Below are 144,179 nucleotides of genomic sequence, written 5' to 3' on the forward strand. Positions count from 1 at the left end.
GATGACCTAATCACCTTCTTGAATTTTCAAGATAATTGTATGTGGCGGTCACATGTACTCATCAACTGAGTAGCGAATGCTTTCATGGCACGATAGTCACAGTTGTCTGTGTTTATGCATGTCACTGCCCTTTTGCTATACCATTTGATGTTTGGGGTATCTTGTGAGGCAGAGAAGGCTCGCACCACTGTCAGACACAGAGCTCCTGCTCTGTGTGTGAAGGACGAAAAAATATTCATTTATCTCCTTTACATAGCTTCAGGCAGCACCTTCAAGCATATGATGTACCTTTTAAAAATGAATGCCTAGCAGGTCCTGAGACTTATGCTTATGAAGGTAACTGTTTTTCAGTCGTCTTTGAGCAATGCTGGTGAAGCTGTGATGATGTGAGCAACAGTCTCCTGGAATGGGAAGTTGAAATATGAAAGAATGCATAGAGATGTACTGCAAGCATACAGTTTTCCTCCTGCAAAATAAATCTATATCCTTCAAAGAGGTACTAATAATGTGTGCATGGTTATCTTTAAACTAACTCAGAAATAGATTTCATAAGATGAGCTATCACAGGAATCAGGAATGGATGTGAACAGAATGGGAAGGTGTCATTGCTGCCTGCCTTAGAGTTCAGTGATTCATTATACTTTGGCACTTTTCCCATCATATTTTCTACAGGTCCACCTGATGAGGAGCAGGAAGATTGGCAGGCCAGGATACCTGCACAACCACAATTGCCATAAATGTTCTTCTAACCAAGAGATAAATATGGTCTTCCAATTATTGCTCTTTTGTCCTATCAGGATACCATCCAGCTTCAGTCCACTGAAAATGAAATCCTCAGATTCATCCACCTAATCAACAACAGAGTGTAGTACTGCCACACACTGCAGAAAAAAAATAACCGTCTTCCTGTTCCTGCAAGATCCTCTTTCCTTCTCATCAACCTTATGTTTAAAAATTCTGACTACCTATTTGAGGAAGCCAGATACCCATGCTTTTGCGATACTGGTTAACTAATTACAGCCGAGTGACACCTTCAAGTTTTTCTGTAGTTACATCCTACTGACACCTCTAGGCATCAAATATTGATTGTTCATCTTTGCATTAATAATTCCAAAACCATGCTATGTACAAAGTATTAAAATATTTAATCTTAAAGCTTACACAATATCAGACAAACAGTATTGATATTTTCCCTCTGTTTAGTGCAGATAAATAGATATTAAATGTTTACATAATATTTATTTATATTGTCATAAATTTCATGTTTTTTCTAAACATTTCGACAACCAAGTAGCACAGACAGAACTGCTTAACCATGTATGAAAGATCTCAGCTGGATGAACAAAATGCTGCAGATGGCGTGTATGTAACTTGAGAGATTGCTGAGATATTCTACATTCTTTACAATGGTATTTACTGTGATTACTGTGAATTAGAAAATCCATTTCAAGACCTAGAACCTAAAACATGTTACTACTATAAAAATAGTTTCTGCTGAAGAGTTTGCCATTTGCACTTATTTAATAACTCCTATGATTCTACAGATAAGAGCATTTGTTTGAAATGTGAGGACCCAATTTGATTATATTAAAAAGCTTAGACTCCGCCCATTGAATGCTACAGGACAAACTTCCAGAGCTCCATTGGAGGGAATGTGTTAAGGAAAAGAATCTCACTAAAATCCCATGTAGTTTAATAATGCTGTATACAGCTAAACTAATTCTTCCCAGGTATAAAATTTCTTAACTAATGTATATATCCTTGTTTGTAGTATTTTGTAGCATGATAATGTTTCTGTTTTCTCTTAAAGCTACATGTAATTTGCTTTTACTGTATTATTATAACTACTGTAAATCTTGTAACATTCTACCTGGGTCATGGCTGAAAGGGGTCCATTGACCAGCCAACCTACCCGGTCAACAAACTGAAATAAATAAACAAATAGATTCCACTCTGTAGTGGCACAAATGAATACTTAGGCACCTTATATGTATGTTATGTTATACATGCATCCACCCACAACCCCTTTTTTCCCATTTTTACACATGGGATCAGTTTGTCACCTCAACAGGGAAAATCATCCAGAGCCAAGTTTCACACCACCAGGTGGCTAGCCCTGCTGCAGCTGTTCTTCCATACCACACACCCGCACCTATGGCCAATTTAGAGTGTCCAATCTACCTATTGCATGTCTTTGGAATGTGGGAGGAAACTGGAGCACCCAGAGGGAACCCATATGAAGACAGGGAAGATATGCACAGTCCACACAGAAGGCACCCCAGCTGAGAATCCTACCAGAGAACCTCTTGCTGTGAGGTAACAATACTATCCACTGGGCCATTGTGCCACCCTAATCACATGCATATGTATATGTATATATATATATATATATATATATATATATATATATATTTATGTATATGTATATGGGTCTACTTCAAAAGATCGAAGTACCAGAATATCAAGGACAAATTAATTGAGACAACATCGCCAAGTCTTCATAACATGGAGTACCCAGAACAGGGATAACTAACCACACTAAAAAAAACAAAAATGAAGCAGAATCCAGACCAAAATGTACTGATAACCAACAACCACAAGCCTGGAAAAACGAAGCAGGATGTACCGAAAAATAAGTTCTTATTGAGCCACAACGTTGAAATGAAAGCACACCATTAACGCCTTTACCACATACAAGTATGTTTTTGTCAAAGAATCATTCGACTTCATCAGATGCTGACAACCATACAATACACCATTTTTATTTGATTCCTTGTTAATTAAAACCTATCAGGATGCTTATATTAAATTTAAAACAGCGAATACCCTTTTTCCATTTAAATTTTGTTTCCTTCATTTAAATATTCATGAATAATTCATTTGAAATACATCCCTCATTTTGACATGTAAAATCATTTTAAAATTGATGTTAAGTAATGTTTCTTAAAAAAGAAATTTTTTCATTTCATTATGAACAAATTTATTCCATTTTAATGCTTTTTGTGTAACATATTTAAAAATATTATTAAAATGTCCAGTTAAAAAACAAATAAATATATAAGTAAATACGTAAATAAGTAAATACATATGCCCATGTATTTAAACATATGTTTATCTTTATAAACCAGTGCATTAAATTCAATTGTTCTCTTCACATACTGTCACTTTCCATAAGTTCTGACTATATAAATTGATACTAGTTACAATTTAGCTGTTCTTAATTTTAATATAGGTAAAATTGAGATGAAAAAAACACTTGGCCACCATGGTGAACTTTGCCCTTTCCCCACTGTAGTGTGATCTCGGAATTGGTATATTTAGTTAAGGGGTGGGGGCAAAGCCCCCCACTTTGGAGGGTTTTCTTGCACCATTGTTTGTTGTGTTGTCCTGGTGGTGAAGTGGTTCTTTTCCTGGGGTTAGTTTTCACTGTTTCAGGCATTCAATGATGTGAAATTTGGCTATTTTCTTCCTCCCTTACTCCCACTGTACTTTATTTTTTGCACAGCTCTGTGCTGCCTCACAGTGCTGCTGTATCACACTCATAGTTTTTTATATTCTCTTCATTTGCCTTGCTTATGCCATCCTTCATTTGCTATCTACTGCTTCCTTCTGTGTGTCTCCTAGTCACTCTTAGTCCTCCAACTTTTGTAAGTATTGAATGCCTAAAAATACTTAATAGATGCTTTGCATATTCTGATTGTACTACTTTTCCAAACTGTACTATTTTTGGACCTGTGTTATGCATTTACTATTTACAATGGTCTATTTCCTGTACTGTACATATTATTGCTAGTTGTTGAAGCATGATTCTGTTCACATTCAGACTTGATAGTGTGCCTATGTATGGGGTGTAAGTTTTTTTGTGTGACAGGAGCCCATTTTATTTTATTTTTTGGGAGCAAGAGGAATGTTGGGAAAGTTACTTAGGAATGAGAAGGTCAGTTAAGTAGGGTAGGGTCAGAATCATCTGAGGACATACAGGACATACTAGACAGAGATGGTGATGGAGATAAAAGGTTGCTGGCCACCATGATTGGGTATAGGTAAAGGACATCAGAGAATCTAGTCCTCATGCTCAGAACTGTCATCACTGTCTGCAATAAAAGCTCCTTGGATCAATGCTAGATGTGGCATTGTCTTTGTAATGTGATGCAAGACCTTTCTAACCCTCCCGATACATGCATTAGGCCCCTCTCCGTTATATCCACCAGCCCTGTCAGCTCCTGTTGGGTGACAAAATCACCACCTCCACTACTACTGCTTCTAGAGGGTACCACTGCAACATCAGCTGGGGCAGAGCTACCTGATGCAGCTGGAGCAAGTACAGCAGACTTTGTGTAGGCAACACTGACAGGTTGTGACTCTAAAGTGCTGGGTGTCTGTGCTGCTATCTGTGGAAGTATGGTATGCCGAGCCACAGTGGCCATTGTACCACTCTGTTGCTGTTAATGATAAATTTTCATCAGCAAGTTATGCAGATAGCAGATTGTAAGTAAATTACAACCCCCCCCCAAAAAAAATGAGAGAAATGAAATAAAAAGAGATAATCAGATGCATGATATGTCACAGTACTGTATATTTGCAACAAACTTGGTTTGGCTATACATGAACAATTATGATAATTTACTCTTGCACACCATTAAAACATCCATATATGATGGAAAGGTACAATACCCCACATTTGTGCTCTAAATTTAGCACTATTCTCTCCCTCATCAGCCATATCTGCAAAAGTCAAGCTAACAACATTTGTGTGAATTGATGCCTATTTCAGATCTTGCACATTACTGGTATAGGACAAAGACAAACAGCCTTGCCTATTGTATTTGCACAACTGAAAGCAGATTCACTCCTTGGCAGGCACATAGCAGAAAAGGTGTAAAGCATGGTATAGAGTTGTGCCATGTGTGATACCCCACCCATTATCACAGGTTCCACTGCTCAACAATGGACTGCTTAATGGCATGGCTTTTGAGGGTTGGACTTTGGAAGTGAAATATGTTGCATTCTTACATATTGTCAAGTTGGGGCTTATCCAATGTTAAAATTACATCGTAACAGCTGGAAACTGAACCCATGGGATAAAGGATGGAAAAATTGCAACTTAGTGTATTTGACATTTCCATAGGACAACTACCCTTTCAGCATGGAAATGACAAATAGTGATTTATGGATGAATGGAGATGTGCTTCAGATAGGCCTATATGTGTGTGGTTTAAATATGCCTTGTATTCCTATGTAAAAGTAATTCTTTCTACAAGTAATTACGGCTCAGATGGATGCAGCTTAATGTTATAATTAATACTGCTCAGTTTATGTTACATACATAGTTCACAAGACGTAAGGGTCCTACATGTAGCTGGCATATGTGATGAGTCATGATGATTACAACAACAGTATTGTGACCATCATACATATGCAAGTGAATTATATGTGAAATATATTCATTGTCACATCTAGGAAAGTGAGCACACATTAGGCTGTGTTTATTTGTAAAACATTAATCATATGTGCTAAATAGCACAGGTCCATCATGCAAGGCTTACTGATACACTGCTTGCAAGAAACATTATCAGTTTTCTGTACTGTTACAGTCTTATTCAAAAGGTTGTGAGAAATGGACTTCTTACACCTTTTTTAAAATGCATATTGTAGCTAGATTCAAACCCTTGGTAGGTTTCATTATTTACTTAATATCATTACCGTTACACCTGTGCCACAGAGATAGCTCCATGATAGTTGGAATGTCTCCTCTTGGTACTGTCCAGAGTGCTGAAGAAAGTGCACCATTGCTAGGTGCATTTGCTCTACCTGTGGCAGCCTAAACTGAACTTTTCACTTTTTTCCTTAGGCAATGAACCGTGCTTGTACATTGTCAAGCAAAGAGCAACTGTAACTTAAAATTAGAAAAAAATGAAAAGTAAATATTGTGAATATTTGCAAATTGATCTTTAAAGAGGATTCAAATGATGCTTCATGTACCTTATTTCTCTCAATTCACTTCAGTTACACCTTGTACCACAGAAATTTGATATTAGCCATGTGCATTTGCTGAAATAAGTAGTTTCCCTAATGCAAGTGGGGTGGGGTGACGCAATGATGCCAGATTTGTTTGAGCTACTTAAAAGGTTAACAGAAGAAGAACAACAGATATTGCATGGACATGCATTTTCTGAAGACTGATCCGTCAGTGATTTACCCCCCTCCCCAAAAAAAAGAAGTAGTATTTAATGGAGGCCTGGCAGTAGTGGCACATGATTAAGGTTCCATGTTCTTCATGAGAAGGTACAATATTTGATTCTTTTTTTACTTTTAAAGATGTCTACTGTGTGATTCTGAGCAAGTCATTTAACCAGACAGCTTTTACTGACAGGTATATTACACACACACACACACACACACACACACACACACACACACACACGCACACACAGACACACACACACACACACACACACACACACACACACACACGCACACACACACACACACACACACACACACACACACACACACACACACACACACACACACACAGAGACACACACGCACACACACACACACGCACACACACACGCACACACACATGCACATGCACACACACAGACACACACACGCATACACGCACACACGCGCACACACACATTACCATGCTTCAGATGTTATAACCATAATGTCTCCATTTCAAAACAGAAACCCAGAGTATCCTTATTTTGGATGTTATAAGGAAACTTTGCTTTCTCCATTTAAAAAAACATGCTTGTAATATGTACACTTTGTATGCATGTGGAAGCACTTACAGTTGTAAAGTATATAAAACAGACATGGAAGAGAGAAGCTCTGAGGGGACAAGGAAAGAGTGATGTTGAATTCCAGTGACTGGGGCATCAAGGAGGGCACACATTTTCATGGGGAGCATGCACTCTCTCTCTCATACCTCTCAACTGTCCAGATGTTTGCAGAATATCCAGATTTGTGCCTCATATTTTTGGTCCGTTTCTCATACATTCTGTGGTTTTCTGCCAAATCACTGTGTACTGAAATCATTAAATGGTACGTTCCTCATAAATTCTGTAGTTTTCTGCCAAATCACTGTGTACTGAGATCATTAAATGATGACATCAGTTGCAGACTTTATATCCTCCAGAAAATGCATGTCAACACAAATAATGTTATTCTAGCAACTTTCTAAGTCTATAACAACAATATTTAAAGTTTGTCCCTATTTTTGGGCATTTGTCGCCCCATTATTTTAGGTTTTGTCCAGATTATTTGCTCTAAGAGGTTGAGAGGTATACCCCCCAGTGCTGCCACTGATCTGACACCTGTTTTCTGTAAAGAATACTTCAAGCAGTGCTGTCCTAACTCTCACAAGATACAAAGCCAATAGCTTGCCTTTCTAATTAGTAAATGTACGCAGAAAGAAGATCAATAGCAGCACGTGCTACATTCAAGATACGTTACTATAGTAACTTTAAAATATCTGTGTTCCTTATTCCTCCCCAACGTGCGCGCACACACACACACAAAACTAATAATTAAAACATTGCATGAATCATCCAGCCAGTCAGTAGTCAGCATTCAGTTAAGACTTTCACTGACAGTATATTGAATCTAACCTGTCTGGTCCTCTGAATGTGAATGTACTAAACTTCTAATATTGAATGCAAAACACTACTGTAAGCTTGTCCACTCACATGACTGCAGTAAATACCTAATCAAGAAGCAGTACTTCAAGTCAGCTATCACACACACACACAGACAAATTTGTCACTTGCCCATACCACCTCACACACATACAAACTATCTAAACACTACTTCTGAGTGCTGTATATCTGTTGTTATTGGCCCTGAACACTTTTTTATTCTGAGAGATATATGTGTTTCTTATTTGCACACACTCACTTCTTTGGTGCCAGTCTTGCCCTCCTACCCCCCCCCCCCCCATGCAAATGATGATGACTGTACCCTGCCCTTTGCACATGTCTTTGTGACTCAGGGTTGCATAAATACCTATTCACAGGATTGGATTTATCAATACTTATTGCAGATCTAGAGTTTTTGATTTCTTGTTTCTACTCAATTGAGAATGGATTATTTCTACATTGTAGTAACACGTTGTATTTCAGTTAACATTGTCATTACAGCATTGGAAGCATTAGTCTTTCTTCTTGGTATAGTTGTGCAAATGAGAGTATATAATTGACCTGTTTTATGGATTGTAGTCAATTGAAATGCCTGCTGCAAACTATTAGTTTTAAAGTATAACTGTTGCAAACATCTTACAGATGAAATATTACTGACATCAGGAGTGTAGCTAGGATTTTCAGATTTGTACTCATAGTTCCCAGGATGGCGCCCCTCACCAAGCCACGCTCATCATCATCTTGTCCTCCACCCTCTCCTATATACTTGATGTACAAGCCATATCCCCATCATAATGATGCTCTCCCCAACCAGACATCTGAAAATGTATACAAGGAAGCCCATAATTTCATGCAACAGAAAAAGAAAAATGGACATTTTAGTCCAAATGTCCATTTGCTCTGGGTAGAAAATCACATAGAAGATGTAACAAAAATGGACATAACTCATAGCTGTCCCTGATTCTGGCTCAGATTTTTGCTCTGGCCCTCTTAATAGCTCCTAAAACTAGTGATTTTGAGAGAAAGATGGCATATTACACTTAATAGTGTGATAGTACATGTATAGTACATGAGCAATTTTAGTATGTGTGCAAAAAATCATTGCTCTTCACAAGGCAAAACTATCCTAAGACACATAAGACAAGCACATGCTGAATTAGCTCACAAACAGCACCAAGGAAATGTGGGTGGGTGGCTCTACCTCCTCCAAAAGGTATGCCATTAGAAGTGTACTCCAAAGTTCAGTCCTTGGGCCACTCCTGTTTGGCATGGACGTCTTGGATGGCAAAGCCTAATGTTATGAGTTTATGGCTGACCAAGTTTACAGACAACTGTAAACTTGTTGCTGTCATAAACTCCACAGAGGACACCAAAACCTTCAAAAAGGGTACTTCCCAAACAAATAGCTGGTGACAAAACCATGAACTCAAACTAAATGCCAAGATATATATAGTTGTATCCTTTGGCAATAATGGTATTCCTTGTAACTATCACATTGGCAATATAATCCTGAAAGTTGATCCTGTAGTCAGGGATCTGGGAACATATGTTGACAATGAGCTATGCTTTGATCACCAAGTATCCACTATTGTAAGGAAGCCCTTCTTTATTGCAGCTTATATCTAAAGGTTTAGTGACTATGTCCAGGGCTGTAACCATTACAGGGATGTAATTATTACACTGTACTCAGCTCTCATCAATCCAGTCAGTGAATATAATGTCCCGTTCAGTATGTACCTTTCCAGACACTAACTGGAGCAACCACGCACAGTGCTTTATTATTAAAAAAATCAAGGGCCAGAATCACAAAAAAAACTATGCAGACCATCTGAAAGCTTTATCTCTCTTCTCAGCATCATATAGGCTACAAACAGACAACCTCTGCCTTGTGTATAGTGCCTCAGCATACCTTATTCTGTCAGAGCTATTACAAATTTGCAGGTCCAGTGGTAGCAAGGCACTCACTCAGGGGATGTCAGTCTCTTTTGTAACAAAACAGACCATGTTGGGGAGATAAGTATATATCACAGAGGATACATATGAACCTGAATGCTGACCTACAAGCAAACTTGAGCAAAGCCATTTCATGTATGGTATTTCTTTGGGGTGTTGGAGGAAACAAGAGCATATGGATAAACCTACACAGACAGAGGGAACATGCAGACTCTACACAAAGCCAATGTCAAGATGTCATTCAGAGCCAAGCAGTATGAGATGGTAATGAATGGAGAAATGCTTTCATACACTGACTGCTCCCATCATGCCACCAAACATAGGCACTTATGTACAATGCTGATGTAGTGATGAAAAGTGAAACACATTATTACCAATTTCCTACTCTTAAGTACACTGCAACCACTTTGATACATACATAATACACACATACATATAAGCATAACCCATGTCAATATTAACTGAACACTGATTTCATTAAATACAATAAAATGAATAAATGACAAGAAAGACAGCAGCTTTAAAAATGTGATTTTCACCAAGATGTTTTCTGTAAATGCAGTTTGCAGATTCCGATCCTCAGTGCATTTGCTTTCTTCTGCTCATAGTGAAAGCGTTTGTGAAACATCTTAATCAGACTAAGCACAGCTGAAATCTGTTTCAAGGGCAAGGTGAGAGGGAGAGGAGTGTGCATGACGCAGACACAATATGTGAGTAGCACAGTCAATTCTGTGCATTTTTTTTTTCACTTTTTATTTCTCCTTCTTCTAACTAGCTTTTAAATGTTCCTTATTCTAATAACTTTTAACATTGGTTTAGAATTTACATTTATTTTAAAGGCAATGACTTGAGATAGTATATAAAAGACACATGCTCACAGGATTGGAAATTCAGGTAAACCAAAGTTGCAGCTGCAAAGCTATATTTACCTTCTAATTAGCTTTTTTGATTCTTCTTCTAACCACCTTTTACAATGGCTTAGAATTTTCACTTATATTAAAGGGAATGACTTGAGATTGTGTGTAAAGAAACATGCTTATAGCATTGGAAATACAGGCAAAACTTAAAAAAGGTTGAAGCTACAAAAATACCCACTATTTTAGCAATATACAGTTAAAAAGAAAGGGAAAATAAAGTCAGCAAAATGCTTCTCATTTTCCTTTCATATTATCAGGTTTCTCACAGTCTTAGCTCATCTTGGTTTACCGGCAAACGTCATTATAAGAAGGTACTCCAGCTGCTGTGGGAGGAGCCCATTGGTGTTCAAGCATTCAAAGATGGTTTGCCTATGCTTACTGCTGCTATGTATATGTATTTATTTAATTCACTCTACAGTTTTATGGGAAAACAGTACAAAAAAAGGTGATACTGCATTACTGGCACTACCTTGTAAAAAAATGGACACAGTACTTGAGCCTTAGTTAACGGTAAACGTGAATTTTTATAGAATTTATGTTTTGCCATAAAAGAAGTTAGCAAAACTTTTAAAAGGAAATGCAAGAATAAAATGCCTAGAAGTCCAAAGTGTAACTCTTAAAGAGTTAGGAACGCAAAATCAATGTTTTGCTTTAATAGGCAACTAAAATTAGACTGGGACCTGAGGGATTTATAATAAATCTAACGGAAAATCACACTGTGGGTGGGAATATTCCTGATGCCCAGGTTACTAATCTAATGGGGAGGCAAAAACCATCACTCTGTGGCTAGGCTTATAAATACCCATGGGCAGATAGCCTAGTACTTACCTATGAACCTATGTAAGAATGTGGGTGTTACTCTGGCCAGTCTGAATTCTGTACAAATTTCTAAGAGTGGCATTTTCCATAGTGTGGGTTCTCCCTGGGTCCCAGTAAATGCTCTGTTACTACCCCCTTAGCTTTGTTTAAACAAGAATGAGTACAGTGCGTATGCCTCCCAACATCCCTGACTGACATAACTATACATTTCAGACAAAAGGCTTAGGAGAATATATATATATCCATATGAGAGTAATCAGTTATATAACTTGTTTTTTCTTTCTTTACAGGTTCAACACTTACCTTGTTATTACTCCAGGTAACAATTGTGTCCTTGGAGGTTTCTCTGTCTGGTGCTATTAGAACACAGCCATTACTTTGTTAAGTCAAGGCTGTGGTGTCTGACAGGCATCACTTTTCCTACTTGTATATGCATGGGATCTTAGGCTTTGACCTAGGTAGTGATTGTGTGGCTAGGTTTTGCCTCTTTGCCAGAGCCAGGGCATACTGTGCATGCCTCCATCTACCAGCACCATTTGCAGCTGGTGATTCTCCCTCAGACTTCTCATCTGTATCTGCTGCTGCCAGCCCTAACTGTGGTCCTTGAAGCTATGGTCCTGCCCCTTGCTGTCCTTGTTGAAGCTGTTTCCTGAATATTATATTGTGTAACATGGCACAGACTGTAAGTATTCTGGCACAGGTGCCTCGGCCATATTGCAGTGCACCTTCTGATGTGTCTAGACATTGGAAACTTGATTTATGCAAATCAAACATGAATTCTATGATATTACTAGTTTGTGTGTGGGCCTCATTGTGTCTTTGCTCATTGGGATTGTGCGAGTTTCTCATGGGTGTCATGAGCTAGAGCTCCAGTACATAACCTGCATCCCCAATAGATGTCGTTGAAGAATGTTTCCCCTAGAAAACCTGGTGTACAACTCACAAGTGTACCATATGTGTGAGTCATGGAAACTGCCTGGATTACCTGCACAGACATTGTAGCTGATCCTTTGGACATTGCAGACAAAATGACAATTTATAGAGTGGAGACGTTTTCTCTCCACGTATCTCCTTCCTTGTTCCCCAGGTGGGGCTTTTCTTTAAACGTGTGTGCAGTGTGTGCCCCCCCCCCCCAAATCGTCACAGAGGTATGCTATTGCATAAAATTCCTGCAGGGTTCTTGCTCTGTCCTGTGGTGATCGTGGGAAACAGATATGCTCCCTTGCATATAGTAGAATTGCATTTAAAAACTGATGTAATATTCTAGAGGCTGATGCTTGTGAGACCCCTAATATATCCCCTATGGGTCTCTAAAAAGCATCAGTAGCTAGCATATGTAATGCTAGACATACCTTTGTTTCCATTGGGAAGGGTTCTCTATGATTTCCTTGAGGACCGAGGTGGGGGTGGCAGAGGTTGCTTGTTTTCTTCACTGTTTCCCTGCCCACCCTGTATTTCTGAACAATTTCTGTTTCATGCAGTTCAAGATAAGTTAAACAGGGTCTAAACACCTTTCTTCTTCTTCTTGCCTGAGGTCTGGCAGTCACAGCAGTAGTATTTTGATTTAAAGCCCGTTGCACATACTGCATAATGATAGTAACAGCAGCCCCTAATCATGCCTGTATTCCAAAGAGTTTTGATGCACATGGCGAACGCCTATACTGAGTGCACATAATTGTTTTATAGCTTTCTGAATAGCTCCACCATGGTGGATTGGTTAATTAGCATATACTTTGGCTCTTTATGCTTTCATTAGCATATTCTGCCATGCACATGTGTTTGGTGGCAATTCATGCCATGTACAATTGCTTAAAGATTACCAAATAGTGAGCTATTGTATTGGTGGCACTGCACATTGCCAGCACAGTCACTACATTTTATGTAGCTCTTTATGTATCCTGGCCTTAGTTTCTGTCAATGAGTACAAAGCATAACACACTTTTAATGTCAGATGCAGGACTAGGAAACCAAATATCGGTATGTACAAGCATATATGTTCTGTTTATAAGAATAACATTAATCATGCACTATAAAGCCCTACATTCCCTAAGTTGGCTTGAACTTTCCCCAACACCTCCAATATGTACAACTTACTACGGTATACAAAATCATCCAGGACTAGCTTGTCCTGCTCTTAGCCCATTAATCAACTTTTATATCCCAAATAAACATCTCAGATCTGAAGACAGACATCTCTTCACAACTTATAAACCTAACAAAACCCCAGGCTTAAGCCTTTACTCCTGCTTTATGGCAAAACTATGGAATTCCATTACTTTAACTATCAAAACTGCTACTAACCTGCACTCTTTCAAAACCTTTATAAAAGAATACTTCAGCAAAGCTTGCATTTACTCCTGTATGAGCCCAGGCTGAGGTACTCTTATCCTTTTCCTACCACTACTCTCTGTATACCCACTTCTATCTTACCCTACCCTCACTTCCTATACACATAGTCCCATGAGGTTATACTCATACCTTTTCACATCTATTCCTACTTTGCCCTCTATCACACCCTACCCTTCTCTACTCGTACTATCCTATGCCTTCACCAATAGTATCTGTTACCATATTTCATGACTTCTAAAATATTAACAATCATTATGATAATCGTATATTATATAAATAACACTGCATCTTCCTATTATCAGGCTTTCCATATAATTTATGCTTGAACACTAACACTTTATTATGTATGTTGAGTTTTTATTCTGACAAACTAATGTGCTGTTTTTCAAAATGTATGCTTGAATGTTATGATCTGTTTTCATTGTTTGGTGTTGTGCAAATTATTATTAAGCATAGTAACCATACCTCTTAACCTCTTATTGCAAAAATTCTGGACAAAGCCTGAAAAATGGGGGACAAAGGCCAAACATATGGACAGATTTTAAATATGGCTGTTATAAACTTAAAAAATTGCTAGAGTAACATGATTTGTGTTAACATACATTTACTAAAGGATTTAAAGTCAGAAGCTCAACTGTATGCCATTATTTAGTGAATTCAGTCCTCAGATCATACCAGTGATTTGTCAGAAAACGACAAATGTTATGAGGAGCAGGTCAAAAATCTGAGCATTCTACAAAAGTCTGGACAGTTGAGCGGTATAGTAACACTGTAATACCACTGAGAATGCCTTTCTTTTATGTGTTGTTATTAATGATTTTACTTGAGGAGTATTTAGATGATGTATATTGTATGGTAACCAGTGTAATGACATCTTCAGTGATAAGACAAAAGGACTAACACTAAGTTATTTTGGTTATTATTTAATATTTTGTTCTCTCATGTACTGCATTCTGTTGTACTGTGGAGCTTTTCTTCTTCTCCGCTGAAAATGGGCCTGTGTCCAGTCGGACTTTCCCAGTAAACAAATGTAAATAAATAATAAATAAATAAATAAAGTGATTGTGCACTAGATGACCTTGGTTTTATTGCCATTTTTTTGTCTTTTTTTTTTGCCATTGATCTCTGGATTGAACTGAGCCTTTATTATTTCTATTCCAGTAATTTGCTTAAAGATGTGCAGCATGTCAGGACTTCAAGAATTGACTAAAAGGTTCACAACAAATGTTGGTACCCATAACAGAAATATACTGAACCACTGTAGCATGTCAAGCAAACACAGAAAATAGCAGTGTACACATTCGCATCAGAATTACCTGATGGCATTTATACTGATGTTAACAGTGATATGAATGGCCCAGTCAGCAACAGTGATTATCTTCTTGCTATGAATGATAAATAATTTAGATATCCCACTATCAATGCATACCATCTCAACTAAAACTGTTATGCCAGGAATAGAAAAAAATCTTCTGACTATATAACATTCCCACGTCCATGAGCTTAGATAATGAAATCTTTCAGTGTTATCCAGCTCAAGCAGTTCTATGTCATCATAGCTGTTCATCATAACCGGATGTTTATACTATGGCTGCAGGCTTATTGACAATGTAAAATAATTCATAGCCATGACAGACAATGTAATCAGAACAGCCATTAATAGCATTCTCTGTTGTAAATAAATAGTTTGACTGTCACCAGCAAATCTTTTATTTAATGACAGTTGTACTGACAAGTTAACTTCAATATTCCACCTAAACCTAGACCATATGAAGTTGCAGGGCACAGAAACTGCTGACATTAATATGAAATAAACTTGTATTTATAAGCCAGGACATTTGTGTTATTAAAATAGGTTGTGCAGATCAAATACTCATCCCTTTTCCATCAATATTGTTATAAGAATATACTATAAAGGTTAAGGGTCACATGGTCATCTTTGCAAATGGTTGGCATACCTTTACAATGTATCGTTCTCTTTTTTAAGGCCTTTTGCAGTGAGTGCAACCACCTGGCTTGACATATGCCACTGGGTATGACCTTTGTTTTGGAATCAGACTTTCCGTGACCCCTTTAATATTAACAAGTAGATTTTGATCAGATTCTTTGATGTTTCTATACCCCAGGTAGACTCTGGGGAATTTTTCCTTAGGTGAATGGCGGGTGTTGTGGGTATGATGGGGAGGAGGGAGGTGGTTGTGAACATATTTTCTGGGAGTGTGGTGAGTTGTCGAAATTTAAGGATTCCCTGCAGGATGCACTGTCAGAGATGCTAGTTGGGAACATTGGTCTGAGATACATAGTTGGTGTTAGCACAAGTAATCAGAACAAAGCCTAAAATAATGGGGGACAAAGGCCCAAAAATAGAAGCAGATTTTAAATATTTCTCTTTTAAACTAAGAATGTTGCTAGAATACCAGGATTTACCTTAGCATGTATTTTCTGAAAGATCTGTAGTCTGAAACTCAACTTATGAAGAGCAGACCAAAATATGAGGCAAAATCTGGACATTCTGTGAAAATCTGGATAGTTGAGAGATATGCTGCAGAGCTTCCTTTTTACTTCATCTCTGACCCACATTTGGGTCTGCCAAGGAAAATGAGTCTCATGCGGCTGCATTATACTGTTGCTGGGGAATATTTTTCTTTTACTTTCCCAGCTGTTGCACATGTTGACAACAGCTTGTGGGTAGACCATGCAATGAATGTCAGTTTTCCTTAGCCATAGACTTCGTTAAGGGGCTTGATGTCAGCAGGACATCCTGCCAACCATCACCAGGTAGCACCACATGCTGTATTCTCTCCAGAGTTCAGCAGATATATCAGTTCATCAGTGCATTCCATATGTGCACACCTCCCATCCCAATGGTCCTAAGCTGGCATTTCTTCCATGGACAAATTATTATATATGTTTTTTTTTCTTATTAGCATTATACATGTGTATGTTCTTAATAACTTCTGTTCAAATATATGAACCAAAGGGTGAAGAAGGGAATTATAGGTACTTTTTTGTAACAAGGTAGATTCATTCCTTTCTAACATTTTGTTATTCATCAAAAGGACAAGATTGAGTTTCCTAATAAACAATTTAAACTCCATTAGACAATCCACTAAATTGAATTTCATACAAGGTACAAAAGTCAATCCTACAAATAATTCACAACAATTGGGACATTTTTAATTTCAACCAAGGGGTGGTTTGAATTTTGGGTGCTTGCCCACAATTTGTTTACAAAAGAGGAAAAAAAATTAAAAATAATCTAGAAAAACCCATGAAGTACTATTGCTTAGGAGAACAGAATAAGAAAAACATTACAGGTATGTACAAATGTGGACACTGTAGTCAATGCAACTACATGTTTGTAGGGGACATCATAATGGTACATGGAAGAAGTATTAGTTTACCTAAAGACTGTAGATGTACTAGCAAGAAAGTGGTTTATATTGGTACTTGCACAAACTGTAAAGTGTTTTATATTGGTAAGACAGATAGGTCACTTTCCAAAAGAGTTTATGAACGTTAGTACTATATTAAAACCTGTAATGAAAATAATGCTTTCTATAAGCACTTGAAAGCTTACTCAGGTCAAGCACCTTTAAGTTTTGCAGTATTGGAGCAAGTCCATATAAACCCATGTGGAGGCCCTTGGGAAACATTGTTAGAATATAAGGAATTACAGTGGAAGTTTAGGTTCACTTTGACTGTGGTTTGATGTGAATATTATCAAATTAAATTGTGATGTATTTTAACTGAGTACACTCTGCTTGGTATGATGTTTTACTTAATTTATGTCAACTAGTCTAATGGCTGTTTAATAGGTCACATGATTCTTTTTATTTTACTATTTAATGGGTGCCTTGGATAAAGTGTTTTAGTTCCGATGAAGTCCTTTCCAGTTTAATATGAAAGCACTCAACTTTTTTATTTTTATTGTGTTATACTAAATTTGACAGTTATTTCCTGGTGGTGATTGGAACTTCTTTATGGAGCATCCCATTTCTGGCAGGGTCTTCTTTTGGCATTTTAAGTGAATTATCTAGCACTTAGTTGAGATGTTAATGGATTGCTGCATGCAGTTAAAAGCATAGAGTTTGAATCCTTCCACCTCCATTAGCCTCACTGAGACAGTACTCTTGGTATACCCTGAAAAGGAACATTTTCTGCAGTGGTCTACCTGATTAATAAACAGATGAAAAAATAGTATTTAAAATTTGTCCCTTTTGGATACTATGCCTCCCCCAGCAATTATTTTTGGGTTTGTTCAGAATTTGTGAACAACGAACTTGAGAATTATTTTATTCTGTTCCATGTACAATCTGTAGCTTTATGTCAATTTGTTGCAAATTGTGGGCACTAAAATGTCAGCCATGGGAGTTTCAGATTTTGTATCATTCTGAAAATGTTTGATAATGTGAAGTTTGTTATTTTATTAACTTTCTAAGTATATAAGAGAAATATTTAAATGCTGTTCTAACAAATAGAGAGAGCAGAGAGGTATTGCATTGAATGGTTCTGACATGAGTAAGTTGAGATACATTTCTGGGCCATTATTTATGAATTTGTTCCTTCACTTGATCGTAAGCAAATTTCCAAGGTGTACAGTCATAAAAGTGGCTGTAATTATGTGTGTGTGTGTGTGGGGGGGGGGCATGCAAGCTCCTGTGTGGGTCAAAGATCAAAGTCTTGACAATATAGTGAGTAGAACGAAGTAATAACTGAGATGGAGAGAATGGCAAAAGCTGTTTTCACTGAGGATTTGTAAGAAAATGATTTGCTTATTTATTTGTGTGGGTGAGGTCTTGTACTTTTTCAACTTACACACAAGTCTCTAATGTTTTAAAAGCTGGGTGTGTAAACAGAAAACATATTTCAATGGATATATAACTTTTTGTCTTATAAATAGTATAAAAGGAACATTTTACATTCTAACCACGTTACTGTTCAGAGAAGGAAAGACATACCTCTCAACCTCTGACAGCAGGAAATCTGGACAAATCCATAAATAAAAGTGAGACAAAGGCCCAAAAGTAGGGACAATTTTTAAATATTGCTCTTACAAACTTAGAAAGCTGATAGAATAACAGGTTTTGATTTACATGAAATTTCTGAAGGGTATAAAGTCTGAAACTCAAATGTATGTCATTATTTTCTAACTTCAGTCTTTGTTTGCCATTGATTTGCCAGAAAATTACAATTTTATGTAAAACTGACTAAAAATATGAAGCAAGAATCTGAACATTCTCGTGTAGGATTGGTGCAGGAGCTCAAGCAGGCAATATGTCTGCTGTGCAATCCAGGAAGAGCCTGCAGGGGCATGCACTAGCGCTTCTGCACTAGTCCTGCACAGACTAAGCCCCTGTATGCAAATCACCTCATTTGCAGAAGAAATCCATGCAAATGAGGTGAATTTGCAATCCAGGAAGCTTGCAACCGGCCATGCAGGACTAGTGCAATCTGCAGAAATGTACTCGGTTAGTAACAGTACATTTCTGCAAAATCCAAAACGGAGCCGTGACAGCTCCAAATAAAGGCTGCATATCAGTCAGGAAGCATGTCAATGGCCAAGTATAAGGCCACTGGCAGGCCACTGGCATTGCAGACAACATAAAAAATAAAAAAATCAACCTTTATTTTTTTTTTAGCCAATCTCATCTGTTTAAGTGTAGGGCAGCGGCGCGCAAACGGGATTGGGGGAAAATAATAAAATAAACTGAAAACAAGCATTCTAACTAAAATCACTATTCTGCTATGCAAGTCAATGGCAGGCAGAAGACAGCATGGCCTGTGAGTAGTGGTTGCTAAGGGGGGAGGCTCAGTGTGAGACATGCAACTATGCATTAGCAGGCAATCCTATGCAAATGAGGGGAATGATAGTGAATCACAGTTTTCCCCAGCCTGCTAGAAAGGTCCCAACAGTGTAAGAGTCGGAATAGCTTGGTGCAAGCCTAGGAGGTAGCTGACATCATAGGGGTGTGTCATTCATACTGTAAGCAGATTGGAGCCCTGTGGCTTGGGTTTGCTCCTAGCTTAGCACAGCTAAGCAAGGGTGTGTGTCTGAAGCTGCCTAGCACTCTTTACATTGCCTAAGCGGGTGTGCATGCCACGCACCGGGTTTTAAAGGAAGAAATATATGCTAAACCAGGAAATAGTAGCACTGTGCACATTTGAGCACTCTGTTTGCGAAGTGTGCCCGCAGGCTTAAACAGGAAGGTAATGGGAAGGGAAAACAGCAGTAGGAAGGTAATCAGGGAGAACTAGCATAGCTGGCAGGTGAAGTGTATCAGAATCAGCCAATTACACAGGCAGCAGACCAGCGCAGACCAGAACACTACTATAAACTATGCAAAGACCTTCTCCTCTGGTTTTCCCATACTCTACACCACCGGTGTATACAAGTGGGGAACTTTTAACAATCAAAACAACAAAATGATAGGGGCTGCAATAGCTATCATACAACAACTTGTGGAAGAGGCTGAGGGTGGTGAGGATGTGAATGCTGTCGACCAACCCACAGTGAGGAGATGGAGAAGAGTGTACAGACCTAGGTTAACCTACCAGGGGCTACATGATCTGGAGATAGTGGAGCACTATAGGGTGGACAAGGACCTCCTACAGCAAATTGTTGAGCTGTGCCAGCCATGCCTGACACACAGAACTAACAGAGGGGGACCCATCCCAGTGGATACTAATGTATGTGTAGGCCTAAGAATACTAGCTACAGGTACCTTCCAGAGGCCAAATGGGGACATGTTGGGGATCTCACAGGCATCAGCATCCAGGGTACTCCACCAGTTCCTGGATGCCATGTCAGCACATGTCGGTGAGCATGTATATTTCCCCATCACCCATGAGGCGTTGGCCAGCAATATGCAACTGTTCCACCAAATAGCAGAATACCCTGAGGAAGTGGGTGCTATAGACTGCATGCACATACTCATCAGGGCACCACCCAGTGAGCTGGGTAGGGTCTACATCAACCGCAAGGGATTCCCCTCCATCAACTGCCAGGTCATGAGCAATGCCCAGGGCATAATACTGAATGTGTGTGCTGGCTGCCCTGGAAGCTACCATGATTCCCACATCTGGCATCTGATGCAGCTATACCAGAGATTTGCCAAAGGGGACATCTCTCATGGTCACATAGTGGAGGATGCTGGATACGCACTGGAGCCGTGGCTGATAACATCCATCCAAAATGCACACACACATGAACAAGAACTCTATAATGAGGCACACAGACAGACCAGAATTATAGTCCAGCTACATGTACCCAAATTGTCATTGCATGTGCCATGCTACACAATATGATCCTGCAGAAACAGCTGCAGCAGGAACAGTATGGGGCAGGGCCACACAGCCCTCCACCATTGCCAAGGCCTGCACAGGCACAGAGTGACCCGGAGGAGGAACAACCTGAGCCTGCCCCAGTAGGCAGAAGGAGGCGTGCTCAGTATGCCCTGGCCTTGGCAAAGAGGCAATGCATAGCACATACACTGACACAGGAGGTACCCAGGGAATAACACCCTCTCTGACTCTCACATACAGTAAAAGGGATGTCAGACATGACACTACTTGTGCTCAACCATGTGTAGGGAGTGTACTATGTGCATCTGACATAGGCAGCCCTGCAGCACCACCCTCATTACTGGGACAGCCACAAGGTAAGTGACTCACACATGCCAGTCAGGGGGGTTCACATACCCAACAACAGTCACAGCCAACAGGACAGGTGTAGATAAACACAAACAGAGGCTGTGCAATGGCCTCTGAAAGATGCCTATGGGTAACCTCCCCACCAGGCCTACACAGACAGACCACAGCAGGTCAACCAGTGGGACGTTAATTCTGAAGGGTAGGAAGTCAGAAACTAATATGTAGGGAAATCAAAGCTAAGATCTGTAGTACAGTGGTATGCCTCTAGTCAGCATGATAGGTTAAAATACAGAATAAAATGGAGTACCTGACATACCAGTGCAGTCACAGCAAATGTGTACATGTGTCAGGTGTGCCCCCCCCATCCTATGTAGTAATGTAATAACAGTCAGGTGTGCCTGCCCCAATCCTGTGTAGAAATATAGAAATAGTCAGGTGTGCCCCTCCATCCTATGTAGAAATGTAGTAACAGTCAGGTGTGCCCCCCAATCCTGTGTAGATATGTAGAAATAGTCAGGTGTGCTTCCCCCAACCCTACATAATTATGTAGTAATGGTCTTGTATGTCTCTCCCAATGTTATGTACACACGTCGTAACAGTCAGGTGTGCCCCCCTACAACCCTATGTAGAAATGTAATAACATGTATATGTAGGTCTAATACCAGTGGAACACAGATGCACAGAGGTGGCCAAGGTAGCAGGATAGGTTGTAGCATCTGCACAATATGCAGGTATGTATGTATTAGGTAAGTGTGTCTCCCATATCGTGTGAGAGTGGTCGGTATGTATGCATGTTGAGGTAAGCCTGATGGCCATTGCCCACTACCACTGATGACAGGAACAAGTCCTACAATACCCATAAGTACAACACAAGGTAGCAGTAAGCCATTGCAAATGTATGGTGGTAATATATGTCACCATCGGAAAGATTGACATGGCATGGCTGTTAGTCAACACATACAAGCAGTACACAGGGGAAACTACCCCAGACATACAGTATATATTGTGTCACCGTGAAATGGACACACACTTGGAAAAGTACATACAGGTATGCATCACGTTATCTTGTCCTGTAGTGGGGGATACTGGTGTTGTCTGCCCAAACACTTGAAGATCACAAAGGAGGTAGGACTGATGTATTGGGAAACATCTGATGTACCTGCACATGCAAGCATAACTGGAATGCCAAATGCATATCTGTGTGTCAGATGCAAGTAGTGTCCATAGTACACATGCACTCAGCTCATGCAAACACCACCCACAGGCACATCTCTGGTCATATCCCTGCTGTGGGGAATGGGTACAGTAAGACCCCACCTGTATATGGCAATAGCATAAGACTGCAGCATGCAGTGCAGGTGTCCCATGCAGGTGTGTTCCTAGCTGTAGGTAGCACCCTACCAACATCCACACCACCTGAGCAATACTGTTAGGAGGTATTGGCATGAACACCTATCACACCTACCCTGTCACCCCAGGGGAATATACTGTATGGTGGTCTGGGACTGTAGGACTGACCGAATGCAACATCCTGCCACATCTGGCATACAGCAACACCTAACGCCCCACAGGCCTCTGCCAAAGCCTGTGTCTCACACATACTGCCAATGCATGTTATGTCACGGACGCCCAAATAACAACATAACACACCCCAGCTGTGAGGCATTGCTACAGCAAGATAAGACCATACTGTCATGATGATGGTAGTACTAGTATGGGATCCTCTGCCAGTACTGTACCAAGGTGCTGAACCAGATACACCTACCCAGCATCAAGTGTCTGCAGCTCCCCCTCCAGAATAGCATAACTTACCATGAATACATAGGTGTCTGCCCACAATACCAGACACAGCCGCAGTCACCCTTGTCCCCCAAGACATCACTGTGAGCAAGAATATCCACCTGACAGTACAAGGGCAGACAACATCACTGTGTATAATAGTACATGTCTGAATATCTCTGCTAACAGCAGTACCATGCAGCTGAAGCAGCACAGACACAATCACCTACAGTACACACTATCCCCTGCACAGTTTGTCCACATATTGCCAAATGATCGACGGATATCCTGCAGAAACAGTATGCTACAGGTGTGCAACACAAAGGTCTGAACTGCAGTACAAACTACCTGGACTCAATCCACACATTCAATAAGGACGGGCATACAGGGCATGCTCACACACTTAGAGAAGTATAGGCAGTGTCAGTCAACAACATACTGAAAGGACATACTGAGCATGCTCACACACTTAAACAAATGAAAGCCATGTCTGCAAACACCAGTGGACCAGACATAGCTGGCAGTCGCAAATGTTAGTGCAGACACTCCTCAGTATGCACCACTCATGCTTTGCACACACAGTGGATAGGAATACAGACATATATCTAAGGACAACACACTATAATAAGCCAAAGGTAGTCATACATATATGTGTGGAAGAGGGATACCCATCACCTAGCCTTGCATAGCCATCTGATACAGTCTACCACTACACCCCTGTGAGGCAATGCACCCATGCATGTCAGTTCTGGCACCCTGTTTCTGTGAGTGTGTTGTATGATGCGTATGTCCATATTCACACTCACTACAACCCCCACTGGCATATTGAAGCATGCTGTCTGATGTGAGACACCTCCACATACCATTTGCCCATATAACTTCCGTATGACCCCTGTGGTGCATGTGATACCTGCATAGTACTGTGTTGTGGCAATTTCACTAGTGATGATTTGTATTCCTGGCCCTGCAAAGTTTGTCAGTGTGTATGCATCCCTATGAGACTGTGGCTATGTTGATGCTGGCACCTGTTAATGTTTACAGGCACGTGTACTACACCTACCATATAGCTACCATATCCCTGTTGCATGTCACTCATGATCACATATACATTTGAGGACTCCTCAACATGTAACCTATGTGGCACATCCAGTAACTGCATAAACATGTGATAGCACTTCATAATTGTCAGTGGTTTGATACCCTGTAGTGGTAGCTGTGTGACACAAACATGCTTATGTTTTACTCCCCCACCCCACCCTGACTTTCTGCCTCTCTCACTCCCTCTCTGGTGGATGTGGAGACTTACACCTGCTTTCCTTAGGCAACAGTATGTGTATTTTAAGTGTTGCTCATGATCAGCTGATGGCCTCTGAATGAATTGCAGCCCTCCTCTAGCTGATTGTATGTGGAACAGCTGTGATAACATTCCCATAACCAATTGCATGAGAACACATTCCAGTATCTGTGAACATCATGCTGGTGTTGGGACTTTACATTCATGGTGAGCAAGTACTCGATCCGTTGTTTGACAAACAGCATCTCAGATGGATTGAGGATCTACCTCTAACAACATACACTGTGGAAACAGGGCAACACACAGCAGGGGATGTTAACAGACTGTAAGTGCTGCTATACTGCATTTGGAGTAATGTTGGTTTAACAGGGTGTGTGTGGATATGGCTGTCCTACATGTTTTATTAGCTGCCATGTCAATGCTATGTTTATGAGGAAACCCTCTTCTGTAGGGTCATCTGCAGACTGGGTAGTGTATGCAGCCTTTTGTTTCATGTGTTACCCACAGAGCACCTATTTGTGAACTGCAGAAGGTAGTGTGAGGATTGCAATCTGTAGATGGTGACAGCCATGAGAGTTACTGACTTCATATCCCTCATAGGACATATGTTGCAACAAACCTGTGACAACAGTAAATGTTTGAGAGTATCACAGCAGCATGTCAATATTGGACCTGTGTATGTGCCTCCAGGCACAACTCTGTCAACCTTTGTATATATGTCATGCAGTAAGATGCTGTACATCATAATTAGTGTCATCATATCTGATAACAAGCCAGTGAGATATCACACTGCTACATATTGTTTTGTGTAGTAGGGGTTACATTTTATGACATCACCTGGACATTCTGTGATTGTGTGTACAGTACTGAGGTCTATGTACTCATGTTGAATGTTGACACTGTGTATATTGTTCATATGTACTTTGGCCTGTGTACAGACTGTGGTAGATGTCATTGTTCTTGGTCCTGTTCTATCTGATGTTACATGCTGCTCCACTGTATGTTACCCTATTGGCTTAGATGTTTGTAGGGCCATACACACACATGTCCCATACCACAGACAGGCTGTGGACCACATAGTGTAGCAGCCCAGTACATGTAGGGTTAGTTTGTAAGTAGCACATATGATGATGGTGTTGAACAGATAGTCCATATACTGTAATATTATGCTAGCTTACCATATGTGGCTGTGGCTGTGTTCACATCGGTTGCGGTTATGCACTTTCACACAGGTGTATCATACTCTGTCCTGTGACATGCCTGTAGAGCCTGCTATACATGCTGGTACATGTGCAGTCCCCCATAGGAAATGAAGGCCAGTGTTGAGCCAGTCTGCCTGTAGCCTGCACAGTGTGTTCTTACATGCCTAGCAGCTTAGTGTACTTAGCCAGTGAGATGTCATATCCAGATACTTGCCAGATGTACTGCTGCGGGCCTCCATAACAGTCATGTATGTCAGATGGAGCAGTAGGATGCTGTACAGATGTATTTCAATATCTAGTGGCTAGTATGTGGCCATGGCACCTCTGTACCAGTGGTTATCATGTGTCAAGACAGACTGGGGTGTGTGAATGACTAACCTATGGGGGCAAATGTATATCAGTAGTTACGTGTTATACCCATATACATGGCTGTTAACATCCACATTGTCAGGCTTGGTCCACATGTCTTGCACTAAGGGGTTCTGTGTATACCTCTGGACTGTCCAGAGTGTGTCAGACTGTCCACATATATTGGCCAATATCTCTGCTGTAGTCCACAGGAGCATTATGTGCTAGCATTGGTACTGTCCTATGATGTCCTTAGGATGTCTGTCAGTAACCAATGGTGCACATGATAAAGCAGATGTGACCTCCCACACACACCATGTCTATGCTGCCTTAAGGTATCTGGATGTACATTACCATACAATCCACCTTGACTAAATGCAGGCCTACCACCTTCCTGTCATGCAGACTGTTGTGTTTGTCAGTGTGCTTGTGATGGTGACAGTTATGCCTTGTTATGTAAGAGTTACATCCTATTGTGTCAGCTGCGGTCTTTACCCCCTAGGGATTGTTTACAGAGTGTAGACAGAGGCTGCTGAACTATACATCTGCATTACTTATTGTTGATTGTTTTGTATTCTGTGGCCCAGTCTGTCTTTACTATTGTACTACTTGAAGGCCTCAGCCTGGACAGCAACATTTGTAGATCTTTCCAGACTACTGTCTTAGTATAACTGCTTCACAGTTGCATTACCCTGTTTATATGGATGTCAGTGTCTAAACAACTATGTAACATGGCATATACAACTGTAATAGTACACAAATAAAGCTTTACCATTTATGCAAACCTGTGTGTGGTGTTATAGCCTTTGACCTCTCTGTGGGTATATATTGCAGGCAACGATTGTCATTTGTATTGGTGGCTCATACAGTGTGCACTTGTTAAAGTGGTACCTGTAGTCATAGTGGCTGCTCCATATTGTGTGCACGTACTACATATGTATCCTACTATACATATATCTGCGGATGTATGTGTAGTTACATATATATCTATACATACATATATATATATATATATATATATATATATATATATATATATATGTATATCTGTATCTGCATATATGTGTCTGTGTATATGTATCCTAGGGATGCCCATGTCATGTCTGGTCCTGATTATGGGATCTGCAACACTTGGTAGTGTATTGCAGGGGGGACGTGTTTGGCTGTGGGGGGTATACCTATTTGTACAAGATGTATATTGTTTGAGGCCTCTCAACCCCATTAACGGTGCATGTGGACATACATGTTTTTGTTATTCCCCCATTTTTATCTACAGATGTATGTCCATATATATATATATATCTGCTTACATATATAGAACTATGTACGTATATACCTACATAGATATACATATCTGCTTACATATATCTAACTTGCTGTATATCTTTAGACATATAGATGTAGACATACACATCTGTAGATGTAGGCATTTGTATGTATATATGTTCATACGGTTCCCTATCAGAAGCCTGAAACACTATAAGCTTGAAAATCAAAATCCTGAAACCAAAAGCCTGAAAACCCAAAATCTTGAAACTCAAAATCCTGAAAACACAAATAATGCTAATATGCCAATACAAAGACACTAATATCTACCCACTGACCTTGACCCTAACCCTAACCCTAACCCTAAGGTCCGTCACTATCGCACACTCACCTGACCCGCTCCCTAACCCTAACTCACTTAAACCACCCCTAACCCTAATTTCTGTCACTATTGCATACATGCCTAACCTGTGCCCTAACCCTAACTCACTTAAACCGCCCCTAACCCTAACATAAAACCAACCACACACTTACCTGAACCCAACGCATGACCTAACACCACAGGGCTAACAATAGCAAAGCCACAATGATGTCAGTATGTCTATTTTGTGTTTTCAGGATTTTGAGTTTCAGGATTTTGGGTTTTCAGGATTTTGAGTTTTCAGGATTTTGAGTTTTCAGGCTTTTGGTTTCAGGATTTTGATTTTCAAGCTTATAGTGTTTCAGGCTTCTGATAGGGAACCGTTCATATATATTGCTATATATGTATACATATATATATATATATATATATATATATATATATATATATATATATATATATATATATACATATATAGATATGTTGTATCTGTTTAGATATTAATATATTTACACACACACATACATCTACATGTTTGAATACATTCTCTGTACTGTTGAATGACTGGGCTGGATGATATGTTTGTGAATACATGAGGGCTATATATATCTGACATGGTTTAGTGGGAAATCACTTTGTCTATGGTGTGCAGGGTCCTGGGTTTGAACCTTGCAGTGGCTGTTTATTTTGTTGCTGGGCAGAACAAGGGCCATTGGATACAGAGTGATTAAGGCACTTTTGAGCAGTTGTAAGCAGGTTTGCATGGGTATGTGAGGAGGTAAGCACTGCTAACTTCCGGTTACAGTGTCTTACACTGATTTAACTTCTCAATTGCTTAACCAGTGTAGTCATTGCTTACCCCCACGCAAACAGACGTAAGACAACTTACTGCTGCTTAAAAGTGCTTACTCTCGCTTACCCCCATGCTAATTTCTTTAAAAGAAAAGAAAAAGGAGTTGATAGGAAAGTGGTGAAAAAAGGGGCACAAAGAGGGAAAGACAGTAGGGAAACTAGCCAGGGATGTGCAGGAAGGGTGTAGGGAAGGTCCATAGCTGCCCATTTCTTCTACTGCAACAGCTGTGCATATACACTGAATTTGGAGGTAGATTTGGACACTGGGAGGGGATGAGGACAACAATAATAAGTTGTGATGCCAATTAGACTGGATTACATGTGTCCAGTGGTTCTATATATGTAAGCATATATATATATATATATATATATATATATATATATATATATATATATATATATATATGGACATACATCTGTATGGGGCGAGATTTTTTTTGTGGGAACAGATTGCCCTTTTTTTTCAGGTGAGAGTGGGATGTTGGGGAGGGGTAGTAGGTATATTTGGGGAAGTAGATTGGGTAGGTTAACAGAGAAAACAAACAAGATGCATACAGGGGTGGTAAACACCTTGATGGGGAGGCATGTTGGGAAATCGGAAGCCCATGAGCCCCCTAGTGGAAACAGTGGGACTGAGATCCCCACCCATGGGCAGTCACCACTGCACCTTCACATCCCCGAAGGTGGCTGTGCTGGGAGCTGAGTCACAGAGCCCGGTTGACCCTCTAGTCATGACATGTGACTCTCGAGCTGGTGTATCAGATCACCAAACTGCTGGTTGATCTCTCTACGTACCACGACCCTGACCTGGCAACAGGTGAGAGGTGCCTGTCCGCACCCGTTTCCAGGGGGGGGTGAGCCCCATCCCCTGAGGTGGTTCCACCCAAAGGTAGTGCAGGACCAACGGAGAGGGAGGTCCCAAGTTGTGTCCCAGACATGCTGATGCCTGGTGCCTAGGCCAGCTGAGGTGGGACAGGTGGGTTCGCTGGGACCGACCTACCCAAGCGTGTTATAGTGTTTAGATTTCATCATCACATGTGGGTTAGTAATAGTCAACACATTCCAAGGTTAGATATAACAGCATGCATAGATATTCCCATTAACCCAGACACCAGATACGGAACAGTTGCATAGCAAACAGAACACATGCATATATGGGACCACAGTGGTAATAAGAACAGCATGCAGGTACATTGATGGCACCATGCCAACAATGTTGGAATAATTCAATATAGCACATGCATGGGAACCATTAGTATATTTATCAAACAATTGGACAGTATCAGAACATAGGTGTCATTACATACCCATTGGGGTGGGTATGTTGATTATTGTTGGAGGTATGGTGGGGGGAGAGAAAGATTTCAATTAACAACTAGTATATTCCTGTAGTCCACATTACTTTCCTAGTCAGTGCTGTTATCTGTACCTTACAAGTCTTACTACACTATCCTATAGCCTTAGTTTGGACAGTGGTATGGCTGTCATCATCATTACACATGAACTGGTTTTACCTGCAGTATGCACCTCTTACCTGGTATACCTGTGGAGGGAATGTTTGTTAACACTAACTAACTGTTTCTACACATACTCCCAGATTCCGGGTTGATGTTGTGCACATAACTAAACAACTCTTTCTGCACAGACTCTGGCCATGTGTTGACCACATGCTGGTGTGCCGGAACATATCTAGAATATTGTCCTCTTCCACCTTTAGTGACCTGACACACACATATATATGCTTCCTACACAGTTATATTGTGAAGTACAATGTGGGTGACAGTGATCACTGATACTTTATTATCCAGAGAAACTGCAACAGTCACAATTCCCTACATTACCAGAGTGAACAGTACCAGTACAGGTTATAATGGTCTTCATTTCTCAGCATAGTGTTCGTATCCAACGTACCTGTGGGAGCAATGTTTGTTAGCATTACCTGACTGTTGCCACACAAACTTCCAGATTACACATTAGTATTATGCACATACACCCCACTCTGTTACTGTACACACTCTGGTCACAGCTTGACAACTTGAGAATGTAGATAGGACATACTTGTAATATTACTCTCCTAACAGTTTTTGGGGTTGCTACAGTGACAGGTTAGTTCTCATAGATGTTTGACAATCACTTGTATTCCCTGTTTGCTGGCTAAACATCTGTGACCATCAAACAGACTTACCAGGGGGACAGGCAGCAGATATGGGCCCATATACTGGGCATTCTGGCCTCATCTGTACAGTTATGGAGTATGAATCTGTATGCAGCCTACTTCCACTCCCGAGATTCAGACCACAGCTGTGTCTGCTACAACATAAACACTGTCCATCACAGTTGTGTCTACTATATAGATATTGCTGTATATCTCCTATCTGCTTTCTGTCTTATTAATCCCCAGTGCTTTTGCATTCTGACCTTGTATTAAAACACTCTTATAAAGATTTCCTAGACAGTTATATTTTGTAGGACAGTGTGGGTGACAGTGATGTGTAATACCTCATTATTCAGAGCAACTGCATCAGTCGCACTGCCATACAATACCAATGTAAACAGTACCAGTACTGGGTATCATTCTTGTATTTATGGGCATAGTTTTGGTATCTGACAGACCTGTGAGAGGAATGTTTATTAGCATTACCTGAATGTTGCCACACACAGTACCAGATTCCACGTTACTGTTACTGTAAACACTCTGATCACAGCTTGACAAGTTGGGATGTAAATAGGACATATATGGCTTCTTAGTCTCATACGGTATTGGTTAGTTGCTAGTGTGCCAGTTTTGTTCTCATAGATGTGTGTCAATCAGTTGTATTTCCTGTTTGCTGCTTATACGTCTGGGATCATCCCACTGATTTCCCAGTGGGACAGGCTGGTAGGCAACAGATATGGGCCACTTTACTGGACATTCTGGACATATCTGTGCAGTTGTGGGGTATGATTCTGTATGCAGAGTACTACCACTGGCAGGATTCAAACCATGGCTGTGTGTGCTAAAAAAGCAACAGTTCACATCTCAGTTGCATGTGCTGTTTGGGTTTTGTTGTCTGTAATTTCCCTGTTTTCTGTCTATGTGTCTCTCAGTTGTACTAAATGGCCTCTGGGGATTACACCTGTCATATACAGGCATTCCTACACATTCAATTTATGGTGCACAGTGTAGGTAATAGTGCTTAATACAACAGTACTATTACATGATTGCTAATCTATGTTACCATATGATACCAGAGTATACACATGCAGTCCAGCAGTTAGACCTTGTTTTGTCAGGCTATTACACTTTTACTGATGTACAAATGATGTGAGATTCTTCCTGCCATATTCTCTAGTGTATGCAGTACTTGCCTTGAACAATACAGGTTTTATACCGGCAATTAGTTTACTATTACTTTTAGTTGGTATTTCCTATGACAGTAAATGCATGAGTATTACTGACCTGTCTCGCATCGCAACCTCACCAGGTGACTGACATGGGCCTCCTGGTTCATGGCCCACTCCATTGCAGCTGTGAGGGACATAAGAGGAATATTTAGCCATACCTATCCATGATATGCCTGAGCTGGCAATTATTACACACATAGTGGGGTGATACACACAACTGGAACATCCCATGCCACTCTAGCCTCTTGGATCCACTCCTCCATGAAGTCCCCCTTGTGCCTTTTCAGGTCGGCATAGTGATGCCTGACCTGCTCTCCAGTTCAGGGTATGCCAATGGCACTGGTGAAGTCATGGGCGAGACAGTCCCAGGCCTCCGCCTTATATTGGGAACCCTGATACTGGCCCTGCAGCAGTCTCTGATCATGGTCTTTGACAAGGAGTCCTGCCATGACCTTGGACTCCTGGATGCACCAGCACTGCGCCCAAAAGCCCTCACCTTCTCCCCTTACTGCCATTGTGCCTGCAAGGGAAAGCTACAACCAGTTATGAGATGTATTCCTGCCTCTTGGGTTTAAGTAGGGCTGATTTCCCGCACTTTTCCATGATTGGCCGGTTTTGAAAAGGCTAGGCTATGGGCACACCTGCTTACTTAGGGTTGGCATTGTTTAAAGGGATATAACACTGGGCACAGTGAGTTAGCTGGCCTATACATTGCTTACACCTCCTAAGTTGGCCTGTGCAATGCTTAGCATTACATTAGACTTACATTAGACTTTGCATTATAATTCCTTTTTGGCATTGCGTTATTATTCATTACACCTTATATGTATGCCTGATATCCATGATTCATGTGTACGTACACTGTATGGGGTCCTTGCATTTTATTGAGGACTTCAACACTCTATTACAATTACACCTGACTTCTGGCCTTACTGCTGTACTACGGTTCACATATTTATGTTATGCAATGGGTTAAGGCACATATGTCTGTATACTGATTCCTTTTACAGGTTCAGTTTGGTTTTACTATTGTGAAGACTTCTTTGCTGATACCTCATTCTTCTGTACTTCTGTGATGGCTTGGTGTTTATCTACTGTGACTATGGTGTATAGGGTCCTGGGTTTGAGACCTGCATGGCTGTTTATTTTGTTGATGGGCAGAACATGGGTCGTTGGATACAGAGTGATTAAGGCACTTTTGAGCAGTTGTAAGTGGGTTTGTGCAGGTTGGCGCGAGGGTAAGCAATGCTAACCTCTTGTTACTTATGCTTACAGTGAGTTAGCTTTAGAATTGCTTAACCTATGTGCCCATTGCTTACCTTCATGCAAACAGGCTTAAGCTCGCTTACTAGTGCTTAAATATGCTTACTACTGCTTATTGGTGCTTAAACCTACTTACTAGTGCTTTATTCATTATGATACTGACACCTCACATGTGCATTTACTGCAGTACTCCATTTCATACATATATGTTATTTAGTGGGTTATGCAACAAAAATATTAGTCATAATGTGCTTTGCCATGGAAATGGAAAATGGAATATGCTGCAGTGGGACTCGAATGGGGAATGGATGCTCGTAAGGTGAATGGTCTGCCCACAACACTATTGCTATGATGCTTCATTTGTATATATCTTTCCTTGTTATCCTCTTCAGCCATTTAAGCTGCATTAACTGTAGCTAAGCAATGGACACATCTGCGTACCTATGGTTAGCTTTAATTGGATTTAAAAAAAAATGGATTTTTTCATTTTATTTCTCTATACTTTTGTTGTACACAAGGGGGACTGTTGGTGAGGATATGAGGACACCTATGAGTGGTCTCGCTCATTTCTTACCCCTTTCTGCTGTTCTTCATTACAGGGTCATGTATATTCTGAGTGCTCTGCTCTTAGACATGCCCCCTGCACTCTTACACTGTTCTTGTAAGATTAGGAGCTCAGGCAGCCTGCCTCATTACTATGCATGGCGCGCTGCTGTACTGCTCCTAAATGGCTGCCTCCATGCAGGACTAAGATAGCTACCTGCATGGAGGAATAGTAAATCCGGGGGCACAATTTAACTATGGTGTGAGCTTCCTTCCTGTTTGTTAGTAAATGTGTCATGTTTTACCCATTTGCTCATTCTTATGTGAGGTAGTATAAAAGTCGACTATGACTGCAGTTTCTTTTAATCATTTTACTTGTTTGTGCTATGGATGTTATGGCAATGTCAAAGCATACTAAACTGTGTGAAAATGAAGATGTCTCAGCTTAAGAATTTAAGTATATGGAGTTTAATTATCACAATTATTAAAACTTCAAATTCTTAAAGACTTCTGCTGATGCTTATTCTTATACAGTTAAAATAACATTCAGAAAATAATAACTGAATCATTTAAAATGCAGTACATCCAATAAAAAAACTGGAATGGGTTAGTAACCAGACTTTGCCTTTTGAGTGCTACCCATATTTCTCAGTTGTCCTTGTGTTTGCAGAAAGTCACTGTTTTGATAGAAAAAGTATGGTATAAAAATGTAATAATAAAACATTACTATGTAAAACAATGGAAAAAAATCTAACAGATGAAAAAAAATTAAAGTTGTAAAAATAAGATGCAAATGGGGTAATCAGAAAGTAGAATGTCAAGATTTTTTTCTGGAGACTGGTAATAGATAAATTGCTATTAAAAGAAAATATGCCATATAAAAAGAGAAGTGATTGGCCGGGATTCACTAATCCTCCGTGTAAGACTAACTAAGTCTTACACGGACACTGCAGTTTAAGAGTATGATGTCAGTGAGTCATGCATATTCATGAGGACGCGCTGACTCAACTCTAAGGCTAACACGGAGCATGCACAAGTGCAGGGGGCGTGTCAGACTGCCGAGCACTCCAAATATCCACGCCCCTGCAAGTGCCTAAACAGCAAATGTTAACTGAAATGAGCGAGTCCGTTCAAATGTCTACATACCCAACACTACACTCCCCCACATTCTAAATCCCTGTACAAGTTTTAAATGTAAAGCTTTCCTTTTTTTTTTATCATTCCCGATATAGCTGCCCGTATTTGCGCGTGCATGCGCAGGTTTGCCCATTGCTTAGTTACAGTTAGCAATGTAGACATCGAAGAGGATAATAAACTACTTATATGCAAATTAAGCCAAATAGCAATAGTGTAGTGGTAGAGCCCTCGCACAAAGAGGAGGCATTCCCAGTTTGAGTCCCACCACTCCCCTTCCTATTTTCTGTAGGAAATGTGTGCATAAAAAGAATTCCTGACATTTACCTTTTGAATATCAGTAAAATGCATTGAAATGGCCTATGTGGTAGTGAACGATATTATATATATATATATATATATATATATATATATATATATATATATATATATATATATATATATATATATATATATATATATATATATATATATATATATATATATATGTATATATATATATATATAAAGGTGGAATGGTCATGAATACTGATAAATGCATAAGTAATGTGAAGCACTGCTAAGCAAAGTTTACTAGTAATAAGCACAGTGAAGTATAATTGCTCATAGCTTAGCACTGCTTTAACTAGTGCAATAGTTTTGTGCGGAGCTGTGCATTGAGCCAACTAGCACAACGTCGGGCAGCGTAGAGCAACGTCGAGCAATGTTGGGCAAAGCTGAGCAAAGTCGGCTAAACATAGCTGCACCTCCTATCCAGTCTGGCCAGTAGCAAAATAAAAAGCAATGATAGGCCTCGAACCCGGGATATTGTGCACCATAATCACAGTATTAAACCACTAAGCCATGACAGCTTTAAATATGGATGCGTTTCCACCACACTCACATATATCAGTGGAAGTTTACCCATTGCTAAGCAGGTTTTCCTTTAGCTGAGATTTTACAAAATCGGCCAATCACAAATAAGTGCGGGAAATGAGGCATATTTAAGCTCCATAAGCACTGCTAAGCAAAATTTACTAGTAATAAGCACAGTGAAGTATAATTACTCATAGCTTAGCACTGCTTTAACTAGTGCAATAGTTTTGCGCGAAGCTGCGCATCGCACCAACTAGCGCAACGCCGGTCATCGTAGAATAACGTAGAGCAACGTCAAGCAATGTTGGGCAAAGCTGAGCAAAGTTGGCTTAACACAGCCACACCTCCTATCCGGTCTTAACTGTAGTAAAATAAAAAGCAATGACAGGCCTCGTACCCGGGATACTGTGCACCATAATCACAGTACTAAACCACTAAACCATGACAGCTTTAAATATGAATGCATTTCCAAAACACTCATATATATCAATGGAAGTTTACCCATTGCTAAGCAGATTTGCTCTTAGCTGAGATTTTTCAAAACCGGCCAATCACAAATAAGTGCAGGAAATGAGACATATTTAAGCTCCATATGTGGGAATAATTGCCATAACTGGTTGTAGCTCCCATCTGCAGACAGTATGGCCAGTGTTGGAGAGGGCTCTTGTTTTCGAGCGCAACGGTGGGGCATTGAGGAGTCAAAATTTATGGTTTGGCTCCTCTTCCATAATCATGATGCAAGACTCCTGCAGGGCCAGTTTCAGGGCACTGAGTACAAAGCGGAAGCCTGGAACCATTTAGTACATGATCTCACCAGTGCCACAGGCATCCCTCGGACTGGTGGGCAGGTCAGACACCACTACACAGACCTGAAGAGATGCAAGGAGGACCGACTGAACCAGTGGATACAGGAGGCCCATGGAATGGAAAATGCCTCACTACTGAGTATGTAGCCATGGAATTAAGTATGTAAGAATTGCTATTGTAGTCTATATTATGGATAGGTATGTCCCAATATCCCTTCATTTACTTCACAGCTGCAGGTGTCCGTGCTGCGAATTAGAAAGCCTATGCAGATAGGCTGCTAAGGCTGTGTCACCAGGCAGGTTAATAATTATTCTGCATGTGTGGTCATATAAAAGAAGTGAGAGAGCCTGAAAAAGAGTGTTGTAACCCATTAATAAAGGTATAAAAAGTGTGGAATAACTTCTTTGCATGTACTGTTATATAAAATAAGTGAGACAGCGTGAAAAGGTGTTGTAACCCATTAATAAAGGTATAAAAAGTGTGGAATAACTTCTCTGCATGTACTATTATATAAAATAAGTGAGACAGTGTGAAACGGTGTTTTAACCCATTAATAAACGTATAATATGTCTTGAATAAAAGACCTCTGCATACACTGATATATCAAATAAATGAGAGAGCCACTAGAAAATTGTGTAATGTAATTAATAAAAGTACAATTCCTGGAGTGTGTCCGTGTCACTTTCTTCGATATGAAATGAAATAAAGTTCAAACGGAGTAAATGCTCTACTGTGGACAAAAGCAAGATCCAAATAAAACGAAAAAACAGTCCGTAGAGCAAAACAATGGTGAGGTCTCCAAAAAATTCCAAAACTCTATCTTTGTTGTCAAGATAGCAAAAAAGTTGCCAAATCCTTCAAATTGATAGAAAACAGGTTTATTCAGACAAAATATAAAGATGGTAAGCGCTTTCGCTATTGTAGCTTCTTCAGACCAAAATACAATTAATTGAGTGTTACAATCATATTTATCCAGAAAAAGGCGCCAAACCTAATGGAATTTAAAGAAACATAACCTAACAAATACTAAAACATTTTAAAATTGATAATAACAAAAAATATATATATAAAAAATATGTACTACATAAAGTCTAAACTATAATAAAAATCATAATATTAAAACATTATATCACTTATTTAAAAACTTTAATCCTTTTTGATTTTAACAGGGGACGTAAGGGGACCTTGCCATTAATGCCTGGTGGTACATCGGCCCTAAACTTAATGATCCAGTTAATTTCACGGATCTCAGTATAATTTTCAACGTCTCCCCTTCTATGAGTTCTGGATATGTGTTCAAGTATCCTGAATTTAAATTCATGATCAATGCCATGTTCAATAGTGTGTTTGGCAAGTGCATTTGACAAAGTACCTTTCCTAATATGGTAGGCATGCTCGCGTATTCTATCTCTGAGTGTCCGATTCGTCTTGCCTACATAGTAGGCTGGACACAATACGCATGATGCCAAATACACTATGTCTTTGGATTGGCAGTTGCCTGCCACACATATCCTAAAGCTACCATTTCCATATGGATACTTGAAAATGGGGTCACTCAGGATATAGTTGCAGAAATTACACCTATTACACGGAACCATGCATCTATCATCAGGGGATGTAATGGTGGTATTGCTGTTGGGATAACACAACAGCTGTTTAAGGTTCTTTTTATTTCGATGAACAAACTTGGGTCCCTCACCTATTAATTTGCTAATAGTGGGATCTACAGATAAGACATGCCAGTGTCTAATATAAATATCCTTAAGGGCACCGACATCATTAGTGTAATATAGAGGAAAAATAACCTTGTCACTGGATGTCACGTCATCTATACTAGAAGAAGTGACATCTGCTTCTGAATAAAATCTAGAAGCGCCCTCTGAAAAATAGGGCATGGCCCTGTTATCCCTGAAAGTGGTGATGGCTTCCATACCTTTGCCAATGTCCTTATCACTATAACCTCGTTCCTTGAACCTTGCATCTAAATCTTCCAATCCTATTTTAAAGTTAGTATCAATGGGTGTATACCTGGAAAGTCTCATAGACTGTCCCCGGACAATGTTTTTATAAACATACTCAGGGTGCATGCTGGTGCGATGCAACAGCATGTTCTTGTGACTGACTTTCCGGTGCAGACCTGTATTTACCATTCCTCCATGCATCTTTTCTACAAATATGTCCAAGAATGGAATCCTTGTATCTGACCATTCCATGGTGAATTTAAGGAACCAAAGAGACTCATTTAGCTGCCTAAAGAATTCATTTAAAATTGTGGGCGTACCTCTCCATACCAAAAACAGGTCATCCACAAAGCGCCTATAAAAGGGTACATGTGACCTGTACAGTGGATGTCTAAACAAATGCCGATGTTCCCATTCAGCCATCACCAGGTTGGCGTAGCTATTGGCACATGAAGTGCCCATAGCTACGCCAGCCTTCTGTAAAAACATATGCTCCTGAAAACAAAAGACATTGGATTCCAAGACCATCTCCAGTAGTGAAAGAATCAGGTCTATGTTACTGGAGGTAAAAGAACTTGATCGGTCCACAAGACACCTGACCATGTCCATACCTTCCATATTTAAAGCTGTCATGCCTGGTGACAAAGCCATGGACTCAAGCTCAATGTTGACACTGCCTTGGCATCCCTCCTTGAAAAACCTCAGTACTCATTGACTACCACATAGGTTGTAGTCTACTTAACACTGAAGGTGTAATAAGAGACCATGGGACACAGGTGGACAGTAGTCTCCCCTTTGATTGTCACAGTGCCACACTAGTCATGTAATCCGTCTACGTGGCACACATAATCACAAAAGGTGTGTCATCCAGGGAAGTATAGGTCAGTGTTCTCCTGTACTCCACACACATAAAACCCATTATAGAGTACAATGCCCCATGTGGTATGTACCTCACAAGACATTTACAGCAAATGGAAAGGACACAGACATACCTCACAAAGAGTAATACTGACCTCAAACAAATGCCCTATGCAGACCGTCCCACAAAACTACAGCTAGACTGTGTCGCATACCATCTACCCAGAGGTGACCTCTGCCTAACATGCAAAGCTATGTGAAACCCAGAGCTGTTGGACATGCTCCACGTAATAAGATCACAATCCCTATGAGCTACGAGCTCTAGGGACCTAAACCTTGTCACCTCAATAAACAGCACATGCTGGAGGGATAGATCCCTATCTCAGAGACATCCCATACTCTGGAACAAACCACCTATCAATAGCAAATGAAGCTCCTAATTAGCAGTCATCATATATAAACCTGATGATTGTATGTGAAATAGGAAATACACCTGGGAATCACCTCTGTGGCTGTGCTTGACAGGACCGCATAAAATGAAATTACCTGTGTGTCAAAGGCCAAGGTAGCATATGGCTAGACATCTATAGATCCTAGGGCCAATAGCCTATAACCTACCTATGAACCGATACACACCCACATGTACTTGTTGCAATAATTGCTTTGTGAGGTTGACTGAGTGTGATGGTGAATGTGTTGGTGAATGTGTCAGAGTTCTGTATATGTGTGATAGCTAAGTGGGAAACTGTTTCTGTCATGGTATTTAGTGTCCTAGCTGTGATCCCAGCAAAAGATGTGTATGCTATTGCTAGGCACAAAAAGCAGTATGCCAGACGGTCTGACGTAGTCTGTTGGTATTGACTGGGGTGTCCCATTGTAGGCTACAGCAGTACACGTATGCTTATTGAGTGTTACTGCTGGTGAATCCAACCCCTGAATGAACTGTAGTACTACCTGAAGCTGTATGCCTAAACAGCACAGTATGGTGTATGTACACATGTCCTGGAACCACTGTTTTGTTTGTTCCCCGTAGTCCTCCAGATGACTTACCTCAGGCATAAGGTCTTGTAACTACTGACACACAGTACTGTATGGTACACAGGTAAAGGTCATGTGTGTTGCCATACCTTTGTGTCTGGTATGTATGTCTGATGTGTGTGTGTGTATGCCTGTACCATGGCCTCGGTCATATGTTTGTTACAGGATATAGGTGCGTATCTAGCAACAAGTATAGTGTAGTACAGCAGTATGCCACCTATATTGATGAATGAGCACATATGTTAGGCAGGGGTTTGCCATCAGTAACTAGTGTGGTATACTGGTAATACTGTGACTGGACTTTACAATCATTGCAATGGATTACATGTTACATTATGCATTAACTTGATATATACCCCCTGTGGCTAGGTGGTGCATTGTGTTGCATACAGTATGCCATGTACTGTTGTATAGTCTTACATACTGGTTTATCTTTGTTGCTGTGCAAAACATGGTTTGATATATAGAGTGTGCTAGCCACTGTCAGGCAGTTGTGGGTTGAGCACTGATATGTGGTATTGAAAGTGTGTATCCTTTGACAGCCAATAGGTTGCTATATATGGCAGATAAATATCTGTACTGTAGAATATTAAGTGTGCCACATGACTTGCTCACACATATTGTTTCATTGTCTTCCAGGGTCATGGCCCACCATCATAATCCCTCATACAGCCCAGCAGAGGATGAAGTTATAACAGACACCATGGTTCAGCACTATGCCATGCTGTTCTCAAGAACCAGCCAGGACCAGCATGAGTGGACTGCACTGTGGCAAGGTCTTGTCCATAGGGCAAATTACATAGGCATGCATAACCAGACATATGAGCAGGTACTCCATCACTTCAGTGATCAAATTAGACATGTCCAGCAGCATGCTTCTGATATCCATGGACAACAGCTTGCCACAGGTGGTGGGGTAGCCATCCACCCCCCCTCAACAGAGTGGAGGAGCTGCTCCTGAGCCAGGTGGCTCCTGGTCAACAACAGCAACAACAACAACTAACATGCGTCATAATGGAGACCGGAGCCACCCGGCAAGTTGACATGGAGAGTGCAGATAACATGGCATAGCTGTACACTACTGTTACCTCTATTGGTAGATCATTCTTATATGAGATGTGTAGTGTGTAGTTACAAGATGTGGTGCCTAGTGTTGTGCCATAATAATAATTTGGAATATAATATGCAGGCCTGTGACTGTCAACAGTCGTACTACTGTAAGATTGCAAACACACAGTAGCAATGCCACAGTTGTTGCCACTGACAAACTGCCTCATATCCTTGTAAGTCCCTCTGGTGTGACAGCAAGGCAGTAGACCCATGCTGGTGAGTGTGTTCAACATTTAATATTGCTAATTAAATGTGCATGTCATAGGTGAGGTGTAGGCCATGTACACGCCACACACCAGCGCATAATGCATGCTGTGCATGTTTGCTGTGAGACTATGAACATCTCAGTAATGTGAGTAGCTGACTCAAACACATGCAATACACAGAGCATCCCACACAATTGTGGCAACACTGTAGTGGACATTGGATAGGCAGAGTCAATACACATGCACACAACACACACAACTGTGTTATACACAGTACAAGTTAACATGCTACACATGGAATATTCAGACACATGCTGTAAGGTCACACTTCAGTATCCCAAATGTCATCCACACAGCACACATAATATACCTGAGGGGTAGAGTCCTCTCATGTGGCTGTGCGACACTCTTCAACACATAACACATTCATGTCAGGCCCCCTACTGGGCACCTTATGAACCCATGTAACAACTGGCCGTGAAATGGTGAATGTAGCCATGGTACTGCAGTTCAGGTACAGCATGCTATGTGCCAGTCTGGCACACATTAGTAGCCTTGAGTGACCACATGATGCTGCATGATGATGTCACATGGTACTACACCACATCCAGTTACAGTGACCACAGTACTACACATATCATTAATTGCTATGCACCTCAATGTTATGTGTGTGCAAACATATACACCAATACACAATATGCATAGCAATCACCATTTGTACAAAGTGACACACATGTCTTGTAATACTATTGAGTGTATAGGTCACGACACACATTGTGTATGTGTGATATTCAATGTTGCAGTTGTGTGGTAGCATGCCATGTCATGGCTGGCACTGGCATGTCCACAATATGTCCTAAACTCACCATAACCACTGTACAATGGCTATGTTGAGCAATGGTATTCCATCAGCTATGCATGCACCACTCATCCTGTGTGTATACATAGCATGCGTGTGCTAAACCTGTGTCCACAATTATCTGCTAAAGACACAGATGCTCTAATCAGAAATGGATATCTATGTGACACACTGATACACATCCAGCCATGGTATGTATACCTGTGAGTGATGGTGCACAGGACATTGCAGAGCTGCTAATACTTGCACAGCAATGTTGTGTTGATGTACACATTGCATTCCAGGGTGAGGCCAATCACTGAACAAAACACACATGCATCAAAGCCATGTATACTGTTATTAGCAAGGGCTGTCTACACTCACACTGCATGCTGTTGAGCAACACACGTCTTGCATGCTGTCACGTTTTATATAAATGTTTAGCTTGTGATACTGTACCCCACCATCACACGCTATTGAGTATGTTCTGGATTGCTGGTGGTGTGTGTGTGTGTGTGTGTGTGTGTGTGTGTGTGTGTGTGTGTGTGTGTGTGTGTGTGTGTGTGTGTGTGTGTGTGTGTGTGTGTGTGTGTGTGTGTGTCTGTTGTAGTGAGGAGTGTATTTGTGTGCATGTGTTCATGCGTGTATGGGTTCATGTGTGCATGTGTGCATGTGTTCATGTGTGCATGTGTTCATGTGTTCATGTGTGCATGTGTTTATGTGTGCATGTGTTCATGTGTGCATGTGTGCATGTGTGCATGTGTGCAGACATCATGTACAAGTCGTAATGTGTGTTTCCTGTCTCCCTCTCACAGGTGCTGATTTTGGGCTGGTTCACTGCAGCAGAGAAACTGATGTCACTGAGCATGATAGTGATAATGATGATAGGTGTGTTGAGGCACAGGCATGTTTGCCAGGGTCTGTTGTTGAGCCAACAATCGACAGTACACAAGTGTCCACCCCATCCATGCACACAGTCATACTGCCAATACATCCACCACCAATGCCCTTAGCTGAGGGACAGCGTACAGCCGGCATTGGCCAGGACAGTGTGGTATCTATGGCACATGCATCCCAACACAGCAGCCATACCCAAATGTCTGGAAGGGTACCACATAGCCAGATGTCCAGGGGTTCTCGTCGGAGCACTGCTGGCCATCATGCCACTGGCAGACGTGCCACAGGTCTTACAACCTCATGCATGTTCCAGGATGTCATGGAGGCACAGGCACATATGGAACGATACACCAGACAGGGACTAAGGGCACAGAGGGCACATAACACTGCTTTAAATGACAGTATCCATGACCTAGCAGGTGCCACCCATAATTACACTGAGGTCATGGATAGACATTGGGGTGAGACATTAGATGTCCTCCGCAATGTCATGTCCATGTGTCAGGACAGTGCAGGACGGGTGAGATGTTGATGTGGATGTATGCCGGCAACATCAGCAGCTGGCAGTCGCCACAGACATCCCTCAAGTCACAGCCGCTGCTGTAGAGCCAGTACCAGCCCCAGCAATGTTGGAGGTGGGCTGTCCATAGACCATCCTAGAAGACCACATGCACGTGGCTCTGGACAGTCCCAGCAGGGACCTGGCTCCAGTGTACATCCATCTACCTCTGGGGATAGTACCCAGTCAGGCTTAGTACCTGATAGTGTTAGTAGCACCCCTGCCACGCACAGGTACCATATCCTTGGCCAGAGATGGTAATCTCTAAAGCCTGGCAGGTACAGTCTGTGGCTGTCCCACAAATACCCATATATGGCAGCCACATGGTGCAACTGTGTACATGCAGACACACACACACACACATAAACAAGACACTTAGGGCTACCACATACATGCACACATCACATCAACATTGGCACATAGCAGTACTCTTGGCCCTCACACACGCACACACACACACACACACACACACACACACACACACACACACACACACACACACACACACACACACACACACACACTCACACACACACACATACATGTCGATTGTATGGCTCACTGTAGGCCTCTGGCAAACCAACAACACACCCTGTGCATATGATGAATCCTGTGCCACCTCCTGTCATCTGTGACATTGATGCAGGAACAGGCTACCATAGTGCTGATGCACAGGGTGACCAGTGTTAGTTCCAATAGTGTATCGTCCGCCCACGTGCCACTTGGCTGATGTGCGTAGTATTGGCAGCATGGGTTAGAGAGTGGACAGTATGTGTGGAATGTGTGTGGCACAGATTTGCAGGTGTACATTTGTAAACATGGTGGAGGTGCACTGTCTGCATGTACATGCATAGTGGGCACATGGGCAGGGTGACATGCCCTGTATTACACAGTAACACTCCATAGTCTCGATTGGTGGCCAGTATGCATTGTACTACACACATTTTAGAACTTGACTACACATGTGTGTATGACATGGTTTGACACTGTGCTGTGGGTGATACTGTTACTATCTGTCATAGATTTGCATTCTGGTAGTTTACACAATTTCAACAGCCTGACCATAATCAATCGTTGGATGATGTCTTGACAACTGACACACAGATGTAGGACACACAGTAACATTTGGACACTTCAGGTACTATATTATGCCAGTAACCAGTGGTATTCACCTGCACCCATTACTGGGACCACTCCTGTTTGGCATCTAGCTATCTTAGGTACAAGCAATCACAGTAGGGATATGTCCGTCCACGTGTGGTAATGCATACTGTGGCCTATAATGCATTCTCCAGATGACACACACATCCTCCACAAGGGTATCACACAGACAGATCCCTGTTGTCAAACCCATGCTGTAAAGCTATAAGCCAACCAAAGCATAGTCATCCACCTTTACGGAACATAGTATCCCCACAGTACCACATAGGTAGTAGCCACCAACATGAAGAACAGGTACATTACATGCAACCAAGTGGTACGTCATCTCTCCTTTGATAATCACATTTCCAAAGGTATGTTTAAATCCCTTGGTGGATCGCATAAACAATAAGGGGTCTGCATGCATATCCACAAAGGTTGTTGTACACCTATAATGAATAGTCATCATTGATAGACCCTGCTGCATTTAAACAAGTCTGACATCTACCTCAGCCATAAACCCCCACTCACACAATTCTATAGAAACCGTAATGAGTGTGTGTGACACAGTTGACCTAGACCAGGGATCACTGCAGTGGCTGGCCTTGTCACAAGCATACAGATGTGACCTAATGTCTGGAAAGCAGCAGAACTCTTGAAAAGATGACAGATGTGTTCTTGGAGAAAGCAGGGTTCCCACACATGCAATAATTGAGGTCACATGTACGTATATGTATTTGCCACACAGCTACCACACATGTGCAATGCACATACTGATGTCATACTGATATGTAATACAGTAGTAAAAGCAAAACCCACAACCCATTGACCGACAGTGTCACACGCATTGAGCACACACACACACACACACACACACACACACACACACACACACACACGCACACACACACACACACACACACACACACTTGTCAAGTGCAGGAATCAAACCCCTACCTAACTGCTTTATGTTACTACAGGAGTACACATTTACATGATGCGCTATACATATTACTTTGAGTTCTCTTTTCCACAGGTATATTTGTAGGGTGGTGACATCATCAGACCTGCCAAAGATTAGTATACCACTTTTAAGGTGTTTGACTACTCTCCAAGATGTTTGCTCTTCTCCAAAGAGATCACACACAAACAGACACACACACACTTGTCAAGTGCAGGATTCAAACCCCTACCTAACTGGTTTATGTCACTACAGGAGTACGCATATACCTGATGTGCTATACACATTACTGTGAGTTCTCTTTTCCACAGGTATATTTGTAGGATGTTGACATCATCAGACTAGACAAAGTGGGTTACATTAGGTGACATTGGGTGGGCTACATAGAAGGAATGTCTAAACACTTTGGCCATGTAATCATCAAAGGAGAGTTCACTATCTAACTGTGTCCCCAGGGCCTTCATGACTTTCTCCATACATACTGGAGTATCTCCTATGTGGTAATTTGTTTGCACTTTGTTTTAGCCAAAGGGGATGACTATGCATTCATTGGCATTCTTGTTGGGGCATTGTTTTGACACCAGGTATCTGTCTCTGTAAGCCCCTTCTGGAGGATGTGTGTGTCAGCCATAGAGTCGATTATGGACCACAGTCAGCAGTCATCTGCAAACCTGTTCAGCCATACTCCTCCCATGCTTGCCTGTACCTCTGAGCAGTGTCTACTGAACAGGTGGGGTCCCAGGACCAAGACCTGTGGGATACCATTTGTGACTGTCTTAGAGTCGGACATGGCACCCACAACTCTGAACATGTGTGTTTGACCTGAGAGCCACTAGGCCACACATCCTGTGACATAGCTATTGATGTTCAGGCTGGTAAGCATGTCCATGTTGACAGAGTGGGGAATGATGTGAAAAGTCCTTAGTGAGGTCCAGGTGGGCTGTGTGGACTACTTTCACCTCCATCTATGTACTTGATGACTGTTTGAAGTACATCAACTATGTTTAGAAACCAGGATCTGCCTTTAACAAGGCGAGGTTGTGTAGAGTCCAGTGTCTGGAGGTCTCCAATGCCTCTGTTTATGGGTTCCATGACAATTTGCTCAATAGCTTTGTAGACCAAGCTGAGTTGACATATAAGGCAATAGTTTCCAGGTTCTGTTGTGGCACCCCCTTTGTGAAGCTGGATGACTGTTAGTGTCTGCCATTCTTTGTGTACATACCCTGTGGTATGATTGAGTCTGGGCAGTGAATGTAGGTGAGGGTGTAGTTCCTTTTGGGCCTAGTGTAAGACGCAGCCTAGGACACCATCCAGTCCCATTGATGCTGTGTTCTTGGCTTTGGAGAAGGCTGTCTTTACCTGCATCTCCATGATGTCTGGGGCTCTGCATCCTTTTGTGATGGACACAGGCCCTTTTGGAGGTGATGGGGGGAAGTTTACACTGAACTTGTCCCCCAGAATGTGGCCAATGAAAGTTGGTTCAGTGTATTCTTTGCCATTTGTCTGTAGCTGACAGCATATTTAGAAGTTGACACCTACATGTCTGGTATAGCTACCACAGGCTTTGTGTTTGTTATTCTTACAGTCCTTGGCAATTTGTCTTTTGACAGTGTCCTTGAATTATTTTATGAGCGATCATTGCTTCTGCCTAATAATGATCAGTGATGCTTTTCCTTTACTGAAGTTGGCTCTATCGGGTGTTAGTTACCTCCTTCGGTTGTCTAGCTTATTTATGGCTAACGACCACCAGATTTTTTTCTTATTTTTGGAGGATTGCATCTTAGTTTTATTTGTGATGTCTCGATCCATGCATTCCTGTAGATGCTCATAGGAAGCACTTGTAACTGATTTGGCAGATTGTATACCATTTTCCTATAGCAAGAGGTCTTTGGAACTTTCCACTTTTGTCTTGGGACGTGTGCAGTTTGGTTTTGAAAATGTCTTCACGGTGGTTTCATTGACTGGGTGGGGGGGGGGGCGGGATGTGGATGTCCAGTGTGAGTACTTTATGATCTGATATTACCAGCGAGGGTTTTATCTCTGTTGTGGAACACTGGTACCCCATGTTGGTGATGATCATGTCCAGTATGGTGTCACCTCTAGTGGCCATTGTGACCAGCTGTTCCAGGGTGTTAGAGCTTTTAAACTCTAGGAAACATTGGGCAAAGGACATTGTACACAAGTAATTCTCCCACTCAATGTTTGGGTAGTTGTAATCACCTCATATAATGGTGTTTGATAGGACCTTGATATTTTCCACTGTTCTCAGGAATACTGAGTGAGGTTCCTGTGACAAGGTAGGTGATCTGTAGCAGGCTACAATCTGATGAGCAGCTTTGCCCAATCTTAGTTGCACTTGCATGGTCTCCAAGGCCTCATGCTGTGCCACTAACCTGAAGGTGTGGATATCCATAAGGTAAATGTGTACACCCCTTCCTTTTGTATTTCATTCATGGTTTTGGGTCCAAAGGTCAGAGGGATTGTGAGTGTTTTACGTGGAGCATGTCCAACAGCTCTGCGTTTGAAATAGCTTTGTATGTTAGGCAGTGAACACATCTGAGTAGGCGATATGCAAGGGTGTACTGATGGAGCATTTTGAGATAGTCTGTGTATGGCATGTATTTCAGGCCACTAATGCTCTTTGTGAGGTATTGCTGCAGGCTTTCCAGTTGTTGTAGTTGGCTTGTGAGGTACATAGCAAATGTGGCGTTGTACTCTATTATAGTTCTAGTGAGTGATGAGTAGTGGGGAACAATGTCCTCTTCTATTCTGCATGAGACACATTTTGTGATGAGGTGTGCCACATAGCAGGGTTTCCTGACTACTGTGGGGATGTGATTATCACCATTGTGTCCAGTGTCCACCTGTAACCCAAGGTCTCTTGTCACACTTTCAGTGTTAAGTATACTACCGCCTATGTTGTCGTTCTTGGCTATGGAGTTTTTAACAAAGGAGATGACAATGCACCTTTAATGCATTGTGGTGAAGTCCATGTCTTTGACTACAGCCATCTGTCTGTCTCAGTGAGGCCCTTTTGTAGGATATCCAGATCTTTAGTGTTTACAATTATGGCTCCTAATTTGCAGTCCTCTGGAAACTTCAGTAGCCGCAGACCTTGAATGTTAAATTTTACTTCAGGGAAGTAGATACTAAACAGGACAAGACACGGGAATGGATCTTGTGGTACTGCACTCATCACTGGTCCAAAGTCATACTTGGAGTCTGCTACTTTCACAGCTTGTGTTCTGTCAATAAGCCTGTTGGCAGCACATCTTGTGACATAGCAATTTATACCTAGTTTAGTGGGTTTACCTATATTTCCAGAGTGTGTGGTGGTGTTGTAAGCTGTGGCAGGATCAACATAGGCTGTGTAAACCACCTTACACTTGTCGATGGTTCTGCTGACTGCTTCAATGTCATCTATCAGGTTTATGTGACATGATCTGCATTTTACAAACCCAACATGGTTGTGGTCCAGGGTTTGAGGATTACAAATGTAATATTTTATATGTTGTATGATGATACATTCCATGGCTTTGAAGAGTGGACTCGTCAGGCTAATGGGGCACTAGTTCCTGGGGTCCTTGGTGTCTCCACCCTTGTGTAGAGGGGTAACCATCACTGTGCACCATTCAGCAGGCACAAAGCATGAGGTGAGGCTATAACTGCACATGGTATGGCAGTGTGGTGCCTGTTCGTTGTGTGGTTTGAGTGGAAAACAGCCTGTGAAGTTATCTGGTCTCATGGCTGATGTGATACTGGCTTTGGAGATTGTTTTTTACCTGTGCAGCCGTGATGACAGCAACTTTGCAGTCTTCCATTATAGAGATGTGCTCTTTCATGGGTGAGAGGGGATACAGTTAACACTGATCCTATCTGCCAGGATGTTGGCAATATCAGTTGAGTCTGTATATTTAGTGCCATTGAGCTGTAACTCAGAACAGATCTTTGTGTAGCCATGGCATGGACCTGTCTGTTGGGCAGAAATCTTATGAGTAGACAGTATGCAACAGAGTACATACTGGGTTACATACAGTCTTGTTGCATGGGGCAACTGTTTGAGGCCATTAATCCTCTTGTTAGGGTCTTTCACTGGTCTTTCTGGCTGCTGAACTTGCCTACTCAGATTCATCACAAATGTGTTGTGGTACTCTCTGATGGGTCTGATGACTGATGAGTACTGGGAACCTCCTTTGACCTACATGCACAGACCTTGGCAGTTTGTGTGAACATATAGCATGATTTTCTGACAACTTTGTGAATGTGTTTCTGGAAGTAGGGATGTCTATCCACATTTGTCCATAGATCCCTTATTATCACCTCCGTATTTGGCATAAGTGTGTGAGCATGCCCAGTATGACCTTTTAGTGTGATGCTGAATGAAATCCACTACATTTGTTGGAGTGTGTGAGCACACCCAGTAGAGACATTTATACTATATGTGTATGGAAAATCAAGTTGTATTTTTACAGCAGGCCTCACCTTTGTGTCATAGATCAACAGGGATCATGCTGTGCCTGCAGGGCTTCCATGAGATACTTTGCATAGACTTATCAACATTTCTACATACGGGGGGAGAGCTATTCTTTGTACACTTCTACCCAGGGGCACACTTGATTGTTACTGTGGGTATACATACGATGAGGAGTTCACCTGACACTTATACACATTTGCTATGCCTGCTCTGCTATGTACGGTACACCATTTCAGTCTGTACTGTTGCCTATCGTACTGGCTTGAGGCATACTACTGTACTACACTTCTTAGTGTCCAATGCCACATATATTAGATTGCAACTTCATAGCCTACACAACCCACATCACACCGCCTGGCCTGATGTTCTCTGTATGCATAGGCCTATGGGGGAGGTTACCCATATGCATCTTTAAGGGCATGTTACAGCATTTCTTTGTATTTGCATTACTGTACAATTGTCCTGCTGTGTCTGTGCTACTGAAATGCTATCATAGCTTAGTGGTTCAGTACTGTGACTATAGTGCACAGTATCCTGGGTTCGAGCCCTGTCACAGCTTTTTATTTTCATGCTGGGCAGACCAGACTGCTTAAGGGACAGTAAAGCTAATATGAGTATGTTTACCTGTCTTTGCTCAACTTTGCACGACTTTGCCCGACCTTGCCCAACATTGCTCAACGTTGCCCAACTTTGCGCTAGTTGGCACGGCCAATTTTGTTTACATATACTAAATATTGGTAAATGCTGCTTAGCACTGCTTTATATTGTTTAGACCATGGCAATCATGTGTCTGGTGGTGCTGCAGCTCTGCCTATGTTGGATGCACATGCTACACTCCCTATACATGTTTGGAAACAGGTAGTGTCAAGTTAGGCATCCCTCTTATTTTATGTGTGAATCAGAGAGAGGTATAATTTCCAGGGTTCATACTGAGCCAGTGTATGTGCTATGTGTTGCCTCTTTGCCAAGGCTAAGGCATACTGGGCTGCCTCCTTCTGCCTACTGGAGCAGGCTCAGGTTGTTCCTCCTCCGAGTCATGCTGTGCCTGTGCAGGCCTTGGCAATGGTGGGGGGCTGTTTGGCCCTGCCCCATGCTGTTCCTGCTGCAGCTGTTTTCGCAGGATCATATTATGTAGCATGGCACATACCATGACAATTTGGGTACATGCAGATGGTGAGCACTGCAAGGCTCCACCATATGTGTCCAGGCACTGGAACCGTGACTTGAGCATCCCAAACACACACTCGATTACATTTCGTGTTTGTGCATGTGCCTCATTATGGAGTGCTTGTTCAGGTGTGTGTGCATTTCTGATAGGTGTCATCAGCCATGGCTCCAGTGCGTATCCAGCATCCCCCACTAGGTGACCGTCAGGGATGTCCCCATTGGCAAATGTCTGGTACAGCTGTGTCAGATGCCAGATATGGGAGTTGTGGTAGCTTCCAGGGCAGCCAGCACACACATTCAGTATTATGCCCTGGGCATCGCACATGACCTGGCAGTTGATGGAGTGGAAGCCCTTGCGGTTGATGTAGGCCCTACCCCGCTCACCAGCTGGTGCTTCGATGTGTATTTGCGTGCAGTCAATTGCACCCACTACCTCAGGGTATTCCGGTATTTGCTGGAAGAGACGCATATTGCTGGCCAATACCTCACAGGAATTGGGGAAATATACATGATCACTGACATGTGCTGCCATGGCATTCTGGAAGTGATGCAGTATCCTGGATGCTGATGCCTGTGAAATCCCCATCATATCACCAGTTGGTCTCTGGAAGGTACCTGTTGCTAGTATTCTTAGGTCAACAAATACCTTTTTTTCCACTGCAATGGGTTCCCCTCTGTTGGTTCTGTGTGTGAGGAGTGGCCTGCACAACTCAACAATTTGCTGCAGGAGCTCTCTGTTCACTCTATAGCGCTCCATATTCTCCAGCTCATGTAGCCCCTGGTAGGTTACCCTGGGTCTATACACTCTTCTCCGTCTCCTCACTGTGGGTTGCTCAGCAACATTCTCATTGGCACCACCCTCAGCATCTTGCACATGTTGCCTTATAATAGCAATGGCAGCCCCTAACATTTTTTTGTCTCAGTTAAGCTTTTAAGTTTTCACTTCTCTTTGTATACTGCAGTGTTGCAGTGTTTCTGAGTAAAGCATGGGGGAATGTTGTTTGCAGAGTTTTACATGCTGGGCTGGGCTGGGCTACTGTACTGCCTGTGTAATTGGCTGATTCTGATTGATTTCACCTGGCAGCTCTGCTAGTTCTCCTTGGTTAACTTCCTACTAGTACTTTTCCTTCCTTTTCCCTTTCTGTTTTCACAGGGGGCAGCGCCGCGCAAACACTTGCACACAAGTGCACACGTGCGCACACGCATGCACACGGCCTTACACAGGCTTACATGGGTGCACACACATGCACACAGGCTTACACAGCCTTACACAGGCTTACACAGGCACACACATGCGCACACAGGATTACACGAGTTTACAGGCGCTCACACGCATGCACACAGTGTAAGCATCTTTGCAAGAAACTTTGGTTGTAGCCACAGCATATGCCTTCGGTTTCTGGGTTTCAGTTCAGACAACTGTAGACACGCCTCTTCCAGTCCTGAGTAACTTATAGCAAACACATGCCACTCTGCTCCAATTAGCTTACAGTCTTTGATACATACCCCCCTCATGATGTCACCTATCTTCTACTCTGTTACTCCCCTAATCCTACTCTTACTCTCTAGGGACATGGTTTACATGGCAGGGAATATTGGAATTCACTATCCTTATACTCATTTGCATACGATTGCCTACTAATGCTTGGTTACATCTCTCACACTGAGCTTCCCCCCTTAGCAACCACTACTCAGTAGCCATGTTGTCTTCAGCCTGCCATTCACTTGCATGGCAGATTGATATTTTTAATAAAATGCCTATTTTTGGCTTTGATTTATTTATTTTCTGGTTTTTAGAGTGCTGCACGTTTGTGTGGCGCTGCGCTAGGCTTAAAATCGGAGATCGGGGGAAAAAAATATTATTTTTTATTCTTTTGCAACATGTATAAATGCCAATGGCCTTATATTTGGCCATTGGCATGCTTCCTCAACTGGATGCATCCTTTATTTGGAGCTGTCATTGCTCCGTTTTGCTATTTGCAGAATGGTACTCCATTACCAACAGAGTACATTTCTGCAGATAACACTACTCTTACATGGATAGGTTAGTGGTTCCTGGATCGCAAATTTACCTCATTTGCATAGCTTTCAGCAGCAAATGAGGTAATTTGCATACCATAACACTGTCGGTGCAAGAGTAGCTTTAGAAGCTCTCATGCACGCCCCTACTGGCTATTGCTGAATCGCTCGGCAGACATATTGCCTGTCTGCAGTCTTACACTGTTCTTACACTCCATGCAAGCCTTCATAAATCTGGCCCATTATGTTTTCATTATCAAGAAGAAGAAGAAACTATGGAACATGTGTTTTTGAAATGAAAAAGAGTAAAAAAGTTATGGGGAAACTACGTAAAGAGGATTTTTTCAAGGATATCAAAAAAGTGGATAAAATAGACATGAATATAATTAAATACGGATATTATAAGAATATGTTAAAATAATAGATGAAAAGTTATTTTATGTCATATGGGTTATATGGAATGAAAGAATAAATGAAATTATGTTTGATGGTAAATGGATTTTAGCAACAATAGTAAATAAAATCAGATGATGGCTATGGAAAAAGGAGTCGGGTGTCTAATAGGGATGAAGACAGTATGATTGTAAAGGAAATAATGAATATGAGTAAATCAATATGTATATATATTTGTACATTTGTAAATATTTGTAAATATGTTGTAAATACGAGTTCTTTTGTATATAAATAGAGGGCCCCTACTATTTTCAATAGGTGTTGTGGGTTCTTTCATATCTACTACCAATTCAAGCAGACTGGATCTCAGTTTAATGTCTCATTCAAAGGATGACACACTCAGGAGTGTAGCAATCCCTTAGGCCGCACTGCAATATCAGCAATCCATCTACTTGGTGGGGAATAGAACCCACAACCTTCCTCACCAAAAGTGAGTGTGCTACCTTTTTCACCATTAACACTGCCCTTTACCCTAAACCCTCCCAGCAGCTGGTGTATGCATACAGAAAGGAGGCTCTTCAATTCCTTCCCCTGAGGTGGTGTACATTCCCATAATGCCCCATGACAGCTACTGTATAAGTATGGCTTGGCAGCACTAAATGCATGTCTTTAACCTATATGTCACATGCTGTGTGCCTGTCTCTTTAGCAGATTCTGCATTGCAGTGGACTGGTGTATCTTCCTCCTCAGGGAGAACAAGTTGGTGTCAGCTGCCAAGTATCCCCCTCCCCACTAACTCCTCAAGCATCTGAGCTGCTAATTGATATGTGACCATCTGGGTCATAGTCAGGGCTTCATCCCTTTCTGACTCAAAGTTAGGTGATGCTTACCACATTTATTAACATGAACTATTTTAAGCAAAATCACAAAAAACACTTAACTTCTTACTTTAATATCAACAAGGACTACTCTGAAATCCAGTCTAATCTTGTTCAACATAGAACTACAGTTTATTTACTAAGGGAACAAAATAGTAAGGTTTCTGTAATGTAATTCAAAGGCATATACATTGATGGGGGCCAGGTGTATAACTTTTCATTTTAAATGATTGCTGAGGGCTTTGATGAAGTCATCTAATTGTAGACCACATGGGGGGACATGGGCCACTCTGAGCTCAGCAGGCCTTTACTACAGAAGCAAAGATCCATTGCTATAGTATGACCATGGACTCATTTATTTTAAATGCTGATTCTTTTTCCATGAAGCTTTATGCATTACAGGTTATCTGTGATGGCTACTTTGCCTTCAAAAAGATTAGTAAAAGTTCACAGAATCTAATTTTCTCTCACAATGGGAAGATATGAATTTAATGTATAACAAAAACTTAATGTACTGCTTAAACAAATGTGGCATTTTTATATTACAGGGCCCTGAGTTACATTATCTAACTGGAATAGATTAATACATATTGCACTGAAAAATGCAAATGCAATTATGTAGTCTTTCAAAACTGCTTAGTCTGCTATTTTTTTTTTCTTTTATGTGATGCAAATATTCCAAAATATTATATTGTATATAGCTTGCACAATAGTTACAGAACATTATAAAATATATCTGTGTTTTGAGTCATGTTTTTCATATTTCCTATTTTTATTTTGCTTAGATTGTACTCTTACATGTGTCAATGAAATAAAATGCATTTTGTTCTATAAACATGCATGAAACATGTCTTATCCTATACTGTTATGCAGTTCATATGTTATTAAGTAATTGTGATTATATTAAATGAATACAGTTTACATAATTAAACTTTTATTTATAGTCATGTTACAGATGGGGAAATAATTTTGCTTTGCACATTGTAGCTTTGTTCTGACAGAGAAATAAAGTTATCTTTTTCCTGTCAATTTGGGGAACCCCCGAGATAAAACATAGCAACTATGTAGGTAAAGGAAGGGCAGTAACACTGGTTTAAAGGAACAATAAAAGCCTGTGTTTGCTTTTCTGTTCCTAACTTTACCTCTTGTGTTTTTTAAAAAAAGCCATTATACTCTCCTATCTCTTCTCTCTATGGTGAGCATTAAAATATATATTTACAATTACACTTGATAGCCTTACAAGGTGATGTTTGTTTTCAATAGTAAAAGGTAAACAATAATGCCTGATAAGGAGGTGATTACTACAAAATGGTGGACAATAGGACAGTCTAGTAGAGGGACTCTGCACCATTGAAGTGTTTGCTATCTACCTGAAAATGCCTTTAGTGGAGGACTACTTTAGAAACTGGCTAACTCACACATTTTCTTTCTGTTTTTCAGCTCATTGATGAACTTAGGAACTTCATTTCCTTTTAAATGCAGTTTTTGTAAAGGATACAATCTATCCTGAATATAAAGGCGAACATTCTAAAACACAATGGAATGGTTGGATTTGTTTCATTATGTAAAGGAGCCCAGTCAAAATGATAAAGATCAGCCAAAAGATAATTTAGAAGGACAGAAAAATATTTCTGGTTTATAGTTTTACTGGTGCAGCTTTTTATGTTGTATGTGATTAAAATAAGACTACTGTATAAAAGTTACTGCTGCTGACATACCACGGTCTAACAGTCAGGTACTCTAGTGCCAGGCAGATTGCACAACTCGCTGCTCCCGCTTATACTTGACTATGTATTCCAGCAAGGAAGATAGTGTTGCTTAAACACATTGTGACATCCCTAGTCTGGGTTGGTAATCAAGCAGCCTGAATCCTCACCACTGACACCAGTGAGGGACATTCACTTGAAACAAAAATAAACAGTATTTCCAGATGTAGCTCTCTGTACCAAGCACACTTTCCCTTAAGAGCACACAGTGAACACACTCAGTCTTGGAGCTGGGTTTTTCTCACACACACACACACACACACACACACACACACACACACACACACACACACACCTGGGAAAGGCTGGCACAGATTTACCAGCTATGCCCCCTTCTGCCCAGACTATAAGGTAGGTACTGCCACCAGAACACTCCAAATCCAGCTACTCTAAGGCTCTTACAAGGGTACCCAATTATACTGAGTAAAATTAATATTAATACAAATGGTAGTGCTTGACCAATGCAGCAAGGCTTTCAGGAGTGGCCATAGTGTCACCAAATACATATAAGTATTCTTAAAGGTTAAATATTCTCTAAATGACCAGCCACAATGAAAAAAGTTTAAATATATTTAATAATAAATGATAAAAAACCATGAAATACTAAATATCTATTTACAACAAACACCACAGTTTCAATCACAGAACATATTAAAAATAATTCAGTCACAGAAAATATTAAAAATAACACCAATGGATAGATTTACACAGATACAGAAAAAAACAGTACTTAACTAATCTCACTATATTTTCCTGACTGATCCAAAGAATTACCATTCCCTGGTTACTTGCTAAAGCAAGGCAAGATGAAGTGGGCGAGTGGTCTTCCTTCTTTGTTAGGTTTCAAAAACAGATTGCTCTGAGACTTCTGTCTCATCTAGTATTAAAACATCATTTCAGTGCTGAATTACAAAATGATATCACATACATCTGGTCATCTGACTCTGGTTCCCACATTATCCCCTTTGCTAGAAACTGAACCAGAATTTAGCACATATGTGTTACCATACACACAGAGCTTTGCTGAGATGTGTTATAGCTTCTGGATGCTATAAAAGCACTTCAAAACTTCCACCCTTCCAGGGTAGCAATTAGTTCACACCTGAGGACAATACAGTAGGATTCCTAGTCCTGGTTTTCACAGACATTTTGTCTCTGGCTGTAATCAAAACTGTAAGATACAATCTTTATGGCCGACTGAGCTTAACCTCTTCTCTTCTAGTATCCATTGTTACAGTATAACAGTTACAAGACAGTCTGACATACAGGTGCATTTCTTTTATTTCCAGCAGGACCCACTGTTGGTACTTTTTAACACAAGCAGCTTTAACATTAAATTTCAGCATAACCGTCTGTACAAATCAGTTTGATATACAAATGACATATAATTCTTTACAAAACTCCAACTAGCTATGCTGGCATATGTTAGACATCCACTTCTCTACTTCTCTTGGCATAGCTGGCAATACCTCCCATAATCACACACATAACCAAGTTTGGGCAAGATAAGTACAGCAGGCATTGCGTAGCAGTGTAACTGGAGGATTTATGGTTAGGGTGAGGAAGCATGGTTTGTGCTTACTGTTAAGGACTGAGAAGGACTTTTAGGATTAGGGAGTGATTAGGGAATTTAAGTTCAGGGGTCAGTGGGAATTAAGGGTTAATGAGTGACTGGAATATAGGTTGTTGGAGTTATCAGGGAATTTAGGTTTAGGGAGTTATCAGGGAATTTAGTTTTAGACACCGATAATGGAATTTAGGTATAAGGAGCAAACCAGAGAATTTAGGTTTAGGGAACAATCAGCACATTTATATTTAGGGTGTGGGGCTTGTGACTAAGATTAGGGACCAAGAGGAAGTTTTAAGGTTAGGGCTAGGGTGTGAAGTTTGAGTGTAGGGTTATGGATGGAGTGGAAGCTTTAAGGTTAGAGGTAGGGTTGGATAGGCTTTGTATGTAGTTTACTGGGACTAAGCTAGTCTGCTGTTGGGTTCTTACAGAGTAGAGCAGTAAGCAAGTCAGGTGCAAACAAATGGCACATGAGCACTTATAGGAGACCCATTTTAGATAATGCTATCTAAACAAGTACCCTTATTGGATTATAGGTTCAGTCTAGTGGGATGATGAAGCAGATCACATTACAAAGGTGCAGAAACCAGTTTATATCACTTTTTGATTGCCACTTTGATGTTAAGTTAAAATAGAAAAAATATATAATCTTGTTTCTCCTTGTAAAATTTAAATTAGTCTGTGAAGACTGATAGAGATGGGTGAAGGCTGCCAGCCCAGTCAAATAGAATTTGGTACATAATTCTATCATTTGAAAATATGAATGTTGAAATACAAGCTTGTCTTCTTAAATGAAAGAATATGCTGTGAAATGTTGAACTTAAAACAAAGTAGCAACATTGCCCTCTGCTGTAAAGAAAGCTAAGTCAAGTATTTCTTGTTGGTCCTTTGAAATTAAAATTAGTTCATGACTGCCTTTAATGTTTACAAGTCGGCTCCAGTCCGACTAGATGAAGGCTTCCTGCCTAATGTTTTAAGGCTAAAGTTAATGACCAGAATTTACATGTGGAATGTCCTTTATTGTTCTAAGTGTAAAATAATGTAAATGCAGTTTCCGTCAGCCTGGGAACACCAGGAAAGTGTGAAATGATGTATTGTTTTATCAGAACTGCAGTTTCAATTTAAACAGTGAAAACCAGAGATTATTAAGCATGTTTGTCTTGAACATCCAACTCAGCACTGCCTTATGCTCTATGTAAGTATGTTATTTTAGGAGTGTGTTTTCTTTTTGCAATAGCTAGAAAATTAGAAAGATTAGACTAAGTGTTTTTCTATGATGTCAGAACTGTACTGCTGATTTCTTTTAAGTATTTCTGTGTGATTTCTGTACTCTTGGCTAGCACTGACTGTGTAGTAGAAAGTATTGTCTTGTGATTTTAATTATTTATTATTAAATATTTTGAAACCTTTTAACTGTGGCTGGTTTATGTAGAGATAATTTAATCTCTAGAGTACATTGCATATTTATAGAGTTTACTATCCAAGTCACTCCAAATAAGCTTTGACTGATTAGTCACACTTACCAATTGGATAATAATATTGCACAGTAATAATTGGACACCCTTTTAAGGGCCTTTGAGTAGCTGATAAATATTAGTGGGTGGTGGCAGCTGGTACTACCATATAGTCTGGGCAAAAGGGGCACAGCTGGAGAACCTGTGCCAGCCTTCCCCAGGAGTGTCTGTGTGGTTGTATAATTTTTCTCAAAGTGTGTGTGTGTGTGTGTGTGTGTGTGTGTGTGTGTGTGTGTGTGTGTGTGTGTGTGTGTGTGTGTCAGCTACTTGGGCAGGGACATGAAGCACTGGTTGGACAGAGAGGGTACTAGACATTTTAGCTTGCCCATTAGGCTTAGATCCAGACCCTATAGCTGTGCCAGTGGGGAGTCTTATTAGGGACCTGGAGAGCAAGGGAGCGACCAGCCCCAGACTGATTGTGATCTATGTGTGCTCTTAAGGGAAATTGTACTTTACTGTGTGTATTTGTTATTCATATATGAGATGCCCTCTTTGGTGTTAGTTGTGAGGATTGAGGCTCCTTGATTGCTGGGCGAGGGCATGGGCATCACATATTAATTGGTGGCAGTGGTTGGGATATCCACCTCACATATTAATTGGTGGCAGTGGTTGGGATATCCTCACATATTAATTGTTTGGCAGCGGTGGGATATCCACATCACATATTAATTAGTTGGCAAATACTAATTGGCTTGTAGTGGTGTGGGTAGAGTGAATCTTGTAGCTTGTGTACAGTGAGCATTGAAGGTGTTTTGTACTCTAAACAACCATGCAGTGAATACTCAGAGTTCAGATCACAATTGTTTTATTTCTTTTGTTAGCTTAGTTAGCCAGGGGTGAGCAGGCAGCATGTCAGTAGAGTAGTATGGAAAGCTGACAAGGAGTCAGCTGGCGGAGATGTGCCAGGTTAGGGGACTGGTGCATGGAAACCTGACTAGTGCAGACCAGATTGCAGCCTTGATTACAGCTGCATCAGAAAACAGCAACCAGGAGGACAATCAGACTGGCAGTGAAGATATAATTCCCTCGGATAATGGACAGCTCAACCTTTATGCAGTGGACTTAAAAATCCAGCTGAAGGTAAAGAGACATGAGTTGGAGGCCAGGCATGTGGAATTAGAAGCAAATGAGAAACTGTGACATTTGCAGGCTGAGGAGAATGAGAAACTGTTATTTCTGCAAGTTGAGGAACAAGAGAGACAGAGGCAGCATGAGAAGGAGATGCTGACTCTTCGCTAGAGTCATGGAGGTAATAGGGAAGGGAGTAACTGGACCCCAGAAGCAAAAATGTCAGTAAATTTATTCTGCAGTTTAAAGAGGGGAATACTTTTGATAGTTTCATTCATATGTTTGAGTGGGTATGTAAACAGTATGAAGTTGACCAAGGGCTCTGGGTACAGTTCCCGACCCCCCCCCTTATTCCATGGTAAAGTTGTAACTGTTCTGTCCAAAATGTCTGACGTTGCATGTTTTGATTATACTGCTGTTAAGAAATGTCTTTTAGAACTATTTAAGCTAACACCTGAAACATATAGGAAAAACTTTTGAGCATAGACGCAAGGCAGATGAAAGTGTGTGTGAATATGTTGCTGAATTGAGCACTTATTTCCATAGGTGGCTGTGTAGATGTCAGGTCACCACTTTTGAATGGCTGTCAGACCTTTTGGTGAGGGAATAATCCCTTAGCACTTTGCCTGAGGACATGAGGATCTGGTTACCTGATAGACAATGTGCTACTTCAGATGAGTTGGGGAAGAACAGAGACCTATACCTGCCAAGCAGGGCAGCCCTGCACAGGAAGGGGACTCCAGTACTGTTCATGGGTCTAAAGAAACCCATGGTGGGCAACACAGACTTCCACAACAGAATCTGCCAGTAGCAGGGGAGCCACTAGTCCAGGTACACATCCAGGAGCTAGGGGTTAAATGTTTTGAATGCAACCAGTGGGGCCATGTGGCAGACAGGTGTCCACAGAGGCAAGGTGGTGAACCAAAGGTGAGGGAGCAAGTAAGTGGGAAAGACAAAACGCCCATCGTAGGTTGTCTTGAGACAACAGGGGTATGGAACTACCATCCTGCAGATGTCCTGATAGGGAAGGAGTTGGATAAGGCAGTACCATGTGCTTATGCAGTTACACACGGACAGGCTCGGAGACAAGCATGTGGATCTGGTAGCCTTGGGGGGAGACCCAGACAGACTGCATACTTGCAGCCAGGACTGGTGAGGTGGTTACTTCAGGGAGGGAGCTACTCTGTAGCAGTGAGACTGAAGGTGAGCCACAGCTGCTTGTGGGTACTGATGGTCCCTTGGACAGAGTGACTGCAAAGGTAGAAGTGAGTAGTAGTACCCAGGCTGACAGTGAGGCGCCACTGTCTGAGAATGTCAGACTTCCTGTGGAAGGGGAGCTGGGAAGGGTTACAAGGAGAGAGTTGAGACAGGCTCAGCTCTCAGACCCTACATTGCAAGGCCTGAGGCAGGTAGCTAGGGTGGCACCTGATTCTCAAGAGAATGGGGAATCTGTACACTGGGACAAAGGGTTTCTATACAGAAAGTGGATCCCTGAGGGAGGGCCAGAAGGTGAGAGGGAACAGCAATTGGTAGTGCCTGGAGCCTACCATCTGGCGCTTCTAGCCATAGCCCATGATATTATCTTTGCAGGTCATATGGGCATAAATGTACAAAGAGGCATATTATGCAGAACTTCTATTGGCCTGAAATTTCCAGAGATGTAACAGGGTACTGCAGGACCTGTGAGCAGTACCAAAAGGTAGGCAAGGCAGGAGACAAGGTGAGAGCTCCTTTTATGCCTTTGCCTGTGATGGAGAAGCCATTTCAGAAGGTAGCTATGGATATTGTGGGTCCACTGAGTACCCCAAGTTCCACAGGGAAAATGTATATCCTAGTGGTAGTGGATTATGTTACAGGATACCCTGAGACGGTGGCTTTGTCCTCCATTGAGGCAGAGAAGTTGGCAAATGCTTTGTTAGAGATTTTCAGCAGGGTAGATTTCCCAAAAGAAATACTGATTGACAGAGGTGCCAATTTCATGTCAGACCTGCTGGCTTGTCTGTGGAAGTCATGTGGGGTGAAGCACATGAAGACCACCCTCTACCATCCCCAGAATAATGGTCTTGTTGAGACAACTTAACAATTAAGTCCATGCTACAGGCATTTGCAGATGAGTTTAAGAGGGAATGGGACAAATATTTGCCCATCTGTTGTTTACTTAGTTCCCAAGGAATGCACAGGTTTTTCACCCTTTGAGTTGCTTTATGGGCATAGGGTGAGGGGACCTCTAGATTTAATTCGAGATGAGTTGGAAGGTGAGTGTGAGTTTGACAAGGAGTCTGTTGTAGCATACGTCCTAAACCTCAGGACAAGTTTCAGGGAACTCATGGGCTTGGCCCAGGAGAACCTGGCAGAAGCCCAACAACAGGAAAATGTGTGGTATGACAGGAATGATCGAGCTAGAGAGTATGCTGTGGGGCAGCAGGTAATGGTTCTCATTCCTGTCAGAAACAACAAGCTGCAAGCAGCTTGGGAGGGTCCCTACAACATGGTAAGAAAGGTAAGTGATGTTAACTACATGGTGGAACTGCTAGGCAGATGGCAGGGGCACAGATTGTACATGTTAACATGATGAAACCTTACCATAATAGGAAGGCCCTTGTGCTGAGCATTTGCAGTGGATTGCAGGAGGAGTCTGAGGGAGATCTTGGGACTGATCTCCTCAGTGAGGCTCGGGCTGAAACCTCAGTGGAAGGGGTAGCAATGTCCCAGCAACCATTTCCTACCCAGGTTCGAGAAATTCGAGCAGTATTGCAAAAAGTTGGTCTCATGTTCACTGGGAAACCAGGGTGCACCAACCTAGTGCAACACCAGGTGGATACAGGACCCCAAAGGCCTATTAGGCAGGCCCCTTATAGGGTGCTTGAGAGAGTTAGACAGACCCTGAGGGAGGAGGTACAGCAGATGTTGGAACTAGGGGTGATTCAAAAGTCCAACAGTCCCTGGGCCTCCCCAGTGGTGCTGGTGCCAAAGAAGGATGACAGCACCAGGTTCTGTGTGGACTACAGGGAATTAAATAGTCACACAGAGTCGGATGCTTACCCCATGCCTAGGACAGATGAGGCTGGGTGGGGCTAAGTATCTTACAACCATTGATCTTACCAAGGGTTACTGGCAGGTGCCCTTGACTCTCAATGTTAGAGAGAAGTCAGCCGTTATGACTCCTTTTTTCTTGTATGAGTTCACAAAGATGCCCCTTGGGATGAAGAATGCCCCAGTGACTTTCCAGAGGCTGGTAGATCATATACTATCAGGACCAGGAGGATTTGCCCTTGCTTACCTAGATGATATTGCCATCTACAGACATTCCTGGCCAGAGCACCTTCACCATGTCAGGGAGGTGCTGGGCAGACTACACAGGGCAGGGTTGACCATTAAGCTGAACAAATGTCAGGTGGGTATGGCAGAGGTCTCATACCTAGAACATAGAGTGGGGAGTGGTAAGAAAAGGCCAGAACATGCAAAGTGGAAGCTATTCAGGCATGGCCTGCACCTGTTACTTAAAAGCAGGTGAGGGCATTTTTAGGGACAGCAGGGTACTAAAGAACGTTCATCCCCAGTTATAGTACCATAGCTCCTCCCCTCACAGACCTGACAAGGAAGAACAGGCCAGATAAGGTAGTGTGGACCCCAGCATGTGAGCAGGCATTCTAGAAGCTTAAAGAAGCTTTGGGAGGACCCCCTGTGTTAGCCAGTCCAGATTACAGCAAAGAATTTGTTGTGCAGGTGGATGCTTTGAACCATGAGGGGGGGGGGGCTGTACTTAGCCAGATTTCTTCAGAGGGGGAAGAGCACCCAGTGGTTTATCTCAATCATAGGCTCCAACCCAGGGAGGAATGCTATGCAGCTGTGGAAAAGGAATGTTTAGCCATATTGTGGGCATTGCAGAAACTTCAGCCTTATCTGTATGGAAGAAAAGTCACTGTTATGACAGATCACAGCCCTCTAAAATGGTTAAAAAGAGCCAGTCATCAAAATACTAAGTTGCTAAGGTGGATCCTGGGGTTTCAAGCATATAATATGTCAGTGTAGCACCACAGTGGGAGTAGCAATGCCAATGCAGATGGGCTCTCAAGACAGGTGTACTCAGATAGACCTAACCCTTTCAAGAGGCATTTCTCAAGGGTCACTTGAAAAACTAGCTTGAGTTCTCCGGGGGGGGGGGGTGAAGACCGGTAGAGATGGGTGAAGGCTGCCAGTCTAGTCAAATAGAATTTGGTACATAATTCTATCATTTGAGAATATGAATGTTGAAATACAAGCTTGTCTTCTTAAATGAAAGAATATGCTGTGAAATGTTGAACTTAAAACAATGTAGCAACATTGCCCTCTGCTGTAAAGAAAGCTAAGTCAAGCATTTCTTGTTGGTCCTTTGAAATTAAAATTATTTCATCACTGCCTTTGATGTTTGCAAGTCGGCTCCAGTCCGGCTAGATGAAGGTTCCTGGCTATTGTTTTAAGGCTAAAGTTAATGACCAGAATTTACATGTGGAATGTCCTTTATTGCTCTAAGTGTAAAAGAATGTAAATGCAGTTTCTGTCAGCCTGGGAACACTAGGAAAGTGTGAAATGATGTAATGTTTTATCAGAACTGCAGTTTCAATTTAAACAGTGAGAACCAGAGATTATTAGGCATTTTTTATTGTGAACATCCAACTCAGCACTGCCTTATGCTCTATGTAAGTATGTTATTTTAGAAGTGTGTTTTCTTTTAGCAATAGCTAGAAAATTAGAAAGATTAGACTAAGTGTTTTTATGTCATGTCAGTACTGTACTAATGATTTATTTTACGTATTTCTGTGTGATCTCTGAACTCTTGACTAGCACTGACTGTGTAGTAGAAAATATTGTCTTGTGGTTTTAATTATTTATTATTAAATATTTTGAAACCTTTTAACTGTGGCTGGTTTGTGTAGAGATAGTTTAAACTCTAGAGTACATTGTATATTTATAGAGTTTACTATCCAAGTCACTCCAAATAAGCTTTGACTGATTAGTCACACTTACCAATTTGATAATAATATTGCACAGTAATAATTGGACACCTTTTTAAGGGCCTTTGAGTAGCTGATAAATATTAGTGGGTGGTGGCAGCTGGTACTACCGTATAGTCTTGGAAAAAGGGGCACAGCTGGAGAACCTGTGCCAGCCTTCCCCAGGAGTGTGTGTGGTTGTATAAACTCTTCTCAAAGTGTGTGTGTGTGTGTGTGTGTGTGTGTGTGTGTGTGTGTGTGTGTGTGTGTGTGTGTCAGCTACTTGGGCAGGGACACGAAGCACTGGTTGGACAGAGAGGGTGCTAGAGGTTTTAGCTTGCAGACTAGGTTGAGATCTGGACCCTATAGCGGTGCCAGTGGGAAGTCTTATCGGGGAACTGGAGAGCAAGGGAGTGACCAGCCCTGGACTGACTGTGATGTCTGTTTGCTCTTAAGGGAAATTGTACTTTACTGAGTGTATTTGTTATCCTTTCCTCATATATTAGACTCCCTCTCTGGTGTTGGTGGTGAGGATTGAGGCTCCTTGATTGCTGCGTCAGGGCACAGGCATCACATAGTCTTTATTGTATTTTGCAATATTTTTAAAGAAGATGGAGAAGGACATACAGTGGAGCAACCAATATTTTTGTATGTCTCCCACTAAGAGTCTCAGGCCTGTTGTTGATATTCGTTTATAGAATGCAACCCACAGCAATTGTATGCTAGTTAGGATTCATAAATTAAAAGAATTCCTTTAACCATGTCTCTAGGAAAGCTCATTAGGTTGCCTACATTTAATGTAGCAACTGAAAGTTTAGCTTTAAGAGAATATCTAATATGTATGAAATTTGAGTTTGTGATCATCATCATCATCATTAATCTCTGTTCTCCCATTTTCTACACGGAATCAGGGTGGTTTGTCAACTATTGCAGTCTCTCTCAGTTCAGTGCCTCTTTCCTACCTTCTTTGACACTAATGCATGACTACTGCAGGCCTTCTCTCACACTACCCATCCTTTGTGGGACACCCTCATTTCCTCTTGTCTTCTTCCTGTCTGTAAAAAAATAAAACAAAAGCTGGCTAGACAGAGAGAATATAAGTGAGCAAGCCAAATTTAATAAAACAAGTAAAACAATATATAAAAAAGTTTAACATAAAAACAGGATAAGCGCTTTCATACATATAGGTACTTCATCAGATCTAATCCTTCATCATTTAGCAATGCATTTAAATAGCTTAATGATTATCAGTCCCAAATCTTCTTCACCAGATTGTCTTCTGCTTTTCTGTATATATATATATATATATATATATATATATATATATATATATATATATATAACCACTATAATCTGTTTTCTTTGACCTTGTCTGCAAATGGAGTTACTTTGGCTTCTGCTCTGATGTCCTCACTTGTTCTTTTGTCCCACAGTGCACATCCTACCATCCATCTCAGGTACTTTATCTCTATCACCTTTAGCTTCCTCAATTGCTCTGCCTTTACTGCCCAGGTTTCTGTACAATACAGTAATACTGTTTGCAGCACTGTTTTGTGTTCCTTACATTTCAGCTTCTTTGGCATTCTTCTGTTATACACTACTGATGACATTCTGTGCCAGTTGGCTGCAGCCCCTCTGATTCTAGCTTTGACCTCCTCATTCAGACTTCCTTTCTCTTCAACCACCCCTTACCAGACACTTGAAGCTGTTTTCCTTTCATTTGAGCTCTCACCCTCTTCTGATTTCTCCCATTTGATGCCATTACAGCTGTCTTATCTATATTCAGTTTCATCCTATGTGCCTTCAGTTTTGCATTCAATTCCCCTGTCCTTTGCTGAAGTTCTTGCTCAGATTCTGCCTGTGATACCACATTGACTACATACAGTGATTTTGTTGATCTGGCCCCTACATCCTGTTTGTTGATGGAGTCCGTCATCAGTATGAACAGGTGTGGGCTCAGAGATGAACCTTGATGCAGCCTCCAGTCCCACTGGAACTTCTCTGCGAGACTGAACACTGTTCTTACTTAAGTTGTTAAGTCCTTGTGCATAGCCTGCACTAATTCTTCCAGTGTTTTTGGGACTTTGAACTACTTCAGAACTGCCCAGATCAGATTTTTTGGTACTTGTCATATGTTTTCTCCATGGCTAGAAATGCCTTGTAAGATTCTTTTCTCATTCAGCTTTTTTCTTAACTCTCTGTCTCACTGCAAACTTGGGCCATTTGTGCTGCTTCCTGATCTGAATCCAAACTGCTCATTCACTGGGATTACTTTGCAGTCACTGATTTTAACCCAGTGCCATTTACTTATTAGGAAGAAGTCTACCCGAGTTCCATGTTGGCCACTCTTGTATGTGATCTTGTGACTGTCTCTCTTGCTGAACCACATGTGTTGTCACCATCAAGTCATTTGGACTCTATTCCTGTTGTCCCATCAATGTGGTTCTAGGCAGCCTCATACCCTGTTCTCTCAGTCCTGATAACACTGATTCATATTGTCTCACTTTATCTAGTAAGTCTTGCAACTGCTGCGTGAAAGCACTCTTTTCTTCACTATCACAACCCTGTGGGGCATAGGCTGAGCTTATGAATACTGACATATTCCTACACTGGAGTCTAATTGCCATGAGTCATTAATTTTGATGACATCCCTCACTGTTTTCAAAGTCTCTCACTCCTCAGTTCTGACACCATTTTTAGTCAGTTTTCTCCTGGGTTTTTTTGCACTGCCCTTCCATCTTGTTTACTGTCATGCTGTCCACATCCAAGTTGTAGACTGTCAGTGAATGTACATTGAGTGTAACAATTCTTGTATATCCAGCCTGGGCACCAGCCTGTAGCTTACTGGGCCTTATGGGCACACACTGACTAAAAGGGGCACATACACCCCTCTCTCTGTTTCCATGGGTCTCTGGCATAGATCAGGTCCTCATTCCACTTATCATTAACAAATACCCATGCTGATTTAGTGACATTACGCACAGTCTGTGATCTGTGTACTGTGCACCATAATTGATGCCCAGTGTGGTTGGTCTATCTATGCAACTCTTCCTCTTATTGGTGCCATCTAGATTCTGTGCTGCTACCCACAACTCCACTGAAAAACTCAGCATGTTTTTGGAAGGTGGGATGAACCCCTACAGAGACACAGGGAGAACATGCAAACTCCTTACAGGCATTGGTTAAGGGTCAGGATTGAAGGTTGCACCTTGTGCATGGGAGGTAAAAACATTAACAGTTACACCACCTGATCTCTGTGGTTGTGATATTACTCCACAAATGTGTAGTTGCATTATTAGTCCTGACTTGGATTTAGTTGAATGACCATTGATTAAAATCAAGCATTGCCACAATAGTTAAAACATAGTTTTGACATCTTTAAAAAGTTAGAAGGCTGTAAATCCAATTTTGTGGAAAGTAAGCAAATCTATAGTGCATTAAAGACATTTTCTTATTTTAAAGTGCTGTAAATTATTAGAAAATGTTACTGACCAATTAGAAATAGAAGTAGAGGAAAGATTTGAAGTGACATCAACTGCATGTAAAAACAATACTGAAAAGGAATGGTTGAGATAAATATTAAAAACCTAGCTATGTTAGCTTTATGAATTACAGATATTGTATTGAAATTGCATAAGTGTAGCTAACTGAGCTTTACTAAAGAAAGCCTGTATTTTTGTCCACTAAACAAACAAAAGAGAAAGTTATTTACGATTTGAGCGGTGCTTGTTTAGTATATCTAGGTTAATATATGTAGATCTGATTGGAGGTAGCTGAGGAAGTGGGATGGCAAAAGACTGAAACAAGTTAACCAATCAGATGCAGTGTTGGCCAATCAGTCTAGATGTGCAATAGCACCAGTCCTGGCAGAATACTGCTTTGTTATGAGCAAAGAAAAACTAAACAAATGAAAAACATGCATTATACTGCAAGGAGAATGAAACAATAGGCTCTAAATTCTAGATGTATCCTCCAGCAGGTCAAAATAATCAAATGACCGTGAGTATTCTAACAACTAAACTGGAATTATATGGCAATTACTATAAGAATACCAGAAAAAATATCAGTACTATTAAGAAAAAAATCTGAAACTTGTAACTTTTTTTGTGGGCTGTTTGTTCTGTCTGTTTTGGCAGTATAATTCCACTCAGTCATTGCATATTTGAAGCATATTGGGCTGGTATTTGTATACCCCACCAGACTATGGGTTTCTTGCCCCTCCGAAGTTAGCATGAGAGGTCCATGGAAGTGGTATGGATCCAGAGGGTCTATATTAGAACACTGAACATTCAAAATTTCGAGTGTTCTAATATCGAACCCTATGAAACAAAAATTTAAAACATCGAACATTCAGAACAGCGAATTCTTTACTAGGGAAAAATTTTCTGTTCCAAAACACATACACACAACACAAGCACACCAAACAAACAGCAATCCACACACATACAGTTAATCTCAGACACCTAACCCTACACTAAACTATACATACACCACTAACTATCCACTTACCTTAACCCAAATCCTAACCCTAAGGTCCATCGCTATCGCACAGTCATCTCACCCTTGCCCTAACCCTAACTCACCTACCCTGCCCTAACCCTCACATCCACACAATCGCACACTTACCTGACCCGCTCCCTATCCCTAACTCACCTAACCCTCACATCCGCACAATCGCACACTTACCTGACCCGCTCCCTATCCCTAACTCACCTAACCCTCACATCCACACAATCACACACTTACCTGAACCCGACCCGTAACTTTCCACCACAGCTCTGAAAATACCGATGCAACAGAAATGAACAACCGAATTCTTTCCCTAGGAAAAAATTCGGTTTTCTGCTTCTTCGATATTTTCAGCATTCGTTGAAAATGGGTCGATATTAGAACACTCAAAATTTTGAATGTTCGGTGTTCTAATATAGACCCGATCCAGAGGACTGCCATTACTGCTCACAATGGCTTGGGTTGCTTAAGTAAGTAGGCCTACCTTCTCTGCATATGGATGTCTTCTTCGGCCTTGGCATTTGCAATGAGGTGTAGTTACTGGCAGAGGACTCAACCTTGAACAAGGGAAGAGAATGCCTCCAATCTGCCTGCACCCCACTCAGCTCCTACCATGCCCTATCTCGTTCATCCACCAGAACAAGAGTAAGTAGTACACTTTACTGACACTCCTTTCCAAATCCCACCTAGAAATGTGAGCAGGTATCTGCTGCATCATTCCTTTCCTGTCCCCTGCCAATTTCAGCAGGCACTGGAGTAGCCAATCAAATCTGGTCATCTGGGTTATAGACAGGGCTTTGTCCTTGTATGGCATGAAACTTTGCATATTGTAAAAGTAATATGCTATATAGGTGAAGTTTGAGTATAAACTCGTAATGCATTGACTGAGAAACATTACACCCAACTACTGTAGTGCTGCAAATAAAGAGGCTATTAGAACAGTTAGAGCAACACAAAGCACTTTGAATAATAATTAACAGTGTGTAAAGTGTATATATATTTTCACTTTACTTGGAACACCCAGTTATCCTGTCAAAGAATAGCAGCATACACACACACACACACACACACACACACACACACACACACACACACACACACACACACACACGCACACACACGCACACACACACACGCACACACAGGCACACAAACTCACACACAACTTCTTTTAGCATGCTGAGAGGAGTATGCACACAATTTTGTGAAAGGAGAGAACACCCCTGTACTGGAAGAATCCTACAATTAACACATCTTTTGCTTTATAAGATGGCTCGGCATAGATGAAAACACAGTGCAGGGAACAGATGTGAAAAAAGAATCTAATGAAGAGTATAATGAAGAGTAATGATATAGCTGATGAAGCTTTAAAGACCAAGCTATTTCTACACTACCCACCATTGACCAAATTTTACCATTATCTACAGAAAAAAACAACCTGGTAAAGTATCACTGTGGATAAAACACACTTAAATGTAGCATACAGTAGACAAACTATTGTGAATTTACTGCAACCTTAGATAAAGAGAAAAAAATCAATGCATTCCAAAAGTAAAGGTCACAGTGTGCATTGCAAAATTAAAAAAAAAAAACTAAACAAACATAAGAGCACAGTTTAACAACACTATTGTTCTAAGAATCAATTACAATGAAATCAAAGTATCATGAAATACAGTTATACATAGGGAGAGCACTGGATGTGAAGTCAGAGAGGAGAAATAACATTGGACAAGGACCGGGGTATGGCTACAACCAGGGTTAGAAACTAGGCTAAGTGCCGTGGGAGTTAAGATATAGAAAGTAGTGGAGATCTGGTGGGATGATATAATGGAGCATCCACTAGACACATCAAGGGAGGAGAATGAGACACTTCCGGACAGAATGTAGAAGACATCCATGGAGGCAGTCAAGAGGATATGGTACAGGTAAATTAAGGATAAAAGAGAATGTAGGAGAGATAGAAAGTTAGCGTACTTAAAAGGTAGATTAGATAGTGGTGATATGGGTAGCGTCGATGCCTTAGAAGAAGATCTCTGGGTTGGTTCCCATCTGTGGTGACTTCTGTGTGGAGTCCTATTATCCTCACTGTGTTCAGATCAGATCATTGGTTTTCAGTTGCATTTCACAGACATTTGGTTCATAGATCAGTAGCTCTAAACTGTCTGTAGGTATGATTGCATGTGGGCTCCTATCAAGTCAGTCAAGCATAGGTTTGGCAAAAGCAAACAGCTTTTGCAAAGACAAATAAATTGAGAGCTGTTTGCTGAAACTACTTTCATTGGCAGTGGAGCTTTCATATTTCTCCACTGTTGTGCACCCATACACTTGGTATATATGTGCTTGGGGGGGGTGTGGGGCTCCAACAAAGTACATCTTCAAGATTCAATTACTTTGAACAAACAGCCGAAATTTGCTTTCAATAAGTTGACATGTAGCCATTGCATGCATGTGTGGCACAGAAGAAATACCTGGCAACCTACTACCATTTCCCATTTGCCTTGTAAACTCTACTTATAGTAGTGTCTTTCTGTGAGGTCACTATAGGAGTCGACTGTGACTCATAAAAAGCAAAGGAGAATAAAGCAGTAAGGTAGCTGAATGGACCAGTATTTTGACAGTTGGGCCTGTGTTTTTTATCACTTATTTACTCATAAAAAACTGAGAGTGATAGGCTTAATGTCATCTTCCGCTATCAAGCTAATGTAATGTCAAACTAAAAAAATTGAAAATGTTCCTGTTATTCAGAGCCAAATATAAGGCATGGTGAGGTGCATACTGGTATTCATTTGTACTTTTAATTTGGAAAACAGTTTCCTTCAAATAAGATATTTTTAAAAACACTATTAGCCAATGCTATGGTTTCAGTTTTTCACGTACTAAGTCAAGAATTTTTAAACAAGAAATGATCAGAAAACATTCATACAATTTGTACATTAAATATGATGAAGATATCTTCTACTTTGCATTCTTTAACACTAATATAAATTCTGCTGAATCTTACACACATATATACCGGGGCACCTGGAGGAAACCCACACGGATGCAGGGAGAACATGCAGACTCCACACAGAAGGCACCCCAGCCGAGAAAAGAACTGGAGAACCTCTTGCTGTGAGATGACAATACTACTACTGCACCACTGCGCCATTATATATACAAACAATCTCCATAAACAGAAAAAAAATTTCATTACATATAATAGATAGTGTGTCTGAACAATTCTTTCCTTATATTATTTTTCTTCAATGGACGTATACCAGTTGTTTATGACTTGTAAGAATATCATAACTCAAGGGCCCCAGTGCAAATCTATGCTGCATTGAAGTTGACTGTTAGCAATTAACATCTGAATCGTATAAAATATAATAAACATGTATTCATAGGATGTTCTATAGCCACTAGTTTGTTTTATGCAAGAATTACAATAAAATAATAACATTGGTAATCATTCTGTTAAGAAAAACTGTGACACCAGAAAGGATGAAACTTGAGTGGAGCTGGTCTTGTATTCTGTGTGAGGATAGCGACATTGTTCAATGAGTGGGAACCAAATTGCACATCTCACTTATATAATAATACATCATTGCATTTCTTTAGCTGCATGCCTTGCAATGAAAGATTGCATCCTTGCATTTTTAATATTTGTCAATGTTATGCCCCAGTGTAGTGACACATTGATGTAATGGTCACTGTTGCTGTCTCACAGTATTTTGTCTCCAGTTCAGATTTTGGTTGGGGTGAGTTTTTATTTCTAGGTGCTGTAATTTCCTCCTGCAACAAAGAATTATGCTGTAAGTGAATTACAGAGCCTATAAATGGTCCAGAGGTGTACATGTATGTGAATTGAGAGTGTGAGTCATTGGATGGTATTCATAGTCATTAATGCAAATGTGTTAGGGAATTTGGGGGCAGGAACAGAGAGGTGCAGCTGAGCTGAGATTCATAGCACCCATTTATGCCAAGTCATAATGTCCTTATTTATATAAATGAGCAGATAATGAGATAGTAATGAGAAGAGATGTAAATGTTCTTATGTTGATTAATGGTATTTTACACAATTTGCAATTCATAGTCAGTCTTTCCCTCTTTCCTGCATTTGTTGTAGATGTGGTCTAAAAAGTGAAGCCTCGCCAAACGTATTTGTGTTGTAATTGGTGAAAATGCTATTTCTTGTGGCATGCCTTGCTAGTCCAAGGTCAGAGGTGCTTGTTTTGGCCAGGTCAAAACTGCTTGTACCCAGAGGTTCTCACCCACCAATAAGGTGGAAGTCTAAGCAAGGGATTACTCATTATAACTTTGATAATCAAGAAATCCTTGATAGATTTAGAGTGGTCAGGGACATTATAAGGGTCTTAGTGTGCATATTTGACCCCCATAGGGGTACTGGAGGAGTGCATGGATTTCCCATTCCTGTGGAGACCAAAGTATGTATAGCCCTCACTATATTTGCTATGTAGACCATCTAGAGACAGTATGGGGACACCTTGTGGACCTCACAGGTTTTTGCTTTGCAAATACTGAAGGAGTTCCTGGATGTAGTCTTGGCACATGTGGAGCAGTACATCTATTTCCTGGTGCCACCTCGGGACCAGGTTTGGACTATGTATGCCTGTTATGGGATGACATATTTCCCCCAAGGTCCTTTGTGTAATAGATTGCACCCATATTGCAATTAGGGCCTTTCTGGGCCACAGGGTGAGCAGTACTGCAATAGGAAGGGATTCCATTCCACCAGTTGCCAAGTAGTATGTGATGCATTGGGTGCATCACCAATGTCTTTGCCCATCCTGGCAGTGCACATGATTCCCATATCTGGCCCACTAAATCACTTTACCACCTCTTTCTGCATGGTAAGATGCCCAGTGGTCATCTTGTTGGTAAGTTGAAAATGTTTTTTTTCAATGTAAGTAGTTATTCATGTTAAACATAATTGATGTATATTAATCTCTATTTTCTTATTTTGTAACCCCTCCCCTTTCTCTCTCTCTCTGTCTCTCTTTTCTTTAGTAAGGGAATACTGGATATCCACTGGAGCCATGGCTCATGACTCCAGTAAGAAACACATCTAGAGTTGCAGAGGAGAAGTATAACACATCTCTGTCCCAAACCACTATTGTGATTGAGAGGGTGTTTGGCCTCTTAAAGGGCTATTTCAGGTGCCTGGATGAGTCTAGGGGTGCCCTTCATTATGATTCAGCTACTGCATATAGGATGTTCACTACCTGTTGCATTCTGCTTAATATAATTATGTGCCATTCTGGTGTTGAAGTGATCCATGCTGTCACTGCAGCTTCCAGTGCTAGTCCCACTATGACTAATGATGACAGGCCGGCAACAGCAGTACGGGACGCCATGCACCAGGGTCAGGTACAGCATATGGCTGTACAGTTTAGGAGGTGGCGGACCAGGCCATTCAGCTTAGTGTTGCCTTCTGGTTTTTTTTTTTTTTTTTTTTTTAAACACATAGAGCATAATTGAAGTATGCAGTGATACCTATGGGCTATGCTGCATGGTACATGGTCTACTGTCACTGTTCATCTGACATTTTCTCTCATTTTAAAATAGCATATTTTACCACTAGCTGTTTGCCTGAGTGCTGATTCCTGTGCAGTGATGCTGAAAAGCAGCAGATAGATAAAAAAATCATCAGTTGCACATGCTGTATTTAGTAACTATTTTGTTTAATTATTTATTTAGTATGCAATAGAAAATGGTACATTTAGCAGTGAAAAATGTAACTTTCATTTGCAATTTGTCTGAAAAGAATTATGTTGCACTGCACATCAGATTTCCTTCTTACTGTCATTAAAATATTTATGAGCTCAGAATCTTTCTTCATTTGTGCAGTGATGAATTTGTACTGGCCGCAGTTAACTATATGGCAGGAGGATTCTTTCAATGTGTCATTTCTGTAAGACATAACGGAACTGGAAATGTTGGCTCACTGCCATTGTCATTTTTTATGGACCTGGAAGCATCTGGAATGGTAAGGCATCTTATCACTGCTTTTTGGCCCACTGTTAAGTTATGTACTTAACAAATATACATAAGAGTTCCCTCCTCCCCACAAATGCAAATTTACAAGATTGCAATTTCAGAATATGGTGAAAGTGTGTCTGAAAAGGAAATAACTTCGCTTATATGGTGTACACGTGTAAGGCGAATGTCGGCCTGTGTTTGACTTTGTAATGCAATATCACTTTCTACCGAGTCACTAACATGTTGTGAGGTGAGAGAGCCTGCCATTACACTGGAAGACTACCTGCCACTTCTCTCAGGTTGTAAATACAACTACATTATCATCCTTCTCTTCATCATCATCATCATCATCATCATCATCATCATCATCAGCAACACCCATTCTGCTACTGACTTCATCCATATTTATTGGTACAGCTGAACTGTTTGTTTCTGCTGCAGAGTCTGTAAAAGAAATCAATACAACACATTAATAGCAGTGCAACAGCATACAGTATAGCATGATTCATGGTGGGGGGACACTTACCATGAAATCTGCCTTTATTTTCTTTAGCTGATGATATACAAAGCTGACCTAATAATAATGAAGTGTGATGTGTTTAATTACAGCACTGTTTGTCACCATTCAATGTTAAACAGTTAAAAGGTGTATACTTTTAACCAACTTCAGGAGCTGATGAATGTGAATGCTACTGCAGACTTTGGTTTAATGGAACAGTGTCCATGCCACCTCTAATTATTCTAGTTGCACCATCTTCTATATGGTAGTCATCCCCACAGATAAACAGATGGTATTCATCATCTAGTGTTAACGAAGAAGATTTGGAGCCCCCCCCCCCCATTGTGGTCCTAGAAATTGCATTCTGCCTAGCCTTGCTTCTAACATGTCCTACCATATCATTTGCCCTTTTCTTGCACTGTGCAGGAGGTCTGTTTTTGCCTCCAACTGCATTGATTTCAACAACTACTTGGCTCCATGCTTTGCTCCTTTTGGCTTGTCTGGGTCGCCCTTTACCAAACAGAAGTTTGCCATGTGTCCTAAGTGCTGCCATGAGTACACAGTTTTCCTCATGGCTAAAGTTATCATGTCTGTCCTGGATCTCTAATCCTCCATCTGCACTACACAGGAAAAAGCTAATAAATAAAATAGGTATGGCAGACACTTGCCACAGAACTATTTGCATGACATCAGCAGTTAAACTATAAACCACTGGCCTGCTATTCATGCCACTAACACCAATACATAAATAAGTAAACAGAAATGTAATTTCAAACTGTACCATAACTTCAGCTTATTCGATACTGATGAACGTAATTACACCTATTCTGCAGAGTACATATTCTCAACTGCAATAGCCAGTTCTCAAATGTAGTGACAATATGGAAGTTCTATAATGATGTATTGTTCACTTATTACATTTTCATTGAACAGCACCTCATGTTAAACAACTTGCAACACTTTCCCATAATAAACCAGTCATTCAATGTTATGTTTAAATACACACTACAGCTCAAAATGCATTGCAACTGATATTTAAAGCGTTATGACAACAACTGTTAATTGGCCTATTAATAAGTATTAATTAATTTATAAACTGCTCCCTACCTTTTGAAGTTTGAGTTATTCTAAGTAATTTGTCGCCTATTTCAGCTATTCAAGAATTGGTACAGTGCAGCTCAACCTTACCGCATAAATTCGGGCTGATTTACATTTAGTATGCAAATTAGACTCATTTATATGCATATCTATGACTCGTAGTATAACACAAATGTGTTACAAAGTACATCAGTGTATTCCAGGTTTTCACCAATTGTGAACACATAGCACACTACATGAATGAATCTGCAAAGCAGTGGGCATGCTATGAATGTTAATGAACTGTGCAGCAATCCGCAACAATGCCAAGCTGTTCAAAGATATGTGCTGCTTGGCCAAAACTAGCCAATAAAAAGATATACTGTTAAAATTAAAAATGGAGTCATCTGACTGTCAAGTTGTACTGAATCTGAAACTTAATACCTGGCCATCCAAGTCTAGATGCCACACCCTAACAAGTAACACATATCCAGAAGTCCTAGAAATACTTCATCACATTAGTATTGACATTTCTTTCTCCACTACCTCATGAAAACTAATAAAAAAAGGAGTAGGTCCCACTTCACTGCATGAAACCAAATGCTGCTATACTCAGACAGACATAAGAAAAATGTAAACGTTATGAAGAAGTATTACTGGCAATACTTAATTGTTATAGATAAACTTAGAAATAATCTATTAGTAATAGCATGTGTTTCCCTTTAAGAAAAAAAAGTGTGAGATAAAGCAGTTTCGATCACATCAAACCTGCCAGTGTTATCAATACCTGGTCTAATAAGCATTCTAGTAAAAAAGAGTTTGGTCAAGGTGATATCACACCAGCAAGGGGTGGTCCTAACCCTCTTAATACAGCCCTCACCATACTTTCCTCATTCTGGTTCTGGCTATTCAGATGATGGCAGCATCTCTGAAGGCACGATGATGCACTCTTGGTTGGTCTGAGAAAGAGACCTTAATTGTGCTATATCCCCTGCATGACCCCTAACTGGAGAAGAGCCAGGCATGCATGCATACCAGTACGGGGAAAAGAGATACCTGGTAGGAGTTGTATGACCACCTGTCAACCCTGACAGGTATAACCTGCTCTAGTCAGCAGTGCTTTCAGAGGTATGATTTTTTTTTTTTTTTTTTTTTTTTTTATTATTAGCATTTGTTTACCAGGAAAGTCAGACTGGGACAGAGCCCATTTTCAGCTGAGACCCAGGGCAAAACACTCTAGACACATGTCTTTGGAGCATGGGAGGCAACTCAAGCAAACAGAGGGAGGACATGCAGACTTCACACAGAAAGCACCCCAGACAAGAATCAAATCAGGGAACCTCTTGTGAGGTGACAACACTAACCACTGCACCACTGCACTTGTGAAAGTGTAGTGCTGACTAGCTGGATAAGTGGGTTGACTAGCTTCAAGTGAGAAGGGCACAGTTCTACAATAAGTACAATTTTTAATCCATATACAGCTGTATGTATAAAATACAAAAGGGGCTTAGAAAATATTGTACAAGTGCATGCATTTCAAAAGTCAGATATCTTTACCTTCAAATAAGGTAACACTCTGAAATGCATAAAAAAGCAATATCATTTATGTAATCAGACATCCATCTGTTCATGCTAGAGTCATAGAGAGAAAATACCAGTATGTGTTAACAGGTTACAGTAATAAATGAAAGTGTCAATAAAGAAAATGAAAATATTAATCTGTACAGGTAATTGTGATAATGTATGAGTAATGTTCAGATATCAGTAATGCTGACTGTGATAATGTATGAGTAATGTTCAAATATCTGTAATGCTGACTGTGATAATGTATGAGTAATGTTCAGATATCTGTAATGCTGACTGTGATAATGCATGAGTAATGTTCAGATATCTGTAATGCTGACTGTGATAATGCATGAGTAATGTTCAAATATCTGTAATGCTGACTGTGATAATGCATGAGTAATGTTCAGATATCTGTAATGCTGACTGTGATAATGCATGAGTAATGTTCAGATATCTGTAATGCTGACTGTGATAATGCATGAGTAATGTTCAGATATCTGTAATGCTGACTGTGATAATGCATGAGTAATGTTCAGATATCTGTAATGCTGACTGTGATAATGCATGAGTAATGTTCAGATATCTGTAATGCTGACTGTGATAATGCATGAGTAATGTTCAGATATCTGTAATGCTGACTGTGATAATGCATGAGTAATGTTCAGATATCTGTAATGCTGACTGTGATAATGCATGAGTAATGTTCAGATATCTGTAATGCTGACTGTGATAATGCATGAGTAATGTTCAGATATCTGTAATGCTGACTGTGATAATGCATGAGTAATGTTCAGATATATGTAATGCTGACTGTGATAATGCATGAGTAATGTTCAGATATATGTAATGCTGACTGTGATAATGCATGAGTAATGTTCAGATATCTGTAATGCTGACTGTGATAATGCATGAGTAATGTTCAGATATCTGTAATGCTGACTGTGATAATGCATGAGTAATGTTCAGATATCTGTAATGCTGACTGTGATAATGCATGAGTAATGTTCAGATATCTGTAATGCTGACTGTGATAATGCATGAGTAATGTTCAGATATCTGCAATGCTGATTGTGATAATGCATGAGTAATGTTCAGATATCTGCAATGCTGACTGTGATAATGCATGAGTAATGTTCAGATATCTGTAATGCTGACTGTGATAATGCATGAGTAATGTTCAGATATCTGTAATGCTGACTGTGATAATGCATGAGTAATGTTCAGATATCTGTAATGCTGACTGTGATAATGCATGAGTATTGTTCAGATATCTGTAATGCTGACTGTGATAATGCATGAGTAATGTTCAGATATCTGTAATGCTGACTGCATGCGATAAAATTATGAAGCAAAACTTGCAGTTACACATGTCAAGAATTGTGTAGCATTGCATTGAAAAAGCTGTAATACCTTTTTTAATTATTAAAAGAAGCCAGTTTTTGTGAGCGAAAACTACACATAAGTAAAACAATTGTTGAACTTAATTGTCTGTTCATATTTCTTGCTGCACGTACAACATAGCTGAGATGACACTCATCACACCCTAGTCAGACTTCCTGTTGGGGGAGGGGAGTGGGGCTTGCTTTATTGAAATAATGCAGCACATAACTTTTCAGCGAGTAAGCTGTTTTACTTCATTATTGTACATAAGGCAAAGTTTGGCAGAAAAGAAAATTCACACTTCCTTGAATTGTTACATAAATTCACACTTCTTAAATTGTTACATTTCAGCATTTGCAGTTCAGGTATTCTACAGAGTGTTATGTGCATATTTTAAAACAAAAAACAGAACTCAATTCATACTTCTTTAGTACCCTAGAGAATGCAATATAATATAGCAATAAAGAAAACAGGTAGAGTCTTACAAACAATGAAAAATAAAAGGCAGCTGTTGCAAGACAAAAGCGACGCTTGGTAGATGGTAAATCCTTTATAAGCAGAAAACTCCAAATCCAGAAAAAATACAGACAATGTTCATCCAAGATAAAGCAGTGCAAGCAAACACAGCAGTATTAAGCGCTTTTGTCTGGTAGATGACTTCCTCAAAATACAAAAATACTGCAATTAGCACCTGTTTAACTGCATTGCTTACCCAATCACAAATAACTGACATCATTTCCCTCATTAACAAGGCTGCATATACTTAATACAAGCCAAATATAAAACAGTAATACATATAAAAAGTTTAAAACATCCCTAAACAATATATATAACTAAATAAAAAAAATAGATTTTAATTTCAATAGAGAAGATAAAGAAATTCTATAATTTAACCCAGGAGCATGATAGGCATCAAGCCTAATTTGCCATTTGAGTTCTACAAACTCCAAATACTCATTCAAGGGTCCCCCACGAGGTCCCAGATCTACCTGTTCCAATATAAAGAACAGGAAGGAATGGGTAGGTTCACTAACCAATTGTTTATATAATGCATTCTTTTCATTTTTGTTTCTGATATCATATAAATGTTGATAAATCCTTAACCTTAGGGCATTCTTAGTTTTACCTACATAGAAACTTGCACAGAATCTACACAAGGCCAAATACGCAACCCCGTTAGTGTAACAGTACATCCTTTTTGAACTGGAAATATATCTAAAATTTTTGAGCTTGATTTTTTTCTCTGTCCATAACATAAGGGCATTGGGCACACCTCCCACACTTAAAAGTACCACCATTGTGGGTGTCAAATTTTTGCTTTTCAAACAATCCTTTAAGGGAAGTGTCTCTTTTGTAAACCACTTGTGGTTCAATACCAAATTTCCCTGATAATTCAGGGTCAACATCAAATATTTTCCAATATTTGGAAATAATGTTTTTAATGTCATAAAAATTGGATGTGTAAGTAAGAGTAAGCACCCATCCAAAATTTAAAGGTTTACAGTCATTATGACTTTTGGTGGACACCTGCCCTAGTAGTGTAAGAAAATGACCATTCATTCTTTTAGTCTTAACTTCATTAAAAATATCTATGACAAAGGTTTCAGGGTACCCCCTCTTACAAAACATGTTTTTTAATATTGCACATTCACTAAGAAAATCCGCAAAATCAGACACCATTCTGGCCAGTCTTACATATTGGCCCTTAACTAAGGCTTTTTCTGGTGCAATGGGTGTGCGCTTGTATAATGTAATAGTGAATTTGAATAGGTAGGTTTCCTATATAGTTGTGAAACAAAACAATTGTGTTCAAAGTCTTTCTTGATGGTAACATCTAAGTAATTAATCAGTTCTACATTGCTATTCATAGTAAACTTAAGAAAACTTGTATTTCCATTAATATAGGTGAAGAACCTCTTCAGGTCATCCTCACTATCTTTCCAGAACAGGACTATATCATCTAGGTATCGCCCATACAATACCCATGAAGTCCTAAATTCCGAGTTGGCAACAAACAGGTCCTCCCATTGTGCCATGAAAATGGTGGCAAACACTGGAGCACAGCACACACCCATTGCAACACCCTGTTTTTGCTTAAAAAGATGCCCTTCAAAGGTCACAAAATTATTCTCTAATATTATTTCCATACATGTTCGTAAAGTCAGAATGGTGTTATGATTAAGTGTTGAATTGGCACATAAATAGTCATAATACCATTCAAGGCCAATTTGATGTGGAATAACTGAAAAGAGATCACAAACATCAATAGTGACTAATATGTTACTATCAAAAAACATGTCCTGTTTAACTTTAGTAAGAAAGTCCCATGAGTCCCTAATCACAAGACTACGTGAATCTAGAATGTTTTTCATCATATTGTCAATGAACTTAGCAATACTATAAGTTTTTGAGGCTTTTGCGTCCACAATTTGTCTTAATGGTGGGTTTTCTAAGGATTTGTGAATTTTTGGTATGCCAAAAATTGTGGGTATTTTTGGATGGCTTATAAGCATATAATTATAGGTTTCTAAGGTAATTTGCCCATTTAATAATAACTGTTCCAATTCCAGGTCAATATTACGATATGCTATATTAATCTCATTTCTTGACACCTCAAGATAGACATCACTATATAAAAGTTCCATCATCTTGCTATTATAATCAACCACATTCATAATTACCATGCCCCCACCTTTATCAGGTTTCATTATTCTTATGACACGATGCTCTAAAATTTCACTTAGAAGTTTTCTCTCATCACAGTCCAAGTTAGCTTGACCAGGTTTTTTATACTTGTTCACTAATAAGTTCCTAATATCAGCTTCACATAGATTCTCAAACAGCTTTACTAGGGGGTGTGATGGGGGTAAAAAAATACTAGGCCTACGTGTATCCAAATGACCAGTACTAGTATTGTTATCGTGAAAATGTAAGGCCAAATTAAGTTTTCTTGTAAATAATTTAAGTTGTAAAATAGAGTCAGTAAGCGGCCCTTCCTTAATAGGAACAAAATTAAAGCCCTTTGATAATAACTTGCCCACCTGGTGTCAACTCTGACCTGGCTGTAGTTATAAATGTTAAAATCACAGTTATTGTTGCTAATAACATTAAGTACCAGGCCACTATTATTATCGTTGTCAAAATTGTTGTCAGGGTTTATCTCCTGTATGAACCCCATCTCCCCCTCCAGGAACCCATCCCAGGGTTGTAGCCATTCCTGTAGTAATCCTGCCTCCCCTGTCTCTGGTTCTGTAACCTCTCCAACCTCCATAAAGGAGGTTGCTCTAAAGGGGAAACATTTCCACTATCGCCTTGTGCATGCTATTCAATTTCATTATCCTCAGTACAAGAGATGTTATTAACAGAAAACCTTTGTTGCCCCCTCGGTGGATCTGGATATGCTCTACCATTCTCATAATCCACCTTATCCCTTAATAATTTCCTTTCCTTCCTAGTCTTTAATTCGGTTAGTTCAGTGTCAACATGATTAAACACAGCATTAAAGTTATTACGTTTCATTTCAAACAACAAGTCATTTTTAATGCTTAAATCTAAAGTATTAATCTCCCTTAATAACAATGACATTTTACGGTTGTTATCAGATATCAAAATTTGAAGCAATTCACACCCTTGCCTGTTAAAAAATTGTAGGGGTTGTGTATTTGGCCTTGTGTAGATTATGTGCAAGTTTCTATGTAGGTAAAACTAAGAATGCCCTAAGGTTAAGGATTTATCAACATTTATATGATATCAGAAATAAAAATGAAAAGAATGCATTATATAAACATTTGGTTAGTGAACCTACCCCTTCCTTCCTGTTCTTTATATTGGAACAGGTAGATCTGGGACCTCGTGGGGGACCCTTGAATGAGTATTTGGAGTTTGTAGAACTCAAATGGCAAATTAGGCTTGATGCCTATCATGCTCCTGGGTTAAATGATAGAATTTCTTTATCTTCTCTATTGAAATTAAAATCTATGTTTTTTATTTAGTTATATACACTGTTTAGGGATGTTTTAAACTTTTTACATGTATTATTGTTTTAAATTTGGCTTGTATTAAGTATATGCAGCCTTGTTAATGGGGGAAGTGATGTCAGTTATTTGTGATTGGGTAAGCAATGTATTTAAACAGGTGCTAATTGCAGTATTTTTGTATTCTGAGGAAGTCATCTACCAGACGAAAGCGCTTAATACCGCTGTGTTTGCTTGCACTGCTTTATCTTGGATGAACATTGTCTGTATTTTTTCTGGATTTGGAGTTTTCTGCTTATAAAGGATTTATAATATAGCAATAACCCACGCCTGGGTGTGGGTAATGTGGGATTTACCCATGGTTGGCGTGGTTTGGTCCCGAGGGCAAAGCCCGAGGGACCAAACAAAGACAACCGTGGGTAAATCCCACATTACCCACACCCAGAAGTGGTTATTGCTATATCTATGACATTATTTAAGAAAAGAAATAATTACTTTTCTTAAATAATGGCATTGTATAATGCCTCTTTGCTGCCCTTCCGCAGCTGGCTGGTATCCGCGGCAGTTCTGATGTACTGCGCATACCTACGCAGTACATCAGAGCTGTGGCCAAAAGCAACGGGTCCGTTGCTTATTTTAAAGCTGTCTCGCTATGTTAAACCCATTTAACATAGCAAAACAGTAAAAAGCAACGGAGATCTTGCTTTCTCCGTTGCTTTTTTTTTTTTTAAACCTGTCTCTCTATGTTAAATGGGTTTAACATAGCGAGACAGGTTTAAAAAAAGCAATGGAGAAAGCAAGATCTCCGTTGCTTTTTACACACTGTGTCGCTATGTTAAAGGAGTTTAACATAGCGAGACAGCTTTAAAAAAAGCAACGGAGATCTCCATTGCTTTTTTTAAACCTGTGTCGCTATGTTAACTCTTTTAACATAGCGAGACAGTGTTTTAAAAGAGACTTATACTAATGGAAAAAGTCCGGGTGACCGGACCTTTTTCCATTAGTATAAGTCGATTTACAACGTGCACGGTGGCCAATCAGCATGCATGTTTTGGAATATTAATGGGGGGTCATGGTATAATATTTAACTACTGTATTTTAATAATACACACCAGTATGCATTTAACAGTTAGAATGAGACAGGATAAGACAAAAAAGAAATTATTACAAAGACTGTAAGACGTGTATATGTGGAGTACATTCAAATACAGATACACACAATTATCCTTCATTCTTTTACTTCTAGCCTGGCAAGAGATCCAGCATAACTCCCAACAGGAGAAGAGAAGAACAAAGAGGCTGGTGGAATCTTTACTAAGAGTAACAGGTGTCTGTAAGATATTTCTTAATTAAATAAGCATATTACAGATTACTACACATAATTTATGGCATCATAAACAGCAGTACTGCAATGTTTTTAAAACTGATCTCTGGTTATTCTGCAAACATTTGCAGCTGAAAGAAATGTAAATGAAGACAGGAATAAATCAAGAAAAATGTGCTATATTGTCATATTTAACTATGATTAACTAGAGTACTTAGTGATTTCTTTCATGATTTATTGATGTGTACTGTAAAATGTGTTTGAAAACTACAGAAAAGAAACGCAAAACCCTTCCAAAAGAAAAATATCTCTTGCCATTTCAGTTAATTACAGGTGTGCATAAGCACTACCCTTACACATTTGCCCCGGTTACATAAGGACTTCCCCAGTCACTATCCCTGCTGTACCCATAATCACTTCCCATACACAAGTTTACTTCAATAATGATATTTTTCTTAGTGGTTTATTGAATTGCTACCTTTCATTACAAGGGTATGACTTATTGTGCTTTTTCTGTTTTGTCTGTCCACACCCCACCCCCCTCTCTCTCTCTTATTTTTGACTTATTTTGCTTATGCATTTATTTTTCCTTTGTTGTTTTGATTAACTCCCAGTTTATTTTTCTGTTATGCAGGTTCAAATCCCTCAGGAATAGACCAGGGATGTACCCCCTAGGCTATAAAGAGATCATCCTCTGTCCATCCGGGGACATCATCACAGGTTCAGAGTAGATGTACCAGTCCTGCAGGCACCCAGCATGTGGTAGCCTGAAAAGGCTCACTGAATGGGACTTCAGAGTTTGACTGAGGGTGTACTGGTGGAGGTAGTAGACAGGAGAATTCAGCCAATCAAAGGCTCTCTTTAATGTGTAGAAGACACTCATGCCCAGTTAGTGTCAAGCACAGGCCCCTACCACCTCAACCTTGGGGACCTCCACTGCAACACCATCTGCCGGTGGACATGTTTGAGGCAGGGTGGACTGGGCACATTGCTGGGACTTACTCAGCACTTCTTCTCTAGCATTTATCCTCCACCCTGTTCCCTATTTCCCACCCACAATACCCTCTTACAAAAAAAGAAAATGTTTGAAAAATAGGGGGTCTATCACCCAACAAAAACATAATGCCCATCCTCTCCTACCTCCTCCAGCTCAAACCCTCTTGATATTTCCCTTGAGTGCTTGCCTCTTTGTTTTGTCTCCCTTTTTTTCCATCTGTCCTATCACCCCCCTTCTATTCTTTAATGAAACCATCAAGGTATTCACAAAAGGATACCTCTATATGAAAAAATGTAAACTCTTTTCTTAAAAAAAAAAAAAAAAAAAAAAAAAATAGCTGCTTTGTTATAATGCTGTCAGTGTGACTGCACTCAGTCCCATACTTGCCTGTGATATTCCAAGGTGCATATCATTTATGATTACACAAAATACTTTGCATGCATGAAATGACAAACTTTGCACAAGATACATATTTGCAAAAGAAAATTGGCATGATTACAGAAATTGCTTCCTTTTTCTATATTCAATGTAACTACATTTTCCTGACTTTATTTGCATATCAATGTAGCTCCGCCATCTGCAGATGCATGAGATGCACTTGCACAACCATGGACTATAAATGCTGCCCTTTATCTAGTCATAGGTTAGTGACCTGTAAAGGATGAGCTTCTATGCCATATGGCAATTCATTATGTGCCAAGATAGGCTTTCTCTCATCATTGATCTTGGATTAACTGAATAGAGAATGAATGGATGTCACAATGAGATCCTACCATCTGGTTCTAGAATTATGGCATTCTTATAATAAAAATGGAGAATGTATGTGAGTGGGTCTACATTTTATACACTTTTGGTATATGTAATTTGCATAATGGGTTTAAGTTTACATGTATTTTATTTTTTGGATAAATATTTTGATTCCTGTCATTTATTTGCATCATGATATTCTTTTTTTGTTAAATGTACTTTGATTTTCAGTGTTTGAGTGAAATGTCATTTCAATATTTTTGTTTCTGTTTAGCTTTAAGATGTATGTGTTTTTTTGGATGGATTTAAATTTTACATGTACTATCCCACTTTAGTTGCGTTTCATAATCAATTTAACCTGTAGCTGCATTACAGCTGTACCTTTGATGGCACATAGTTGGTCAAGAAACATAATGGCCATTATAAGGTATTTGCTCTTTGTGTGACTATGGAGTCAGTGCATTTAAGTAAGTAAGAGTGGTTTGAGAATGGAGAGGGGCTTGCTGCCATAAAAAATTGTGTCTGTAGAATATCAGTGTTTGTGGAAGATTAAAGTATTTACTTTGATATTAGCTGTCTCACATTTGGCATATTCCATTTTCTTACACTTTCTGCTTCAGTGTGTTGAACTGTGGAGTGAAAGATGCAGTTTTTGAACCCAGCAGGTCTTATTTGATTTTTATGATGTATATATTGTGTGATTGCTGATTTTATAGATTTTAGTTAAATACTTCATTTGGGTGGTCAGTTGTTGTTTTGTTGTTTTCTTTCGGCTTTTCCCGGTTAGGGGTTGCCACAGCGGAACTCCGGTTTGCTAATGATTGGCAGTCAATTTTTACGATGCTGAGATGCCAGCCCGACGCCCAACCTTCAATGAAGGCATGCCCATTCACGCATGTCTTTCAAATGCCACTCGACCACGGGGAGGACATGCAGACTCCACAAAGAAGGCTCTCCAGCCAAGAATTGAATGGGAGAACCACTTGCTGTGAGGTGACAATGCTACCACTGCACCACCATGGCTACATGAGATAGTTCCCCGGATTCTCTATAGCTTGCACGGCATGCAAGATCGGTGCAGGAGCTCAAGCAGGCAATATGTCTGCTGTGAGATCCTGGAACAGCCTGCAGGGGTGTGCATGAGCGCTCCTGCACTAATCATGCATGGACTAAGCTCCTGTATGCAAATCACCCCCATTTGAAGAAGAAATCTATGCAAATGAGGTGATTTTGCAATCCAGGAAGCTTACAACCTGCCGTGCAAGACTAGTGCTATCTGTAGAAATGTACTTGGTTAGTAACCGTGTACATTTCTGCGAAATCCAAAACGGAGCTGTGACAGCTCCAAATAAAGGCAGCATATCATGTAGTAAGCATGCCAATGGCCAAGTATAAAGCCACTGGCATTGCAAGCAGTAAAAATAATACAAAAATCAAATTTTATTTTTTTTAACCGATCTCGGCTGTTTAAGCGTAGGGCAGCGGCATGCAAACGGGATCAGGGGGAAAATAAAAATAACATAAATTAAGCATTCGGATTAAAATCAGTATTCTGCCATACAAGTCAAAAGCAGGCAAAAGACAACATGGCCAGTGAGTAGTGGTTGCTAAGGAGGGAGGCTCAGTGTGAGACTTGTAACTATGCATTAGCAGGCAGTCCTATGCAAATGAGGGGAAGGATAGTGAATCCCAGTTTTCCCCAGCATGTGAGTCAGGTCCCAAAAGTGTAAGAGTAGGAATAGCTTGGTGCAAGCCTAGGAGTTAGGTGACATTATGGGGGATGTATGTCAGGCATACTGTAAGCAGATTGGAGCCCTGTGGCTCAGGTTTGCTCCTAGCTTAGCACAGCTAAGCTAGGGGGTGTGTCTAAACCTGCCTAGTACTCTTTACAATGCCTAAGCAGGTGCACGTGCTGCACATCGGGTTTTAAAGGCAGAAAAAAAGTTAAACCAGGAAATAGCAGCAGTGTGTACATTTGTGCACTCTGTTTGCACGGCGCTCCCCTGTGCTTAAACAGGAAGGCAATTTGAAGGGAAAACAGCAGTAGGAAGGTAACCAAGGAGAACTAGCATAGCTGGCAGGTGAAATGTATCAGAATCAGCCAATTACACAGGCAGCAGACCAGCCCAGCCCAGAACACTACTATAAACAATGCAAATACCTTCCCCTCTGGTTTTTCCCACACTCTACACCACCAGTGTTAACCAAGCGGGAAACTTTTAACACTCACAACAGAAAAATGATAGGGGCTGCAATAACTATTATACTATAACAACTTGTGGAAGATGCTGAGAGTGGTGAGGATGTGATTGCTGTCGACCAACCCACAGAGAGTGTACAGACCTAGGGTAACCTACCAGGGGCTACATGAGCTGGAGATAGTGGAGTGCTATAGAGTGGACAGGGACCTCCTACAGCAAATTGTTGAGCTGTGCCAGCCACGACTGACACACAGAACTAACAGAGAGGAACCCATCCCAGTGGATACCAAGGTATGTTTAGGCCTACGAATACTAGCTATAGGTACCTTCCATAGGCCAGCTGGGGATATGATGAGGATTTCACAGGCATCAGCATCCGGGGTACTCCACCAGTTCCTGGATGCCATGTCAGCACATGGCTGTGAGCACGTATATTTCCCCAACACCTGTGAGGCGTTGGGCAGCAATATGCAACTTTTCCACCAAATAGCAGAATACCCTGAGGTAGTGGATGCTATAGACTGCAGGCACATATGCATCAAAGCACCACCCGGTGAGTGGGGTAGGGTCTACATCAACCACAAGTGCTTCCCCTCCATCAACTGCCAGGTCATGTGTGATGCCCAGGGCATAATAATGAATGTGTGTGCTGGCTGCCCTGGAAGCTATCACAATTCCCACATCTGGCATCTGATGCAGCTGTACCAGAGATTTGCCAGTGGGGACATTCCTTATGGTCACCTAGTGGGGGATGCTGGATATGCACTGGAGCCATGGCTGATGACACCCATCAGAAATGCTCAAACACCCAGACAAGAACTCCATAATGAGGCACACGCACAGACCAGAATTATAGTAGAGCATGTGTTTGGGATGCTCAGGTCATGGTTCTGGTGCCTGGACACATCTGGTGGAGTCTTGCAGTACTCACCAGCTACATGTACCCAAATTCTCCTTGTATGTGCCATGCTACACAATATGATCTTGTGGAAACAGCTGCAGCAGGAACAGCACGGGGAAGGGCCACACAGCCCCCCACCATTGCCAAGGCCTGCACAGGCACAGAGTGACCCAGAGGAGGAACAACCTGAGCCTGCTCCAGTACGCAGAAGGAGGCGTGCCCAGTATGCCCAGGCCTTGGCAAAGAGGCAATGCATAGCACATACACTGACACAGGAGGGACCCAGGGAATAACACTTCTCTCGGACTCTCACATACAGTAAAAGGGATGCCAAACATTACACTACCTGTGCTTAACCATGTGTAGGGAGTGTACTATGTGCATCTGACATAGGCAGCCCTGCAGCACCACCCTCAGTACTTGGACACCCACAAGGTACGTGACTCACACATGCCAGTCTGGGGGGTGACAAACACAAACAAAGGCTGTGCTATGGCCTCTGAAAGAGGCCTATGGGTAACCCCCCCCCTCCCAGGCCTACACAGACAGACTACAGCAGGTCAAGCAGTGGGATATCAGTTCTGAAGGGTAGGAAGTCAGAAACTAATATGTAGGTAAATAAAAACTAAGATCTGTAGTACACTGGTATGCCTCTAGTTAGCATGATAGGTAAGACTACAGAATGAAATGGAGTATCCCACATACCAGTACAGTCCTAGTAAATGTGTACAAGTGTCAGGTGTGCCCCCCCATCCTACGTAGTAATATAATGACAGTCAGGTGTGCCCCCCAATCCTGTGTAGAAATGTATTAATAGTCAGGTGCCCCCCATCCTATGTTGTAATGTAATAACAGTCAGGTGTGCCCCCCAATCCTGTGTGGAAATGTAGAAATAGTCAGGTGTGCCCCCCATCCTACGTAGTAATGTAATAACAGTCAGGTGTGCCCCCCAATCCTGTGTAGAAATGTAGAAAGAGTCAGGTGTGCCCCCATCCCATGTAGTAATGTAATAACAGTCAGGTGTGCCTCCCCATCCTGTGTAGAAATGTAGTAATAGTCAGGTGCCCCCCATCCTACATAGTAATGTAATAACAGTCAGGTGTGCCCCCCCAATCCTGAGCAGAAATGTAGAAATAGTCGGGTGTGCTCCCCATCCTACGTAGTAATGTAATAACAGTCAGGTGTCCCCCCCAATCCTGTGCAGAAATGTAGAAATAGTCAGGTGTGCCCCCCATCCTATGTAGTAATGTAATAACAGTCAGGTGTGCCCCCTAATCCTTTGTAGAAATGTAGAAATAGTCAGTTGTGCCCCCCATCCTACGTAGAAATGTAGTAAGAGTCAGGTGTGCCCCCCCAATCCTGTGTAGTAATGTAGAAATAGTCAGGTGTGCCCCCCATCCTATACAGAAATGTAGTAATAGTCAATGCAAAATGATCGACGGATACCCTGCAGAGACAACATGATACCTGTAGGTGTACAACACAAAGGTCAGCATTGCAGTACAAACTACCTGGACTCGATCCACACATTCAGTACAGATGGGCATACTGGGCATGCCCACACACTTAAACACATGAAGGCCATGTCTGCAAACACCAGTGGGCCAGACATATCTGGCAGCCACAGATGCTAGTGCAGACACTCCTCAGTATGCACCACTCATGCTTTGCACACACAGTGAATAGGAATACAGGCATATATGTAAGGACAACACACTATAATAAGCCAAATGTAGACATACATAGATGTGTGGAAGAGGGTTACTGTGACAAGGAGCCATCTAGGCCTGTCCCATCCAGCACTCAGCCAAAGGACCACAACCACACAAGGGTCAGATGTCACTCACTCCAGATACTAGCCACCGGTATCTGTTAGCATTACAGACTATGTGGTGCACATGCTAGCTGTGCAACATGACTGTACAAGGAAGTAGTCATCTAGCAGCTGTATACACGTACCTGTGAAATATGACCCAGTCTGTGCCCGCATGTGGTGTGTCAACCTCTAGATGAATGGGTTATGGCCCATGCACACACATTGCCCTCCCCATAGCCCTACTATGACAAGCATGCTTAGGTCATCCACTGTGAAATACACCTTTGAGAGAACATGGCCCAATAATCTCTGTGGCACATCCCATAACTGTATACTGCTGTAGTGTGATAAACTAGTTAGGTAGGAGTTCCAATCCCAGACATGGCAACTGTGTGAATGTGTGTGTGTGTGTGTGTGTGTGTGTGTGTGTGTGTGTGTGTGTGTGTGTGTGTGTGTGTGTGTGTGTGTCTGTCTGTGTAGAGAGCAATGTTTTTTAGGGTGGTCACACTCCCTACAATTGAAATGCTCTAATTTGGTAAAGGTTGCTGATGTCATCCACCTAGAAATACACCTCTGGGAAGGTTGTAGCCCATTAATCTCTGTAGCGCGTACCATAACTATGTACTGCTGTAGTGTGATAAGCTAGTTAGGTAGGATTTCTAATCCCAGACTTGGCAAGTGTGTGTGTGTGTGAGTGTGTGTGTGTGCATGTGTGTGAGTGTGTGTGTGTGTGCATGTGTGTGTGCGTGTGTATGTGCATGTGTATGTGTGTGTGCGTGTGTGTGTGTGTGTGTGTGTGTGTGTGTGTGTGTATGTGTGTGTGTGTCTGTCTGTCTGACTCTGTCTGTGTAGAGAGCAATGCTTTTTTAGGGTGGTCACACTCCCTACAATTGAAATGCTCTACTTTGGTAAGGCTGCTGATGTCATCCACCTAGAAATGCACCTCTGGGAATGTTGTAGCCTAGTAATCTCCATAGCGTGTGCCATAACTGCGTACTGCTGTAGTGTGATAAACTAGTTAGGTAGGAGTTCTAATCCCAGACTTGGCAAGTGTGTGTGTGTGTGTGTGTGTGTGTGTGTGTGTGTGTGTGTGTGTATGTGTGTGTGTGTGTGTGTGTGTGTATGTGTCTGTGTAGAGAGCAATGCTTTTTAGGGTTGTCACACTCACTACAATTGAAATGCCATACTTTGGCAAGGCTGCTGATGTCATCCACCTAGAAATACACCTCTGGGAAGGTTGTAGCCCAGTAATCTACGTAGTGCATGTCATAACTGCATACTGCTGTAGTGTGATAAATTAGTTAAATAAGGGTTCTAATCCCAGACTTGGCAAGTTGTGTGTGTGTGTGTGTGTGTGTGTGTGTGTGTGTGTGTGTGTGTGTGTGTGTGTGTGTGTGTGTGTGTGTGTTTGTATGACTCTGTCTGTGTAGATATGAATGCTTTTTTGGGTAGTCACACTCCATACAATTCGAATGCCCTATTTTGGCAATCCTGCTGATGTTATCCAATGTGAAATACACCTTTGGAGAAGGAATTCTCCAGTAATCCCTGCGGTGCATCCTACAACAGCTCCATGCTGTAGTGTGATATAAACCTCTGTTAGGGGTTCTATACACACATATGTAAGTTGTGGATGTTTTGTGTGTATGTCATTGTCTGTGTAGGGAGCAATGCCACACTCACTACAATTTGAATGTCCTACTTTGGCAATCCTGCTAATGTCATTCAATGTGATATACACCTTTGGGGAAGGAGTACTCCAGTAATCTCTGTGGCATGTACTATAACTGCGTAGTGCTGTAGTGTAATACACTACTTAGGTAGGGGTTCTACACCCAGACATGACAGGTGTGTGTGTGTGTGTGTGTGTGTGTGTGTGTGTGTGTGTGTGTGTGTGCGTGTGTGTGTGTGTCTGTTTGTAACTCGTATCCTGTTGGAGATGGGTGCAAGTGTCTGACACCTGGGCCCAATGGGGAGTGGGTTTTGCAAATTTATTATATGGTGGCCCTAGTATATATCACAATGTCCACCATACAGGGATAACAGATGTGAAATAGCCGAGAGGCTGGGGTGCAAATCCATACCCATACATGTAACATCAAGGCCAGTCAATCACAGTTAGCAACTCCAGTATTACCCAGAGCACACTGTCAACCCATGTCTCATACACACAGACACACACACACATGCCTAGGCAACAGACAATATGTGGGTAGTACATTGCATATTGGTCACTGATAGTAACTATGGAGTGATTGCAGTGGGCTATAGAGGGCATGGCACCCTGTCCCATCTGTCCAATAGGCACGTACATGCAGACAATGCACCTTCCCCATGTTCCCCACTGGACACCTGCAGCACCTGTGGTGCCATCGCATGTGACCCACAAAGGACATACCATGCCTGAAAACATGCCCTGTATGGACAGATGCCACTGACACCAGGAAATACTGTTAGCATGCTATTAATGTAGGTGCAGGGTAAACCTGCTATCCATTACCAGTTCCCACCACAGGTGGCCAAGACTGGCATATCTGATGATAATCTGTGTACACAATATGGGCCAGACACCCCAGGTACAGTTCCACATGTCACTGTACATGCATGTGGGAGGTGTGCACATCCCAGACAACATCCATGTCATGGACTAAGGAACACATACATGGCAAGCGATACACAGCATTGGCCACAATCAATAGTCACTCATGTGACTGGATGATGGATACAATACCCACCTGTCTGGGCAAGTGCAGAATCTACAGCCCTGAGCCACAATCAGACCATTGTAATGTGGCCTGATGCCAAGGTATACCCATCACCTAGCCTTGTATAGCCATCTGGCACAGTCAACCACCACACATCCGTGCAGAAATGCATCCATGCATGTCAGTACTGGCACCCTGTGTGTTTGTGTGTGTGTTGTATGATGCGTATGATCACATCCACACTCACTACAACCCCCACTGGCATATTGAAGCATGCTGTCTGATGTCAGACACCTTCCCATGCCCTTTGCCCATATAACCTCCATATGACCTGTGTGGTGCATGTGATACCTGTACTGTAATGTGTTGTGGCAATCTCACTAGTGATGAGTTGTAATCCTGGCCCTGTCAAGTGTGACGATGTGTGTGCGTCCCTGTGAGAGTGTGGCTGCATTGACGCTGGCACCTGTTCATGTGGGCAGGCAAGCATACTTCACCTACCATATAGCTACCATATCCCTGTTGCAGATGTCACTCACCATCACATATATGTTCTGAGGGCTCCACAACAGGTAACCTATGTGGCACATCCAATAACTGCCTAGAACTGTGATAGCACTACATAGTCATTAGGGGTTTGATACCATGTGCTGGTAGGTGTGTGACACAAACATGCTTAAGTTTTACTCTCCCACCCCTCCCTAACATGTATTTGCCTCTGTCTGCCTCTCTCACTACCTCACTGGTGGATGTGGAGACCTATACCTGCTTTGCTTAGGCAGCAGCATGTGTATTTTAAGTGATGCTCATGATCAGCTGATGGCCTCTGCATGAATTGCAGCCCTCCCGTAGCTGATTGCATGTGGAATAGCTGTGGTAACATTCCCATAGCCAATTGCATGGAAACACACTCCAATATCTAGAAACATCATGTTGGTGTTGGGCCTTTTCATTCATTGTGAGCAGGAACTTGATCTGTTCTTTGGCAAACAGTATCACAGATGGACTGGGGATTTACCTCTGACAACAAACACTGTGGAAACATTTCAACACACAGGAGGGGGATGTGCCTGACCTGACTACCGACTGTAAGTGCTGCTATACTGAATTTGGAGTAATGTTGGTTTAACAGGGCATGTGCGGATATGGCTGTTTTACATGTATTAATACCTGCCATATCAGTTCTATGTTTATGAAGACTCCCCTTCTGTAGGGTCATCTGCAGACTGGGCAGTGTGTGGTGCCTTTGGTTTCATGTGTTACCCACAGAGCATGTATCTGTGAACTGCAGAAGGTAGTGTGAGGATTTCATTCTGTAGATGGTGAAAGCCGTGGCAGTTACTGACTTCATATCCCTCATAGGATATATGTTGCAACAAGCCCTGTTACAACAGTATATGTATGAGGTTATCACAGCAACATGTCAATATTGGCCCTGTGTATGTGCTTCCAGCCACAACCCTGTCAACCTTTGTACATATGTCATGCTTTAAGAGGTGCATATGTGCTGTACACCATAATTATTGTCATCATATCTGATAACAAGCCAGTGAGATATCAGACTGCGACACATGTTATGTACAGTAGGGGTTATATTTAATGACATAACCTGGACATTCTGTGGTTCTTTGTACAGTACTGAGGTCTGTGTACTTATGGTGAATGTCGACACTGTGTGTATTGTTAATATGTACTGTGGCCTGTGTACAGACTGTGGTAGATGTCATCGTTCTTGGTCCCATCCTCTCTGATGTTACATGTTGTTCCACTGTATGTTACCGTATTGGCATACATGTTTGTAGGGCCATACACATACATGTCCCACACCACAGACAGGCATCAGACCACACTGTGTGGTGGCTCAGTATATGTAGAATTAGTGTGTGAGTGGCACATATGAGGATGGTGTTGAACAGATAGTCCATATACTGTAATATTATGCTAGCTTAGTACCATATGTGGCTGTGGCTGTGTTCACATTGGTTGTGGTTATGCACTTTCACACAGGTGTATCTTACCCTGTGCTGTGACATGCCTGTAGAGCCTGCTATATATGCAGGTACATGTGCATTCCCCCATAGGAGATGTAGGCCGGTGTTGAGCCAGTCTGCCTGTAGCCTGCACATTGCTTTGTTACATGCCTAGCAGCTTAGTGTACTTACCCACTGAGATAAATGTATGTCATTATTTTCTGCCTTTGGTCCTCAATGTTTACCAGTGATTTTCCAAAAAAGCAATTTTATGAGAAATAGACCAAAAAAATGAGGCAAAAATCTGGACATTCTGCAAAGACTGGACAGTTGAGAGGTATGAATGTGAGCCATATGGTTCACATTAGGCTCTTTAATGAATCTGTTGGATGATAGTTTTTGTTATTACTGCCCTGTTTTTCTGTTAGAAAAATCTATACATGCTGCTTAGAAAATATATTTACATACATGCTGCCTAGAAAAATATATTTACAATGTGTGCTGCTTAGGAAGATGTGTATTTAAACATTCAAACATATATAAGTTGTGTGATCAAATATATAAAGAAATGTGTGCTTTAGTTAGGAATAAATGTACTTAAATCCATAATAGAGAACAAAGTTTATGTAATGCATTTAATTCTGTCTTACTAGAATAATAGTAGAAATAAACCTGCATATTATTGCTTGAAGCACAAGCTGCAGTGTAATCAAAAATTTGACCTTGGCAGCTTGCAAACACAGCCTGGCTCATGTCTTTCAAGTAAAGATTATTTTGCAAAGTTAGAAAATAATAAATCTGTTCGCATGTGTATCCTCTTTCCTGCCTCCACCAGGAGAGTAGCCTTGTGCACACTATCTCTGATAGTGCGCAGCTGGGGAACCAGAAAGACAAAGAGAGGCATTAAAAAAGACATACATCTATTGTATTCGAACTAATCTGAAGAGCCTTGAATTGGCTACATCCTCAGGAGGTCATCGTGACTGACCAGGTGTTTGCAAGGCTGTAACATTCTCATGGGAAAAAGACTTCTTTGAAAAATACAATGTCAGCACTTTTTACTAAGTTACTATGATGTAAAGACCCTGTCACTGACCACGTCAGTGAGGTGGGCAAAAGCTGATTGTAAATGATATAAAATGGCAAACACTGTATGAATAAACCAGTCAAAATTCTATACAACTTTGTGTATGGTTTTTTGCCTCCTAATGTACATTAGAGCTTTAAGATACTTGAGTTCTCCTGCATTATTGTTTGTTATTGATTGACATTGTTTTTGAATAACTCAATGATTTTTACAGTCCGATTCTAACAAATTTATTTAACATTTTGGTCCTTCGGACCGGAATTCCCTTGGTAAGCTGCAGGTCACAGAGTGCATAAGTGCTAATAAATCTGCGCAGGAGACGCTGCCGAAAAGAATGGTTCTTCTTAAAGTGAAAAGACCTCCGACTGAATTGTTGTGTGTAAAGAGGCTGTCCACTTTCTGATCTGTGGCTGAAAAGCGGAAGACTGGGCCCCAAGGAGAAACAATAAGAGCAGGAGGCTCAGGTAAGAAGAATTTCCCTCTTTGTCTTTGTTTTAGATCAGGGACCAGGTTACACTGTGCTATTGCTAAGGTTTGTGATAGCAGGAGAGAGAGAGTCAAGTATTGTATCTTGAGTCATAGATCAGGGAATAACAAAGCAAAGTAAACAGTCATTCTAGACACTACTGTGGATATGGGGAAATAAAATACCACGTGGTACAAGAGAAGGGTTACGTAACAGTCTTTTTAAGACATGAAAAATCAGTGCACTAAGAGATCACGAGATCCGCCTAACGGATAATGTGAAGCATATGCAATTACAGTAAGCAGATAATGTGAGATATTTTGCAAAATGTGTTAACAACTATAAATTGATAGTAAACTAGATAAACTTTCACTAGTTAAACTCCTTAAACAAGCTTTAATCTGATGCAGGGCGTCAGGCAAAAGAAAAACAGAAGCTTAAAAAATTCTGAAACATTTTTAGACAACAGAGTGAAAGGTCTAACAGACAGAATCTCTGAAAAATGAAAACTTAGAGCAGACTGGACTTGCATTAATTAATGCATACAACAGGGAAATGAGACAGTAGATGGATATTATGCTAGATTATTAAAATGCTTAAAATAACAATTAAAAAAAAATATATATATACATTTTTAAAAGGTAATGCACGAGCTGATGCAGCTGCAAAGCAAGCAGCCTCAGACTCAGGAACTTTATTTTTTTTTAATAAAAAATTACAGCCCTTTGAGATTTTACATTTAGACATGTTAAAAACAATGCAAATGCTTACTACAACAGCAGAAAAACAAAACTGGGTAAAACAAGGTGCAATTTTTAAGAATGGACTGTACATTTCCAAAGAAAAAAAACAATATTACCGTCTAATTTATTTAGAGATGCAGCTTTGTTGAGCCATGGGCAGAGCCATGTCTCAACAGGGGGGATGGTACAGTTAGTAAATAAAATATTCCAAACATATGGATACATAAATTATACAATAAAATTTTGTGCAGCTTGTCATACTTGTAACAAGCACCATGCACAAGGAGCATTTAAAAACAAGCAAGGGAGTTTCCCTACACCACCATATCCATTCCATACTATTTGTATGGACTTCATAGAGTTGAATAAATGTGAAGGAAAGAAATACTGTTTAGTGATCATAGATATGTTTTCAAAATGGGTAGAAGCTTTTCCTTAAGGAATCACTGTGCTTACCACCCACAGTCAGCAGGACTGGTGGAGAGGTACAATGGGATTTTAAAAAAAAAAAAACAAGTTAAGAAAGTTGATGAGTAAGACTCAGAAGAATTGGATTTGCTGTTTACCTCTAGCATTGCTGAGCATAAAAATAGTAACAAATGTAAAGGGTTTGATCCCCTTTAAAGTAGTATTTGGAAGGGCATATTATGTGCCTCAGTAAAAAGCTCTCATGCCTGCAGGGCTGGAGGCTGACAGTTCACTAGCTAATTAAATAAAGAAACTGTTATGAATAAATCTGTTTTGCAGTTTAACTCTTTTTCAGACAAAAGAACTTTCAGCTGAATAAAAACTTTGTGACTGATACACAAGGGCAAAATGGCCAAGAGTAAAGAAGACAAAAAAGCAGAGCAACCCAAGAACTATTGCATAATTATTTTAACTATGTATTTGTTAACTATAAGTGTGACAATTTTTCTCTTATTGTGGTTTTTCCCTGCACTCAACCACACAAGTGAAAGTGAAAAGACGTGATGAACTGTTTATAGACTGGCATCCAAACTTTAACACGTACCTGGCCATAAAGCAAGTGTATACAGAAACTATGCACATTTCAAATTGCTGAGTTTGTACAGCTATACCAACAAAATATAATAGACTTTAACGTCCTCTGTCCCTCTGGGAATAAAATAAGACTTTGGGAAGTTTTTTTTATACAGAAACTGTGAGATCACAGGACAAAATTGCTTTATTTATACCTGTTCACACAAAAAGGAGTTGTATGTCTCTACAAAAGTAATACCCTCCAGGTGGGCTGGAGTAATGGTAATATAACAATGTCTTATAAATGTTACATTAAAGTCAAAAGTGGGGGTACTGTTTGTAATACTAACCATGATTCATATCTGAGTTCCATGAAAACTACATTAAATGCAGTATGTGACAATCCAGTCTTAACTAAGCAATTGTCTATTAAGAATGAAAAACATGTTTCATGCAGGGATAACACGTATCAGTACCAAAGTAATGATTTTATTTGTGGGAAAAAGGCATATAAATGGTTACCTGAGAATTGGTCCCGCAGTTGTTTTTTGGGTTATCTGGTTTCAGCAATAAGACATACTGCAGAATTACCTTTGGGTAAAATACGAAACGTAAGGAAAACAGCTCGAGAATCTGAAGGTCCAGTGAAAAAAAAAAAAACCTGTGAATCCAGTTGGTAAAATCGAAGCTGGTTGAAAAGGCCATAATTCAGTGAAAGACAAAAGTAAATTGACTCATATGAACTTGGGCAACAGTGTTATATCCAGGGCAGAAATACCACCAGCCTATGGAGCAGTCAAATCGATCTGGGAGCTGAGGAAGCTGTCAAAAAGTCATGAGCAATGCAACTTTTTCCACCCTAAAATTGGTGACTAATGAACTGAATGCAATAAAAACTGTTGTGCTACAAAATCGAATGGCTCTTTACTTCACCCTAGCAGCAAGAGGTGGTACACGAAGAAAAATGCTGTGCGTACATTCCAGACAACCAACATGAAATCAATGACCACCTAGAGGTAATTCAGCAAGTATCAGCAATGACTAAACCAGGCCCAAACCCACTGACGGACTTTTTCCAGAATCTGTTTGGGGGGGTGGGGTTCCATCCTATTGAACATTCTGATTGCAATTTGTGTGGTACTGCTCATAATTGGAGCATGTGTCTGCTGCGGGATACCCTGTGTGAAAAAATTAGTTAAAGACTTAGTTGATGTATCAGTGACTGAAACTATGTACCAAAATATGGAATTGAATTTGTTGATACCAAGTGAAAGTCTATCTGAAATATAAAACAAATGACTTACTTAGCTGAGAGTCCTTGAAAGGAAAAGGCTAAGAAATGAAATAATACTGTTTATGTTTCAAATAGCATTAAATGCATTAACAGGAGGGAGAATGTTAGAAAAATCTATACATGCTGCTTAGAAAATATATTTACATACATGCTGCCTAGAAAAATATATTTACAATGTGTGCTGCTTAGGAAGATGTGTATTTAAACATTCAAACATATATAAGTTGTGTGATCAAATATATAAAGAAATGTGTGCTTTAGTTAGGAATAAATGTACTTAAATCCATAATAGAGAACAAAGTTTATGTAATGCATTTAATTCTGTCTTACTAGAATAATAGTAGAAATAAACCTGCATATTATTGCTTGAAGCACAAGCTGCAGTGTAATCAAAAATTTGACCTTGGCAGCTTGCAAACACAGCCTGGCTCATGTCTTTCAAGTAAAGATTATTTTGCAAAGTTAGAAAATAATAAATCTGTTCGCATGTGTATCCTCTTTCCTGCCTCCACCAGGAGAGTAGCCTTGTGCACACTATCTCTGATAGTGCGCAGCTGGGGAACCAGAAAGACAAAGAGAGGCATTAAAAAAGACATACATCTATTGTATTCGAACTAATCTGAAGAGCCTTGAATTGGCTACATCCTCAGGAGGTCATCGTGACTGACCAGGTGTTTGCAAGGCTGTAACATTCTCATGGGAAAAAGACTTCTTTGAAAAATACAATGTCAGCACTTTTTACTAAGTTACTATGATGTAAAGACCCTGTCACTGACCACGTCAGTGAGGTGGGCAAAAGCTGATTGTAAATGATATAAAATGGCAAACACTGTATGAATAAACCAGTCAAAATTCTATACAACTTTGTGTATGGTTTTTTGCCTCCTAATGTACATTAGAGCTTTAAGATACTTGAGTTCTCCTGCATTATTGTTTGTTATTGATTGACATTGTTTTTGAATAACTCAATGATTTTTACAGTCCGATTCTAACAAATTTATTTAACATTTTCCCTGTTTTTCCCTACTTCACATGTTGTGTGTTTTCATGTCACTTCCTAGGAACTGCTGATTTACCAACAAACAAAACACAGGTATGTCCTTGGCTCTTCAGAAGTCTTGAGTTTGTTTGAATCTATGATCACTCTTAAATGAAAATATTCTGGCCCCCTTACAAGTATACTGAGCACTCTTACCTGTCTATGCAAGTAACATAAGTATCTAGAAGTCAAGATTCAGGTACAACCCACCCCAGATGCACACAACCAGACACACAGGCATACATATGTGCACGGATATTCACACTCATACACACACACACACACACACACACACACACACACACACACACACACACACACACACACACACACACACACACACAGACATACACACACACATCCACATCCTGCTCTGCAGTGCAGTGGAGGGTATATTTGTAAAAAAAATATTTGTATCTGGGAATTTATTACCAGACAGCTGAAAGTTAAGGTATTATTGTTACTAAAATATTAATATGAATTATATAAAAGAAATATTTTATTTTCAAGCTATAGTAGAGATCAAAGAATCCAGCTTTGCATACATGGAAGAAAAATAAGTGTTCCTTCCTCATATATTCTTGGAATGTCCTCTATTAGAAAATCCATGGATTTTTATAAAAATACTTTCATCTCTAGTGAGATTTGTGAAATTTTAGTTAGCACTACAAATCAACAGACAACTGAATAATTATCTAGGCATTTATATTGTATTGAGAAGACAAGTGAAAATTATTAGAAAAAAAAAGAAAATCAACTTGTTTTAATTAGTTTAGGAAATGTTTGAATTTTTTGTGTGCTGCATGAAGTATTATGTTTTTCGCAATAACGTTTCAGTGACCGATTGACAGGAGAGGCTTAGTGGTATGGAAATGTAGTACATCCACTGACCCTCACACACAGACACACATGCACACCCATGCTTATATGTGCACAGATTGTTGCACACACATGCACACACAGACATGTACACACACGCATATGGACACACACACACACACACACACACACACACACACACACACACACACACACACACACACACACACACACTTGCACATACACAGATGGACATACCCACATCCAGTGCCTGTACACTTTGCATCCATGATCTCTACATTCATACCAGAAACAGGCCACTTCAGTTAGTGTGCATGAAACAAACACACATGCATACTATTACAACAAACTCATGCTGACACACAAACCACTCACACCCTTTTCCATTATTCATATATGCAGATACATGGGTGCATAGACATGCACATTTGCGGGATCTATATTACCAGATCGAATGTTTAGGTTGTCGAATACCTACACATCAAACTGGTAATATCGAAAGCCAAAGACCATGAACTGCCTCTTTCACGCAGGGGAAGAATTCCCTTGGCTGTAAAAAAAAAACAAAACTTTTAAACCCAAATGAAGTGGGGGGCTTTGCCCTATATCCCCAACGACAGCCCCCCACAAACCCTCAACTAAATATACCAACTCCGAGATTGCTCTACATTAGACAAAAAGGCAAAATCCGCATAATGACCAAGGGAATTCTTTCCCTGCATGAACGTGGCCGTTTGCATTTTTTGGCTTTCGATATTACCAGTTCGATGTTTAGGTATTCGACAACCTAAATGTTCGATCTGGTAATATAGACCCCATTTGCATGCACACTCACATACAAACACACTGCATTGCATTACATATCTACTCTGGCTGCACCTCTTCTCCCTGGTCAGATTCTCCAATTGTAATGCACAGCTGCAGTGAGAGTATTTGCCACATATGCTGCATGGCTCTTGTGCAGTATTGATGCCTATGAATTGCTGCACTGCACACTGCATAAGAATCATTGCAGACTGGTACACCTGGATGCAGAAGGATCTTATTAGCCTAGGATACACCCACAGATTACCACATCTGCATTTAGCTATAAGGGACTTGCTGCTTAGTAAGACAAGGATGAACTACCAAGCAGCATATGATTATGAATCACTGTCCCCTGGCGTACTATATAAAGCCACTTCGATGACTTTGCATAATATACAAGCTGTCTATGAATTCTGCCCACCATTTTCTTAAATTGCATAAATAATATAACAAAAGAATAAAGTGGTGATTTGATCTTTCTTTAATCATAACAAAGTGAAATAGCAACAAATTAAATAAAATGTCTGGCCAGAATTATATTATAAATAGTTGAAATTTCCAGTTTTCAAACAAAGGGGATTAAAAGTGTTTCTAAATGAATTTTAACACATTTAGCTTATCTACATATAAATGGCTCTGTTTTAATATGGGCAAATGTTTTCTTAATGTTGCATGATAAAACCAAATGTTTTTATTGGCATTGTTGGATGAGTTTGAAAACAAATAACTATTCATGTGATTATGAAACAAAGTCTGATTTATAATGTTACAGCCTTTTGTCAGAATGGATTCTAGTTTTGTTTTTTTCTGCAGGGATTACAACACAGGTTACAGCTTTTACCCAGAATATAGAAGTTAGACTGGGATAAACAGAGGACTGAGCTCTGTCCTAAACCACTAATACAAAATAGGTTGACAGAGTGCCTAGAGAGGAGTCTGAAGTAGTTTGTGTTTATATAAAGCTGTCCTTGAAGTAACTAGTCTAGCTCCTAAAATAAAAGCATTTCTTTTCATAGGTAAGTACTAGGCTAGCTACCCTTGGGGGCCATTTTAAGTATAACCAATTTCTGTCAAAGGTGAGACAATTACCCTGTACCTTGTGTCTGCAAGATAAACGCCTTAACCATTATGTCAACCCCTGGTACAGAGCTCAGTTCATGTGGCTGAGCATGTTGTTGTTCCTGCATTAACAAATATTAACAAGAACTGCACTAAATGTACAGAACTCCTTAAAGTAGGCTGCTCTTAATCTGCAAATGAGTTTTATAATTAGAAAGTTGATTTGTACTATTCTAATTTCACATTATACCATTTCCCTGGTTGTGCTATATTTTAGTTAATTTAATAAATAACTCTCATTTACTTTCTATTTTAATTGCCACCTCATTAATCAATAACTTAACATATTACTGTTAATTTTTTTTGAGATGTCATATTTTGAACAGCACCACACCCAATTTTCATAGGTACTATTGCTTTCTTAGTTTAGCTCTCCCAGCTGAACTGAATTCACCTTCTGTCTTAAGTTCATAGGTTTATCGGTACTTACTAGACTATTATTCAGTGAGGATCTTAAGAAGCCTAGCTTTACATTCCCATGGTAGTTTTTAGCCCTTATATTTTGCACACAAATAACCTAGAGATGTGCTAAACAAGCATATGATGGGACATTTACATGTTTCTCCTATTCATGAGGGTCATGGGTACGAAGTACTTTGCTTTATCTGGGGTGGAAGACAGCTCCATACAAATATTATTCTCTGTGATACACACCTATCCCTCTGGCATGTTCTGTTTATTTTGCAAAATAGAATGAAATCGCTTGAGTGAGTGATTACAATATCATTGAAATTGCAAACGTGCAATAAGTCTGATAAAATATGAAGCTCTGTAAGCATGGCAAAGATTGTATCTCAGTAGCCTGCATGGATATGGAGAAGAGGGTGAAGGCTTAGAGATACTCTGCCTAGTTTTTATTATTTTAAGCCCTTGCTTTTTTAGTGAGAAAGCATTGTGGTAATTCCAATTATGACAAGTGTCTAGGCAAGTACATACCAAAAGGGGCATTATACTCAATGGTCATCCTAATGAGTGCTAAGTACAGTGGAATGATTACATTCCTGGATCTGGACGCAATGCCTTTTGATATAAGCTGTACAATGGCAAATGACTTCTTTCAACAGTGGATACATGGTGATGAAAGGGAAGTTAATGGGTGAAATAGGTTTGCAGATCCTTATCTACAGGTTCAGTTTTCAGGACTGTGTTGTCAATTGACAGTTACAAGGAGGTTCATGCTTGCTGAAAGATATGATTATACACTTCTTGACATTTTAGTCTTAGTCCATTATTTTGACACCAGCTATTTATTTGTGACATGCCCTTTTAGAGGATCCTGGAGTCCTCTAGGGAGTTTATGATGGTATCAAGTTTACAGTTTACAGTCATTTGCTTTGATCTTTGAGAAGTAAATGTCAAGGAGAAGTGGCCCAAAGACTGAACCCTAGGTTACACTACTAGTGACATTTTTTGGAGGAGGTATAGCACCCCCCCAATTAACTTCCTGGGTTCTATTTGTGAGCCAGTTTGATATCCAGTAAGTTACATAGGGATTGACATTTAGCTGGTAGGGTTTATCTATGATTGTAGGTTCACAGATTCATAGGAGTGTATTAGGCTAATAACCACAAGGGCTGAGTATGGCATGGTGTAGAATGCCTTAGTGAGGTCTAGATATGCAGTGTGCACTGTAAGGGCAGGAAACCAGCATGTATTAGGTGCAATAGGCAGGAATTCAGCAACAGTCTTTGGAGTCTGATCAACTGGTGATATGGCAGGAGTCCAGGGTCTTTGTTGGGCTCCTGGTAAAAAATCATGAACCCAGGCTGCTGCAGGGTGGTTTCCAGGGCTTGGAGTGTAAGGCAGAGACCTGGGACCAGTTGACCAGGGAACTCACCAGTGTTACTAGTATCACCCACACAGGTGAGTAGTGTTGTCACTATTATGATTACCTGAAGAGAAGAAAGAGGGAAACTTTGACACCTGGGTCCAAGAATCCAGAGTTGGGACTGCCCCACAAATATGTAAGTATGTTTTCCATTGTTTTACCAATATGCAAGCTGAATGTCTGCAAAACTGGTATGCATAATGGTGTACTACTCTCCAAACAGCTGCAGCTGAGTGGGCTCACAATGTTGAGTCCCATGCCAGGCATCAGGTCAGGTTGCACCGTGAGTGTAGTATGTATGGATTTATTATGCTAACTGTAGTGCAATAAGCAAGAAAGAGTAAAGGATTTACTGCAATAAAGTATACACAATAAAAATTGTAGTGCAATAAATGGGCAAGTAGAACTGTAGTGCAATAAATAGGCAATTAGAGCTGTAGGGCAATAAATGAACAACAGCAACTTTTTTGCAATAAACAATAAGCAATACCAATAACAGTAAGCAAAATGGTGTACAGCAGGATTGTGTTGTCATAACCATTACAGTAGAGCTGTATGCATAGCATCTTTAAACCCCACTCATCCTCTGCTGCTGTACGCACCTGGCTGGGAGAACGCTCTAAATTTGTTTCTACCCTGCATTTTCCCCTTGAGACCTCGCCTGGGTTGTTACACATACCTACAAAAGTCACTTGACTCATCCTTTGTCCAGCAAGTTTACCTCTCTGCTGCCTCAACCCCCCGTCGGGAAGGTTCATTCAGGTCTATCCCAAAGGACACAGAAGAATTGTTTCTACCCTGCATTTTCCCCTTGAGACCTCGCCTGGGTTGTTACACATACCTACAAAAGTCACTTGACTCATCCTTTGTCCAGCAAGTTTACCTCTCTGCTGCATCAACCCCCCGTCAGGAAGGTTCATTCAGGTCTATCCCAAAGGACACAGAAGAATTGTTTCTACCCTGCATTTTCCCCTTGAGACCTCGCCTGGGTTGTTACACATACCTACAAAAGTCACTTGACTCATCCTTTGTCCAGCAAGTTTACCTCTCTGCTGCCTCAACCCCCCGTCGGGAAGGTTCATTCAGGTCTATCCCAAAGGACACAGAAGAATTGTTTCTACCCTGCATTTTCCCCTTGAGACCTCGCCTGGGTTGTTACACATACCTACAAAAGTCACTTGACTCATCCTTTGTCCAGCAAGTTTACCTCTCTGCTGCCTCAACCCCCCGTCGGGAAGGTTCATTCAGGTCTATCCCAAAGGACACAGAAGAAGTATGTGTAACTACTGCCACTAAGCTTCTGCATTTATACTCCTTGTTGTAATCTGTGTTAGCTGTCTCCCTGCCAGAACTGCCAGCAGCCTATATCCCCCTCTCATCTTTGTTTCTCTACTCTTACCCTTATCCACCTCTCAAATCCTGTCAGGCCCTTTCCCCTTCAGTCCTCCTTATCCCACTCATTGCCTTAGTGGACTAGTGTATTTCTACATTTAACCACTAGAGGGCGCCCCCTTTTTAATATTCCTTACTATTCTTACTCCTTGCATTTAACCTCTCCAGCCTTTTTCTTTACTTTTCATTTCTTTCTACATGTATTTTACCTTTACTAGCCTTTGCTTTCCTGTCATCTCTCTCTAAACTCCCAGCCCTCTCTACCCATTATTTCTAGAACCTTACTGACTCTGTTTCAGCTTACTTTCCTGCAATTCTTACCCCACTGATTGGCTCTCGTCCTTCTCCTGGTGTTTTTGCTCCTTTCTCTCTCTTGCCTGACTTACATTCCTCTAACCTTACTCTGTACTACCTTACAACTTTCGTGGATACCTTAGCCTATTTTTGACTTTCCGTCCTACCCTCTGGCTTGCTCTCTACTCTGTGTGGCTCCTCCCCTATCTCCATAAAACTTCCACCTTTTCCCTGTTAGCTCACATCCCTGCTCCTCCCCCCTCACTCCATATCCGCCTAAAGGTGATATATTCCCTCCCTCATCTCTGGGCGCCATCTTTAAACCCCACTCATCCTCTGCTGCTGTACGCACCTGGCTGGGAGAACGCTCTAAATGTAAGTACTTAATGTGCTTTTGTTTTTTGTTACGCTTCAACCAGGATTTCCATTACTCCTGATAATTTTAACAATTATATGCTACATAACACTAGCGACTGTTGTTCAGGTGTTTTTTTATTTTATTTATTTATTTATTTTACATTTGTTAACCGGGCTAGTCTGGCTGGATACATGTCCATTTTCAGCAGAGGCCCGAGGAGAAAAGCTCCACTATTAGACTAAGACAATACATGAGGAATACTTTACTAAATAGATCAATCTTTTTTAACAAAAGAACAAAAACAAAACAAAACAAAAATGTACAAGGACAAAATACAGTTTGTCTTGACTAACTTAACTAGGTTACAGTAAGATTATAATCAAAGTTCACATCATGTGGCTGAGGAGATAAGCTCAGGCACCAAAATATACAGTTGAGTTAAGGATATCTGAAGTGTAGGTACATAAAATTAATCATTGGTCAGAAGGTAGAGGACAGAATTGGTAATTAACAGAGTGAAAGAAAGCTAGTAGTTAGAAGTGTTAAAAAAAAAAAGCAAGTTAGAAGGTAAGGAGGTATATTGGTAGTAAAGTTAAGGGAAAAAAGGGATAGGAGGAAAAGAAAAAGTGTGGGTAGAGTATGTTTAGATAGGGTAATGGTATTTTATCAAGTTAAATGTTAAGAAAGTAAAGTTAAAAAGGAGAGTGAGGTATATAGGCAATGAGATAAGGGAAAAGGGTGAAGGACCAGAGAAGGGGGCTAAAATGTTAGTCTAGGTAAGAATGGGAGAGTAAAGAATGAAAGTAGCAGACTGTTCAGAGTAATGACCAGTAGTATGCTCAGTCAGGATTAGAGCAGGGGCAAAGCCAGTGGATTAGTAGGTGGTTTTTTATCTGTTTTTGAAAAGGTGACATGATGTTAGGGAGGTCAGTTCAGTGGGAAGTTTATTCCAGTATGAACCGATAGTGTTTGCAAATAGGGAATCACCTGATTTATTATGAGATTTCAAGGTAGTAACTAATAGCTTGTTGGCTGATCTGAGTGTCTTGAGATTCTTATAAGGTGTGATGACATTATTTAGTATTGGAATGTTGGAAGGGTAATGAAGAATTTTGAAGGTGATGATTAGTTGTTGTAGGAGTATAAGGTTTGGGAGTTCAAGCCAGTTGAGTTTCTTTAAGTTAAGACAGTGGTGAGTTTGGAAAGGTGAGCCAGTGGCAAATCTGGCTATACTGTGGTAGGCAGTATTCAGTTTCTGAAGATTACCCTTAGATAAGTTGACAAAGGAGGAGGCGTAGGTTAGTGTAGAGATAAGGTGAGTTTGGGCTAGGGCTACTCGGGAAGAAGCAGTGAGATAGGGCTTTAGTCTGTATAGGGCACCAATCTTTTATTAACAGTTTTGATAGTTAAATCAATATGACAGTCGAAGTTAAGCTGGTTATCTATGGTGACGCCTAGGAGTTTAGTGCAGTTGTCAGGTTTGATGATAGTGCCATTACAGGATGTTATAGAGAAAGAGATAGGGGTGGATTTAGAGGTAGGGGTAAATAGTAATAGTTTGGTTTTTGGGATTCAGGAGGAGACAGATATGTTGAAACCAATTTTCTGCTGCAGTAAAGACTGCTTGGGTAGTGGAGTGGAGTTCTGCTGGGGTAGGGGCGGAGCAGATGAGAGTGGAATCATCTGCATATTGTATGCATGTGGATGTTGGTAGGGAATTGGGCAGATTGTTGATGAAGATGGAGAAAAGTAGGGGCCTAGGATAGATCCTTGTGGGACACCAATAGTGACAGGGAGTAGAGTGGATAGATGGCTGTCCCACAGTACAGCTTGTTTCCTATTAGTTAAATAGGAATTGAACCACTGTAAGGCTAGAGAGTCCAGTGATAGAGATTTTAAGGTATCAAGGAGAAGTTGATGGTTGACCATATCAAATGCTTTTGAGAGGTCTAGAAACAGTCTTGGAAGAGAATAGGTTTTATTTCGATTTTTATTTATGGTATCAGAGAAGGAAAGAAGGGCAGTAGTAGTGCTGTGGTAGGGTCTGAAGCCATGTTGAGAGTCTACAAGCAGGTTGTTATTTAAGAGATAGTTTAGGAGTTGATGGTGAATACAGCGTTCCATTATTTTTGATAGAGGCGATAGAAGGGCAATAGGTCTAAAATTGGATAGTTCATTAGAGTTTCCACCTTTGTGGAGTGGAATAATGTGGGAGATTTTCCAGCAGGATGGAATTTTGGATTCTGTTATGGTTCTGTTTATTAAGATGGATACTGGGTATGCTATTTCTTTTGCAGCTAATTGAAGGTATTCAGCTGGAAGTTTGTCAGCCGAGGGTGTACAGGGTTTTAGTTTAGACAGTAGTTTCTGTATATAGGTAGTTGAGACGGTTTCAAGTTTTAGTGTATAGGTATTGCTGGGGATGGGGGTAGTTTGGAGGGAGGGGGGTGGAGTCATAGTGCTTGCAAGTGAGTTAACAGTTTGAGAGAAGAAATTGTTAAAGGTGTTGGCTATGATGCTAGGTTGTTTCTTTGCTAAGCTAGCTGGGGTAGGTGTTTTGGTATTGCCTGGGTGGAGAAGTTTATTAATTCCTGACCAGAATTTTTTCGGGTTTTGGTTATGGTTTTGTTGGTGTTGAAAGTTATAGTTTTTTTTATCTAGGATGACAAGTTTCTTTGTTTTGTTTCTTAGATGTTTGAAGGTTTGATGGTCAGTGGGGTTTTTAGTGGATCTCCATTTTGACCATGATTTATTTCTCGCTCTCATAGTTTGTTTAGTAATAGCAGAGAGCCAAGGAGCTGCTTTGGATCTGATTTTAACTAATCGGGATGGTGCATGTTGGTTTAGAATTTGTAAGAAGGTATTGTTGAAATGCATTACTGCTTCATCTATTGGGAGGTATTTTAGGGTAGACCAGTTATATTCTTTGAGTTCAGTTTGAAAGGATGTGAGATTAAATGCTGTTTTATTATATTTAGTTCGATAAGTAGGTTGTTTGGGGATGTTGCATTTTTGTTTAGCGATAAAGGTAAGGAGGTGGTCACTAATATTGTCAGGGAGTATACCTGTTTTGTAGGAGAGGGGATTGTTGTTGGTTAGTATCCAGTCTAGGATTGTTTGTTTGTGGGTGGATTTATTTATTCTAGTAGGGGAGTTAATGGTTTGGTGAAAGTTAAAGAGGTTAAGGTGTGTGGTGGGTTTGGGGGATATGCAGGAGTTCCAGTCGATATTAAAATCACCTAGGATTATGGTTTCCTGGGGGGAGGTGCTAGAAATCCAGCAAAGGATATTTTCTAGGGTGTGGATGTTCTTGCCTGGGGGGATGTAGGAACATATTATGTTTATAGATTTGGTTGTGTTAATTTGGAGTTTGGTGGATAGCATTTCAGCATTTCCTGGTGTGGGGGGGAAGGAGTTAATTAAAGTTAGCTGAAGTTGGGATTTAAACAGGAGGGCCACTCCTCCACATTTTTTATTAGGGCGGTCTAGTCTTAAGGTACTATATCCTGGGGGGGTGAATTCATTGTCTTTTGTACTAGGTTTAAGCCAGGTTTCTGTGAGACATAGGATATCAAAGGCATAGAAATCAATTAAGGCATGGAGTTGAGTGATTTTGTTGTTAATGCTACGGATATTAAGATGAGCAATTGAGAGGGAGTCTGAGGAAAAGTGTGGGTTAGAGTAGGTGGTACCTTGTTTTAGAGGGCTTAGCTTTTGGGGGGTATTGGGGCCAGGGTTGGGGTGGATATCTCCATATATAAGTAAAGGAGTTTGGGGTGGTTGTAGGGGTTTTGTATATTTGAATGGTATTAGAATGAGTCTCTTGGAGGTAGTGAGTTGGTAGTGGTGGGCTTTATGGTAGAGATTATGGTATGCTGTGAGAGGGAAAGTTACTTATGTCGACATTTAGTGTTACATTTGAGATGCATTTATTTGCTCTGTATCACTAGCGACCGCTGTTTATGTTCTTATTATGCCCTTACTGTGTTAAGACATGTTCTTTTCTGCTGTAACACGGTGTTTAACTTGTAGCGTATGTCTGCATTTTTAAAGACCTGTTCTATGAGTATTTATCTAAAGTTAGTGTGTAAGATAAGGGTTTAAAGAATAACCTATGCGAACAATATCCCTGTTATAACAGTACCGGCTGAGGACCTGTTCTATTGAACAACATTTAAGACAGGCGCTCAAGATTATATTCGCTTGTTTTCCATGTATTGTACAGCTTTTTCTTATACACTATCGACTGCAGCCTCTGAGTGTTTTACATACCTGCTGCTTTAAAGAGAGCATCGGAGTCCAATCGCTTACTTAAAACCCTACGTACAGGGATTGCTGCTGTAGATAGTGCAGCAGTAGCGATTAACACCTGCATATTTTTGCTTCTTACTTACTTAAACCCTAGCGACTGCTGCTTTAAGAGAGCATTGGAGTGTAATCGCTTGTTTAAAACCCTGCTTATAAGGATTGCTGCTTTAGATAGTGCAGCAGTAGCGATTAGTATCTGCATACTTTTAGTTCTTAAATACTTAACCCTAGCGACTGCTGAATTTGTTTTTTGCCTCCTGCTGGTAGTAATACACTGTTACTTAAACTACTTACTGCGCAACACGCCAGCTTCCACGTGCGAGTGTTCTTTACACGCGCCTGGCTATTTGCAACTACTGGAAGCGTCTAGGAGCTATTATTGCATTGATGCAGTAACACAGGGGCACGCTATTTATTTTGCAGTGCCTACTGTTGGAACTAGTGTATTTCTAATGATATTGTTTTACTTAAACTTCTATTGCATTTGAGCCTAGTCATATACCTCTATATGGACTACAGCATTTAACTGTGTATTCTACCATTGTGTTACAATAACATTGCCATATTGCCATATTACCTCTACTGCTGATTGTATGTGTTCTGCAATATTTCACTGTATTTTATATATTATACCTAGCCACTATCTGCTCCAAGTTTTAGTAATGTTAGTGCCTTCAATCACTTTTCAGCTGCCTATCACCACTACTGAAGAAACGTTGTTGTTACTCCTTTACTAATTCTCTCTCTTCTTTCTCCCCTGTCTCCAGTTGTTTCTACCCTGCATTTTCCCCTTGAGACCTCGCCTGGGTTGTTACACATACCTACAAAAGTCACTTGACTCATCCTTTGTCCAGCAAGTTTACCTCTCTGCTGCCTCAACCCCCCGTCGGGAAGGTTCATTCAGGTCTATCCCAAAGGACACAGAAGAAGTATGTGTAACTACTGCCACTAAGCTTCTGCATTTATACTCCTTGTTGTAATCTGTGTTAGCTGTCTCCCTGCCAGAACTGCCAGCGGCCTATATCCCCCTCTCATCTTTGTTTCTCTACTCTTACCCTTATCCACCTCTCAAATCCTGTCAGGCCCTTTCCCCTTCAGTCCTCCTTATCCCACTCATTGCCTTAGTGGACTAGTGTATTTCTACATTTAACCACTAGAGGGCGCCCCCCCCTTTTTAATATTCCTTACTATTCTTACTCCTTGCATTTAACCTCTCCAGCCTTTTTCTTTACTTTTCATTTCTTTCTACATGTATTTTACCTTTACTAGCCTTTGCTTTCCTGTCATCTCTCTCTAAACTCCCAGCCCTCTCTACCCATTATTTCTAGAACCTTACTGACTCTGTTTCAGCTTACTTTCCTGCAATTCTTACCCCACTGATTGGCTCTCGTCCTTCTCCTGGTGTTTCCCGCTCCGTTCGCCCTTCGGGCTCACTCCGCTCCCCTACCCTGCCCCCAAATCTCACCCGCCCCCAGTACCTCTAGCTATATCCCTCTTGTCTCCACACCTACTTCCTCTCTAAACCAATCAACCTTCATCAACATAGACACACCCCCAACAACCTATTATCCAATTTGTAACCACACCCATAGCTACTACATATTTTACATTCTGACTTCTAAACTCTCACTCACCTACCCAGCTTAATTGCACCCAGCTCCACTCTTACTACTCTTTTATCTTACTCAACCTACACAAGATTTGTTTCTCATCACATACATAATTAAAGTACAACACATATATTACAACTTTCACACTCAATACAAAGCAACTTCTCAACATGCCCCTAAATCCTTCATCCCTCACTATTCTTCTATTGCTCTCCATTAAACTATCATATCTTTATCACCTCACCCAACCACATACTCTTTACCTTACACAACCTTATCATTCAACCAACCACCTGAACTCCCCACTGCCACAATCACACACTCCTATCTCCCCATCTTTACCCAATAACACAGCTCTACACCTTCTCATTCAAAGTTTTCACCCCTCAGAAAAATTATATCCCTTTAGTAACTATACACCCCTTGGCCATCACAGTAGACACTAATCATTTTTTCACCTCTCTCAACTATCTTTTGAACCCCATCCTTCATTTCATTACCAGTCTTTTATCTGGTGATATCCATCCCAACCCTGGGCCCTCCTCATCTTCCTCCTCTCACAAGCCTATATTCTTTACTTCTATTAACTCACAAAGTATAGTGAATAAAGTTCCAATCCTCCATGCATGGCTTAGCTATAACAAACCTGACATTCTATCTATCTCAGAAACATGGTTAAAACCCTCTATAAAAGATTCTGAAATAACCCCACCCACCTATTCAATCATCAGAAAAGACAGGACCCAAAAGAAAGGCGGTGGAGTTGCTCTCCTATACGCGTCTACCTTGCTAGTCACCCCATATGACAAACCTATTCCTACATTTAATAATGCTGAAATACTCCTTTCTCTCCTACAAGTTAACAAGCACAAACACATATGCCTAGCATCCCTCTACATTCCCCCAGGGATAATATTTCTACACTCGAAAATATTCTCTCTTGGCTCTCTGATAACATAAGCAATGAAACCATAATCCTAGGAGATGTAAACATTAATTGGACCTCCATTCAGTCTCCAACCAATCATCTTAACATCAATCTATATAACTTTTCCCAACTAATCAACACCATAACCCACCCATCAAAGGACCCTCCAGTGGCACCATCCTTGACTGGATTCTAGTGTCACACCCCATTATTTTTCTGATAGCGGTACACTACCTGACCCTCTTAGTAATCATCTGCCTACTTTCACTCACCGACTCCTGCATCTCCTATTGCACCCACAACTACATCACTACCCGCAATAACAAAAGTTTCAACCCATCAATCTTCATAGATTCCCTAAAGGCAATCAATTGGAACAATCTAAAGACACTGCCCTTAGAAGAAGCAGTTGCCCACTTTAACTCCACCTTCTTAGGAATACTTGATTGCCAAGCCCCACTAAGAACAAAAAGAATAAAAATAAAATCTGCCCCATGGCTAACCAAAACCACATTATCAGCTATGCCTTAGAGACAAAGCCTGGGGACTCTACCTGAGAAATAAGACCTCAGAACAACATATTGCATATAAAACCCTTAGAAATAAAGTTAAAAAGTTAATAATCTCTGATAAACAACAATACTTCTTCTCACTCCAAAACAATAACAAAACTAACCCCCAGAGATTCTGGAAGGGGATCTCCACCCTTCTAAACCCTAGCAAACCTCATACCCCAACCCCAGACCCTAATATCCCAGACTTGGATTTAGCTACACAGTTCAACTCCTTTTTATCGACTCCATTAGCAAACTCACCTCCTCCTTTACAGGCCCCACCTCACCTTCTAAGACACCCCTTCCTTCTACTGCAAATAACCCTATCCCCAATTCTATTTCACCCCACCAATCTTCCACCTTAACCACCTTTCAGACTCCCTCCACCTGTACCCCCTCTAATTCTCCCTCTCCATCCTTCTCTACTTTCACTAAAACCTATACCCATGGCCACTATAAAGAAACTCCTTCAGAAACTAAAGCCATGTACTAATGCCCCTGACAATATTCCCTCCTACTTCCTACGTATAGCAGCAGATGCTATTGCTTATCCTATTAGCATCTTAATCAATCGCTCCATCCATGAATGCATTGTACCCCAATTGTGGAAGCAAGCATTCATAATCCCCCTACATAAAGGAGGCAACAATTGCAACATAAGTAACTTTCGTCCCATTGCTATTCTGTCCCCATTTCTAAACTTCTAGAAAAGTGTATACACCTTCAACTTCTGCCACATCTCTTAGACAACAACCTGCTAACCCCTACACAACATGGATTTAGGCCAAATCATAGCACCATGACAGCCCTGTTGGCCTTCCTTGAGACTGTTAACACAGCACGAGATTCCGGTCACATCGTCTCCACCTTACTACTTGACCTCTCCAAAGCCTTCGATACCATTTCACATAACTTGCTCTTAACCAAACTGTCAGAACTTAACCTCTCTCCCTCTACCATAAACTGGTTCTCCAGCTATCTATCAAATAGATACCAAGCTGTAATATGGAAAAAGGCCACTTCCCATTCCTCAGTACCCTTACTGGAGTTCCTCAAGGTTCTATTCTTGGTCCCTCCTCTTTAATATATTTATCAATGATTATCACAAATCTATCCCATTTGCAAACATCATCAATATGCAGATGATTCAACCATCATCTGCTCTGCCACTTCCCCTCTCTGCTCCAAAACTTACTGAGGAAGGTTTTTCAATTACTGAACATTGGATGAAATCAAATCACTTAGCACTCAATGCCTCCAAAACAAAACTTATGGTATTTACTCCCTCAAAATCCACTTCCTTCGACATGAACTCATTCTCAATTACCAGCCAAAATAACTCACCCTTGAAATAGTGTCCAAACTAAGCTACTTGGTGTACAGATTGACAATCAGCTTAGTTACAACTCACATCTTCAACTAAACATTAAAAACCCATCAAAAACTAGGTATGGTATACCGTCAGAACCAATACCTTACAAGTTCTTCCAAAATCACACTCGCTTCCTCTTTTCTCATCCCTCTCTTCTCTATGGGGCTCCATTATGGACCAATCTTCAGACTTCTCTAAAAACAGCTTTCCTCCTGCTATAACAAAATTGCCAAATTCGCCAATAGCCATAGGTCCACTACTCATCACTGTTCCTCTCTCCATAAACTAAACTGGCTCAATTACCGAATCAACTCATATATATACAGCTGACTTTTGCTTATAAGCTCATCCTCAGCCCCTCTCTGTCCCTCCCTGTCTTCCGCCTTCAAAATGCACCTACCTAACAGAGTCTTAAGGTCTAACAATCAAAACCTACTACAAGTACATAAACCATCTCATCCCCAGGTAAGCACCTACTATCTTTTACTCTTGCTCGTCTCTGGAATTCACTTCCACCATCCATTCGTACCTCCTCTAACCAGTACATGTTCAAAAATCTCTTCATTCATACCTAAGATCCCAATGGGATTGTTCTTGCTCCCTCCCTCATAATTCTATGTTATCCCATTCTTCTTCCCATTCTTCTTCCCATATACGATACATAACTCTTCCTATCTAAGCTTACGTTCCCTTAGAATACCTACCCTGTAATGCAAGTCTATACAACTTTTTTGAATGCATAAAACATTACTCTTTTAACTTATTCCCCTGACATTTATTCCACATCAGATTGCATTGTTTTGAATGCTTCTTGAATTTTTGAACCTAAATGTATTAAATGTTTTTATCTTTTACTCTGTATAAGTATTATTGTAATTTTTGCATGTACCTGTTTTTGTCTGTATTTGGAGCTTTTCTCCCCAGGACTCCATTGAAAACGGGTTCTTTTGGCCCAATGGACTATCCTGGTAAACCAACTGCAAATAAATAAATAAATAAATAAATAAATAAATGTCTATGGTAAGGTTGCTGCAGTCAACTGTAACACTGTAATAGCTGTAGAATGCTAAACTAATGACCTCCAAACTGTATTGTTTAACTCATAGTACAGTCCAAGGCTATCTCCAGGCCAATATCAGTTACATAATGCTCTCTGTTTCTCCTACTTCAGGTAATAAAGGTATATGGATGAGGTAGCCCACTCTATGGGCAGATATCAGCAATAACAATATAATGTTAGGTAGCATTGTTGATTCCTACTGAAATTTGTTTTAATAAATGCAGTATGGCTGTATTCCATACATGTGTGTTCTACTGACACTGCAGTCAAGTATAGCACTGTAATAGTTCTGGAATTCAAAACGACTTCAGTTACATAATGCTGTCTTTTTCTCCCACTCCAGGAACAAATGATATATGGTTGAGGTAGCCCATGTTTTGAGCAGATATAATTGTGCTAACATTTCACAGACACCTATAAGCAATACAAATAAAGTGTTAAGCAGCATTGTTGATTCCTAAATACATCTGTCTACATATTCACAGAACGGCTGAATTCCTTGCATGTCTGTACTAAGCTGCTGCAGTCAATGTTACATTTTTTGCAGATGTACCATGCAGTCACATCTATTGGGTTCTATTCCTATGCCTGACAGTTAAGGCATGATGGATGTCTAGTTTATGTACTGTACACAAACATGCCCCTCAAGTGTCATGATTTCATGTAATGTAATTAAAACTACCTAAACCATTTCTCACAGGGTTACCAGAAAAATGATTACCTGGAATGCCATGTATTACCAAATATGCTTACAGAACACCTTGATAGTTATATAAGTCCACATTATGTGAAAGTATTCTGTGTAGTTGTGTACCTGCATTTGTTATTGCGTGGTCCATACTGACTGATACTAACAGTTTGAGAGCTATGTACATGTTACATCAGCTTTAGGGGGTCACTGTACTCAAAACTGACACTACATGCCTGTGGAGTATTTATTATCAGTGTTTCAGGGATATAGTCTGCATTGCCAGTAATGGATTGTTTCTCTCTCTCTCTTCGCATCCCTTATCTTCATTTATTTATTATTATTTATTATTATGATTTAATATTAACATATTTTGTTAAACTAACTATATTTTTGCAAAATGTGATGTTTTGGTGGCCTTATGGTTTACCTCTTACTGGCATGCTGTTATTTTATTTACTGTTGTGTTACACATAATATACATTAATGTGTATTTGGATTAATTAAAATGTGTTCCATTCTGTTAATACTAAAAATGGTTTGGTTATTACTAACCGTAACTTACTGCTATACCTCATTTACCACAGCACATCAAGGTAGGCCAGTTCCGTCTGATCCACCTATCTTGCCTAAACTAGCCGTGGCACTGAGTCCCAGCATGCCTGGGATCCAGACTGGTGGTGCCCCCTCTGCTGCTCCTGTATTTCTTGTGGCATCGGGTAGTACTGCTCATGTGATGGGGCCTGCCCCCCCCCCCCTGGGAGTGGTAGTGGAGGGATGAGTTGTCACCCGGGATGAGATTTCAGTCTTGTTGCATAGGAGAGTCTACTGTGAGTTTGACCACCACCTGCATCGGACTGAGGGCATGCTGGCCACAATGGTGGGGCAGCCTCACCCCAGTGCCCAGTCTCCAGCACTGCTAACCCCATGGCAGTGAAGGAACAGTGCCGACAGTCCCATGGGTGGGGATGTGAGTCATGCTTCTGCCGTCTGGAGGCACATGGGACTTGGATTCCACAACACCCTCCCTATCCAAGGTGTTCATCCTCCTCATTTGTCACACACTGCCCCTGTCTGCTGTCTTGTCTGTCTGCAAATACATCCTCACCTACCCTTCTTACCTCCCCCACACATACCTATGTCCCTTCCCCAAAAATCCACTCTCACCTTAAAAAAAAAAATTAGCACCTGTCCCCAAAAAAATATTGTCCCATACATAGCTCCATTTCACACACATGTCCACTGGACATACATAATTTGGTTCAATTGGCTTGAAAATGCAGTTATGTTGTCCTCCCCCCTTTCTCTGGAGATGAGAGTCCAAATTCATCTACAAATTCTGTCAAAGTGCACAGTTGTTGCTGTACAAGAAATGGATAGCTATGGTATTTTCTTACACCCTTTCTACCTTTCACTATGTTTTTCCCCCTGCTTTCACCCCATTTCAGTATTTCTATCTCCCCCTTTTTCTTTTCTTTATATTTTTTAGAGAGTTGCTGTATGATGCGACATGTCATGCAGCTTTGCTAAGCTCAGCTTAATACAGCTATATTGATTATACGTGTTTTTAAACTTGTAATACACACTTACAAAATAAAAACATGCCTCATATTTCAGACCCAAGACCATCGCACCTGCAGACCACTGTATTAACCTGCCACACCACACAACTCTTAATTAAAACAAGTGGTTTAAACAAAACATAGTAATTCCCACTTACAGTCATTAAGCGTGTACCAGTGGAGCTGTGCACTGCGCCGCACTACGCAAACTTGATTAAAAAGTAATGGAAAAAATGGGATTGTACCTTGGACTCTGGTGTAATAGTATATCGCTAGAAATCTAAAGACATAATTATGGATGTAAGTGAGGCCTGTAATAGCAGGTAAATGTGCCCTTCATCAGCAATATGTAGAAAGACACCTGATAAGGCATTAATGGCAAAATACATGTTTAGCTGGGACCCTGGTACAAACATACATCCATATAAAGCTATGCAAATACTGATAGATGTAGAAAATGTATGTCTTAGCCTGTATGTGTGCACATATATCTTGCAAATACACCTAATGGAGCAGTGACTCAGTAGGTCAGTCTGTTAATCACCTTGTAAACAGTACATTTTGCCACATACAGTCCTGGGTTCAAATCCAGTGGTGTGTAGAAGTGAATGAATAGTATTGTGAAGGCAACAATTGACTGAGTCATGAATCTTTATCCACATAATGCATTTCAAATGACATGTCTGCTTTTCACTGATGGAAGTCACAGGCCTACAGGTAGGAACACACTTCACATACCCCTATTGCAAAACTACATGTGCATAAAGTGTCACATCATGCATTAATATGCATTCACAGAGAAATTCAATGCAGGTACTGCAAATGAGTGCCACTAATATCAGAGTGCATCACACAATCCTTCCAAAGTCACTGTGCAGATCATCACAGCTGCACAGCTAACATACACATTGTAAGTCCCTACTTGTAACAAGGCCTGCCCTCCTACATGCTGCAAATTGCTACCAGACTGTAATATATGGCCTGGAAGTTGCCCAAATGGTGGACATAGTCTTATATTTATACCCCATCTTACTCAAGGGCACACCAAACATGTTGCCTAGTACTCTGTTAGTGATACCATTAACTAGCATACTTACCTTAAATACATGCGTTAACTGGAGTGGAAAGGGTACCTCACTCTAGCTCTGCCTCTACAACAAGGCTGACACAACTCCCACAGTTACTCCTGCAGCTTGTTGTCCTCCAAAGTGTTCACACTCTCTACCTATGTCTATTACCTGCAACAGCAGCTGCAGCCTGTAGTGCACACATCTCTATGTAAAGATTTCTGCTACAGACCTACCCTCTGCGACTCTGTAGTCTCCTCACCCCAGTAATGTCCAGCACAACATATCAGAAAGGGGCTGTAATCTGCATGAAGGCCTTATATATTGTACAGTGGTTGTATGTCACTGGCTGATTATAGTGCAAATCAGCTGTGTTGGCTGGAATTAGCATTTCAGATCCACAGATTGGTTTAGAGGCAATCACCTGTTTATGAGAAGCATGTTTAAAAGGCAAGCAGCTAGCTATGGGGAGCCATTCTGTATAAGACTTTTCTCACAAAGAGCACGCCTTTGTGAAAACTTTACTATCACCACATATCAACAGAGGAGCACTCCACTCCATCAGGTATGTAACACTGATTTTGTGTACAACAGGATGCAGATGGGTGAATAGTTATGGGGAATAAGGATTACAGCATTAAGCCTGTCTTAGACTTGTGATAATGACATGTCATTGATCTCCTGCTGTCTAACACCTACACAGGATGTACAATACATCAAGAGTGCATTGTCATTTGTCATGGTGGCACACTGATCTCATTGGACTGTCTCTTTATAGTGGCTGTAATAGCACACTTCTATTTTTGTGGCACTGTTATTATGACATATTATCAGGTGTTTGCCTGTAGGGACACACCACAGTAGACTTGAGTGTTGGGTGTATGATCATACAGCAGTATCTGTCATAGCACACACAAGAATACCTGACTATTACCACTATCTCAGTTGTATCTGCATACTTAGTATTTTTGCACACTGTGGAGTATGACATGTGTGAGCAAGCAGTGGGTAGTGCCAGCCATTTTGCCCTTACTGTGTCTCTACATAGTGTACTTCTATGTATGTGATCCTGTAATGTGTTCTCCTTTTGTCATCTTTCAGGAATCATATACCTTAGATGCCATGTACCCTTCTCTAATGTGGAAAATGAAATTGTACTGGAATGACTCAGGCAATATCTTCACATCCTACTGTCCAGGAGGAGACAAAACAGGGAATAGCGGGCAGCATTGTGGGTAGATCTTGTCCATGATGTGAATGGCATGGGCTGTCAGGGCAGAACATATGTGCAGGTTTGACACCACGCAATGGACATGGTCAATGCTGCATGATGAAGGGCAGCAGATGTAGCCAGGGATCGTGCCATCACTGTTGGAGGGCCTGCAGTGGAACAACCACTCTCATCCACTGAGGAATTACTGGTGAACCTAGGCACACATGACAGCTCCCAGGCATCCATCACACCATACATCATGGAGGTGGGTGCCACAGTTTCCACAGCAGAGGAGTGTGCAGGTAGGCTAACTGTTATCAGCATTGTAATACTGTAGCTGTCAGTGTGTCAGGCTGTACATACTTTTATGTGGGTGTCAGGTCTTTGTTTTTTGGGGTGAGGGTTTACCTCAGTTGAACTCTCATACTCAGAATGTGATCAATGCAACAAATAACATAGTAGCTACTGCAAATGTGAGATATATGGATATATTACCTTGTGCTGCAACATGCATTGATACTGACATTACCTTAACCTCAACTTTTCACAGGTCCATCAGGTATTGGCCAAGGCTGTGGTCCTGCTCTTGGTCAGCATGACACTGTTTTGTTAAGCAACATTTATATTCTAGTAATGTTAAGAGCCAGAATAATGTCCTGTTGTAACATACTTTCATGTGTAAACAGAGTAGAATGTTTTTATTGTACAGTCTGGAACAGGCACCTAAGAATCTTAGAGGGGGTAATCACAGGAGTGTAGTTGAACAAAATAAAACACTTTGGCAGTGACAGTTAAGAGCAGATAAGCCTTCTTGTGTAAATGAGGCAATTACTCTAAAATGCCTTTTAAAAACAAAAGGTTGAAAAGAAAATAAATTAGGCAGTGAAATGTGTATTTCAATATTTTTGTTAAGATAGGTGTACTTGTTTTTTATGTGTTGTTTTATCAAGTATAGTTTCATATTGATTAATTAAAAGGTAAATTTTACTGGTCAAGTTTTATTTGATTTACTTGAAGTGATTGTTTAAAGGTCTTGAGCTAAGTGTGCAGTTTGTTCTGAGGAAGTCTTTTTTGGATGAAAGTGGAGAAGACAAATGTTTGACTGCTAATCCAGTTGTGCATCTTTGTTATTATGATTATTATTGGTGGAGTTTTCACACACAGTAGTGCAGGTATTCATGTACCACTTTTTTCTTTCTTATCACAGGTGACTGGGGGGGGGGGTTGGTGTCTGTCCCCTACATAACCTGATGTCAGTGTCTCTTCAGACTCTGATGATGATGGCAACAGTGAGGCACAGGTGGGGGTGTCGGGGGCTAAATTTGCCCCAGAGGTAGACATCCCTCTTCTGCCACCAGTGTCACTGCACACAGTCAGTATACCCACATTTACCAGGTCCCCAGAGGCCAAAGATATTGGACAGTCAGAGAGTGGGGACATGGAACTAGAAAGTATGGCAACTATGGCTCTAGTGAGTGCAGACAGTGGTCATAGCCAGGGACCTGATAAGGTCCCACACAGGCGGATTGACAGGGGTGTTTTTAGGAGACCTGCTGTCTATCCACCACCTGTTGCAGGTGTCACATCATGAGTCACTCGGCACATGTTTCAGGCCATCATGGAGGCAAAGGCACATTCTGAATGGAACCCAAAGTGTATGCTTAGGGTTATGGATGCAGCAAAGTCTGACATCTGTGACTGCCTCCATCACATTAGGGACACTCTGCATCATTTCACTGATGCAGAGGACAGAAGGTGGGCTGAGACAGTGTCTGTCTTGGACTGCACATTGTCTGTGCTGGAATGTGTTGGTGGAGTTGAGTGTCAGACTCATGGACATAGGTCAGCAACACCATTTGCTGAGAGTCCAACCATGTGGCTGTGCACAATCATGGCCAAGTAGTGGCAGTACATCCAGTGCTACAGAGGGGAGTGTGCTGTCCACACCACAGTGTGGCAGGCCATGGGCTCATTGTCCTGGGCATTCCCATGTGGGACATGGTCCCAGCAGACAGCAGTCACCATCAGGTGCTAACACCCCTTCTGATCTTGGGCATGGAGGTGCCAGTGCAACTCCTGGCAGAGCCAGTTCCCATGTTCGGGGCTGGAGATGGTGAACAGTCAACTCTACCATGTACGGTCCAAAGCAGTCCAACATACACACATGTAGGGCTAAAACAGAGCTTGACTGTGTACACACACACACACTCACACACCACTGTCAAATGCAGGTCACCTAGAGACACACACAGCACCTTTCCATGGTCCATCTTACCTGCTTTCCTTCCTGACTCACACACATGCGGTCAACCTTTTGGGTCAGTGTAGGTCTCACGTACCCCCACACAAAACTCTGTGCAGGTGATGATACCTGTGCTACATCCCTGTCATTCTTGCCATCAGTGCAGGGAAATTAAGCTATGTGTCTGATGCACAGGGTGACTATATTAGTTAAAATATATAATGCAGTGTTGTTTTGCCATGCCACATGTAGTGGTTAATGACAGATACTGTATGCTGACATTTGTCATGAATACACCACATACTTTTGTGTACCTTATGTTGTATGATATTTTAATGGATGTATAGTTACACAATAACAGGTGTGCCCGGACCTGTTTATGTTTCTATTTCAGGAGTGTGTTGGTTTAACCTATGGATACAAAGCAGCAATACAGCAGCACAGGATGGCATGTCAGCACAGCACAAATATGTATTCTGCAAGGTACAGCACTATAAGTGCATGGCTCCATAGGTTCTTATGTGTATAACAGGCTAACAAGGACAATGGCTGCATTCAGCATATTCATGCATCCCTAATTCGTGATCAAGTCTGGTACCCTTGATAAGTGTCACCAACGTTTTGGGAACATACACATCTACAAGCTGTCCTGATGGGGATGACCCAATTACAAATATCCTGCATCCAGTACAGGCAGTTGCCCAACAACAGTTATGATTGGCATTTTGTCACCTGCACATGCTGTGTCACAGCAGATGTGTGCTTCACATGCATGGGGGGCCTGTTTTATGTAGGGCGTACTGTCTGTGTTACATACCTGTCTCTCCAGAAGGTACTATGTATACCATAGTGATGTTGTAGGCATGTAGAACAAGTGAGACATGGGTTAGTCCTGTCATGGATACACGGGAGGCACACTGTGGGATCTGACACCTCCCTGTATGGAGCCATATGCAGCCCCTCCAAAGTATTTAGGAGACAGACTACACATGTACAGTTATGACACGGACTCCATAGGACAGGTTATCTGCATTGTGTATTGGTGTAGTTTTTGTCAGTGGCTCACAGTACAACTGACTGTATCTTAGGCCATCCTGAATAACTGTTGGTTCTGTGTGGGATTCTGTGACAGCTCTCTTTATTGGTAAAACAACAAAGCTTTCGGGAATACCCCTTCTTCAGTATTTGATTAATACAATTGAAAACAATCTCATATATGCAATGAATCACAAAGCACCTGACGCAGCCCTCCAATAAAAACACAGAACAATACACAAATTTAGCATAGTTAATAAGTTGTCATTAAAACACAATTACATAAACAAAAATATAATATATCTATATATCCTTAGAGGTGTGTATAAAACTCATGAATAAGATTTCATAAGACACACAGTTAATACATATAATGACTTTAAGCAGTAATAAAATTACTTGTATTGCTTTTGTCTAAAATCTAACATGGGTTTAATTGTTACCATGTTATTTAACCCAGGTACTTTGTCAGCTTCAAGCCTTAAGATCCATTTGTACTCATATACCTCCAGTTTATTATTCATGTCACCAAACCTTAAATTTCTATTTATCACTTCTAAGACTTTGAATTTAAAATTATGCAAGGTCCCTTTTTCTATTTTATGCCAGGACAATGCATTAGAAAGAATATTCCTTCTCATGTCCGACTTGTGTTCAATAATGCAGTCTTTTAAGCTCCTCGAGCATTTTCCAACATAAAACCATGAACATTGGGTGCAGGTAGCTAAATATACAACCATCATAGTTCTACAAGTTGCTTGGTATTTAATTTCATATCTTAATTTACTTGTATGTTCAAAAAACTTTTTATCACATATATCGGAACAACAACTACAAGCATAACAAGGGATTGTACCAACATTATATGTTACTTGATGCAACAGATTTACCTCAAAGTTTTTATAGCATAACCTCCTCTTTAAGTTACTCATATTTCTGTATGCAAACCTGGGTGTATGACCTAGTATTGCACATAGTTCAGGTTGAGCCATCAAAATCTTCCAATTTTTTCTGATTATTGCCTCAAAAAATTTGGTCATGCAGTTATAGGTGGTGACATACCTTAGTACAAAATGTGAGTTTTTATCTTCCTCATTCATAAATGTATAATTACTGAAATATGGACATGCATATGTATTTCTATTCTTTAATATATTATCTCTTATTTCCATAGTATATTTCATATTATATCCTCTACTTTGAAATTCATCACATAATATAGCCATTTGTTCCTCACATTTGTCCTGATCCGTATTTAATCTGCTAACTCTTAATAGTTGGCTCTTAACAATACCACCAAATACATGTCGAGCGTGCATGCTGACTGCAGAGAGGGAATAGGTAGATGAGGTATGCCAGTAACAGAGGATGGTGAACTCCACTGTTGACTGGTATCATTGATATATAGATCTCCCAATGCTATCTTCCCAGAGTATGACTGTCAGACCAGCTGAAATAACACTCTGTACATGACATTCATAATTTCCCGCAAGGCTTGCTGACCTTGTAAGCCCATGGTTGGTGGAGTGAGACATATATCCAGCATCCATTGCATAGTGTTAACAGTCAATGGGTTCTGCTGGTTACAGTTGGTAGGCACGATCTGGCCTGGAACAAAAGTAGCAGTGTTTGGTCCAGTGTCAGTAGGTGTACAACAGTGTAATTGCTCGTATCTATGCTAACGCCTATCTTGGCATTTCAGGTGACATGAGTCAGAGATCTGGGGACACCACTTGGCACTACATGTTATTTGCCCTCTGAGCAAATAAGTATTACAGTTACTTCCAGCATATTGCAAGAAGATGGTCATGCAAGGTGTCTGTACAGAGCAGAGACAGACATGTTAGGAAAGTGTAATATGTACACACTGTGTTGCTTAGTCATGCTGTGACTCATTTGCCCAAAGGATGGCCCAGGTCATTACCTACAATACTTGCATTAGTGCCGTGATATTCACACATGGGGAATCAATGTAGTGCATCATGTGTTTGCAAATATAGGTGACCAGTACAGCCCCCCAAATGTGAGCTCATCCCTGGTGGGATCTGGCCACAGATCAGTCTGCTTTGAACTACCTACACGTACTTCCCCTTGCAGACAATGCAGACATATATGTCAAGACAGCCATTTATTACCTGTTGTGGGATGGTTGACATAGCGTGACTGCACCTCCCCCTTCAGATGAGACAAGCAAGTATTCAGAACCCTACACCTGTGCATTATGTCAGCAGCATTACAACTGCATGAACTCAGCTGTACGTGACAGGAGGGACACAGGCTCATCATGGCTCAGCAAACCTGACTGGTGGATAACTGCCATTAGCAGGCTGTACAATAACAGGTGGACAGTGCTGTGTGACAGTTGGGATTAGGGTGCCACCCCTAACATGGAGACACTACCTTCTCAGCTAAACAAAGCAAGTAGTGTTGCTGTGATGTTGTTTAGATATGGTTAATGACAAAAGTAGCCACCCACACAAAGCAGAACCACAATGCACAGTGTATTTACATGTGTGACCTCAAAGGACAGACCCAGATTGTCAGTGACCTCATACGTCACAATGCCACATATGATGGGTCTGTACTCATACCTAACCTACACACCCACTCTGTCTGTATCAGCTATACTCCCTTGTCCCCATCACATGTGACACATGGCATACCTACAACCTGTTCCATAACTTCCATATTTACAGAGCAGTTTGTAACTGGCCTCTCAATGGAAGATACACAGCATCTATTACACATGGTAACATTCCAGGCTGCATCCCACATGTGATCTGACAAGGATGACTAACACCATTGGGAAACTCTTGCAATCATACTGACACTACTGGCTGTACAACTGTTCAGTGGACAATGGCAACTGTTATACACTTGCATAGAGGTGGTGCATCCACTGACCAACATAACTATACACCTCTTTGTCTGAGTATCCATATCTGTATGCCCATAGGGCCGATCATCATGGAGCTGATCAGCAAACACATATATGTAATCTACACACAGCTGACTGTACACAGTTTGGATATGTGACAGGGGGAGCATGACTGTTACACGTGATGGACATATACGAGGCAGTCACCATGGACCTGGGTGAGGGTACATCTGGGCATACAACCCCCTTGACTGAGCCATGCCATCTGACTATATCCCACACTCAGGCAACATTTACAAAACACCCACTTAAGCGTCCATGATACTGTCATTATAGGGGTCACTATTTGGTCCATTGCTGGCACAAATATGCAACATAGGGACATCTGCTTCCAGTAGCTAATCTGTAAGCAGCAGTGCTCAACAGGATGCAGTCTTGGGTCCTCTACTGCTTGGAATCCATTCAATCACAATACATGTGACTACTGACTGAGTGTGGCTAACAATGTTGACTGATGCCTGCAAATTGTGAGCACTCATACAGTTTCTGTGGTATGTCACTATCCTGCAAGAGGGTATTGCAAACACATGCCTGTTGACATACTACTGGCCCTAAACTCCATGTAAATATATATGTAGTATCATTTCCATCAGTTAGATCTATGTACCTGGTAAGTAGCACATCAGTCGCAACATGTGATGTAAATACTCAGAGGTGAATGAACTGGGCACACAGACCTGGCCATACAAGTTTGCACCTAATGTGCCTCAGATCATCATGTCTCTACAGTGGTATGGCAGGAATCATATGGCATAGCTGAGGCCACAGTCACCTTAAGTGACAAACTCATAACCTCCAACTACTTTTCCCACAGCATACTAATATCTGAGTGCAATGGCCATTTGGTGATGCACCTTTCCAAGCAGTACTAGCAGTTGCACACAACAGTATGGTCCCTCACAGGAACACTTCACGTCTTCAGTATGTGCTCAATGGGGATCATCTGCAATGAGTGTCATTGACACCTGTGACATATAGAGTACTCAGAGGTGATCTTTGCCTTACATACAGGACAATGTGTGACCCTGCTTGACTGCATATGATGACGATCTGTAGGAGACATAGTAGATGGATAACTCACTGTAAGAACATTGACCTTGTATGTGACATTAGTACTACATGCTTGTGGGAGAGATTTGTCTAGCAGACTTAAACACACCTTTGAAACAGAACCCTCCCTAATGGCACACAATGCACCTCTGTGCATCTCAGTACATGCCATCTGTATAACTGGCTGTGTGACCATCATCTCAACACAGAGCATCTGCCTGTGTCCCTCTTGGACTGGGGCAATATGTGCTGATCCTGTAACTATGGGTATAGAGATGTCTATGATTGTGAGGGCTGTATGGTCATTATGCCAGTGAAGTTCAAACATCCTATGGTTCCAGAACATGATGTAAAATGCTCTAACCGGCTCACACACAAACATGGCTACATTAAGGCTACCATCACTTCCAATCACTGTGTACAGGACATGCCAAGGCACACACATAGTACAAGTTAGCAGCATGTAGATGAAAACACTTATCTATGTAATGGTACACACTAAAGATCACAGTACATGATGCTTGCAACACACCTCATGTCTGCTAGAACTTTCACTTCAGGACATATTATGCTTGATGACATCAGCAGGCCTTGTTGCGGCCAGTCCTTTGGGAGGACACATCACACGCTATAAATACAATGTTGCAGAACTCTACCTATTTCTAAGTTACCAAGGTGATGATACTTATATCATCGGGAAATACAGACACACACACACACACACACACACACACACACACACACACACACACACACACACACACACACACACACACACACACACATGCACCAAGTAGCCTGGACTGAGATTAGAACCCCTGCCTATCTAGGTCTTACACACTACAGATCATAGCATTAATCACACATGCCACAGCTTAAGGCTGACATGATACTGTCAGCTGGTAGTCTTAAGATGGATGACATCATCAGGCCTTGTAGAAGAGGGCAGTTTGGAAGCCAGCAGCAAGTTACAAGGGCAAAAATTGCATAACCATTTCAGATGGATAGCCCATGTGTCATGGCAGTTGTACTGCAGGGGGATACATACACACAAACATGCACCAAGTAGCCTGGATTGAGATTAGAACCCTTGACTATCTAGTCTTATTCACTATAGATCACAGTACTTATCACATGTGGCACAGGTTGAGTCTGTCATATATGTGATTGCAGGCACAGTACTTTTGTGTTACACATCTAGGCTTGCATTGAACAGCATGTGTGGCCTGCAGAGTGATATTGCTTCTTACTGTTGTCTGCATCTAGTATCCTAGCAGTGGGATTACTGTTATTATCCTAGCTATGTGTTGATAGTTACCAGTATGGCCATATGTGGCTGTTTGCAGTTAGATAGGCAAAACTGTGGGTAGGAACAATGTGCCCTGTCCATGCGTGCATTGAGAACATTGTACATTACACCACCTGCTCATCTGTGTCTCTCTATGTGGCAACATCCAGCAGGCATAGGGGTCTGTAGGTAAGTGGATTGTGTACTGTTGCATCTTTAGTTTGGATCCTTTGAGCAACAGTATAGATGTGTGATAGTGCAGATTTACTCACCATTATTATGGTATGTAGGACAATACAGACATCCACACACATATTTATGTAATTAACAGGGATGTACATATAAATTATTCTATACAATACAATTATACTATACAATTCCAGTCTCACATAGACCTACCACAACAGCAAACCAAACACATAAACACACAAAAACATACTCGGAGGCTCTAAATAAAAATCTGCCTAAGCAGCAGAGACCTCCAAAGCAGACACCCAAGCAACTGCTACCCCAAAACAAAACAGGTGCAACACATATCTCGCAAAGCCAGTGTGCCGAACAGTCACAGCCCTTAAGGCTAAACAACACACCTGATACACTTGTAATGGGTGACTCTATCGTCAGGCACACTGACGTCCCACTTACCAGGCTGAACAAGGAGAAGGTCACGGTGAGCTACCTGTCGGGTGCTAGGATCCGCCACATAACATAAGCACTCAGGTCACTCCAAGGCAAGTACAAATATGACTCAGTCATTGTCCATGCTGGTGTGAATGACCTGAGATGTACCTCCCTGGACTACATGAAAAGAGACATAGAGGAGCTCTCTGAGCATGTAGCCCAGGCCGGTATGACCCTGACCTTGAGTAGCATCTTACCCTCACCAAGAATGATGCCACAATATGAAGACAAGATGATCAATTTCAACAATTGGCTTAAGTATTGGTGTCATTCAAAGGGGATCCAATGCCTGTCAGCCTGGGATGACATGCTCGACAAGCCACGATGCTTCGCTAGGGACGGCTTGCACCTGCCACCCCTGGGCTTTTGGATATTGGCAAAGGCTTTTGCTACCCCATAGTGCCTTTTTTAGGCAAGGCTCAAAAGACAAACCCATCACCATAGGTATCACAAGGGATAAGAAACTAAGAGTAATGCTACTCAACGCCAGAAGTCTAAACCTCAAGATGCACACACTCGAAACTCTCCTTAGCATGGAGAACATCGATATCTGTGCAGTAACAGAAACCTGGTTCACGGCTCCCGAGAGCACCCCAGCACTACCAGGTTATACCTCATACCATGCTTTTCGGCCCCAAAACTTGGACCGAACCACAAAAGGAGGGGGAGTATCAATATTCATCAAAGATACCCACACCTCCAGGTTGGTGGCACAGCACAAAGCATCAGAGACTATCCATGTGCAACTAACAGTGGGTAAAACTGCCTTCCAGGTTATAGCCTGCTACAGACCACCCTCCCAAACCCAGGAACTCCACTCGGCCTTCCTGAGAACACTGGAAAATATGAAGGTCTCTCCAAACACCATTATATTGGGCGACTTCAACTACCCAAACATAGACTGGGAGCATTACTCTAGCTCCAACACCCTAGCCCAAAGGTTCCTAGAATTTATAAACTCAAATGCTATGGAACAACTTGTTACCACTCCCACAAGAGGGGAAAACATACTGCACCTGATCATCACCAACATGGGGACTCTATGCTCCAGACCAGAAGTGTATCCCTCACTGGTAAGATCAGACCATAAACTAATCTCACTGGATATTCACATCCCGACCCCACCCCCTGCCCAGAAAATCACAGTGAAAAACTTCTCTAAAGCAAATTTCACACTCCTCAAAACCAAGGTGGAATCCTTTAAAGCCCCCGGGCCTGTGGAAAATATGTCCCAGACTGCAGAATCCTTTATAAACGCATTCTATGAACACCTTCAGGAATGCATGGATCATGCAATCCCAAATAAAACCAAGACACAATCCTCCAAAGGCAGACATCCTGTCTGGTGGACCCCAGCCATAAACTAACTATACAATAGAAGGAGGAAGCTACTACATGATAAAGCAAAATCCCAAAAAGGGAAGGCATCTCTGATCAGTATTAGCAAAAAACTACGGGCACTCATAAAATCATCTAAGGCCAGCTTCGAGAGAAAAATTGCACAGGACACTAAGGATAATCACAAAGCTTTCTTTAGTCATGTTAGGAACCTGGGTGGGAATTCCCAGATATGCTCAGAATTAGTCCAAAATGACAAAAAATACACCGAACTCACAGACATTGCCAACATCCTAGCTGACAGGTTCAGCACAAACTTCTCCCCCCCTTCCCACCAAAAGGGCAAATATCTATCCCAGCAGAGTGCTGCCGCCCTGACATCTCAGATGCTCAGGTAAGAGCCGCCCTTTCCAAAGCAAAAAACACAGCATCAATGGGACCAGACGGTGTCCCGGGCTGCATCCTACATGAACTCCAAGAAGAGCTAAACCCAAACATAAAACTACTGTTCAATCTCAGCCTTACTACAGGATATGTACCCAAAGAGTGGCGTACAGCAACAGTGGTCCCTCTCCACAAAGGTGGTGCCTCAACGGATCCTGGAAACTATCGCCCCATAAGCCTGACTAGCTTGGTCTGCAAAGCTATGGAAAGGATCATCATGGACCTCATAAATAAAGATATTGGGGACCTACAGACACTGGATCCTACCCAGTTCGGCTTTGTTAAGGGCAGATACTGCCTCTTAAACCTGGTTGATTTCTTTGAAACCGTCACCAAGGCCATTGACGAGGGGAAGGTGGTCCACACAGCCTACCTGGACCTCGCAAAAGCCTTCGATACAATACCCCACTCGGGCATTATAGATAAGCTCACCAGCTTAAATATAAACCCCTATGTCACTAGATGGGTTGCAAACTGGCACAAGGACAGAACCCACATGGTTAGAATTGCTGGAGCCTTGTCAGACTCCAAACTAGTTACAAGTGGCATCCCACAAGGCTCAGTCCTGGGACCTCTCTTGTTCGGTATATATTTCTCGGAGGTACAGGCCAACATGGAAGGACTATGGCTGACCAAGTTCGCAGATGACTGCAAATTGGGCACCATAATCGACTCTCCAGCTGACACAAGCATCCTCCAAAAGGGCCTCATAGAAACAGACAACTGGTGCCAGAGCCATGGCCTCAAGCTAAATGCCAAAAAGTGTATAGTCATCCCCTTTGGCAAAAACAAAGTGCCCACAAATTACCACATAGGTGGTAATCCATTAAGTACAGAAGAAGTAATTAGGGACCTGGGGACCCAAGTAGATAGCAATCTCACATTTGACAACCACGTGGCCAAAGTGGTTAGAAAAACATTTTATATAGCCCACCTAATCATGAAGGGATTCACATCTAGATCAGGGGAGGTCATTGTGCCTCTTTATTCATCCCTCATCAGGCCCATAATTGAGTACAATGCCCCTTTTGGGATGCACCTTACCAGACACCTGCAGCAACTGGAAAGACCCCAAAAGTACTTCACCAAGAGGATCAAAGGGCTCAAACAGATGCCATATGCTGCCTGATTAAAGAAATCCAGCTCTACTCAGTGGCATACCGCCTGCTCAGAGGCGATCTGTGCCTGACGTAGAAAGCAATGTCCAACCCGGAATTAATGGACATGCTGCACCTCAGAAAATCCAAATCCCATTGAGCGATGCGCTCGAGAGACTTGAACCTCAGCACTGAAATAAATAGGACATGCTGGAGGGACAGATTCATAACCCAGAGGCTCCCTTCACTCTGGAATAAAATCCCAGTCCAGGTTAGGCAGAGTCCCTCATTGACTCTCTTCAATAGGAATCTTGATGAGTGGATGGGAGATCGTAGGTTTACCCCGGGTATCACTTCTGTGTCACTGTTAGACAGAGGCACAGTATACTAACCTCGAAAAATGGCATAGCAAAATTAATTTAAAATGGGTGGCGAAAGCCAAACACACTCTGGCTAGGCTTATAAATGCCTTAGGGCAGATAGCCTAGCATGAACCTATGAACCTATGAACCTAAATGTAGCTGTGTGTCTGTATGATATGTATATGTGTTATGTAGATATATGGGGAGAGTCTATGTTTCACTGTGATATATATATATATATATATATATATATATATATATATATATATATATATATATATATATATACACATATCGGTATATATATATATATATATATATATATATATATATATATTTGATGATAGATATACTACATGTGAGAGAGAGATAGTGATGGAGGTATATGTATATGTCTGTATGTATAGACATATCTACACATAACAGGTTATTTGATGACAGGGCAACAGAATTGTGCTGCTCATTTTACCTGACCATCAGTACTTATAAAGTGACTCCAGGCCACACCACCCTGTACTCCAGTCCGGGATTTTGAGTGTTACAGAGTCCATACCTCTCAACTGTCCAGAGTTTGCAGAATGTCCAGAGTTTTGCTTCATAATTTTGGTCTGTTCCTCATAAAATCTGTGGTTTTCTGGCAAATAACTTGGATGAACTGAGGATTGAAGTCACTAAATAATGACATACATTTGAGTTTCTGACTTCAAATTCTTCAGAAAAATGTCTGTTAAAACAAACCCTGTTATTCTAGCAACTTTTTAAGTTTATGAGAGCAGTATTTAAAATATGCCCATATTTGTGGGCCTTTCTCTTTCTATTTTGTCAGGCTTTGTCCAGATGCCTTGCACTAAGAGGTTGAGAGGTATGTTACAGACATTGACACCTGTCCCTATTTCTGCAGCACTGCACTTCACTCAAAATGTCCTCAGCATTCCCCAGCTGTCTGCTGTACTTAATATGTGACTGAGGTTCATAATGTTATACCACACACAGAATGGCAGCATGTGTAAACACTGACATAATAATACTTCACATGCAAAAGATGTGAATACTTTCAGATTAGAACCATCAACACCATCACCCATGCTAACTTCCCTAATCCACTGAGCCACACAGGCTGCCAGACTGAGAGGAGTCATTTGTCAAACATTCAACAGCATAAATATGTACGCTGCTATTTCTGCTTTATGTGGAACATACAATGTGTGTTAGAGTACTATGCAACTGCCCTGAGATTGCCTGGTCTGCTGATATACCATTGCTAACTTACTGTTAAAGCAGTTATATGGGAACACTGCTGTGCTGGGGGTTGAAGAACAACAGCACATGATTTGCTGGGATAGACAGTAGTCCAAATATCATGAGACCCCACTGTTTAACATCTCCCTTCACTAATGTAGTGAATATTCCAACCATGAAGCTTAGTGGTTATTAGGGGACACATACCATTAAACTGGGTACCTGTAGTCCCATGTGGAAGTTACAGCTGTTCAAATAGCCCACTATATTTCCTTGCATAAATGCAGCAGATCCATACATACAATACCATATTTTAGTAATCCTTACAAGTAGTATGTAGGTTAGAAACTTACCTTACGAATGCAGCAGTTGACAAAACTGTAGCTCAATGCTGACTCTGTCTGATGCAAGCAGTACACATCCAAAACATGGATAGGTACAGGTTGTATGGGTTGCCTGGCATCAACAATTTTACTATATGTATGTGAGTAGGAGTAAGGTGTCAGTCCCTAGGGCCCTAGGTTGACAGTGAATGTGCTACGTGTTGTCTCTTAGCCAAAGCAAGGGCGCACTGGGCACACCTATGTCTGCCTACAGGAACATTATCGGTAGGGGTCCTCCTTCGAGTCCTCCTGTGAGTGTGGCTGTGGTGACTTAGTCAATAGTGGGGGGCTGTGTATCCCTTCTGCTTGCTGATCCTGCTGCAGCTGTTTCACAGGATCATATTGCGTAGCATGGCACATGCTGTGAATATATGTGCACATGTGTCTGTAGTGTACTGCAGGGCTCCACAAGATATATTGAGGCACTGGAACCATGACTTCAGAAGCCCAAGCACACACTCTATGATGTTCCTAGTTTGTGTGTGAGCCTCATTATAGCATTTTTACATGGGTGTGTGTGCATTTCTGATGGGTGTCATCATCAACGGTTCCAATGTGTAGCCAGCATCCGCCAGTAGATGGTGGGTGTGTGTGCATTTCTGATAGTTGTCATCATCAATAGATCCAGTGTGTAGCCAGCATTCCCCAGTAGATGGCCATGTGATATGTCCCCCCTAGCAAACATCTGGTACAGCTGTGATTCATGCCAGATATGGGAGTCATGATAGCTGCCAGGTCTGCCAGCATACACATTCATGATAATGCCCTGAGCATTGCACACATCCTGGCAGTTGATGGAGTGGTACCCCTTGCGGTTGACATAGATTCTACCCTCCTAACTGGTTGGTGACTTGATGTGTACATGAGTGCACTCTATGGCACCCAGTACCTCAGGGTAGTATGCTACATGGTAGACGTTTTGCATATTGCTGGCCCCTGCCCCAGGGGTGAGGGGAAAGGAAATGTGTTCACTGGTATGTAGTAGCATGGCATCCAGGAATTGGTAGAGTACCATGGATGCTGATGCCTGTGAGACCCCCACCATGTCCTCAGTTGGTCTTTGGAAAGAACCTGTAGCTAGTATCCTATGGGCTACACATACCTTTGTTTCCATTGCGATGGGTTCCCCTCTGTTAGCTCGGGGTCTGAGTTGAGGGCAGCAGAGCTCAGTGATTTCTTGTAGTATGTCCCTGTCTACCCTGAAGTGCTCTACAATCTCCAGCTCATGTAGCCCCTGGAAGGTTGCCCTCAGATAGAACACTCTTCTCCTTCTCTGCCTAGGCCTATCAGCAGCAGCACTGACTTCAGCATATAGCACATACAGATGTAGCAGACTTGCAGCAGTCCCTAGCAGTCTTTCTGTTAAAATTCCCAAGGCTGTACTCTGGTGGTGCAGAGTATGGGGGAAGAATCAGATTGTAGGGTGTATGTATACTTTATAGTGCTCTGCTTAGGTGCTGATTGGCTACCTATGGTGTATTGCACCTGTTTAGTATATCATTAACATCATGTAATAGCCAGGGGGCAAAACTAATTAATATGTCATTGCCTTTTAGATACACTCAGCACTGTGGCGTGCCATGCAAATGCCTGCCCTGTAGGTAAACAAAGCTTAGCATTCAGTACTCACACCTCCCTAGATTCCCATGCTCAGCATAGCAGCGTGCCATGCAAACATGTAGAAACACGCTCCCCTGAGCTAAATAAAGCTCCGAAGTTAGTGCACACACCACCTGAAAGGGCATGCTCAGCACAGCGGCACACTGTGCAAACAGGTGCAGCTAAGCTATAATAAGCTTAGAAGTTATTGGACATGCCTCCTCTAATGTTAGCTACCTTCTCTGTAAACTCCAGTGTAGTTCTCTGCCTGTATGAAGGGGATATGCAGACACAATTAGGGTATATATTATAAACACCAACGTTTACTTACCCGAATATCTAAATGTCGACACATATTCCGCGAACCTCAAATACACCGAACGCCCTAAACCGCGAAATTCAAAAAGTCAAACTGTCATAGTAGTCCCACTCCACCACCCGCTACATGCTACCTACACAAACAAACTAAATAAACCACATACATACACAAACCAAAACCCTACTTCTAACCCTGAGCCAAACCCTACTTCTAACCCTACACAAAATCTTACATATACCACCATGTATGCACTTAAATTAACCCGCACCCTAACCCTAAGGTCCATAACTATCGCACACTTACCTTAAAAAGCTAAACCCAAACAAACTAAATAATCCACACACATACACTTAACAAAACCCTACTTCTAACCCTGCACTAAATCTAACATACATTACCATCTATGCACTTACCTTAACCCACACCCTAACCCTAAGGTCCGTAACTATCTCACACTTACCTTATGGAGCTATACCGCAGAAGGGCCAACCATGACGATTCGATGTTTCCGATTTCGCACTTCTGGACGATCGATGCTTTCGTCGTTCGATGAAGACGTGTCAAAATTTAGGTGTTCGGGCAAGTAAACGTTCATGCTTATAATATAGATCCCACAATTACCCCTTTATGCTATTCAGTAACTCCACCTCATTTGCATAGGGATCCATGCTCACAGCCTGGAAACTACACTCTTCATACCATGTTAACAACAGCTCCGATGAACCATTGCAAATGCTCCACACAGGGTCCTGTAATACATTTCTGTCACATAATATTGATTTTGATTTTCCAATTTTCTAAAAAATTTTTTTTTATAAAGCATGTTTGTGCACTGCAAAGTGCCACGCAAACATGCCCAAATTATTAAACAAAAAATTAATTTAACTTATTTCCTTTTATTTTTCTGACATACAGAGGATAGTTTTGCTCATACCTGTACATGGTATGCCATTTCTGTCCATCCATCTACATTTTTTACAGCCCCTTTTGTCTGTCTACTTTCCTGTACATGAAATGTTTCCAATTACACTATGGACACTGACATGGGGTCTGCAGAGATGCCTATCTGCTTGCTAGATGGCTCTGCCTGCCTCATTTGCATGAGATTCACCTACTTATGAGGTGATTTGCATGTCACGGGAGTTTCTGTATTGCAGCGCTTATGTACGCTGCTCAGCAGCACTTACTGAATCTAAAAATGTTCATGGCCATGTTAGCAGTGTGGCACGATGCCTACATAGAAAAAAAATTGTAGCGTTTATTAAATTCCTCCTGTAGTAGTTTTGACTGAAAAGCATTTGACTGAAAAGGCCTTTTTTTGAAAACTGTTGATGTCTTGAGAGGGTAATTCTTTGATAACATTTTTATTATGGGAGTTGTTAGATTAGTAATTTAGAAGATTTTGTGTGGATTGCTAATGTCCACTGTCAGGTTGTACCCTTATATTTGCAGACATTTATATTTGTGAGCCAGCACAGATTCATAGTGTGTAGGTGGTACCTTCTCTTTACTCCAGTGTTGTGTGACCATGGAGTTAGAATATATTCTGGGATTATAACACTTTTCAGTACAAGGCTGAAGGTTGGAATGGATTGGCTAAGGCTGTCTCCTATGAATTGGCATTCCATGCACTGGAGAACAATTTTGTCACCATTATAGTGACATGAAGAAGTGCAACCAGGATGTCTTGAGCTGATAGGAAGCAGGATTCAGAATTGCAAACACTCGAGTTGTGTAAGTATAGTGACCAGTCAGAAGTCAATAATATATCATGGATTGACCAGACAATACAGTTATTCATTATGCTTCTTTTTTATCTGTTTTGTGTTCTATACTACTGAAAGAATAGCCCAGAATAGAGGGGCACATCAGTAAAGACTGGATTGCCTCAGAGAGGCACAGGTTAAGTATGGATCAGGTATGAATTGTCATTAATACACCACAGCTACATGTCAGTCTCACTACCGCAAAGTAATGAATGACAGGATAGCTCAATTATTTGAGTAGTATGGAATTACTTGTCATCAACACATTTGTTCTACTACCGCTTGTCAAGACACATTCCCTTTTCAGCTAAACCTGTGATGTACACTACCTTCTCCGCGCAACACTGATGATGTAATCCTTACCAGAGCCGGATCCAGCACTAGGTGACTAAGGCAGTCACCTACAGCCCACTGGCTGGGAGTTGCCTGCTTGCCAGGGGAGTTTCACATTTACTTTTTTAAGTAAAAAAATTACTTGTTTGTTTTTGGTTTTAAGATTAGGGCTTTCTTTAAGAACCCCTACTGTGTCTGGCTTCACATGCCTATGGTGTCTGTGTGTGTGACACAGACCTCCTGTTGTTTACTTCTTCCATTCTGGGTGCACAAAATTTAAATGTTCCTGTACTGTGCTTGCTTGCAGAGAATGTTGAATATAGACTCACTCAACCAGACCTATTTTTCTACAGAAGAACAGACAGACAAGTAAGGGGGGTGTGTGTGTGTGTGTGTGTGTGTGTGTGTGTGTGTGTGTGTGTGTGTGTGTGTGTGTGTGTGTGTGTGTGTGTGTGTGTATGTATGTGTGTGAAATGCCTCAGTTAGGAATAGCAGGTGGTTAATAATTTGCTCAAGCTCAAACCCTGTACCTTACCTACAGAAAGCAAGAGCCTGAATTGTCTATCCCAACTACGAAGCTGTTAAAAACTGAGTTTCAAGGAAATGAGTTTCAAGTTCATTTTCAAGGAATTGATCCTCAGGTGCATTTTTCAAGCAACTGAGCTTCAAGTGCATTTTCAAAGAATTGTGAGCGTCAAGGGAAGAATGGTTTACTACTGGTCATGCTAAGTTTGTTTACAATGTGCAATTGTTGGATTATGCAATTTGATAGGTAGTTATTTGAATAAAGCAGTGACTGTCTAGTGTGAGTGTGTGTGTGTGTGTATGTGTGAGTGTGTGTGTGTGTGTGTGTGTGTGTGTGTGTGTGTGTGTGTGAGTGTGTGTGTGTGTGTGTGTGTGTGTGTGTGTGTCTGTAGTGCTAGGTAGGGCTGGCTTCACCCATGCATCTGATGTGTACACTTCCATTCAGGAGAAACATGAAAAATTTTATCTGTCATTGGCCAGATGCATTTTTTTTTAATTTGGGTTTCAATGCCATTTCAATGAATGTGAGTTTCAAGAACAGAGAAGTTTACTGTTAATGTTAAGTCTGTTTTCATTGTGACATTGTATTGCTTTGTTTAGCAAATGTCTATCTGTGTTTGTACTATAAAAGTTTTAAATTAAATGCAAATATCTGTAAACATTTTCAAGGAATTGAGTTTCAGGTGCATTTTTCAATGAAATGAGTTTCAATGCACTTTTAAGTAATTGTGAGCTTCAAGGATAGAGAGATTTACTGCTGGTCATACTAAGTCTGTTTACAATGCACACTGTTTTGTTTAGCAAATAGTATCACTATTGTGCTATATCCTTCAGAAGCATTGTTAATAGTACAAGTGTAGCAAGCTTGCTTTGGATGCAGAAGGTGGTGGGTTCTACACCCACAGCATGTAGATTGATTGTTGATACTGTGTTGTACTTTAAAGAGGGTAAGTTAGTGATGAAATTATGCCTAGTTGAACTGCCAAGATTATATAAAAATAGCTTTTTAATTCATTTTTATTAGTTAGACCTGATGAAGCTACCATTAGCGAAAGCGCTTGTCTGAATGAAATAAAATAAAATTTATTATTTTCGATTGTTTCTCTGGAGATTCCTTGGACCTTGGATACCTCTATCACGTTTACACCTCACTGCTTCACCCTCAGTTAATCAGATTTCTTTGGACTATATTTGTTATTCTACTTCTAACTGAGGGCGTTTACCGTAGTGGTGGCTTTATTTTCTTACTTGATTTTGATTTTATTAATAACCACCTTACGGAGCATTGAGTGTTGTTTCTCCTAATTGAAAAGTGACTTTGTGTACGGAGCATTCTCTTGTTAAAGGATTGTTCGTCTACATAATTTGTGATTCATTGTCAGACGAACATTAGACTGTTTTTTCCGTTGTGAATTACATTAACATAAGTATGGCAAACATCGAACTCGGCTACAACCCTCGAGGTGAACACCA

Source organism: Protopterus annectens, chromosome 12.part0 (assembly GCF_019279795.1).
Source record: "Protopterus annectens isolate FY-2018-M chromosome 12.part0, PAN1.0, whole genome shotgun sequence".
Taxonomy (NCBI): domain Eukaryota; kingdom Metazoa; phylum Chordata; order Ceratodontiformes; family Protopteridae; genus Protopterus; species Protopterus annectens.